This window comes from Bolinopsis microptera, chromosome 6 (assembly GCF_026151205.1).
Source record: "Bolinopsis microptera isolate Bmic1 chromosome 6, MBARI_Bmic_1.0, whole genome shotgun sequence".
Lineage (NCBI taxonomy): Eukaryota > Metazoa > Ctenophora > Tentaculata > Lobata > Bolinopsidae > Bolinopsis > Bolinopsis microptera.
The window spans coordinates 19,454,858-19,599,036 of NC_087077.1; the positions used below are offsets into that span (position 1 = coordinate 19,454,858).

Here is a 144,179-nt window from a genome sequence, read left to right on the forward strand (position 1 = left end):
TACCAAAATTAAAGTTAGGTGGTATGTGCTGCTCCATAAATGTTATCCTAATGTGTTTATGTTGAACGTTTTACTGTGCTGCAAATATCTTTTTAGCCCGAGATATCATTATTAAGTACATGTTTGATCATATTACTATTTTATGATGCATGAAGGTTAAAACAGTTTTTAATGAATTTCTATAAACTAAGCTATATAGACCCTATGTTGCTTAATAGTCGGTATATAAATGTGGCCAATGTAGTTAGTTTGAGCTCAAAGAGAGGCCCCTACAACGTTCAGAAGCCGAGATAGAAAAGTCATATATTTGCGCCTGGGGGTAATTTAGGAGTTTTGCACCCTAGGGTTAAAACTACTAATAGAATTTGCATACCTTATCAATTCTGATTCAGAATGATCTTACAAAGGATCCTATGTTTAGAAACGTTGTAGACACTGAACTTTACACTCGATTTCACTTAACTTCTAGAGTAGATTTTTTGCTTGTGAAAATCAGTTTTTCTGAATTTTTTCCAAAAATAAGCATTTTGGGCTTTCATGACCTTCATAGTACTAATATAAACATGGTCATTGCGGTCATTTTAAACTCAAGTTTGAGTCTCTAAGACCTTCAGAAGCTGAGATACATATTTCCCATATACGCACCTGATATGAAATATGGGAGTGGCTCCACAGGGTTGAAACTACTTATAGAATTTGCTTACTTTATCAATTCTAATTCAGAATGACCTAACAGAGGACCCTGTGTTTAGAAATCTTGTAGACACTGAACTGCTTACTCGATTTTCACTAAATTTCTAGAGTAGATTTTTTTACTCACGCTCAAGTGAAAATCGGTTTTTCTGAATTTTTTCCAAAAATAAGCATTTTGGGCTTTCATGACCTTCATAGTACTAATATAAACATGTGTATTGCGGTCATTTTAAACTCAAATTTGAGTCTCTAAGACCTTCAGAAGCTGAGATACATATTTCCCATATACGCACCTGATATGAAATATGGGCGTGGCTCCACAGGGTTGAAACTACTTATAGAATTTGCTTACTTTATTAATTCTAATTCAGAATGACCTAACAGAGGACCCTGTGTTTAGAAATCTTGTAGACACTGAACTGCTTACTCGATTTTCACTAAATTTCTAGAGTAGATTTTTTTACTCACGCTCAAGTGAAAATCGGTTTTTCTGAATTTTTTCCAAAAATAAGCATTTTGGGCTTTCATGACCTTCATAGTATTAATATAAACATGTGTATTGCGGTCATTTTAAACTCAAATTTGAGTCTCTAAGACCTTCAGAAGCTGAGATACATATTTCCCATATACGCATCTGATATGAAATATGGGCGTGGCTCCACAGGGTTGGGACTAGCGACACAAAATTCCCCCCTCGGTGATTTGAGTTACCAATGACCTATTTAACCCGATTCAATAGCAAAAAACTCTATACATCGAAGTGCACACTCAACACCTCCCTGCTACTGGAGTATTTGCTAGGTAAACTATAAAAAGTGTAGTTTAATTACCTGAAACAGTATTTTTTACTTATACAGGACACAGGTTGAGTCAACCAGTAAGTAAAAATATTAAACTACTTTTCTGGTAACTAAACTAAAAGTTGTACTATAAACCGCCCCCAGTCTAAGTAGTACTCAACTTCGTAATACTAATATGTTTAATGTTTATGCGGTGAAGACATGTACCAGCTTGAGTGCTTGACTACACGGTCCCTTTTCATCCGTGGAGTGATTGGTTGGGACACTTGTGGTAAACGTCAAGGACCCTAATTTGATCGAATTTCCGATAGTTTGGGAGGGACGTACAGTTCCAATAAGTACTGTTCGTGCTTTTAAAGATGTGCCTTCAAGTTTAAGTTGAAACATTCGGTATTTATTTTTATATTTTACTTAATTTTTGCATTTTTCGTTTTATCAGCAGATTATTATTGAGGTTGATAAGTGGTTAAACTTAACGTAATATTATATAGTAACTATATAATATAGTAATATTAGTATATTATACTGATAAGTGTCTCTGGGTTGGGTCAGAAGACAAGTGGTTACTGGTAAGTGGTTACTGGTAGTACTAGTAGTAGTACAAAGTTTAATATTGACGTAACTTACCCGCGGGCCAACTACGCCCCCTTCTTAGATACAAGCAGTGCGTATATAGTGCGTTGTATCACAACGCGACGCACTAACGCATCGCGCTACAAACTAACACACGACAATGTAATGCATATTGTTTTCAAATATGCGGGTACGGAGTTAATAAGGGTTACTTTCTATTGATTATTGTTTAAGATACTATTGGATACGTGAGGGCACTCCGAATAGAATTGCTCACCTAATGCGGGTTTTGACTCAGTGGGTAAATACTCCTACTCTTTTTAACTGCGGCAGTGAAATCCCGGCCGAAGGCCGGGTTACACTAGTAATATAATATAGTAACTATATAATATAGTAATTAGTATATTATAGTTATACTGATAAGTGGTTATTGGTAGTGCAGAGTTTAATATTGACGTAACTTCCCCGCGGCCCCGCCCCCTTTTGCGTTGTATCACAACGCACTAGTAGTAGTAGTAGTACTACGCGCCAGTTCGCAAAATCGTTTTCCGCTTTGCATCAATACTCCACGTCACAGTAAAGCTAAAGTCTTTAAGTTTTAGCGTCTAGCGAGCTTTCTAGTTTTATTTTTCCGCCTGCCTTCATGTACAAACACTATATAAAGTCTACAACCCCAAACCACATGCGTCAACTCGGCTTCGGATCGGAACAACTCCTTTTAAGGCACATTTTTGAGGACCCATAAAAATAAGGAGCGTTTATAAGCAGGGGCATGAAAATAAATAGCAAAGTTTTTACTCTGTATTTAATAGTTATATCATTCTTAAGCAGGCCAATCATTTACCGATCATACCCGTACAATATTTATTTGAAATATTATAAGATCGTCGATGATTCGGAATCAGCGTTCGAAAATACATCGATTGAAGTTGATTTCAATTGTCGGGGGCCCTTTTAGAACAATCTCGAAGATCGACTGCTCGACTGTAGAGTGATTTAGCACGCTCGAAAGTTTATTGATATATTATTATAAACTTATAAGCCAATAGCAGGAACCCGTCTAACCCTAAAGTGGTGAGACTCAAGAGACTAAGTTTCAGTTTAACGTCTTTTACGGTTTATCGATCATTTATCAGGAAAAGGAAATAGTCTACGTTTCAATGTAACAACATCGTATTATATTTTGAATGGTATCATTAGATATGGCAATCTTCTTCATGGTCACTATTATAGCAATCATGTAGCAATCTTTCAGGCATTAGTTTCATATAAAGATACCTACAAACCCCCTTTTTGTTGAATTTACTTCGACGGAATTGCTTTCAAGAATTTACTTTTGTATAAATAGCTGAAACTTACTGTTCGAACATGTCTATTGTCACATGATTCTTGTTACAAATAGCAGAATAGTTAAGTACCTTTTACCATGAATCTTTTGATTTTTTCATTGGAGAGTTATCTCATTTATAGAGGCTACGCGATGTTTCAATTCTAAACTACGAGCAGTTGGATTACATGATAATATTAATATCTCTCGATATTTAGCCATCCGTTAAATTAAAAATTTATTGCAATGGTGGCCTCGCACTCCTGCGGTTTAATTATATTTATTAAATTCATCATAAAATTGGCCCCTAAAAAAAGAACACCTTGTGTTTTGCGTGAAACGTATTAGTTTGTTATTTGATGGTCGAGCAAAATGGTTTATAAAACATTCTGTTTAATAACATGGTTTTCTAGAAAAAATTAGCATGACGCAAATCACAAGGTGTTAAACATGCAATTTTTGGGTCATACAAAAAGTTTTATGATATTCGCATATTGGTTTCATTTCTTGTAAAATCTAATATAAATACAGTTATAAAAATTTAAAATAGAGAAAATGTGTTAACAAACTTAAACAGAGGTACCTCAGAAATCAGAATGGCAACAACGCCCCCCTACCACCTAATCTACTTGGACCGCCTACTGGGAACAGTATTCTGTCTGATCGCTCTTATCGGGTAATTAAACTTTGTAAAGACTGTAAAATTATCTGTAAAAGTTTGAAAGTACTTTAATTTCAACACTTTATGCCTATTATTGACACTGGTGATGAGCTACATTTATAATTATATATTAAATGCAGAATCACACTAGTAATTTCTAAATAACAGCACATTACAGATTCCTCTCGAATGGTCTAATGGGAGTACACCTGATAGCTCTGAAGAAGAAGTTCAAAACTAGGACTACCTCCCTGCTAGTTCAGATATCAGCTGCAGACTTTCTTACCTGTCTTACTGTTGCCCCAGCAGTTGGTGGTACGTTCATTATTGTTTAATAATCTTTAAGTTAGTTAAACAACCCTTTAGTTAATTTAGTTAAACAACCTTTTAGTTAATGGTTAAACGACCTTTTATTTATTAGTTAAAATATTCCAAATTCTGGTCACGCTCTTTATAATGTATATATAGGTTTTATAATTATGTTTCTTTAGATAAAGATTGGATGGCAGCGTTGTGTTTACACTATCTGTTATTTAGAACTTTAGTATATATATCCTAATTTCACAATTAGCATTTATCTCTAAATTTAGTAACGAAACCATAATCAGGCATCAGCATCATCAGTGACCTATCATTAAATACTTATCGGCACCAATAACCATTACAACTACCTGAACCATATACCAGACACATATTAGATATTCAGTCTCTAATTAATTACTAATTAGTCTCTAATTAATTACTAATTAGTATCTAATTAATTACTAATTAGTTTCTGTTCCAGGTGGACTACTAAGTAATCGAGAGTTACCATTTTGGATCGGAGGGAGTTATGAACGTACCTCATTCCTTGCTAATCTAACAGGTATGTTCATCTTCTTATCATATAACAAGGTGTATCCATGAATATTCCATGAATATTCCATGAACATTAAAGGTGTATTCCGAGAATTCCTATCAAATGTACTGTTCAGAGATCGTACTCTGTTAGTCTGTACGTTGGCCAGATTGCCCTAAACAAAAATCAATTTTTAGATTTTAAGAAATTTATTTTTTACTCAATGTGTGCTTTTTTATGACATTGAAGTTATTTTCTGTTTTGTAAAAACCCCACCAATCACGTAATCACTTTTTGACCCATTTTTAACCCCACTCCCCCCTCGGCCCTCCGTAATCAATTTTACACATAGCTATCGTGTCAAAATTACACTAGCGTAATCATTTAGAAACCCCTCCCCCCTCGGCTGATTACGTAATATGTGAACGGCCCCTAATTATTACAATGTTGCAACCCTGTAGACTACAACACTAGAGTAATCATTTAGAAACCCCTCCCCCCTCAGCTGATTACGTAATATGTGAACAGCTTCTCGCTAAATTGAATCATAACCATCTCCATTTTTGAACAATCAAAAGATTATCCACCCACTACCCCCCTCAGCCACTACCTTTATCCCAGAGCAAACCACCCTTTATGAGCCTTAATCTCATGAGCCTTAATCTCATGAGCCTTAATCTCATGAAACTTAACATCTCCTTATAATTGTTTGGGCATCATGAAACTTAACATCTCCTTATATGGGCATCATGAAACTTAACATCTCCTTATATGGGCATCATGAAACTTAACATCTCCTTATATGGGCATCATGAAACTTAACATCTCCTTATATGGGCATCATGAAACTTAACATCTCCTTATATGGGCATCATGAAACTTAACATCTCCTTATATGGGCATCATGAAACTTAACATCTCCTTATATGGGCATCATGAAACTTAACATCTCCTTATATGGGCATCATGAAACTTAACATCTCCTTATATGGGCATCATGAAACTTAACCCCCTACCCCCCTCAGGCTGGGTATCCTCAGCAATGAACGGAGCCTCACTCTACCTGATCTGCGTGCTGAGTATAGACAGGTTCTACGCAGTGTTCTACCCCCTCCACCGGCCCTGCATCCTCACCAACACCCGCCTAACCGTGCTGTGTGCCACTTCTTGGCTCATCCCTGTTGTTAGCAACACCTATCCCTTCTTCAGGTAAATCCCTGTTGTTAGCAACACCTACCCCTTCTTCAGGTAAACACCTGTTGTTAGCAACACCTACCCCTTCTTCAGGTAAACACCTGTTGTTAGCAACACCTACCCCTTCTTCAGGTAAATACCTGTTGTTAGCAACACCTACCCCTTCTTCAGGTAAATTCCGGATTGGAATGTTATTTATGAGTCACATAGTTGAAATGTTTTCCTGATAAGAGCCTTTTTCTTTTCGCATCAAACGGAATCAATAGCAATTTACCCAAGACAACCATCTTCAGGGGAGCCCACTTCTTCTACTACGATATCCTGGGCTTCTACGTGTCCACCCCCCTCGTCACCTCCGGTCACGAGCAGAACGTTATCTACATTGTAAGTAACGTGTCAGTACTTCTCCCCTTTTGTGTCACAGTTGGATTCTGTCTGGCAGTAGTCAGCAGACTGGCTCAGTACGCTGGACGTCCTAAACCTGGCATTAACCTGGAGCTGCACCAACCTGTCAGCGTGCTCGCTCCCAAGTCAAAGAAACTCTCCGTTAGATCCCATAGATCTTCTCGCAGACTAGGGCGGATCCTGACCAGGATGAAGAGGATCCCAACAAGTCAGAAGGTTCGGGTTTCAGCCGGGACGAGGAGGATTGCAGCTAAACGGAGGGCTGGGAGGAATACGGATAAGAACAATATCGTGACGGTGATTATTACTCTTTACATCCTCTGCTTGCTACCTGGCATTCTAATGAATGTCTATGAACTCCTCAATACTTTCAATGCTCTTCCACAAAGTGCTTCTGTTACTAACATGTCGGACCAAATGTTGAGTACGTATATCTATATTTCACTGTTATTTTCAACTCTACTGTTCACCCTTAATTCATGTGTTAACCCATTTATTTATTATTTTAGATGTAACCCTATATTTGCGCTACCAAAACCCATCGCTAGGGCTCTTTACATTTGGAAAGTTAAGTTTCAATGTAAGTGATCATCTCTCGGTGAGATTTTGGTCCTAAATATCGCTGTGAATTTATTATAGTCTTCATGTTATGTATCCTGGGTTTGGATAGGATGTTACCCGCTTAAAATATTTCCATCGCGTTACATAATACTTAATAAATGTAATGGATTTGCAGTGTTGTAATTAGTTTAAAACACTATTATTCCAATATTAATTATTTATCTTTAACTTAAAAGTAACTGAATCGGTGGTATTGTGGTGATGAGGAATTGGTTTTGTGTTTTGTATTGTTGCTATTTATGTGTGATCTTATTTTCAAATTATGTATGTTGCTGAGGATTTATTTGTTTATTTTATAACAATCTGTTTGTAGTCACATCGTTTCCTAGCTTACACTTTACAGTACTGCGAAACACTGAAATATCATGGTCTGCTAAAACGACAAATTGTTCAAATAACCGTAGATTCATAAGTCATGCTCAAACCAATACTCATTACAACGGTATTATGCATGCTCATAATCGGATCATAATTGAAATATAGTCCTGGGCCATGATCGAAAAGTTATTATGTCATGGTTTGAAGAGAACTTACTGTTCACACGCACTTTCACTTGGATATCAAAGGTGCATCAAGAGACAGTAGATGTACGGTATAATAGGTGCTATAGGGCGGAAATATCAGTCCATTAAAACATTATCGTGAAATAACTTTGAATGAAACAGTCCGGAATGGTTTGGTATTTAAAGTAGTCCCGAATTAATTTCTCTAGAATAACTTCAAAGTCAAATGAACCGGTAGTTCTTAATGGACTATAAAGGTGCTTTATTAGCATTGGCAGTCTGAGAGCCCCGTTTTAAGGGGACGACACCATTTAACTTTTAGCATTTTATATAGACTTGAAAATAAAACATGTTTTAATCAAAGTTGGTGCACCCTCTAACTATACTGACTATGCTGACGTACACAATTACAAAGGTAAATGGTGCAATCTCTCCAAGCTGTAGTATATACTGGGTGGTTTGAGAGAAGCCGAGAATGGTAAAGCTCAAACAGGTGGAGCATGTCTGTTAGATAGCTTGTGTCTGGACCCTGGTATAAATTACAATCTATTAGGGAAGATCAAACAGAGCTGATTGTACTCTGAGAATAAAGATATATTATGTTAATCTTGCCTTCTTTGCTCTTCGTAGAAACCTACTTAATAAAGATCAGGATCAGCTTGTGAAACAGAGGTTTCACAGCTTGGCCGACATCAAAGATGAACACCGTCTCCGGCTACATATTTTAAGTCAGCAAGTTCAGGACCGTTCTTAGAATTGTGAAACTCGACCCCTTCGTGGGTTAAGTTGTAGTATAATGACAATATTTGAACCATCCCTCAGTAACTACTTCCAGGCTGCTTCATTTCACCTCTTAACTTTCAGGGAAGTGGACCTAATAATTACAATTATACGCGAGTACCACGATCTATACTACCAAGGTAGCATAACTAACTAATAATAATATAAACTATTAACTACTAATATTCCGTCCCAGTTAGTGACACTAGGTGCTAGTCTTGAGAAATGATAATATTCAACATGCCAGATGTAGTTTTAGTAGAGGTCACCCTACCCTTAGTGATAAGGGACACCTGACCAGTGAACCTGATATCAACCCACTGCTCGGTTATCCCTGCTTGCTCTGGTGGTATCTCTAATGTGGAGTACGTGTGCAGGAAAGTGGTGTAGCGTTGTAGAGATGTGGCCTGAAATAATGTGCTATAGCTCACGGTTCCTGAATTGATATCTTCTGTGTTTCATAACTCTTATATCAAATCAAACGGTTAACCCTATTTGAGTATTTGATACGAAAAAAGAGTGACATGACTAACGATGAAATATTTCGTGTGACGACAGATCAACTTAAAAATGTAATATCCTAATATTAACCTGTTTAGCTGCTGCCTCAATCACATCTCCAACCTTGCGAGCCGCACCTGTTATCACGTCAATATATATTTTTACCGGATTATCTGGTTCTGTTTCTAGATCAACTGTCCACATAGACGTCACTGTCACTCTAAAAAGTATTTTTCAATTAGTGCGTTTATTTTAAGTAGAATAACCGGGAAAATATTGGAACGCCAGACAAATTGGGGTAAATTTCATTAATTTGCATTAAGAAATCATGTCACCTCTATAAGTTGGTACCTATAAAAATCTAAAAGCGTTTAAGAAAGTTAAAAACTACCAGCAAGCATCCCTTCAAGCATCCCTACAGTCTCCATGGGTCTACAGATTTACTTACGTAACAGGGCTTGTAGATGACTGATGTTTTGTGTTCTGATAAGAGTCCACAATACTTGCTGACTCCGCGAACCTTATCCCTGTTATTCTGTAGCTAACAGAGCGTTCCTTGAATAATTTGAGAAGTAAGGGACAGTAAGCTAACACTTCAAGAACCTTACCGTTCAACTTGAGAGTACAAAATTAGTCATGTTATAGCCAGTATCCACATTATTTGTATGTTACGAGATATCATTAACTGTATAAACTAACAGTTGAACCTGTATAAACTAACAGTTGAACCTGTATAAACTCACAGTGTTGGGCTCCACAATATTAACTTGTAGTGTGTCCAGTAAAGGAGGTTTCCCCTCAGGTTGCAGGTAGATAGAGGATGTGTAAGTAAAGGAGCTGAGAGGGATACCAGATCCAGCTGCCTTCCAAAGCGTGCTCTCTAATCTCTTATCAGTCCTGTGTCACGCAGGTCACTCAGTAAAACATATTACAGTGTGTTAACTCTAGTGTAACTATGTAAGAAATACACAAGATAGCCAGATACAGAAACTTGGTTCTTGAATGAGTAACTTCCATAAGTAACTTTAGTGACTTTAGTGACTTTAGTAACTTTAGTAACTTTAGTAACTTTAGTAACTTTAGTAACTTTAGTAATTTTAGTAACTTTAGTAACTTTAGTAACTTAAGTAACTTAAGTAACTTTAGTAACTTAAGTAACTTAAGTGACTTTAGTAATTTTAGTAACTTTAGTAACTTTAGTAACTTAAGTAACTTTAGTAACTTTAGTAACTTTGAGACACTTCTGATCGTACCTTGCGAAGGTCCAGGATCCCTGGAGTGTATATCTCTTGTGTACACAAACGGTCTGGTTTACAGGAACAGTGTCGTGGTTAGTCGCGTAAACTCCTGTATTGTGAGGATTACTATATCATTATTTCATTTCAGGCACGTCCATCAGTTGATAAGGTTCACCACAATTTACATAACTCCTTGCTATCATCGGCATACTTATCCAATATCCATTAGTAAACATAATATTTCCAAAGACATGTTGAATGATAAGGTGTTTCAGTTTGGTATGTGATGACAAAATAATAATCTCCAATTGATTATATAATATATTTATTTCTGTAACGGAACAGACACGCACACACATGTTACTATATATCAAGAATTTAAATTCCCAATTAGTCAGACTGAGCAGGTTGAGCTGTAGTAATACACAATTCTAAGGTGTTAAAACATTTTCATTACTATCTTCAGTAACATCCTGAAATCAGAATCTTACTATATATAAAAAAATCAATGACCGGTCAATACTTGTGTTCATGTTATACTTTAATGTACCAAATATTCCATAAACTAATGCCTTTCATTGCTTTATAATGGTGTGAACATTCCCTCTAAACCGAGGGGTTCCGTTCAGGCCCTTCACACTTTGTTTCTGTCTAGTTCTAATGTACCGTCACAATAGTGACTTTAATATAACGCGGTTTTTGGGTTGAAAGATTTAGCGCACAAAATGTGCGTTGTACAGGGGGACCGCTTTTTAATTATAATGAGGGTTGCTTATTTTTGGGCTAAAATTTAATCAGTTCAAACATGCTATTGTGCATTTTAGAGATTATAAAATAGGATGAAGGAATCGTTTAAGATCACTCTCGAGGCACTCTCGAGACACTCGCATTATTTTGTTTTTTACGGTGAAATAACACAGGAGAATTTTGAATTTGTTATTCTCTTCGAAAAGAACCCCAAGCGATTGTGTAAGTGATTTGATCTCGATTCAACATAAGAAATTCGAAAGAAGTTATTGCAATGCTTTTTGTGGAGATATGATATAAACTGTGCCTTCAATAATTAAATCTTTGCCGGGAATTATTTCCCCGAAAAGTCGTGGACACTGGTAACCGATAATTTTCCGCAAGGGTTGCCAGAGTATTATGAGGACAGACTGAGAGTAACCTCACTCCTCAGACTGGCTGGCGGGAAGAAAAAATTATAATACAATACTACCTTGGCTGTTGAGTGCTACTACTATACGGGCGATAATGCCCGACGCTTTAGCGGAGGGCGAGCCCGGCACGATAACTTAGCGAAGGTATTATTTGTTATAATTTTTCCCGTTCTGGATGAAACAATGTGATACATGCGCTGATACAATTCCCTCCAGCCAGTCTGAGGTGACTAATTACATATTATAATTATATATTATACGAGTCAAACCACTGATTAAAGATGACATAATATGATACCCAAAATTAATGGGTTCTCCAACAGAGAGGACAAACAATTAAATACATGACAATACCTTGGAATAATCTTAATTGCAATACGAATTCATAAAACAATGCGGGGGACTGAGATTATTATTTGTAGCCTTTCGATTTGATTGACAGGCCAGCACTGGTGGCATAGATTAAAATATTCCACAGAAATCCTCTTTTGTTGGACTCGAAAGCTCCGTATACTCACTCTGATATAAAATAATTCAACGTCCAATGATTATAACTCTTAGAAGATCTATACAGTGAAAGAGTGAAGATATGATGTAATCTCGAAACATGAATACTATTTAAGTGGTTGCCGGCTTAGTAGTTAGTACAAGGACATGATATTAATAAGGCAGCCTCATCTATCATCATGAATTTGAAATTATGTCATCTTTTACCAATTATTACCAATTATTACCAGACACCAGTAACCGTAAGGGCTTTGTCTCTAAATAAAATGATGAGCGTGTTTAACTAGAGCCTTGGGCGTCTGGTAAAAGATGACATAATTTAAAATAATGCAATGAAATGGATATGTAATCCAGCTTGAGCTGTAAGGATAAGCAAGCTAATAGTTATGTATAGCTATGTAATACCTAGAGCAAGAAAGGGATAAGAGCACACAGGAGCCCACAGAAATAGTGGTAATAGTATGAAATACCTAGAGCAAGAAAGGGATCAGAGCACACAGGAGCCCACAGGAATAGTGGCAAGGAGGCGGTATCTTGGTGGATCAGCGTGTAATTATCCGGATATACCAGCACTGTTCCCAGCTGAAATAAGAAGATCTGTTAGAAGGGTCTTGTGAAATCTGTTAGATTTAGAAGTGTCTTGTGGAAACATAGACCAAAATATTGCGTTCTGAGCAGGGATCCTTCCCAAAAATACATATAAACTTTAAAGTCACATTGCATATGTGTTGAGCTGGCTATGGTAGACCTGATACCGGGAACTCTGAAACAACAAGTATGATTCTATGATATTTGAACTACTTAATAGTGAAGCTGGTAACATACTTTCCCTGAGAGAAGATATGTGGTGTGTGTAGAGTCTGGTGCAGTCAAATAGGATCCTGTCCTGTAAAACTGTGCTGATCTGGGGAATGCTGACATTAGTTAAATAAAAAATATCATTAAATTCTCTTCAATTACCAGAACCAACTGACCATACAATTTCTCCTTCAGTTTCAATTCTTAGGATGAAAAAGACCATAAATTATGAACCAAAGACATATAAAAAAGCCTCTTGAATTGCTTGAGATACTACCATTCACAATATCCTTCCAATCCTTCCAATTGTTCGAATTGTTCGAGATATTCTAATTTCTCGAATATTTCGATATGATTGAATTTTCAAATTTTTCGAGGTGATCAAATTGTTCGTGGTGTTGGAATGGTTAAATTGTTTACTATTTTATTCGTGAGTGGTAGCGATGTTGGAATGGTTAAATTGTTTACTATTTTATTCGCGAGACTTCCATAGTAGTACTAGTATGTAGCAGGCAATTGCCTAACCGCTAAACTCTCCTTTAAAGGCCTGATGGAAGTAAAGGTCTAACAACTAGAAATACGATTGAATATTTAAATAGTAATCATAGTTCATGATTATACGGTAAAATAGTTTCACAAAATTAAACTGGGAGTTCGGGGACAAAATGTAAGATATTTCCAGATTGTAAGATATTTCCAGAAACTTACCTGACGTCTGAAAGTTTAGAAGAGTAAACAGCAACTTTGCTTACCTGACGTCTGCAAGTTTAGAAGAGTAAATAGCAACTTTGCTTACCTGACGTCTGCAAGTTTAGAGGAGTAAATAGCAACTTTGCTTACCTGACGTCTGCAAGTTTAGAAGAGTAAATAGCAACTTTGCTTACCTGACGTCTGCAAGTTTAGAAGAGTAAATAACAACTTTGCTTACCTGACGTCTGCAAGTTTAGAAGAGTAAATAGCAACTTTGCTTACCTGACGTCTGCAAGTTTAGAAGAGTAAATAGCAACTTTGCTTACCTGATGTCTGCAAGTTTAGAAGAGTGAATAGCAACTTTGCTTACCTGACGTCTGCAAGTTTAGAAGAGTAAATAGCAACTTTGCTTACCTGACGTCTGCAAGTTTAGAAGAGTAAATAGCAACTTTGCTTACCTGATGTCTGCAAGTTTAGAAGAGTGAATAGCAACTTTGCTTACCTGATGTCTGCAAGTTTAGAAGAGTGAATAGCAACTTTGCTTACCTGACGTCTGCAAGTTTAGAAGAGTGAATAGCAACTTTGCTTACCTGACGTCTGCAAGTTTAGAAGAGTGAATAGCAACTTTGCTTACCTGACGTATGCAAGTTTAGAAGAGTAAATAGCAACTTTGCTTACCTGACGTCTGCAAGCTTAGAAGAGTAAATAGCAACTTTGCTTACCTGACGTCTGCAAGTTTAGAAGAGTAAATAGCAACTTTGCTTACCTGACGTCTGCAAGTTTAGAAGAGTAAATAGCAACTTTGCTTACCTGACGTCTGAAAGTTTAGAAGAGTAAATAGCAACTTTGCTTACCTGACGTCTGCTAGTTTAGAAGAGTAAATAGCAACTTTGCTTACCTGACGTCTGCAAGTTTAGAAGAGTAAATAGCAACTTTGCTTACCTGACGTCTGCAAGTTTAGAAGAGTAAATAGCAACTTTGCTTACCTGACGTCTGCAAGTTTAGAAGAGTAAATAGCAACCTCGCTTACCTGACGTCTGGAAGTTTAGAAGAGTAAATAGCAACTTTGCTTACCTGACGTCTGCAAGTTTAGAAGAGTAAATAGCAACTTTGCTTACCTGACGTCTGCAAGTTTAGAAGAGTAAATAGCAACTTTGCTTACCTGACGTCTGCAAGTTTAGAAGAGTAAATAGCAACCTTGCTTACCTGACGTCTGGAAGTTTAGAAGAGTAAATAGCAACTTTGCTTACCTGACGTCTCAAGTTTAGAAGAGTAAATAGCAACTTTGCTTACCTGACGTCTGCAAGTTTAGAGGAGTAAATAGCAACTTTGCTTACCTGACGTCTGCAAGTTTAGAAGAGTAAATAGCAACTGTGCTTACCTGACGTCTGCAAGTTTAGAAGAGTAAATAGCAACTTTGCTTACCTGACGTCTGCAAGTTTAGAAGAGTAAATAGCAACTTTGCTTACCTGACGTCTGCAAGTTTAGAAGAGTAAATAGCAACTTTGCTTACCTGACGTCTGCAAGTTTAGAAGAGTAAACAGCAACTTTGCTTACCTGAGGTCTGCAAGTTTAGAAGAGTAAATAGCAACTTTGCTTACCTGACGTCTGCAAGTTTAGAAGAGTAAATAGCAACTTTGCTTACCTGAAGTCTGCAAGTTTAGAAGAGTAAATAGCAACTTTGCTTACCTGACGTCTGCAAGTTTAGAAGAGTAAATAGCAACTTTGCTTACCTGACGTCTGCAAGTTTAGAAGAGTAAATAGCAACTTTGCTTACCTGACGTCTGCAAGTTTAGAAGAGTAAATAGCAACTTTGCTTACCTGACGTCTGCAAGTTTAGAAGAGTAAATAGCAACTTTGCTTACCTGAAGTCTGCAAGTTTAGAAGAGTAAACAGCAACTTTGCTTACCTGACGTCTGCAAGTTTAGAAGAGTAAATAGCAACTTTGCTTACCTGACGTCTGCAAGTTTAGAAGAGTAAATAGCAACTGTGCTTACCTGACGTCTGCACGTTTAGAAGAGTAAATAGCAACTTTGCTTACCTGACGTCTGCAAGTTTAGAAGAGTAAATAGCAACTTTGCTTACCTGACGTCTGCAAGTTTAGAAGAGTAAATAGCAACTTTGCTTACCTGACGTCTGCAAGTTTAGAAGAGTAAATAGCAACTGTGCTTACCTGACGTCTGCAAGTTTAGAAGAGTAAATAGCAACTGTGCTTACCTGATGTCTGCAAGTTTAGAAGAGTAAATAGCAACTTTGCTTACCTGATGTCTGCAAGTTTAGAGGAGTAAATAGCAACTGTGCTTACCTGACGTCTGCACGTTTAGAAGAGTAAATAGCAACTTTGCTTACCTGACGTCTGCAAGTTTAGAAGAGTAAATAGCAACTTTGCTTACCTGACGTCTGCAAGTTTAGAAGAGTAAATAGCAACTTGGCTTACCTGATGTCTCCAAGTTTAGAAGAGTAAATAGCAACTTTGCTTACCTGACGTCTGCACGTTTAGAAGAGTAAATAGCAACTTTGCTTACCTGACGTCTGCAAGTTTAGAAGAGTAAATAGCAACTTTGCTGCCCGTCTCTTTCCAGATGAGACTTCCGGGACCAACTTCTTTAACTTTTATACCTTCTTCTACAACGGCTTCCTCGTCTAGTAGTGAAAGAAAATACAGTAAAAATATCATAACCAGGTTCACACCCTGGCTCTATAATATGACTTGTTTCAATTCCAAATAAGTAGAGGGTTGAAATTTTTAAAATTTAATTTTTCATTTCAAATATTCGATTGATCATGTCTTATTCAAAAAGAAAATACAGTAAAAATATCATAACCAGGTTCACACCCTGGCTCTATAATATGACTTGTTTCAATTCCAAATAAGTAGAGGGTTGAAATTTTTAAAATTTAATTTTTCATTTCAAATATTCGATTGATCATGTCTTATTCATAAACTAATAAATAGCACTGACTCATTTTTATAAAACTTATGTTTCAACTCATCTCCAGGCCCCCCCCCCCCCTTCACTCACCAGGACCAGGGTTTGCAACTGTAAGAAACTCAGTGTTCAGTACCCACACAGGGAACATATGTCTCCTGTACTTAATGTCTAATATAAAGTGTTGAGCACTGAGTCCCCCTGATCTGTCCTCCCCTTCTGCTGATATCAAGTCTAGGTGACCTCTGGGAGGTTAGATATTACATAGTGTATTAAATAGTCCTTGGCATGTTGTAAAATATGTGTAAAATATGTGTAGAATGTGTGTAAAATATGTGTTATAGAAGGTGTGTAGAATATGTGTAGAATATGTGTAGAATATGTGTAGAATGTGTGTAGAATATATGTAGAATATGTGTAGAATATGTGTAGAATATGTGTAGAATGTGTGTAAAATATGTGTAGAATATGTGTAAGGTGGTACCCGGTACCCAGTACCCAGGTTATACGTAAAAAGTGTGGTAGATTCTTGCGTAACCTCGACAGGTTAACAGAATATAATTTCATAAAGTTCAAGTTTTCGAAGGTTTTCTAAATAACCACAAAACTATAATATTAGTATAACCCGTCTTCCTAATAACCCGTCTGCCTAATAATATTTGATATACGTTTACCTGTTGTAAATGCTAGTAGTTTTATCGTTCCACAAGGTCGTCACTTTACCTCGAACTACGAAGGACTTTCTCACACATCTTGTGGAATATACTGTTATTTCAGGTTGCAGGGGAAGTGAATAATATCAGATCATGTAGTAGGATTGTAGGAAATCCAGGAAAACGTCCAACTTTTGCTGGATTTTCTGCTTTGTCAGCTTACAAAAATTTCATTGAATAACTGGATTACCATTTTACCGCCAGCAATTAACTATATTCTAAATCATCTTAAAACTGTTTCGATCATTGATAGATTTTTTATTAACCAAGAGCTGGAAATTTCAGAGATAGAAGTTCACGCAGCTAATACACCACGCAGCTAATACACCAGCTAATACACCCGTGTCCTGTAATCTGTATTGTGTATATACCATCGGGATACAGGTATTGATTTACCTCCCTGCGGTGAGACACCACTTCCCTCCATCGCCATGTTTGAAGCTCTCTCATCAACTGTTAGTGTTCTACTTCAGAGGGAAGTAAGATATCTTATATTTTACAATTGTTATTATTCCTGTATAACTAATAGATTTTCTAATCGTGTAAAAATCGTGTATTATATTTACTTGTAGTTACCAATTAGGTTATAGTACCTGTAATTAATTACTTGATTACCTGTAACTGCTCAGATCAGGTTTATCTTGGTAGCCCCTCCCGAGAACCATTCCCAAACATCTGTAACCGTAGGGGGCTAGAAGTTTGTAAACAGAGATCTGAACACCACTGGTACTGCCCTTGTTAGACCACACTCTGGTACAGGACACGGGGGCTGCTAAGTCTCCTGAACTGAGGAGAGAACCACGTGATGCCCATATAAGGAGAACTGATGCTGTGTGGTTTAGGCTTCATTCCGCTTTAGAATGGATGAAGATTTTCAGGTCAAAAATAATTGGGACCATGTTTGATGCAGGATCGTGAGCAAATTATCATGGAAAAAGTAAATAAATGAAATTACCTTACAGACTTTACAAGTAAAGCCGATCTAAGAGGTGGCCCAGTACCTTCAGTGATCGTATCACCTAGGAGATAATACCCCGAGGAAGGGACGACACCAGAGTTACCAGGGTTAGCAGGGTTACCAGAGTTACCAGAGTTACCAGAGTTACCAGGGTTACCAGAGTTACCAGAGTTAGCAGGGTTACCAGGCTTCCACAGACTCACACTCTGGTTACTTCCCTCTCCCGCACTACTCCACCACTGCTCGTACTTACTCGTCTGTGTGAACTCTAGCACACATTCGCCTGAGAAAGATTAAAGATGCACAACGTCGCCAATAATGTTAAATGCGTTTCGTAACCGTAAGGTACAGGATCGGAAAGTTTATTTCGTGTTTCGATCCTGGGGTCTTCTTACCTGGGCCTGGGGACCTCAGGCTATTATATTTATGTTCATAATCATAGAGCCGAATAGAGATTCGGCGGAATGACAGGCTGAGCGCAGCCCAGTAAGGGTCTTAGGGTCTTCCAGCTTGACTTTCACTCTTTGTGCTGCACAGTACAGTAGCTTCACCTTAGTTGTTACTGGGCGGCGCTCAGCCTGTCATTCCGCCGAATCTTTATGTTTTAAACATAAAGATTCGGCGGAATGACAGGCTGAGCGCCGCCCATTGTTTATGAACATAATAGCCTGGGGTCCCCAGGTAACTTAGTTGATGACATGACAGGATCAGTGTGCTTTGTATAAATTTGTAATTGTTACACAGCGCTTGAGACATACTTGCGTGCTTAACCTTTATCGCAAGAAATACGTAATTGGAAAAAAATTTTGCATACAATTTTGTTGAATACTGCAACTGCAATATGGGACAGTAAAAATTACTTTTTGGAATTTTGAAATACGGCGGTTTTTCGACCTGACCTGTTTTTTTAAGGGGGGGGGGGGGGGGGGGGGGGGGGGGGGGGGTTCCCCCTGATTTTTTTGTGAAACTTGTTTTGGCGGCCAAATTCTGAAAAATGCCCGGCAAATTTTGGAATTTGGCCGCCAAATGTTTTTAAAGGCCTAACTCAAAATTCTGTCCCAAAACTTAAGGTCGAAATGCGATTCTACGTTGATTCTGAAAATGTCATGTAAAAATATCGAACCCCTATTGAGTTCTATTGTTTTGAGCGAAGTCAGTTTTGCAAATATCGCGAACTGAGATATGCTATGGGCAACTTTGTTCATTTTTTGCGATAATTTGAACACAAAATCCACAGTTAGGTAGATATTGAGCTGATATTCATAGAGAATGTGTAGTATAGGCTTACCTTCCATATAAAGTTGGTTTCATTCAAAAATATTGATATTTGATCAATTTATGGGCCAAAATCGATCAAAATTGGTGCGTATGCCCAAATATGGTCATATGGTTTTTGGCTCATAACTCAGCCAATTTTTGTCCAATCCTGATGAAAATTCATATACGGGTTCAAGGGACCACTAGCTACAAGTAGAGCACCTAAAATCTGGGTTTTGGGCATGTTCAGGGTATTTGGCTAAATTGGGCCTAATTTGGACAAAGTATGGGCGTGGCTGCCCCGCGGGCACCGTTTAGCGGTTGGGGTCCGGGACCCCCTCAAAAGTTCGGTCACCGGTCTTAGTTTGTTGGTCAACTGCTATCTCGAAAACAAGTTTCACAAAAAAATCAGGGTGAACCCCCCCCCCCCCCCCCCCCCCTTAAACGTATTGAATTTGAACAACGATGAACGTCGCTTTTTTTACTCCGTCGATTAAAGTTAAACGTGTCGCAAGTCTTTAGTATAGTAGACTCCTGACGAATATAGAGTATTGTGTAATGATTTTTATATTAAATATTACCTCATTCCCCTAGTGAGTAAGTGGCACTGGCAGTCGATTGTATATTAAAGTATTAAAGGGTTTTAGGCGCTTTAAACTGACGGTTAATGACTAATGAGGTAATCATATAATGTCAAGGGGTTAGGAGAATGACTGGTGAACGCATTAAACGTTCAGACAAATATTAATTAGAGCAAATTATACATGTCAAATATTAAACTTACATGAGTGAAGAAGAATTGAGAAAACCAAAAGGATTTGTTTTACCATAATTTTTCAGCACTTTATAAAAAACTCGCTGTAAAATCGTGAAAAAAGGAATGTACACTGTGGGAATTACATATCATGTAGAGTGAGACTAAAAGGAAATGATCAATTACGTAGTGTAAAATCAAGAGCAGATGTGATGTAATTTGTTGTAATTAGTTTAAATATACACATCTCCTTATATGGGCATCACGTGGTTCTATATTCCCTTATATGGGCATCACGTGGTTCTATATTCCCTTATATGGGCATCACGTGGTTCTATATTCTCTTATATGGGCATCACGTGGTTCTATATTCTCTCATATGGGCATCACGTGGTTCTATATTCCCTTATATGGGCATCACGTGGTTCTATATTCTCTTATATGGGCATCACGTGGTTCTATATTCTCTTATATGGTCATCACGTGGTTCTATATTCTCTTATATGGGCATCACGTGGTTCTATATTCTCTTATATGGGCATCACGTGGTTCTATATTCTCTTATATGGGCATCACGTGGTTCTATATTCTCTTATATGGGCATCACGTGGTTCTATATTCTCTTATATGGGCATCACGTGGTTCTATATTCTCTTATATGGGCATCACGTGGTTCTATATTCTCTTATATGGGAATTGGGCATCACGTGGTTCTATATTCTCTTATATGGGCATCACGTGGTTCTATATTCCCTTATATGGGCATCGCGTGGTTCTATATTCTCTTATATGGGCATCACGTGGTTCTATATTCTCTTATATGGGCATCACGTGATTCTATATTCCCTTATATGGGCATCACGTGGTTCTATATTCTCTTATATGGGCATCACGTGGTTCTATATTCCCTTATATGGGCATCACGTGGTTCTATACTCCCTTATATGGGCATCAAGTGGTTCTATATTCTCTTATATGGGCATCACGTGGTTCTATATTCTCTTATATGGGCATCACGTGGTTCTATATTCTCTTATATGGGCATCACGTGGTTCTATATTCTCTTATATAATGGGCATCACGTGGTTCTATATTCTCTTATATGGGCATCACGTGGTTCTATATTCTCTTATATATGGGCATCACGTGGTTCTATATTCTCTTATATGGGCATCACGTGGTTCTATATTCTCTTATATGGGCATCACGTGGTTCTATATTCTCTTATATGGGCATCACGTGGTTCTATATTCTCTTATATATGGGCATCACGTGGTTCTATATTCTCTTATATGGGCATCACGTGGTTCTATATTCCCTTATATGGGCATCACGTGGTTCTATATTCCCTTATATGGGCATCACGTGGTTCTATATTCTCTTATATGGGCATCACGTGATTCTATATTCTCTTATATATGGGCATCACGTGGTTCTATATTCTCTTATATGGGCATCACGTGGTTCTATATTCCCTTATATGGGAATGTGACGTAGAAAATGAAGAAGAGAACAAGAGGTTAAAAAATCTGAAGATATCGAAACATACCCACAAAATCATTTGAACACATTATCAACATTTCTTAAAAAGTCTTATCTAAAACCAAGAAATCGACAGTTTAATAAAATAACATCCCTCAAATAGCAAATAATATCAATTCAAATAAAATAACTTAACAAAATCTGATCTCTATAAATTCCCCGAGAAAAGTCCTAAGAAAACACGTCATTGTAATAAATCATTTAATTAGAAACAATATCGAGCTTTGGTAAACAATAATGGTGTAAATCTGCTTATAGTTTCAACGTTACGATAGAGACGATCCGCGGCTCCGTGGGAAGCCAAAACATTTCGGACCAAATTATTACCAGGCCTGATATATTCAAGAGAGAAATTCTTGCACAAATAATTGGTTGTTACCCCCGATTAATTTGGCAACATAATTCATTATCAGCGTGTTCCAAGCAAATATATTTAGATTTTCTAAATTGGTCTGAAGTTTACTTCAAAACCTTACCACGGCTAGTCATAAACTAACTGTAACCAAGATGTAATTAGATCGGACGCAGAAATTAGATCGAACGCAGGAATTAGATCAAACGCCGGCGCGAGATATATGTATATATAAATACATTGAAAGCCGCGCCGGCGTTTGATCTAATTCCTGCGTTCGATCTAATTTCTGCGTTCGATCAAATTAAATCTTGGTTACAGGGTCAATTTAACATTAAGGGTCAATTTAATTCAAATATACAATAAAACAGAAAATTGATGACTATGAAGACATGAAGTGTTCATATTGAAGACTATGGAGTGTTTATATTGAAGACTATGGAGTGTTTATGGGTTATTTAACTTTGTTAGTCACATCTACAGTCACAACTTTGGTCACCATTTTGTACACGGGCGAGAGTTTACATTCTTTGTGAAATTCCTCAGCAGACTCGACGGTTTTCAGTTCTTCTCCCCACTCAGCAATAGCGCTCTGTTAATAAATTTAATTAGAATATGTTACTCCGATCAGATGGAATACCATAAAATAGTAGACAGCTAGAGTCTAGACGTACCTTAGTTCCCAAAAATTTGTGTGCCATTATATTGAGCACAATTTATTTGAGCCCGAAAAATTTGGGCAGAAAATTTGAACTCATTTGGGCGACCGAAAATTTGGGCACAAATTCTTCGAAAAATTAACGATTTTCCACTAAAATTTCAGTTAGATATTTGCCTTAGTTCATTATTATTCCTTATTATTCCAGTCATTTTGCTTTCAATTTTAAGCATGTAGGTGGTAGTCTGAGTTGTTTCGCATTATGAAATTTACGATCTGCCCATTAACTACTAAAAAATACAGTGATGATGGCACAGTACAAAATGATAAATATACAATAGTGATATTAGAAGGTTCTATTTTTCTAATTTTCTTCCAAACCTTTCGACCATCTGGTGAGGCGTCATAATGATAATTGTATGTGAAAGGGGTATGATAAGATAGGCTGAGTGTAAGTAGACTAAACTGTCTGATTGAGAGACTAAATATCACTATTGTATATCTATCATTTTGATAGATGATGATCTATCAAACTAAGCGGCACATACGCTTAGCTTTGGGGGAAACAAAGGTGTACATAATTGTGTGTAGCGAACTACTGTAAACCCGGACCAAAGGTCAAGTCTAATTTTAATTAACCAGACATATGCACCATCACATTCTTTGAACTACAGTTACGTGGAATGCTTGTTGCTTAGAAAACTAAAATTTCAAATATTATTTCACTTAGATATGAAGAAAAAGCCATCTTTCTATAGATTTCAGGGCCACAGGCCAAATGCCAAAAGTTTGGTAAGCAAAAAATTTAGCAGACGGAAAAGATTTATGCAATTAATTTGGTCTGCAAAAAATTTGGGCGAGAGGCCCGCTCAAATTTTTTGTCGCCCAAATTTTTGGGAATTAAGGTATGTCTAACGAGGTCGAAGAGAGACGCTTTAAGAAGATGTGTTTTAACTTTTGTGTCCATCGCATCAGTTCCATTGACAAAATGCATATCATCATCACAAACTGATTAATTCAAATGTGGCAACTGGCAACTGGCCAATATGGCAACTGGCCAATGTGGCAACTGGCCAATATGGCAACTGGCCAATGTGGCAACTGGCCAAAACCCACCTTGGAAAGGAGCGTCATGTTAGGAACACTGCTGTCTGTTTTGGGTGCAGAGGTCTCACTAGCACTGGACTCGTCATCACTCTCATCTCCATCCTTGTTCTCATCCGATGTAGAGGAGGTGCCCTTAGGGTTACCTTCAACCTGATTTTTTTGATTTGAAACTTTTACAAATAGTACATATACAATACAGCAAAGATAAATTAAAATAAACGACATCACATCATGAGGTATTATGCTGTGTAAAAGTCGTAGACCATATTGTAGAAATACTAAAAGCATGGGTAAGTGGTACAAGTTCTGGGGGAATTAGGGAAGTAGAGGTAAGCTATAAATTAAGCTATAAAGTAAGCTATAAATTAAGCTATTAAGTTCAAGAAGAAGGGAAAAAATCAAGATTCAAGGGGCTGAGAGTTAGATTTAACAAGACGGTAATATTTTGAATTTTCGGAACTTTGATTTTTACAGAAATGGTGTTTAGTTATCTGTTCTATTGAATAGCTCTGGGAACGAGTCTGCCAATAACAAGACTCGATCAAAAGTATGATAACTGACTGTTTCCCAGCTCTACAAGGTAATTTTACACCACGTGACATGAATTCACACCACGCAGGGTTTATGTGAAGTAAACAAGAAGGTTGTTACCTGAACACTAAGTTTTCTGACGTTTCTAAAGAAAAGATTGTAGCAGAAGCTGATCATCTCACCTTTCGTCAACTTCTTCATTACCTCCGCCACCCTCTGGTCTCTGTCAAAAATGTATTCCTGGGAATTAGCCAATTAGACAGAGGTTCAGTTGATCTAGCAATCAGTCTGCCAGTCAGTCTGTCAGTACTGTAACCAGTAACAATTCACAACACTGTGTTTGGTGCCAACATTTCAGCAAGTCTAATTAAATTGCAATACCAATATAAACTGTATTAATAAAGTCTCCATATAAAGTCTTATCTCACTTTGATGAATCTGATCCCTACAAAAATAGTAGTTAACGTTGGCTCGCGTTCAGGGCGCCCGTATCTATATAATTTCATGACATTTGATGAAATGAGCCTTATCGTTTCTTCACCTAACACTGGGGGAGGGGGGGGGGGCAATCAAACAAATAAATATTTCTAATACCATACTGTAACAGACTCTGAAATATTGCTAATCGCTAATTATTTCATCATAACTCAAGTTTTAGCTATTTATAAGCCTTAAAAACAGCGATGCCCATTGATGCCCATGCCCATAATACCAAAAGTTGAGGAATAAATGAGCAATGCCCCCCCCCCCCCCCCCCCCCCCCACATCACGAAGACCTTAACTATGCAGTAGATACGTTCATAATCCAGTATGTTGCCTTCAGTTTGGGCCTCAATCTTTCTCCTATGCTCTTATACTCTACGCAGAATGAGAAAATTATCCGTTTGCAATGATAGAATTATGGCCGCAAAACTTTGGTAATTGAATTTTAACATAATGATTATTTCATAGTCTGTCACAAATATCTGAGGACATGGAGAAGGTATAGTAGTAGTAGTATGGGAGTAGTATATTATAGTCTGTCAATACTTATTTATAGTGGTACTCCTCTGTACACGTGTAAGTACATTTCTGAACCCGACTTAAGTGCGTTTTTGTAATTAAGTCTCAAACTTGAAACAAAATAAATTAACTTTGGGAAATACATAAGTTGAGTTTCAGAAACACTTTTACGAATTCTACTTAAGTCGACCATATACTTAAGTGCCACTTAAACGTTTTTTCGGAAAGGACCCCCTGGACCACGATACTTAAGACAATGAGAATGAAAAGTAATGTTTTAGGAATGTTGCAAGGACTTTAGAAATTAATATTATTTTAGAAATTAATATCATTTTAGAAATTAAATCTTATTTTAGGCGGTCTATTATACCGCCTAAGATCTCTGTCGTTCTTTAACTGTCGTTTAATAACAGTCGCTATTCTTATGATACATATAAAACACTTACATCAATCTTATTGCTACATCTATGATTATGATAATCTTATGACACCGTGTGTAGGATACCTGTATGAGGATTTCAGCCCACATGAGATTTATCTCATCATCCATTGCAAGGGTGGGGCTGACTTTATCTTTTATCATCTCCGAAATTCTGTCCTCAAAACTCTTCTCATCCATCGCATCTGTAAAAATACAGTTGAAAATACATAACGTTAGTGATAATCGATTTTATTAAGTTCGAAGTGCATGCAGTCTTACAAAGTGTTTTCCATTTATTAAAGTCTTTTGGTTGAAAGGGGAGAACAATTTATCAGTGGAAAAGTAGATAAGTTTCTTGATACTTGACGAAATACATGGGTTATCTGACCACGCACAAGCACCAATGACTATCGTCCATAATGACCGTTTTCAGGGAAATTATCGGTAAATCATAAATGTTTGCAAAAAGACATTTTTTGTTCACTCTTTTCAGCGATTATACACTATATACAAATTTGCTTTTAGCGCTTACATTCTTTTGCTTGTATCATTTATTTAATTCTTCTTATATCATAAAGAATCTAATGATTATCTTATACTACAGATATATTATTAAAACTAACTCAAGTATTGAGTGAACCAAGATAGGAAGGTCTCCAGGTAGATGTTAGCTTCTTTAGCGCTAAACTTGTTCGCTTGTGTGTGGACCGCTAGAGAGAATCCTGTCATTCCAAAAGTCAGATGATTTTCCAGCTCCACACTGTACCTAATAGGAATGATCGATGAATAATCCAGGGAGGTTGTGTAAAAAAGAAGTAATTAGTAACTGCAGTTAGCGACGGTATTATAGTAGGTACAAGTACGTTACTCCTCAGTGCGCTGCCAGCGTTTTACAAAGTCCAACGCGCATACACATAGTGGTGACAATGGAAAAAGTTAACTTTCAGCAATGCGCGCTACAAAACCTAAAATATTGGCGTGTGACGGTTGCCAACATTACATGTAGCCCATTAAAAACTGTGGTTACTGATGAGCAATGATTTTAAGCTCTTAATTCTTAGCTTACCCCATCTGCAATCTTGTTCGCAGCTGATTGAAGAAGGGTTCAGTCATAAGGCCCTGAAAAAAAATGTTGGAATAAAATACTTGGAGTAAACTTGAATCATCAAAAAGCTTCAGAAATGAGCAATCAACACCTATTTCCACTACCAACAGAAAAGCAAACAAGCAAAAACTCGGAAGTTTAGATCAAACCTCCAAAACTGCAAGAATAACACCGTCCCTGAAGGACACAACATCGTGCTGATAGTAGTTAACTACAACTGTGTTAACATCCTCTGGATTGTTGTTCTTTATCCTGTGCACGTGTCTTCCTAACGGGAACTGTGGATATTGTTATCAGCTAAGTAACAGTATAAATAAGAACATTTTATAGTTTAAACTTAACATTATTGTAGAATTCATAATAATAATCTAGCTTATTAGTTGTTAGTGTCTGGCAGGTCAGCTGGTTTTATTGATAAGTTATTCAAAATGTGATTTTTCAACTGATTAGCTTCTCATATTTTGGTTGGTGAGCTCGTGAGGGTGTGTGGGCCAAACGACCACCCCGCTACCCCCGCTACCCCCGCTCAGTGGCGTAACGAAAGGCCCCGTGTGGGACAATTTCGAAAAACTTAACTACGGTACTAGCAAAACTGCGTGTTTTGCTCTAGAATCGAGTGCTCAAGGGTGGGTTTGAGAAACACTTAAAACCTCTGTGTAATTTGATGTGAAGTATGTTTGAGATGTATCCACATTTTCACGCCAAATCAATGAACCCCTGGCACTGCTTGTTAATGCTTAACGCCTGTCTCTCATTTGCAACAATCTGTTAAAATATTTGTCGAAAATGCTTAAAAATCTCCGATTTTTAAGTGGTCTTTAAGCACTTTTGTCAGAAAACGGTAGTTATATTGTTGCACCTAGAGTTTATTGCAAGTTCCATTGTCGCACAATTAAATTGGTAAACAGTAAGAATTCAATTAATCAAGATGTGTGGATAACGCGATTTTGAAGCAAAATTGTGCAGTTTTGATGCATCCGTTCCAAATTCCCCTGAGTCAGTCGAGGAAGCTCTCGCTAAATGTACCCACAACCAGCCTCTGAAAGTTGACTCTTTTAGAGCAATAAATAATTTGTAAACGAAAAGTTGTCAATCTAATCTTTCTAAGAGCGTTAATGGAATCATTTGATTTACTCTGATGAAACCAGTGCGATTAAAACTGTCTTGTAATTTGCTGAGAATCCTCTCACTCAGTTTTCAGTTTTATGATAGATATCTACTAGCATAGTCGTCGTTCTCAACCATTTAACCAATTTTTGCATATGTTATGTTAAAGGAAATGACACGTGTCGTTCAGTGTCGTCACACTATTTTCAGAGGAAATGATTAAGGGGAAGTCACTTGCCGGGGAAGTGGTAAACTGACTAGCTAAACAGTTTAGTTCAGTTATACTGATGTAATACTGATGTTATTTTATTGCGCTTAATGTATTTCTCTAGTTTTGTAACGTTTTCAGTTTGTCCTCAGGCCACGGAGATAAGATAGTATATTCTCCAATTTATAGGGACAAAAGGCCATACTGATGTAGAAATTGGAGGACGTGCATGATAACATTGTCTAGAATGAATCTATGTGTAGCTAACGTACGTTATTTTATCTGAAACAGTGAAACTTGTTTTCGTGATAGTAGTTGGCCAACAAACTAAAACCCGTGACCGAACCTTTTAGGAGTCCTGGACCCAAACTGCCCACCTGTGCCTGCGGTGCAGCAATTCCCATATTTGGTCCATTCTTGGCCAAATCACCTCAATATGCCCAAAACCCAGATTTTGATCCGGAATCGACAAAAAATTAGTTAAGAGCAAAAAGCCGTATGCTCATATTTGGGAATACGCACCAAATTTGATAGATTTCTGCCCATAAATTGGTCAAATATCAATATTTTTAAATGACACTAACTTCATATGAAAGGTAAGCCTAAATTACAAGACCGCCAAAAATAACAAAATTGCCCATATCTCAGCTTGCGATTTTCGCTAAATTGTCTTCACTGAAAAGCCTAAGGCTTTTACATTATTTAATATTTTCATATAGTGATATGAAAATATTAAATAATGTAAAATCCTTAGGCTTTCATGTTTAGGATAAGTGTAGAATTGCACTTTGCACTCCTAACATAACTGCATAATATCATAATGTACCTCTTGATTCAAAGATCAAAAATATCAAATTTCTATTAGGACACTCACTTAGGAAGAAAGGGGGTAATTCCGATTATGATTTTAGTAATTTAAATTATGATCTATCATCACGTGTGATATTAATCCCCTAATGATATGCTTGTTGTGGACATTTTATTTTTTATTACACTATTTGTCTTTATAATTGAAGAATGGAACTAACAAACATTATCCAGAGCATTAGTACAAATCCTCTAGGAACATAAATATGAAATATAATTAGTTATACAGTATACACCAAATATTGCGAGAAACATCATCAGATGAGGCTAACGTTACATACACATACATGCTACATGAAGAGGTCTCCTCCTAGTCGTTGGAGTGGCCTGCATCACACACATCTCTTCTACGGCGTAACATGTTTGATGTTCCTCCATTCCACTCGCTTTAGAGCCAACTGTTTTACTGCATATCTGCTGATGTTATCGACACCTGTAAATTCAGCTGCATCCTCGAGTACACAGGCCATCCAGCCTTTGCGGGGTCGTCCTCTCAGTCTCTTTCCATAGTTTGGTTTCCAATCCAGTAAGAAATTGGGGAACCGCGTCTCTGGCATTCTGACAACTTAACATGTCCGTACCACCTTAGTCTAGCCGCACCGATGAAAGTTTCGATAGACTTAATTCCAGCACGCCTGAGAACTTCTTCATTGGAGACATGGAAGTACCACTTTATCTTCAAGATTCTTCTCAGGGAGGTCAGATGGAAGACATCAAACCGTTTCATCTGCTTCTTTGTTGTGTTCCACACTTCAGCTCCATATAACAGAATAGTAATAACAGCAGCCTTGTAGATACGGATCTTGGTGGGCGTTCTTATAGTTCGACTGTTCCATATCTTCCAAAGCTGATGGAACGCACCATTAGCACGCTGGATCCTGATGTCAAGATCTCGGTCAATGGTACCATCCCCACTGATGTTGGCACCAAGATAAACAAAGTTGCTGACCTGTTCAACAGGTTCTCCCTGCACTGTTAGCTTTATACTGTCTCTTTCGGTGTTAGGTCGCTGGGACGCACACTTGCTGATCGCCATGCATTGTGTCTTTTTAGCGTTGATCTTCAACCCAGCATAAGAGGTGTAATAAGCTATAAGATCAGTGGACTCTTGCAGCCCTTCTTCAGTATTGTCCATCACTGCCAGATCATCAGCGTAGTCACTATCCATGATAACTTTTTCATCTGCACCCTTTAGTTCCTTTTGCAGTACAGCACCATGACTGATTGCCTTGTGAACCTCGGCCAAAAAGATTCCAAAGTTCAGACAGAAATTAAATACAGGAGGGCCCTGGATATCACCCGGTCCAGTGCCCGAATTAATAGAGAACCAATCAGACATTTCACCATTAACCCTGACAGCACTCATGGTTCCGTTGAAGTATGCCTGAAAGATTCTAACATATTTCTCAGGAAGTCCATAGTGTCTCATGCTTGACCAAATAAACTCTCTTCTGATGGAATCAAACGCTGCCTTAAAATCAATGAAATTAACATAAAGTGGAATGTTAAACTCAATGCAGTTGTGAATAATGGTGCGGATGGAATAAATCTGATCAATACATGAGCGGTTCCGTCTGAACCCACACTGATTTTCCCTAAGAAGATACTCCATTCCAACATCCAGCCTCTTAAGAAGAACCATTTGAAGAACCTTAGAAGACGTTGCCCTAAGAGTTATACCCCTATTATTGCAGCAGTATGAGGTGTCTCCCTTCTTTCCGATAACCACTATAACACCTTTAAGCCAATCCTCAGGGATCACCTCTTCCTCCCATACCAGGGACAAAAGGAAATCGCGGCATGTACGGGATCGCGATTTTTCCCATTATTTGCGACAAATTTTATGTATAGTTTAATGTATAGCCTGTTAAATTTCGCGGTATCGCGATTTTTTGCCAAAATAATCGCGAAATCCTTTTGTCCCTGTCCCATACCTTTTTAAACAGTAGCTCTAGTTGGCCAACAAGAGCACTTCCACCATACTTAAGTTGTTCATTAGTTATCTCATCAACCCCTGCACTTTTGCAGTTCTTCAGTTTCTTTAGAGCATAACTAATCTCATCTCTAACGTTACATAAGATTACTTTATTGTATTATATCGTTTGTTTTGTAATTATGAAACAATAATACGTGATATTTCTTATTATTTCATATATTTCTTATTATTTCATATTATTTCTTATTATTTCATAACGCCCCCTCAGTTAAGGCGCAAGATGACAGTTAGTGTAAATAGCACTGTCTCCTTCTGCCAACTAGCGCTAGTTAGCACTACGAAATTGGGGTTTGCGGGATTTTTCGTAAACTGACATAGATAGCGTTCTCTGGCGCAGGATAACTGATGTTTACTAGCACTAGCTACTTACTAGCACTAGCTTAACTAATATGGTCGCCTTTCATCCGCGAAGTGTTTACGTTTTTGACGTCGCGTGATTCGTGGAATCGGGACTACGAGCCATACATAGCTATAGACTTATTAATTACGAATTTAATTTCGTGTTATCGCTAGAGGGTGTTCACAATTACAATTTAATATGATCGTATAAAAGGTTGTGTTATGTATGGCTGAATAACGGTAGCTAGCTGTCACGTTTATCGCAAAAGGACCACAATCCCATCCCACATGTTATCATGATCAGAATATGCTCGATAATGGAAGTAGCAGTAACAAATACCACCTGTCCAGTAGATATTTTAAATTTGCATCGGCACATTTTCTGTCAAATCAAATCTGTCGGCCTTCAGGTAAAATAATAACTCCGAGGGAGACGACCCGCACCCATGTTATATGCGTTATCAAAACCTTCCTCATGTTTTTTCTTGATAGTCATATTTCTGTGGTTTCGCTGTTACAGGCGTGGTGAAGTTAAGGGGCACAGATATTGATCAAATAGGGCTTTTTTGTTAATGAAATTGCTTTCTTGGTGGGTTTTCCTGAACCCCGGACAATCTATTATATATGTGATGGTACCTTTACTGTTTACCTGTATTTTACTATTGGACCACCCAAACCTACAATATTTATGCACCGTTTCGCATCAATGTGTGAATATTTGAGGCATGCTACTGGCAACCCTCCCATATTCACGCAAGTAAGAGACATTTCTACCCTATGGGAAATAGAGCACCCCTTTAATATTGTGATATTCTGATAGGATATGCGTTGTTTCATCCGCCCATTAATAAAGATTAAAGACCTTTCCCGTTTCCAACCAAAACCTTTAACTCAATAATAAGGGCACTATAAATAGTAGCAATAGTAGCAGTAGTACTATAGTAAATATTATAGCACTATAATACATAATAACCAAAGTGTCCTTACTCCTTAATCTGTAAGTTTTGTCTTTGTTTTTAATAATTTTCGCAATTAGAGTCCTAATAATTGAACTATTAGAGTCTTTGCTTCAAAATTTGGTGAGATATTATAATAATATACTCTTATCATTGTTTATACTGACATCAAAATATTTAAGTAAGTATGATAAGAATAGCGAGAGCTCTTATTGATGTGCAAGCTATTACATGATATATGTCGCATATTCTATTATAGCTATTATATGATATATTTTAATACTTTCAACACTACTATATAACAAATAATTTGAGGAAACGATGTAACAGAGTCGATATATTTTAATGTTGCCATGGGGTGGCAAGTCCCCATACATCGCAGTCCGGTAGTTTCATTGCGTCTTAATATGTCGCATATTCTGTCGTAATATTATTCAGTAGTACTTCTAATTGCTGTCATTAGCCCTAACTCCCTAATCTATTGCGTTAATTTATATTGTTTGTACAGCTGTTAGGAAAAACTCGGGCTTCACCTCTAACTTGAAGTGTGTTGTCTGTGAGGACAGTTCGAGTTATTTGTAGATAATTGCAGGTCATAATCAGACATTGTCTCAACAATATTCACAGTGATTTTCAATTTCATTAGCTTAATAATAATATAAAGCCACACGATTTTAGGAATTTGAATTCCATAAAGCCATAAAACATAACTTTTCTTTTTAGCAGATTTTACGATAGTTTGTAGATAAGTGCTTTGGACGTTGCCATTTTAAAGCTTACATTTTTGATATGAGTTTCAATTCATCAAGTTTAACTGTTTAGTTACTGTTTATTCATTCTGTTACTGTTTATTCATGAAACTGTCCACTGGGCCATTAGTGATGTTGAACACGTGACAGCACGTGACAACACGTGACAACACGTGACAGCAATTAAACGCGTTAAGTCGCTAATTCATTCATTAAGCGGGTTAGCCCATCCTTTGATCCTTCCGGTCACAATCGGATGGCAATATTGAAGTGGTAATTTAGATAGATTTAATTAAGATATTCAATAAAATTTAAATATTTATTTCATGCTTGATGCTTAGTACAGAACAATTACTTACTTGAATTGATGCAGAATTATCTCAGTCTAGTGGCAGATTTTCAGTTCTAACGTCGACAGTGCGTCATTACCGTGACGTCACTGTGCGTCATTACCAAGTTGCTTAATTTAAAACAATACGAGAAATTGGTTCTGTTGTACGGATAATATATCCTTCCACTTCTCAGGACTGATTTAAATGACCTTTTTGAACACAAACAAGAAAACAAACACTAACTCTCAATTGCAAGGATCACCATGAAAGTAAACAGTTTGTAGTTGAGATATAAACATCAAGCGGCTTCACCCCACGATCATTTCACTCGACTAAAGCTGTTTTAAAATACTTTTCATTGTGGCCACGTGACACGTCACATGACACGTTACCGTATTGTCACGTGACACGTTACTGTATTGTCACGTGACACGTTACCGTATTGTCACGTGACACGTTACCGTATTGTCACGTGACACGTTACCGTATTGTGTTTTCCACTATTAGACCTTTTCCGTGGCGTCTTTATTTGTTCCACATGTACCTAAAATTCATTTCATTCTATTGTCACCGAGTCTACTTTATCAATATTAGTCTGTAAAACTGTCTTTGAATATCCGCCCAATCCGTGCTTGTCTTAAACACTGTAGTAATGCAGTCCAGGCATTGTTCAGTTTTGTAAATTTCGTCGTGAATTGTTGAACCAGCTTTATCATCGTATGTTGGACATATGATTTCGCCAGTAAATGTTGGACAATATGATTTCATATTGCTTTATCATCGTATGTTGGACATATGATTTCATATATGTTGGACAATATGATTTCGCCAGTAAATACTGTTCTCACTCGAGTCTATTTACAAAAAACTTAATATTTAGTTTCGTCAGTTTTAACATAAGACTCTAAAACGCGGGACGACTTAAGCGAAACTGTATTGAGTGCAAAAATTATAAATTACTTAGGTGCTTATTTTTAAAGTCTTGTAAAGATAACTTAAGTTAAAAACCACCGAATCTTAAGAAATTACGCTATATTACAAGTGAAACTAAGTTAAAAGTGAACTTTACCTTATAAACGCGCCAAAGTGAAAGTGAAACTAAGCTAAAAGTGAAAGTGAAACTAAGTTAAAAGTTACCTTGTAAACTCTCTCCTGTCTGAACTGGTCCTCCTTCATAACATCCTTGGTAAGTCCGAGTTTCTTACTAAAACACTTTATGTAGTCCTCAACTTCCTGTGACGTCATATTGCCACTGCAGAACACTTCCAGGTAGAAACCTCCCATACTTCCTATCTCGTGGTGCTGAGAGAAAGAGCGGTTTACCTTATAGTGAAAGTGAAACTAAGCTAAAAGTGAAAGGATTACACAGGATTTACACAGGATTAGAATTAGGATTGGTGTGCTTGGTGTATTTTAATAGTTTTCATTACTTTTGTTATTTAAATCTAATTTTACTTTTGTAAGTTGCAAATATGTGACAATGAAAAGATCGTTCGTCTTGAAAATTGTGAAGATTGAAAGCAGGGTATTATCTTTGAAACAACAGTTTGAAGTATAAGTTTTGGTGAAGAATTATCAATGAAAATGACTCTGTCACATGGCACACGTACTCCGACAAAATCGCAATGATCTCGGATTAAACCATCTCCATGACAACGAACGGTATTAGTTACATCGCACAGTTACGATTACCGTTAGCTGAAATCGGACAAGTCAGTCTATGAGACTGTTTGACTTGATTTTATTGATCTAGCAGACCATTTGCTTTCATTTCCGGGCCCCTCTTTGTTTGCAATCAATGACCAGCACATGTACGCAAGGTTTAGATCTCATTAATCCTGAAAGCTTAGTGACTAAATTAAAAGGAAGGTTCTAAGTGGAGGTGTTTGTAAGCACTTATATTGATATATGAGATTAACGTGAAGGTTTATCAATACTCCTCGCTTCTCAGTTATCAGCTTCTAGGATTAACTTTACCACCTCATAAATGACCCCGTACTGTTTTCAGCGGTTGGGTCTGAACTTCAGATCCTGAAAGCTGTACAGTAAAACCCCCATTTACCGCGCCCCATTTACCGCGCCCCATTTACCGCAAATCCCAATTTACCGCAAATCCCAATTTACCACGACTGTTTCCGTTCCCCAAACTCCGTGGTAAATCAGGGTTTCACTGTATATTGTATGTAAATTGTATATTTCATATTTATACGATCAATATTTTCGTTGGTTTCAAATTAATAATTTGTTCGTGGAAGGGATATATTTTTGACGCAGTACAGATCTTCCCCCTCAACTTTGTGACATCCATGAAAAAGTATGTGTTATTTTAGTGACATTACGCCTGCATCTGTTCAATAGACACTTTACAATTAAAAACAGGGTAACGACCAGAGCAAATTGTAATTTCCAGCTGAATACGGGGCTGTCTTAAATTAATTGAAGATCTGAAGTGACGCTTGAAATTGGACCCACCTGAGTCCAGTCTATCATTGAGCACTAGCTTGAAATACTTGAGCATTAGCTTGGCGGTGACTGGTGAACAAGAAGTTACGTAGTTTTCAGGTCTTCATGATCACCATCAATCTTAAGATTCACCACTGGATTATATTGGGGCGACTGCGGCTTAATACCATCATAACTGACTTATCGACTTCATACTTAACATCAGCTAACGCTCCCCACAATTGAACATTAGCTACAGACTAACGGACTAACAGACTAACAGACTAACGGACTAACGGACTAACGGACTAAGTCATAGTGACTATTATTTAGTGGTTATAAGAGTAGCAGCTGATGGCAGGTCTTTATATTGTTAGCGATATAATAAAGGAAACCTCTCTTCAGTTGTTACACCTCTCTTCAGTTGTTACGCTTCTCTTCAGTTGTTACGCTTTCTTCAGTTGTTACGCCTCTCTTCAGTTGTTACGCCTCTCTTCAGTTGTTACGCCTCTCTTCAGTTGTTACGCTTCTCTTCAGTTGTTACGCTTCTCTTCAGTTGTTACGCCTCTCTTCAGTTGCTACGCTTCTCTTCAGTTGTTACGCTTCTCTTCAGGTGTTACGCTTTCTTTAGTTGTTACGCCTCTCTTCAGTTGTTACGCTTCTCTTCAGTTGTTACACCTCTCTTCAGTTGTTACGCCTCTTTTCAGTTGTTACGCCTCTCTTCAGTTGTTACAGTTTCCCAACTTGTTATATCATGTTGGATTGACAGTAAGCTTATTAAACTTGTTGTCGGTTTATTCCTAGTTGAGAACTATCAAAGTTTGACAGTTAAGTATAGTTAAGTACTTTTGGCATTACCTGGTCGAGATCATACAAGTTGTTCTGGTGCGGAACGTTTGAAGCATGATAACAGGTTCTACAAGATATTCTCATGGACGTGCGTATATTGATTAAATGTTTATAATTTATAAACGCCTCTTATAGTCATAGTGATAATAATGGGTGCTCTCTGTACAAGATGCCTTGTTTCAAGACTCACATTGAACCAATTTTTTCAGTCTATTCTCGCCTACCAGTACCACTTGAGAATTCAGCACGATTTAAAGATAAACGGCCTGTAAGTTGTAACTTTCTTTGATGTTTTGATATTGTAGAGACTTTAATCTAAGGCGCTGAGACTATTATAATATATAATATACATTATATGCATATTAATATATATTATATTATCAAGAATAAAACTTTTGATAAAATATGTTCTTCATAGTCACGTCATTTAAATTCTGGGAATTGATTTTTGGTTACAATTAAATGCGCATTTGATTTTAGAGCATCGTTACATCACTTTAACCAGGAAACCACCTCCGAGTTTGCCTAGAGGTCGTTACAGGGAGAGAGGGAGAGTATTATTGACTTTGTTTGGTTGTGTGTGTTGTTGCATATCTGTTCTCATCTATAAATATCCTGCAACGACGACCTATAAATATCATAGCTCTCACGTGGTATAAAATGCTAGACGACCCGGAGTTGATCCCTGAGTTGGTTTATTGAGGTTTTATTGGTTTAAATCCGTCAGATATACTAGCAGAGCTACCTATTTTAGCTTGATCCCTGAGGTTCTCCGTAAAGACTGTCTGAGACATGTTGCTGGTTGTTTGATGAATATTATTCCGGTTCATGACATTAACGAATGAGCAGAAATGTGATTTGATTCAGACGTTTTATTTTTACCAGCGTTAAATCCACCATTTCGTTGAGGGAATAATTTGCCGTATATCTTTTGCATTAAACTTGTAATTTTAAAACAAATTTGAGAAACGTTGGTTCTAGATAAAAACTGAGCTATTTACTATTAACTGTTACCCCGATACCGTAATGCAAGTAGAAAGATTCCGAAGGGGGCACCATTTGTTTTGACAGGTTGCATATTTTAAAAGTGTTACCTTGATGTCCTCCGCAGTTATTTGATCCATAGCATCAGCCATCTCCTCGCAAGTGATGTGAGTCTTTCTGAGGAAGGTGTGACGTATGTCTTCAGCACACTTCTTGGGTTTCAGCTTGTTCATTCGTAGCTTCTTTACGATTGAGTCCTGGACGAGAAGTTTTTATAGTTTTATAGTTTTACAGTTTAGAATTTTACAGTTTCATCGTTTTGATTTTTATAATTTAGAGTTTTATAGTTTAGAGAGTTTCATAGTTTAGAGTTTCATAGTTTAGAGTTTCATAGTTTACAGTTTTATAGTTTAGAGTTTCATAGTTTAGAGTTTCATAGTGAGCACAACTTAGAGCAGTTCGACATCGTTTAAAGTCATGATAATACTGATCCTATCATTGACGAGCTATGAAGTAATCATTCGACCTCATCAATGCTGACCTTGTCAGTGACGAGTTATGAAGAAATCAATGAAGACCTCATTAATTTCCTCGTTCCACGAAGATATTCCTCATGTAACTGGATCCCAGGATCCCTTCTCGAAGAATTGGACCTACTCACGTGTAAATGTGACAAATAACCCCAAATAATCACCCAGATTGAAACGAGCCAAAATTTGAGAGATTTTCCTTAAATATCTCAGCCAACTAATCAGCAGATTTTGGGGTTTGGTAACGTGCTTAGACCAATCAAACACTGCCTAGATGTTCATGTGACAAACTATCGCAGTAGCAGTCGCTACGGTTACCCGGGTTTATTATATCAGGGTTAGTACGTACCAAAACGGGTATTTACTTTGAGTAGACGAATTTCACTGAGGTGTGTTCACTCAATTTCAAACCATCAATCCTCTACAGTTTGTTTGTTGCACGTACGGTGCCGGTAGTTCTTATGACCAATCTGCAGTTGGTCATTAGAACTCCCAGAAATTAGAACTCCCAGAAATTAGAACTCCCAGAAATTAGAACTCCCAGAAATTAGAACTCCCAGAAATTAGAACTCCCAGAAATTAGAACTCCCAGAAATAATTTCATTTTTTCAGCCAACACGCCTTGCTGCGATTATTTCCCAGAGTCAGGCACTGTCTTATTATAATATGTAAGTGAAGTGTGGGTTGAACAGGGAATACATTTCCATCAAACTTAGTCTACAACTGTCGCCTAATGTCTAAAGCGTCTGGGGATAATAATAAATGCCAAGCAACACAGACGTTCTAGGTTATCACCAATTCAGACAGACGGCATACCCAGCAATCAGTGTGTTTTAGTGTGTATTAGTGTGTATTAGTGTGTATTAATATTATGTGGGCGGTGGCTGGTAGTATTAGCTAGACACGCTGTTAACAGCTATTAATAGCTCCACTATTTCAGTAACCATTACTAATTAACACATCAAATATTTGCGACAGCAGCCCCGAAGTCGGCTAGAGCCAACTAGTCGGGGTAATGATGTGATACCCCGGCTCGTTTTCACTTTGTATTTTCGGAAGTTGATACCCCATAGTAGATTCTAGACTTTTTTGGAGAGGTAATTAACGTGCAGTCAAACTAAGGACTTAACCGGAATGGTTCTTGTTGTCTGATAGCATTTCTGTACTTAGAAATAATTTTCCTTTCACAAAACTGAGTTTTCCTTTTTACCGTTTCTTGAGATGCCTTTCTTGGATAGTTCGTACTCACTGTGGCCTCCAGATATCAGGTACGTTAGATTCATAAAGTTATTATCATCACGATTATTTTGATTATCATGATAGTTATTATTATGATTATCAAATATCATGGCTATGATAGTTTTTTAGAGAAGTAATAAATGTGCAGTCAAACTAATTTTAATATTATGATAGTTATTATTATGATTATTAAATCATTGTGACAGTTTTGCTATCTGTTAAATCATGGCTTCTCGCCTTTATTTTTCTGAATATAATAACATAGCCACCAACAACGGAGCTGTTTCTTTATTCTCACTATCACAGTTTCATCGTAAGGTGTGTCTGATAAGTGCCTCTAATTACTCCCATAGCTACCGTCATAGCTACCGTCAAAATATCTGGTAAAAGGCTTCTAATGGCTTAAATATAGCCTATAAATAGACTATAATATTTTCTGATAAAGAAAGAATCAGATTTAAAGATTTCAGCTGATCCTTTCCTTAATCTTAACATCTTTATTTGCTGTCTGATATAATGTTCTCAATTAAACGTATTTATTTGTCAGCAATTTGAAGAAGACACATACAGTGTGGTACTGGTAACGTTAACTTAATAACTTAATAACTTAATAACTTAATAACTTAATAACTTAATAACTTAATAACTTAATAACTTAATAACTTAATAACTTAATAACTTAATAACTTAATAACTTAACTTGGTAAATTTTAAACGTTAACTTAATAACTTAATAACTTAATAGCTTAACGTTACTCGAATAACTTAACGTTAACTTAATAACTTAACGTTAACTTAATAACTTAAGATTAATCTTATATAAGATTAATTAAAAAGATCTTGGAGTCGATGTTACTCCTAAGCTAAGTTGGAATAGTCAGTGCGACAGAATTTATACTAAGGCCTGCCAACAACTTGGTATGGTCAGAAGAGATGGCCATATTGTCATTGATCAGAAACGTCGCCGGGCGCTTTACCTCTCCCTGGTTCGTAGCCAATTCGAAAATTGTTCCATAATCTGGCGCCCTTGTAATAAATCACTTAGTGATAAATTAGAAAGTCTCCAAAAGAGAGCTATTAAATGGATTCTGTCTGAAGAGGGCCGCAGTTATCCACCTGAGCAATATGTCAAAAAGTGCAAGCTTGTCGACATTCTCCCTTTGTCTCAAAAGTTTGACTTGAATGATCTTATTTTTTTCCACAAAGTTCTTAACAATTTAATTCCTGTATCGCTGCCTCACTATCTCTCTTTATATCAGGGCACTTCTCGACTAAGACGTTGCCACCTCGACAGTCTGTCTATTGTGTCATCAATTTTACCTAAGTTAAGTCAGAATTCACACACCACATGTACCTCAAATAGCCCACTGGCAAAATCATTTTTCTACAGAACCCATATACTGTGGAATGGACTCCCTTTACAGGTAAGACAGATTGTGTCTACTAGTCTTTTCAAAGCTGAGGTCACTAAGCATCTATGGAAATATTTATTGGATAGTGAAACAACAGTCTAGCCTAGTCTCTTTGCTCCCCATATTATTATTATTTTTGTTTTATTAATTTTTTTATCTACCTTCCTATACTTTCAACATCATATCACACTTCACCCGCACACCTTCTCACACATTAATGACCATTTCAGACCTGTATCTAATGTATCTGGAATTTGACGTATTGAAATACAAATTTTGACTATATATCCACAGTTATTCACCATGGATTTGTTTGTTATTAAATAGTTTTTCATAAATTTTTGGATTTAGATTAATTCGATGTAATGGGTCCAAGTTACTGCGGACATAGTTCACTATGTGTTTACCGTGTTTGGGTGCCCATCATATTTTACAGATGGGGGCGATATTTTGAACGATTCTATTTTATATTCATCTATTGCTGTACTCTGTAAAATTTGAAAAGTATTTAATAAAAAAAAAACTGCAAAACATTGAATGGGCGAACCATTCCTATCAGGAAATTTGCTAAATCGTCGAATTAAAAGTGACGACTCGGCGACTCGAAAACAATAAATAAACGGTTAAATCACAACCACTTCTGAGTAACGTAAAATCGTCTCACGGCTGATAGCGAGTTATTAACCCGCTAATCGCTATTTACGAGGTGTTTTTATTTACCAGCTACCTTATTACAGTTTAAAACTAGCCAGTATGATTATTAAACTAATTAATGGCATTTCGAGCAGTCGCAAATGGTTGCCATTTATTTCTTAGTAAACAAAATCTCGCTGGTTCTAAGTCTGCTCCTTAATAAACTCCTTGTCTAGTTTAACATCTTAGAGTAACTAAATAAATTCATAGCCTGTAGATAAGGAGACTGATAATGCATATTAAGGGGGCAGGGGAGCTGGAGGGGGTAGAGGGGTATGGGTGGGGGAGACCGGGGCCGGGGGTCTTATCATATTAACGCTATTATAACGGTCGGTATTCATCTCAATTCATTATTGTGAATGTCGTTATATTATCTTCAATCTAGGTCGTTCAATAAGATCGCAAGTTATGAATATGAATAATGTAACAGGTTGATATGATCGCAGACCACAGACTTCACTAAGTCTGTATTTCTGTGGCAGAGCATGGCAACTTGACATAATTCTTTATTCCTATGGTCCTTACACCACTAACATTTTCTGACAAAAGGGCTTTAAAAATATCACTTAAAAATCTGAGGTTTTTAAGCATCTTTGACACATTTGTGACAAATTTTTTATTTTGCATCGAGTCCGCCAACAAATAACACCACTCTAAGCTTCATCATTACGATACAGTAAAACTATTGGACTACGATAAATGAGGACTTGCCACCCCATGGCAACATTAAAATATATTGACTCTGTTACATCGTTTCCTCAAAAATGTAATATATTTGTAGTGTTGTAATTAGTTTAAAACGTTTAACGAATTCAGAATATCAAAAATGGTCTTTCAGCGCATTTTTTAGAAAGCAGCAGACCAGCCGGGCCCGATAAGGACCTTATGGTAACTAGTAGTGTAACTGTGGTAACTAGTAGTGTAACTATGGTAACTAGTAGTGTAACTATGGTAACTAGTAGTGTAACTATGGTAACTAGTAGTGTAACTATGGTAACTAGTAGTGTAACTATGGTAACTAGTAGTGTAACTATGGTAACTAGTAGTGTAACTATGGTAACTAGTAGTGTAACTATGGTAACTAGTAGTGTAACTATGGTAACTATTAGTGTAACTATGGTAACTATTAGTGTAACTATGGTAACTAGTAGTGTAACTATGGTAACTAGTAGTGTAACTATGGTAACTAGTAGTGTAACTATGGTAACTAGTAGTGTAACTATGGTAACTAGTAGTGTAACTATGGTAACTAGTAGTGTAACTATGGTAACTGGTAGTGTAACTATGGTAACTAGTAGTGTAACTATGGTAACTAGTAGTGTTACTATGGTAACAACAAGGAACCCATGTAAATTGTAAAGTACTAGTAGGAAGTGCTACACCACGTACCAACACTACCTGATACCGAGCCTGGGTTTAACTGATATCCAAGGCAATTGTAGGTGTTATACAGGATTAAACAGAACAGCTCTTGCTCTTAGGTTCTTGTATTATTACACTGAGCACTTGTAGACTGAGCTGTTCACCCTTGTAATGTTGGTCGACAGCAGACGTAGGATATCTTGTATGTGGTCTAGTTCAGCCTTGTATAGTCTAGTATAATAGTCTAGTATAGACTAGTATAGTCTAGTATAGTCTAGTATAGTCTAGTATAGACTAGCATAGTCTAGTATAGTACAATATAGTATAGTATAATATAGTATAGTATAGACTATAGCCCACTATAGTCTAGTAGAAAAATCGTTCATTTCAGTATTTAAATTTAATGTTTCCAAAGAATTTCGACTGAAAGGAATACACAATTTTCTGCTTTCTTGGGCTTTCTTGTATTACATACAAGAAAGCAGATATTAGCGATTTAATCCAATCTCCATACCAAGAAACTATCATGATGCGCGAAATTCTTCATTATTCTGCGATTCAATCTAATCTGTGAGTATTGAACTGGACTCGAATAAATATACAAATATACAAAAGTTTAAAGTTCGCAGCCATCTTTTGAATTTGTTCGATGTTAATATTGAACGTTTACGATCTTGTATTGTGAACGCATGTCATGTATTATTACATATCACTATTTTAAGAATCGCAGCATGCATATTGTTATAATGGTTTACTGTTTGAATATAAAGCTCGCGCTTGTTAAGTAAGTGTACGTGATATTATGAGCTGTATCTACTTCAAGTGTTCCTTTACTTTACGTACGTGCCGTTAATCTTTCATGACACAAATCTTTTCAAGAAATTTCATTTTCTTAGTTTTTTAAATACTTTGCGCCTTTCTATTTTTGGAATTTGGAGGAAGTTTAAAAGCGGATAATATAATTACTAATCTTTGGTCCATACATATTATAATATTATTATAATTCACTTCTAGCTGTTTAGTCTATTATCAATCAGTCACATAACTACAAATTAAACAAAATGGAATATTAAAGAGAATGTTGTAACAAATAGGCGATCAGAACCAGTGACTAACCTTAACAGCGGTAAAGTTGAAACTGTTCTCTGAAGCATTGAAGAACTCTTCTAGAGTTGATTTGAAGTACTTGAACATTTTGTCGCTGTAACCATCGTAACAGAGCCTGAACCCTTCTCGCTCCACTTCTACAGTTGATCTATGAATATTTGAGGTTCAGGAATTTAATGAGATTTCCCCTCAGTGAATTTGATAATGAAAACTGGGCTGAACTACTAGGAGGAAAACCATCAGAAACCGTTCAGAAACCACTTTTTGGAACCGCGCCAAAATGTCAATATTTGTCATAAATATTATGTCAAAGGTGGTTAAAAACTAAGGATTTTTGAGTGGTATTTAAGCCCTTTTGTCAGAAAACGGTAAATCTAGGGTTAATACTAATTCCAAGGCTAAAGTTTGACTAGAAGTTAGTGCCAAAATTTGAACATTTAAGATTCAGGAATCCGATGGGATTGTCATTTAATAACAATTCAAAATAGTGATGAGATATAAGTTATGCGTGATTGTTTGATGAATGCCTTGAAAGCCAATCCTAACTTATTATGAAATAATAATATATTCTTGTTGAGTAAAGAAGACTGCTGTGTCCACTCGGCCATGATCAACATCTCAACATGATCAGGTGACTAATACCCACTAATTGACAAAATACTCAATTAATTGTGAAGGTTGAAATTTAAACCAGAATGTAAGCTTTTATGTTAGGATTAAGGATTAAATTAGTTGATTGAAAGGTTGCACCAACAAAGCAATGTTAACTTGACGTTAACTTGACGTCGACTGTCACTTATAGGATTTCATAGTAACATTAACAAATAAAATACAGGTTTGCTATGCTGTGGGACTACGAAGTACGAACCCCCTCCAGCCAGTCTCAAGCTTGTCGCCTTGATAACCTTGATAGCTCAAATTATTTGTTAAAAAATGTTGTAGTATTGAAACTAATATTAACTAATGTTGACACTGCTGGTAAGTCCTAAGTAAGACAGTTGAACCCGTACTCTAACTTCACGGCATTTTTAACATTACATTCTGGACTGTTCCGATATAGGTCCAACATCTTGTACGTAGGTTATATTATGAAAGTAACGCGTTCTGCAGGAATCTCGTCCATTCTTTACTCTCGAACTAGAGACTGTCGGCTCTCAACGTTCTGACTCTTATTTGCCTTGTAAGTTCTGGACCTGATTTTTGGTCGGCACTCTTCATTCCATCTTAATTCCACCACATCTTCATAACCAGCCCCTAGGCCCCCCCCCCTCCTCACTCCTCATTCCCATGTGAGCCAACTGTACAGTGCGTTTCTGTCATCATTAAAGTTACAGGCTCGTCTGACTTATTACAACTTTACAATGATGTGGTACACAGGGTAGTGTTCCAATAACAGGTTAATTACAGACCCATCTAGACTACAATCCCCTCACCACTTTAATATTCCCCGCTCCAGCCTACATCTCGAGTGGGAACAGATGGTAGAAAGAGAGGAAGGAGGGATAAAGAGAGACAAGGCTCTCTTGTACGTAGATAGACAGAGCTCGCATTGTAGGAGTGTCTATAACAGTTCACTGTTCATAACTGTTCATAACAGTTCATAATATGTTGAAGATTCATGTGCTCACGTGGCCTTTATAAAACTTCCAGAATAGATCAAGTCTTGATTGGACGTGGTCTTTAAAAGCTGCATAGAATGTTTAATTATATCAAATATTATTATATTTTAATTCGTTTGCCATATTGTGTTTATCTGAATTGCTGACTAGCACCCTCATACCCTCGTTGTGTTCTAAGGCTGCTAAAACCGCTTGTAACATAGCTGCCATTGTTCATATTAGTGTTGTAGTAAAACTTACGGCATAAAAAGCAATTCAACCGGCCTTTAGTTTGCCAGTTTTAATTAACTCTTTACAAAGTTTAATAATTTGGTGCCAATGGGACAGCAACTTTCAGTCCATTTGTTTCATGTTCCATTATATTATATTAAACTGCCTTTTATTCCTTTAACAGCCTTTAAATAGTCAGGGACCGGGGTTGCGAATTGCTGTTCAATTTGTGACGACTTGCTTACGCATTACAGTAAAACGTCAATCAACTTATACAGCATTTCAGTACAGTAACATTACAGTAAAATTTACAGAACCAAGCAGTACATAACGGCGTCAGGTACTGCTTGGTTCAGTTCTGTCTGTTTATTGTTTAATCACAGTATTCACGGCGCTCACTAGTATTCTCGTTCCAATACAGTATAAGCGTTCAGTTTGGAGACGTTCTTTTGTCTCTGTATTGTAAGCCGCTTACGGTCTGCTCGCTCCAGGATCAGCCTCTATTGTACCGTGCAGCTTGGGTTCTAGTTTCTAGACACAATTCCAGAGTTTTATAATTTTAATCTACTTAACTACTCAGTAGTACGACTCTCCTCTCACTATACCCCTGGTACATTCCTCAATAATGGATTGAATTTAGGTTTCCCATAAAATTGTTGCTATAAGTATAATTGATTAAAATAAAATTTGTTGTTTTCTTGCTTCTCCACCGTTAGTTTGACCAAGTGTAACCCTTTGAACCGAGAGTTACTCTCCAGACCTAACTACCGATACTCGGATAGTTCAACACAATATATATTCTGTGGTCTCAGATAAGTTATCTTACCAAATAGATATTATGCAACCTTACTAGCAGCCTGCAGCTGCAACTATCGTCAGATTAGCGGTATAAATAGAATATGCAGTCCCGGTTAAATTGTTAACGTTTAATACATAAGTACGACACGCCTCTGTCTGAAATAGATTCTATAAATATTTAACAAATAATTTGCTGATCCATTCATCATATTATTATATGTTGTATAGTCTTAGTTTTAACGATTTGTAAACTGATATTTAAAATCCAATACAATCCGATAAAGTGATAAATACCAGAGCTGCATTATTGTAAATTACTTATTAAATTGCATGTCTTTAATTTTGAAAGTTACAAACATTGCCTTGTACGACAGTTGGGGGCGTTTTATTCAATTATCTAAACAATTTCTATTTTGCAGACAGTCTCAGATATTTACGCTATTTTTGGTGTTCTTAATTCCCAGTCTAGAGGCAGTCAGATGATTTGTGATAGTCGGCATGTTGTCGGCATGTTGTCGTGTCGGCATGTTGTGTAATTGTGAACTATTCAACTACCTGGTCTCTGCTAAAAGCTCACATCGTGTCTATGTATGAGATGTATCTGGTTCACAAATTTGTGCCCTCTATTTCTATAATTATATTTTTACAATTCTCTGTTCGTAGGAAATGTTAGTGTGATTGCTTTGTTATTCCGTATCCAAGGGATAGAAATTGCCGAAACAATGAAACCCACCCAATGCAATTGCTCAATGATCTGAGTCCAAAGACTGAAATAAATCTTAACGCCAGTTCCACGCGTGATGGTTGTCTTATATAAGATATGAAGAGAAGTACACTTAATTAAATTCGAAAGTACTTGAAAATTAGTAAAAGAGCTCTTGAAGGTTATAACATCTTTTTAATAAAGAAGTAGCTGAAATGAGCAGCAGATGTGAGTTGTGGAACTACAATAAGAGTTCTTAGTTATAATACTTAACACTTGATTAACACTGAGTACTTTCTCACATCTGTACCAGCCCTTTGAAGATCTTAGTTTGATTCTTCTTTATAGCGCTTTCAGAACTCGAATTCTGAATAATTATTATTTCGTTTGCTTTCTGCACGGTTTTGAATATTCAATACAAGAGAATACAAGGCCAGGTCTCTCCCGAACGTTGGGATGGCCTGAAGTGCTTACCTCCTTTTCAGTAACCCTCTGTGCCGAGGCACTATACTAGCTATAGGGGGGTTAGTCCTACGAGCCAGAGAGTGTGTATCACCAGCCGAATATTGAATATTCAGGATTGCTATATTCAGGATTGCTAAAGTAGTGGATGACCTTGCTGTACGGCAAGTTAAACAAGGATCTGAAACTACTAGGTTCCGTACAGACTCAACTCTGCACCCGTGTCAATATGTTCATTATATGCAAGCCTCTTGATTTATAATATACTGTGTTCTACTGTAGAATTACTTACTTTGTGTTACTTTATATAGATTCTCTTCTGGACAGTATGAAGTAAGTCCTCCAATCATTCCTAGTATAGACCTTTTTAAAGAACCAGAAGAGAGTTATTTGTGATGGTTGTTTACCCTTTTGTGGGTGGGGTATCCGGGAAGCCTTTCAAGAATTTAGCAAGAGAGGATTTTAAGTTTCCAATATATTTATTGAGTTTACTCCCGCGGAGAGTAAGTTCCATGTCTTAGCTGCTACTCCAAAAGTGTTCTCATAGTAGGTTGAGATCAAATTATTAATTATTAAGATCAAATTGATGATAAACAGAATCTCGTGCTGGCTGTTTAAGTTGACCCAAAACTGGTCCCGATAGAAAATATTTTGCAACATAAAAATTACATTTTCTATCTTTAACGGCCAGGTAGCGCAGTTGGTTAGAACGCCTGTCTTACAATCGTTAGGTTGCGAGTTCGAAACCCACTGACTGCCTGGTCGTGGGGTGAGCGTCGTCGACGTTCAGCTAAGGATCATGAGTGGTCTATGCAGCCCCCCGGTCTACTCAGCCGAATACTCGAGAAATCGGGTGTGAGGGTTAAATGAGGAGCTGCACATTGCAGCAAAGTCTCGGACGAAGAAAGTATGGTACACACTACCTTAACCGTCACTGGCCATAAAGATCCTTCGGCTTCCTGTAATTGGCTGGTTGCACTTGTGTAACATTGTGGCTGTTGGAATACACCGAAGTAAAATAAGTGTCTAGATAAAAAAAAAATGGCTTATTAAAAGATACACTTTTCAACAGGTCAACAATCATTAGCGCCTTTCAAATGAATCATTTAAAATACTCAATCTTTACCGGAAGTTTTTGTTTCTTTTATTACCTTTGCAATTTAGTCAGGTGGCTGGACCTCTAGAAAATTTGCTATCACAGGCAACAGTTTTGTGTACGACGTTTCTCATTTTAGCTAAAATCATAATTTGTAGCTTTCTCTAGAAGTAGACTCTAAGGCGTCCCTTGCTAGTGGTTGATTCGTTTTGAAATACGAACCATTATGTGATACAAAATTGGTATGTATACAAGCATTGGGGGTCTGGGACTTTAATAGTTTAAGTTTGCATTCTTTATTTATAACCCTTAATTTAAATCGACGATATCACTTTCAGTAACCAAACCAAAGTTTGCCGCTTATCAAATCTTTGTTTTATAATCACGCCGAAACCCAATGAAATAAAGGAATCATATCGAGCAAAATTATAGATTCAGCAGTTGTACGTGATGGTTAATGTTATCTCTCCTCCGCAAGCATCTCACTCTGCTAGATATACCCAAATAGCACTGAACAGTCAATTAATCACTCCTCCGCAAGCAATTTCAGCTCCATCGGCAACAATAAATTACCCATGTTATCTAACCAGATCTAGCAATTTCATGCAAACTGAACTTTGCTAGATCTGGTTAGATACCATGGGTAATTTATTGTTTCTGATGAGTTTGTATGAAATTGCTTGCGGAGGAGTGATTAAGATCAGGTTAGATACCATGGCTCCATGGGTAATTTATTGTTTCTGATGGAGTTTGCATGAAATTGCTGCTCTAACTGCATGAAAACGTGCAGAGTGGTTACTTATAATAAGCAATTAAGTTGCCTTCTTCAAGGACGAATAACATAATATAGATAACTACATCTTTTTTTTTCATTCTTCAATTTTGCCATGAAGCCCTCTGACGTTTTACGTGTCATACCGTCATAGTTAATAACATAATTTAATATCTTAAGTTAATTAAAGTACTTAAAAGATCTGTAGTTAATAATTTGATATCTCAATATTTGTAAGGTACAGACATTAGGTCATATCATTAGTAGCCGGTATAGGTGGTACTGTGGTTACTAGTTACTAGTTACTGTGGTTGCATCATTGTCCTCAAGTATAAGAGCCTGCTAACTTTACATCAGTCATCCGTAATATTCTCCGAGTAAGGGTGCGAATAAACGCCTATGAGTACACGATAACTGAACTTAACCCAAATTGGGGTATATATTATCATGTATGTGTGTTTTAATTTAAGCGTCATTGGATGGAAATTTGCCCTACAATCGGTCAAGTCACGCACTTTACTAAGTTGTCAGTTCCATCTACTTGAGTCTGAAGAGTCACGTACCAGCCCACTTTACTAAGTTGTCAGGTCCATCTACTTGAGTCTGAAGAGTCACGTACCAGCCCACTTTACTAAGTTGTCAGTTCCATCTACTTGAGTCTGAAGAGTAATTTCAAAACAATGGTATCCTAATTAGAATTGTAGTTTTAATGGTGCTCGCTGGAATGTTTTTTTGAGGGGTTTCTCGCATACTTTAACATCTTTTCTCTTTAGCTTTAGTATTTAGTATGCATTAACATCTTTTCTCTTTAGCATTAGTATTTAGTATGCATTAACATCTTTTCTCTTTAGCATTAGTATGCGTTAACATCTTTTCTCTTTAGCTTTAGTATTAGTATGCGTTAACATCTTTTCTCTTTAGCATTAGTATGCGTTAACATCTTTTCTCTTTAGCTTTAGTATTTAGTATGCGTTAACATCTTTTCTCTTTAGCATTAGTATGCGTTAACATCTTTTCTCTTTAGCTTTAGTATTTAGTATGCGTTAACATCTTTTCTCTTTAGCATTAGTATGCGTTTACATCTTTTCTCTTTAGCATTAGTATGCGTTAATATCTTTTCTCTTTAGCATTAGTATGCGTTAATATCTTTTCTCTTTAGCATTAGTATGCGTTAATATCTTTTCTCTTTAGCATTAGTATGCGTTAATATCTTTTCTCTTTAGCATTAGTATGCGTTAATATCTTTTCTCTTTAGCATTAGTATGCGTTAACATCTTTTCTCTTTAGCTTTAGCATTAGTATGCGTTAATATCTTTTCTCTTTAGCTTTAGTATTTAGTATGCCTTAACATCTTTCCTCTTTAGCATTAGTATTTAGTATGCGTTAACATCTTTTCTCTTTAGCATTAGTATGCGTTAACATCTTTTCTCTTTAGCATTAGTATTTAGTATGCGTTAATATTTTCAAGACATTGTCCATTTCCGTCGACATCATTTCCAGTATTAGCTTCATATCATTGCTTTTTCTGATTAAGATAAGTTCACAATAACGTTATTTATATTTTATTTATTGCTCCTTATAATATTCCTTGCATATTTGTTTCTTTTTCTTATATGTGCATTTTCATTTGGCTTCCTGGGGTCAGCGTCAAGCAGACAAAAGTCAGGAATTCAGGAACTCGGGGAGAAACTAGTCTGGTCAAGATAGTTGTGGAAACCCTGTATAGTAATACCCCGATTTACCGCGGAGTTTGGGGGAAAGGAAACATTCGCAGTAAATCGGGATTTTACTGTATAGTAATATAACAAAATTTGAATCTAAGCATGCTGTTGTGGTTTCTTGTGGCAACAGTTCTAATCAAGTTACACATTTGTAGCTCACTACCTTGAACTAACACTGTGAGATACCAGAGAAGATAGAAGCCTTGCTTAAGTTACCCCATTTGTAGCTCACTACCTTAAACTAACATTGTGAGATACCAGAGAAGATAGAAGCCTTGCTTCACCATGACACAGACCCCCTGGTTGTAGACCCTGATATAGGTAATAACCCTCCAGTTTCCTCAGTTCATCTTCATACTCAACATCGCTCCCTATAAATAGATCTCGATAGTGCTATCCACGATTCTTCCTGTACTAGATTTCGAGAAGTTGATTATTTTCAATATGTTTAGCAGCAAGCACACAATGATTCATAATTATCGTTACAAACATGGTCACACACATGCGAAATAAGCTGTTTGCTGTGACCATGTCGTGTCGATCACTCCAGTTTACAACTAATAAGTTAATGTGATATATAAGTAATTAATTAATTGTATAGTATATAAGTTAATAACCACCTCCCATGCAGAGTATATTGCAGACTCTTTATTAATCTATCTTATTTTATTAATTAATTGACTGTCAAGTTTATTGCTTGCACGTTATTATTGTTAGCATAATTTTTACTCTGTGTCGTTCGCGTTTGTCTTGTCCAGTTGGTTAACGTAATCACTTATATATTATGAGAAATTACAAATGTTGACAATGTGAAAATGTGAAAATTATAAATTTAAAAATTATAGATTGTGTTTTTTTGTATCTCATTATCCGAGTTTTCTTTCGCAGGCATCACTAAAAAGTCCCAACTCTGAGCAACATTAATTTATCTCAGGCGTCTAACAAATTTGACATATTTCATCACTTGATTTGATAGAAACTTAAAATAGTCAGTATTTTTGCGGCACACACTATTAATAAAGTATACTTATAGCATGAGTTCTATTTAACTTTTCCAATCTCCGTAAGTTTCAGGAGCCATATTTCTCCTAGATTTTTGTCTAAACTCATATTTAACAAATCCTTAGCCAGATTCGTTGGCAAGATCCACTTACCCATAATTATATGGACTGGTACTTGGTTTCCAATAACTTAATACCGAGACTGTAGACTAGCATACTTACTTCAGCACGTGACAGCTATTCTGGGATATGATTGGTCGTTGCTGGAGGCTGCTAGAGGGATTGGTTTATGGCTGCCACGTGCCAGAGTATTATGGTCCACCTCTGGTCATGTCTATGGTTTATTGAAAGTTATTAAGAGTTATTCAGAGTGGCTGTTATCACATACGTCGAGTTGTTTTACTATAGTACTATAATAACATCTAATAACGTTGTTTAGGCTGTTTTTACTTTACTTTCTAGCTTCTCAGGCCATATCGTGCAAAATGCCGTTATGTTTAATATCATTATTGGATTGGGTAAAACATATTATTCAGTTTTATATGAAGCCCATAGTTAAAGATCAGTTTAATCTCTCTCAGCTCTCTACCTTGCATTCAGATTGTGGTCCAGGAAGGTTTCTTTTTTGAGACACGCAGCGTCATATTTTGTAACATTTCAGATGCCAACCTATAATTAGATTATTATTTAGCGTGCTCTCCTTTCAGATGCACATACCAACCTATAATTAGATTATTATTTAGCGTGCTCTCCTTTTCAGATGCACATACCAACCTATAATTAGATTATTATTTAGCGTGCTCTCCTTTCAGATGCACATACCAACCTATAATTAGATTATTATTTAGCGTGCTCTCCTTTTTCAGATGCACATACCAACCTATAATTAGATTATTATTTAGCGTGCTCTCCTTTCAGATGCACATACCAACCTATAATTAGATTATTATTTAACGTGCTCTCCTTTTTTCAGATGCGCATACCAACCTATAATTAGATTATTATTTAGCGTGCTCTCCTTTTTCAGATGCGCATACCAACCTATAATTAGATTATTATTTAGTGTGCTCTCCTTTTTCAGATGCACATACCAACCTATAATTAGATTATTATTTAGCGTGCTCTCCTTTCAGATGCACATACCAACCTATAATTAGATTATTATTTAGCGTGCTCTCCTTTCAGATGCACATACCAACCTATAATTAGATTATTATTTAGCGTGCTCTCCTTTCAGATGCACATACCAACCTATAATTAGATTATTATTTAGCGTGCTCTCCTTTTCAGATGCACATACCAACCTATAATTAGATTATTATTTAGCGTGCTCTCCTTTCAGATGCACATACCAACCTATAATTAGATTATTATTTAGCGTGCTCTCCTTTTCAGATGCACATACCAACCTATAATTAGATTATTATTTAGCGTGCTCTCCTTTTTCAGATGCACATACCAACCTATAATTAGATTATTATTTAGCGTGCTCTCCTTTTTCAGATGCACATACCAACCTATAATTAGATTATTATTTAGCGTGCTCTCCTTTCAGATGCACATACCAACCTATAATTAGATTATTATTTAGCGTGCTCTCCTTTCAGATGCACATACCAACCTATAATTAGATTATTATTTAGCGTGCTCTCCTTTCAGATGCACATACCAACCTATAATTAGATTATTATTTAGCGTGCTCTCCTTTTCAGATGCACATACCAACCTATAATTAGATTATTATTTAGCGTGCTCCCCTTTTCAGATGCACATACCAACCTATAATTAGATTATTATTTAGCGTGCTCCCCTTTCAGATGCACATACCAACCTATAATTAGATTATTATTTAGCGTGCTCTCCTTTCAGATGCACATACCAACCTATAATTAGATTATTATTTAGCGTGCTCTCCTTTCAGATGCACATACCAACCTATAATTAGATTATTATTTAGCGTGCTCTCCTTTCAGATGCACATACCAACCTATAATTAGATTATTATTTAGCGTGCTCTCCTTTCAGATGCACATACCAACCTATAATTAGATTATTATTTAGCGTGCTCTCCTTTCAGATGCACATACCAACCTATAATTAGATTATTATTTAGCGTGCTCTCCTTTCAGATGCACATACCAACCTATAATTAGATTATTATTTAGCGTGCTCTCCTTTCAGATGCACATACCAACCTATAATTAGATTATTATTTAGCGTGCTCTCCTTTTCAGATGCACATACCAACCTATAATTAGATTATTATTTAGCGTGCTCTCCTTTCAGATGCACATACCAACCTATAATTAGATTATTATTTAGCGTGCTCTCCTTTCAGATGCACATACCAACCTATAATTAGATTATTATTTAGCGTGCTCTCCTTTTCAGGTGCACATACCAACCTATAATTAGATTATTATTTAGCGTGCTCTCATTTCAGATGCACATACCAACCTATAATTAGATTATTATTTAGCGTGCTCTCCTTTTCAGATGCACATACCAACCTATAATTAGATTATTATTTAGCGTGCTCTCATTTCAGGTGCACATACCAACCTATAATTAGATTATTATTTAGCGTGCTCTCATTTCAGATGCACATACCAACCTATAATTAGATTATTATTTAGCGTGCTCTCCTTTCAGATGCACATACCAACCTATAATTAGATTATTATTTAGCGTGCTCTCATTTCAGGTGCACATACCAACCTATAATTAGATTATTATTTAGCGTGCTCCCCTTTCAGATGCACATACCAACCTATAATTAGATTATTATTTAGCGTGCTCTCATTTCAGGTGCACATACCAACCTATAATTAGATTATTATTTAGCGTGCTCCCCTTTCAGATGCACATACCAACCTATAATTAGATTATTATTTAGCGTGCTCTCATTTCAGGTGCACATACCAACCTATAATTAGATTATTATTTAGCGTGCTCTCATTTCAGGTGCACATACCAACCTATAATTAGATTATTATTTAGCGTGCTCCCCTTTCAGATGCACATACCAACCTATAATTAGATTATTATTTAGCGTGCTCTCATTTCAGGTGCACATACCAACCTATAATTAGATTATTATTTAGCGTGCTCTCCTTTCAGATGCTCATACCAACCTATAATTAGATTATTATTTAGCGTGCTCCCCTTTCAGATGCTCATACCAACCTATAATTAGATTATTATTTAGCGTGCTCTCATTTCAGGTGCACATACCAACCTATAATTAGATTATTATTTAGCGTGCTCTCCTTTCAGATGCACATACCAACCTATAATTAGATTATTATTTAGCGTGCTCTCATTTCAGATGCACATACCAACCTATAATTAGATTATTATTTAGCGTGCTCTCCTTTCAGATGCACATACCAACCTATAATTAGATTATTATTTAGCGTGCTCTCATTTCAGGTGCACATACCAACCTATAATTAGATTATTATTTAGCGTGCTCTCCTTTTTCAGATGCACATACCAACCTATAATTAGATTATTATTTAGCGTGCTCTCATTTCAGATGCACATACCAACCTATAATTAGATTATTATTTAGCGTGCTCTCCTTTTCAGATGCACATACCAACCTATAATTAGATTATTATTTAGCGTGCTCTCATTTCAGGTGCACATACCAACCTATAATTAGATTATTATTTAGCGTGCTCTCATTTCAGATGCACATACCAACCTATAATTAGATTATTATTTAGCGTGCTCTCATTTCAGGTGCACATACCAACCTATAATTAGATTATTATTTAGCGTGCTCTCCTTTCAGATGCACATACCAACCTATAATTAGATTATTATTTAGCGTGCTCTCCTTTCAGGTGCACATACCAACCTATAATTAGATTATTATTTAGCGTGCTCTCATTTCAGGTGCACATACCAACCTATAATTAGATTATTATTTAGCGTGCTCTCCTTTCAGATGCACATACCAACCTATAATTAGATTATTATTTAGCGTGCTCTCCTTTCAGGTGCACATACCAACCTATAATTAGATTATTATTTAGCGTGCTCTCCTTTTCAGATGCACATACCAACCTATAATTAGATTATTATTTAGCGTGCTCTCATTTCAGGTGCACATACCAACCTATAATTAGATTATTATTTAGCGTGCTCTCCTTTCAGATGCACATACCAACCTATAATTAGATTATTATTTAGCGTGCTCTCCTTTTCAGGTGCACATACCAACCTATAATTAGATTATTATTTAGCGTGCTCTCATTTCAGATGCACATACCAACCTATAATTAGATTATTATTTAGCGTGCTCTCCTTTTCAGATGCACATACCAACCTATAATTAGATTATTATTTAGCGTGCTCTCCTTTTTCAGATGCACATACCAACCTATAATTAGATTATTATTTAGCGTGCTCTCATTTCAGATGCTCATACCAACCTATAATTAGATTATTATTTAGCGTGCTCTCATTTCAGATGCTCATACCAACCTATAATTAGATTATTATTTAGCGTGCTCTCCTTTCAGATGCACATACCAACCTATAATTAGATTATTATTTAGCGTGCTCTCATTTCAGGTGCACATACCAACCTATAATTAGATTATTATTTAGCGTGCTCTCATTTCAGATGCTCATACCAACCTATAATTAGATTATTATTTAGCGTGCTCTCATTTCAGATGCTCATACCAACCTATAATTAGATTATTATTTAGCGTGCTCTCATTTCAGATGCTCATACCAACCTATAATTAGATTATTATTTAGCGTGCTCCCCTTTCAGATGCACATACCAACCTATAATTAGATTATTATTTAGCGTGCTCTCCTTTCAGGTGCACATACCAACCTATAATTAGATTATTATTTAGCGTACTCCCCTTTCAGGTGCACATACCAACCTATAATTAGATTATTATTTAGCGTGCTCCCCTTTCAGGTGCACATACCAACCTATAATTAGATTATTATTTAGCGTGCTCCCCTTTTTCAGATGCACATACCAACCTATAATTAGATTATTATTTAGCGTGCTCTCCTTTCAGATGCTCATACCAACCTATAATTAGATTATTATTTAGCGTGCTCTCCTTTCAGGTGCACATACCAACCTATAATTAGATTATTATTTAGCGTGCTCTCATTTCAGATGCACATACCAACCTATAATTAGATTATTATTTAGCGTGCTCTCCTTTCAGGTGCACATACCAACCTATAATTAGATTATTATTTAGCGTGCTCCCCTTTCAGATGCACATACCAACCTATAATTAGATTATTATTTAGCGTGCTCTCCTTTCAGGTGCACATACCAACCTATAATTAGATTATTATTTAGCGTACTCCCCTTTCAGGTGCACATACCAACCTATAATTAGATTATTATTTAGCGTGCTCCCCTTTCAGGTGCACATACCAACCTATAATTAGATTATTATTTAGCGTGCTCCCCTTTTTCAGATGCACATACCAACCTATAATTAGATTATTATTTAGCGTGCTCTCCTTTCAGATGCTCATACCAACCTATAATTAGATTATTATTTAGCGTGCTCTCCTTTCAGATGCACATACCAACCTATAATTAGATTATTATTTAGCGTGCTCTCCTTTCAGGTGCACATACCAACCTATAATTAGATTATTATTTAGCGTGCTCTCCTTTCAGATGCTCATACCAACCTATAATTAGATTATTATTTAGCGTGCTCTCATTTCAGGTGCACATACCAACCTATAATTAGATTATTATTTAGCGTGCTCTCCTTTCAGATGCACATACCAACCTATAATTAGATTATTATTTAGCGTGCTCTCCTTTCAGATGCACATACCAACCTATAATTAGATTATTATTTAGCGTGCTCTCATTTCAGGTGCACATACCAACCTATAATTAGATTATTATTTAGCGTGCTCTCCTTTCAGATGCTCATACCAACCTATAATTAGATTATTATTTAGCGTGCTCTCATTTCAGGTGCACTTACCAACCTATAATTAGATTATTATTTAGCGTGCTCTCCTTTCAGATGCACATACCAACCTATAATTAGATTATTATTTAGCGTGCTCTCCTTTCAGATGCACATACCAACCTATAATTAGATTATTATTTAGCGTGCTCTCCTTTCAGATGCACATACCAACCTATAATTAGATTATTATTTAGCGTGCTCTCCTTTCAGATGCTCATACCAACCTATAATTAGATTATTATTTAGCGTGCTCTCATTTCAGATGCACATACCAACCTATAATTAGATTATTATTTAGCGTGCTCTCCTTTCAGATGCACTTACCAACCTATAATTAGATTATTATTTAGCGTGCTCTCCTTTCAGATGCACATACCAACCTATAATTAGATTATTATTTAGCGTGCTCTCATTTCAGATGCACTTACCAACCTATAATTAGATTATTATTTAGCGTGCTCTCCTTTCAGATGCACTTACCAACCTATAATTAGATTATTATTTAGCGTGCTCTCCTTTCAGATGCACATACCAACCTATAATTAGATTATTATTTAGCGTGCTCTCATTTCAGATGCACTTACCAACCTATAATTAGATTATTATTTAGCGTGCTCTCCTTTCAGATGCACTTACCAACCTATAATTAGATTATTATTTAGCGTGCTCTCATTTCAGATGCACTTACCAACCTATAATTAGATTATTATTTAGCGTGCTCTCCTTTCAGATGCACTTACCAACCTATAATTAGATTATTATTTAGCGTGCTCTCCTTTCAGATGCACATACCAACCTATAATTAGATTATTATTTAGCGTGCTCTCATTTCAGATGCACTTACCAACCTATAATTAGATTATTATTTAGCGTGCTCTCCTTTCAGATGCACTTACCAACCTATAATTAGATTATTATTTAGCGTGCTCTCATTTCAGATGCACATACCAACCTATAATTAGATTATTATTTAGCGTGCTCTCCTTTCAGATGCACTTACCAACCTATAATTAGATTATTATTTAGCGTGCTCTCCTTTCAGATGCACTTACCAACCTATAATTAGATTATTATTTAGCGTGCTCTCATTTCAGATGCACATACCAACCTATAATTAGATTATTATTTAGCGTGCTCTCATTTCAGGTGCACTTACCAACCTATAATTAGATTATTATTTAGCGTGCTCTCCTTTCAGATGCACATACCAACCTATAATTAGATTATTATTTAGCGTGCTCTCCTTTCAGATGCACATACCAACCTATAATTAGATTATTATTTAGCGTGCTCTCATTTCAGATGCACATACCAACCTATAATTAGATTATTATTTAGCGTGCTCTCATTTCAGGTGCACTTACCAACCTATAATTAGATTATTATTTAGCGTGCTCTCCTTTCAGATGCACATACCAACCTATAATTAGATTATTATTTAGCGTGCTCTCCTTTTCAGATGCACATACCAACCTATAATTAGATTATTATTTAGCGTGCTCTCCTTTCAGATGCACATACCAACCTATAATTAGATTATTATTTAGCGTGCTCTCCTTTCAGGTGCACATACCAACCTATAATTAGATTATTATTTAGCGTGCTCTCATTTCAGATGCACTTACCAACCTATAATTAGATTATTATTTAGCGTGCTCTCCTTTCAGATGCTCATACCAACCTATAATTAGATTATTATTTAGCGTGCTCTCATTTCAGGTGCACATACCAACCTATAATTAGATTATTATTTAGCGTGCTCTCCTTTCAGGTGCACATACCAACCTATAATTAGATTATTATTTAGCGTGCTCTCCTTTCAGGTGCACATACCAACCTATAATTAGATTATTATTTAGCGTGCTCTCCTTTCAGATGCACATACCAACCTATAATTAGATTATTATTTAGCGTGCTCTCCTTTCAGATGCACATACCAACCTATAATTAGATTATTATTTAGCGTGCTCTCCTTTCAGATGCTCATACCAACCTATAATTAGATTATTATTTAGCGTGCTCTCCTTTCAGATGCACATACCAACCTATAATTAGATTATTATTTAGCGTGCTCTCCTTTCAGATGCACATACCAACCTATAATTAGATTATTATTTAGCGTGCTCTCCTTTCAGGTGCACATACCAACCTATAATTAGATTATTATTTAGCGTGCTCTCATTTCAGGTGCACTTACCAACCTATAATTAGATTATTATTTAGCGTGCTCTCATTTCAGATGCTCATACCAACCTATAATTAGATTATTATTTAGCGTGCTCTCATTTCAGATGCACATACCAACCTATAATTAGATTATTATTTAGCGTGCTCTCATTTCAGGTGCACTTACCAACCTATAATTAGATTATTATTTAGCGTGCTCTCCTTTCAGATGCTCATACCAACCTATAATTAGATTATTATTTAGCGTGCTCTCATTTCAGATGCACATACCAACCTATAATTAGATTATTATTTAGCGTGCTCTCCTTTCAGATGCACATACCAACCTATAATTAGATTATTATTTAGCGTGCTCTCCTTTCAGATGCTCATACCAACCTATAATTAGATTATTATTTAGCGTGCTCTCATTTCAGATGCACATACCAACCTATAATTAGATTATTATTTAGCGTGCTCTCATTTCAGATGCACATACCAACCTATAATTAGATTATTATTTAGCGTGCTCTCCTTTCAGATGCACATACCAACCTATAATTAGATTATTATTTAGCGTGCTCTCCTTTCAGATGCTCATACCAACCTATAATTAGATTATTATTTAGCGTGCTCTCCTTTCAGATGCACATACCAACCTATAATTAGATTATTATTTAGCGTGCTCTCCTTTTCAGATGCACATACCAACCTATAATTAGATTATTATTTAGCGTGCTCTCCTTTCAGATGCACATACCAACCTATAATTAGATTATTATTTAGCGTGCTCTCATTTCAGGTGCACATACCAACCTATAATTAGATTATTATTTAGCGTGCTCTCCTTTTCAGATGCACATACCAACCTATAATTAGATTATTATTTAGCGTGCTCTCCTTTCAGATGCACATACCAACCTATAATTAGATTATTATTTAGCGTGCTCTCCTTTCAGATGCACATACCAACCTATAATTAGATTATTATTTAGCGTGCTCTCATTTCAGATGCACATACCAACCTATAATTAGATTATTATTTAGCGTGCTCTCCTTTCAGGTGCACATACCAACCTATAATTAGATTATTATTTAGCGTGCTCTCCTTTCAGATGCACATACCAACCTATAATTAGATTATTATTTAGCGTGCTCTCCTTTCAGGTGCACATACCAACCTATAATTAGATTATTATTTAGCGTGCTCTCATTTCAGATGCACATACCAACCTATAATTAGATTATTATTTAGCGTGCTCTCATTTCAGATGCACATACCAACCTATAATTAGATTATTATTTAGCGTGCTCTCCTTTCAGGTGCACATACCAACCTATAATTAGATTATTATTTAGCGTGCTCTCCTTTCAGATGCTCATACCAACCTATAATTAGATTATTATTTAGCGTGCTCTCCTTTCAGATGCACATACCAACCTATAATTAGATTATTATTTAGCGTGCTCTCCTTTCAGATGCTCATACCAACCTATAATTAGATTATTATTTAGCGTGCTCTCCTTTCAGGTGCACATACCAACCTATAATTAGATTATTATTTAGCGTGCTCTCCTTTCAGATGCACATACCAACCTATAATTAGATTATTATTTAGCGTGCTCTCCTTTCAGATGCACATACCAACCTATAATTAGATTATTATTTAGCGTGCTCTCCTTTCAGATGCTCATACCAACCTATAATTAGATTATTATTTAGCGTGCTCTCCTTTCAGATGCACATACCAACCTATAATTAGATTATTATTTAGCGTGCTCTCCTTTCAGATGCTCATACCAACCTATAATTAGATTATTATTTAGCGTGCTCTCCTTTCAGATGCACATACCAACCTATAATTAGATTATTATTTAGCGTGCTCTCCTTTTCAGATGCACATACCAACCTATAATTAGATTATTATTTAGCGTGCTCTCCTTTCAGATGCACATACCAACCTATAATTAGATTATTATTTAGCGTGCTCTCCTTTCAGATGCTCATACCAACCTATAATTAGATTATTATTTAGCGTGCTCTCCTTTTCAGGTGCACATACCAACCTATAATTAGATTATTATTTAGCGTGCTCTCCTTTTCAGATGCACATACCAACCTATAATTAGATTATTATTTAGCGTGCTCTCCTTTCAGATGCACATACCAACCTATAATTAGATTATTATTTAGCGTGCTCTCCTTTCAGGTGCACATACCAACCTATAATTAGATTATTATTTAGCGTTCTCTCATTTCAGATGCACATACCAACCTATAATTAGATTATTATTTAGCGTGCTCTCCTTTCAGGTGCACATACCAACCTATAATTAGATTATTATTTAGCGTGCTCTCATTTCAGATGCACATACCAACCTATAATTAGATTATTATTTAGCGTGCTCTCCTTTCAGGTGCACATACCAACCTATAATTAGATTATTATTTAGCGTGCTCTCCTTTCAGATGCTCATACCAACCTATAATTAGATTATTATTTAGCGTGCTCTCCTTTCAGGTGCACATACCAACCTATAATTAGATTATTATTTAGCGTGCTCTCCTTTCAGATGCTCATACCAACCTATAATTAGATTATTATTTAGCGTGCTCTCCTTTCAGATGCACATACCAACCTATAATTAGATTATTATTTAGCGTGCTCTCCTTTCAGATGCTCATACCAACCTATAATTAGATTATTATTTAGCGTGCTCTCCTTTCAGATGCACATACCAACCTATAATTAGATTATTATTTAGCGTGCTCTCATTTTTCAGATGCACATACCAACCTATAATTAGATTATTATTTAGCGTGCTCTCCTTTCAGATGCTCATACCAACCTATAATTAGATTATTATTTAGCGTGCTCTCCTTTCAGATGCTCATACCAACCTATAATTAGATTATTATTTAGCGTGCTCTCCTTTCAGATGCACATACCAACCTATAATTAGATTATTATTTAGCGTGCTCCCCTTTCAGATGCTCACATACCAACCTATAATTAGATTATTATTTAGCGTGCTCTCCTTTCAGATGCTCATACCAACCTATAATTAGATTATTATTTAGCGTGCTCTCCTTTCAGATGCTCATACCAACCTATAATTAGATTATTATTTAGCGTGCTCTCCTTTCAGATGCTCATACCAACCTATAATTAGATTATTATTTAGCGTGCTCTCCTTTCAGATGCCATACCAACCTATAATTAGATTATTATTTAGCGTGCTCTCCTTTTCAGATGCACATACCAACCTATAATTAGATTATTATTTAGCGTGCTCCCCTTTCAGATGCTCATACCAACCTATAATTAGATTATTATTTAGCGTGCTCTCCTTTCAGATGCTCATACCAACCTATAATTAGATTATTATTTAGCGTGCTCTCCTTTTCAGATGCACATACCAACCTATAATTAGATTATTATTTAGCGTGCTCTCCTTTCAGATGCACATACCAACCTATAATTAGATTATTATTTAGCGTGCTCTCCTTTCAGATGCTCATACCAACCTATAATTAGATTATTATTTAGCGTGCTCCCCTTTCAGATGCTCATACCAACCTATAATTAGATTATTATTTAGCGTGCTCTCCATTCAGATGCTCATACCAACCTATAATTAGATTATTATTTAGCGTGCTCTCCTTTCAGATGCTCATACCAACCTATAATTAGATTATTATTTAGCGTGCTCTCCTTTTCAGATGCACATACCAACCTATAATTAGATTATTATTTAGCGTGCTCTCCTTTTCAGATGCTCATACCAACCTATAATTAGATTATTATTTAGCGTGCTCTCCTTTTTCAGATGCACATACCAACCTATAATTAGATTATTATTTAGCGTGCTCTCCTTTCAGATGCTCATACCAACCTATAATTAGATTATTATTTAGCGTGCTCTCCTTTCAGATGCTCATACCAACCTATAATTAGATTATTATTTAGCGTGCTCTCCTTTCAGATGCTCATACCAACCTATAATTAGATTATTATTTAGCGTGCTCTCCTTTCAGATGCACATACCAACCTATAATTAGATTATTATTTAGCGTGCTCTCCTTTCAGATGCTCATACCAACCTATAATTAGATTATTATTTAGCGTGCTCCCCTTTTTCAGATGCACATACCAACCTATAATTAGATTATTATTTAGCGTGCTCTCCTTTCAGATGCTCATACCAACCTATAATTAGATTATTATTTAGCGTGCTCTCCTTTCAGATGCTCATACCAACCTATAATTAGATTATTATTTAGCGTGCTCTCCTTTCAGATGCACATACCAACCTATAATTAGATTATTATTTAGCGTGCTCTCCTTTCAGATGCTCATACCAACCTATAATTAGATTATTATTTAGCGTGCTCTCCTTTCAGATGCTCATACCAACCTATAATTAGATTATTATTTAGCGTGCTCTCCTTTCAGATGCACATACCAACCTATAATTAGATTATTATTTAGCGTGCTCCCCTTTCAGATGCACATACCAACCTATAATTAGATTATTATTTAGCGTGCTCTCCTTTCAGATGCTCATACCAACCTATAATTAGATTATTATTTAGCGTGCTCTCCTTTCAGATGCACATACCAACCTATAATTAGATTATTATTTAGCGTGCTCCCCTTTCAGGTGCTCATACCAACCTATAATTAGATTATTATTTAGCGTGCTCTCCTTTCAGATGCTCATACCAACCTATAATTAGATTATTATTTAGCGTGCTCCCCTTTCAGGTGCTCATACCAACCTATAATTAGATTATTATTTAGCGTGCTCTCCTTTCAGATGCTCATACCAACCTATAATTAGATTATTATTTAGCGTGCTCTCATTTCAGATGCACATACCAACCTATAATTAGATTATTATTTAGCGTGCTCTCCTTTCAGATGCACATACCAACCTATAATTAGATTATTATTTAGCGTGCTCTCCTTTCAGATGCACATACCAACCTATAATTAGATTATTATTTAGCGTGCTCTCATTTCAGATGCACATACCAACCTATAATTAGATTATTATTTAGCGTGCTCCCCTTTCAGATGCTCATACCAACCTATAATTAGATTATTATTTAGCGTGCTCTCCTTTCAGATGCTCATACCAACCTATAATTAGATTATTATTTAGCGTGCTCTCCTTTCAGATGCACATACCAACCTATAATTAGATTATTATTTAGCGTGCTCTCCTTTCAGATGCACATACCAACCTATAATTAGATTATTATTTAGCGTGCTCTCCTTTCAGATGCTCATACCAACCTATAATTAGATTATTATTTAGCGTGCTCCCCTTTCAGATGCTCATACCAACCTATAATTAGATTATTATTTAGCGTGCTCTCCTTTCAGATGCTCATACCAACCTATAATTAGATTATTATTTAGCGTGCTCTCCTTTCAGATGCTCATACCAACCTATAATTAGATTATTATTTAGCGTGCTCTCCTTTCAGATGCTCATACCAACCTATAATTAGATTATTATTTAGCGTGCTCCCCTTTCAGATGCTCATACCAACCTATAATTAGATTATTATTTAGCGTGCTCCCCTTTCAGATGCTCATACCAACCTATAATTAGATTATTATTTAGCGTGCTCTCCTTTCAGATGCTCATACCAACCTATAATTAGATTATTATTTAGCGTGCTCTCCTTTCAGATGCTCATACCAACCTATAATTAGATTATTATTTAGCGTGCTCTCCTTTCAGATGCTCATACCAACCTATAATTAGATTATTATTTAGCGTGCTCCCCTTTCAGATGCTCATACCAACCTATAATTAGATTATTATTTAGCGTGCTCTCCTTTCAGATGCTCATACCAACCTATAATTAGATTATTATTTAGCGTGCTCTCCTTTCAGATGCTCATACCAACCTATAATTAGATTATTATTTAGCGTGCTCTCCTTTCAGATGCTCATACCAACCTATAATTAGATTATTATTTAGCGTGCTCTCCTTTCAGATGCACATACCAACCTATAATTAGATTATTATTTAGCGTGCTCTCCTTTCAGATGCTCATACCAACCTATAATTAGATTATTATTTAGCGTGCTCCCCTTTCAGATGCTCATACCAACCTATAATTAGATTATTATTTAGCGTGCTCTCCTTTCAGATGCACATACCAACCTATAATTAGATTATTATTTAGCGTGCTCTCCTTTCAGATGCACATACCAACCTATAATTAGATTATTATTTAGCGTGCTCTCCTTTCAGATGCACATACCAACCTATAATTAGATTATTATTTAGCGTGCTCTCCTTTCAGATGCACATACCAACCTATAATTAGATTATTATTTAGCGTGCTCTCCTTTCAGATGCTCATACCAACCTATAATTAGATTATTATTTAGCGTGCTCTCCTTTCAGATGCACATACCAACCTATAATTAGATTATTATTTAGCGTGCTCCCCTTTCAGGTGCTCATACCAACCTATAATTAGATTATTATTTAGCGTGCTCTCCTTTCAGATGCACATACCAACCTATAATTAGATTATTATTTAGCGTGCTCCCCTTTCAGGTGCTCATACCAACCTATAATTAGATTATTATTTAGCGTGCTCCCCTTTCAGATGCTCATACCAACCTATAATTAGATTATTATTTAGCGTGCTCTCCTTTCAGATGCACATACCAACCTATAATTAGATTATTATTTAGCGTGCTCCCCTTTCAGGTGCTCATACCAACCTATAATTAGATTATTATTTAGCGTGCTCTCCTTTCAGATGCACATACCAACCTATAATTAGATTATTATTTAGCGTGCTCCCCTTTCAGATGCTCATACCAACCTATAATTAGATTATTATTTAGCGTGCTCCCCTTTCAGATGCTCATACCAACCTATAATTAGATTATTATTTAGCGTGCTCTCCTTTCAGATGCACATACCAACCTATAATTAGATTATTATTTAGCGTGCTCTCCTTTCAGATGCACATACCAACCTATAATTAGATTATTATTTAGCGTGCTCTCCTTTCAGATGCACATACCAACCTATAATTAGATTATTATTTAGCGTGCTCTCCTTTCAGATGCTCATACCAACCTATAATTAGATTATTATTTAGCGTGCTCCCCTTTCAGATGCTCATACCAACCTATAATTAGATTATTATTTAGCGTGCTCCCCTTTCAGATGCACATACCAACCTATAATTAGATTATTATTTAGCGTGCTCCCCTTTCAGGTGCTCATACCAACCTATAATTAGATTATTATTTAGCGTGCTCCCCTTTCAGATGCACATACCAACCTATAATTAGATTATTATTTAGCGTGCTCTCCTTTCAGATGCACATACCAACCTATAATTAGATTATTATTTAGCGTGCTCTCCTTTCAGATGCACATACCAACCTATAATTAGATTATTATTTAGCGTGCTCTCATTTCAGATGCACTTACCAACCTATAATTAGATTATTATTTAGCGTGCTCTCATTTCAGATGCACATACCAACCTATAATTAGATTATTATTTAGCGTGCTCTCATTTCAGATGCACATACCAACCTATAATTAGATTATTATTTAGCGTGCTCTCATTTCAGATGCACATACCAACCTATAATTAGATTATTATTTAGCGTGCTCTCATTTCAGATGCACATACCAACCTATAATTAGATTATTATTTAGCGTGCTCTCCTTTCAGATGCACATACCAACCTATAATTAGATTATTATTTAGCGTGCTCTCCTTTCAGATGCACATACCAACCTATAATTAGATTATTATTTAGCGTGCTCTCCTTTCAGATGCACATACCAACCTATAATTAGATTATTATTTAGCGTGCTCTCCTTTCAGATGCTCATACCAACCTATAATTAGATTATTATTTAGCGTGCTCTCCTTTCAGATGCTCATACCAACCTATAATTAGATTATTATTTAGCGTGCTCCCCTTTTTCAGATGCTCATACCAACCTATAATTAGATTATTATTTAGCGTGCTCTCATTTCAGATGCTCATACCAACCTATAATTAGATTATTATTTAGCGTGCTCTCCTTTCAGATGCACATACCAACCTATAATTAGATTATTATTTAGCGTGCTCTCCTTTCAGATGCTCATACCAACCTATAATTAGATTATTATTTAGCGTGCTCTCCTTTCAGATGCTCATACCAACCTATAATTAGATTATTATTTAGCGTGCTCCCCTTTCAGATGCACATACCAACCTATAATTAGATTATTATTTAGCGTGCTCTCCTTTCAGATGCTCATACCAACCTATAATTAGATTATTATTTAGCGTGCTCCCCTTTTTCAGATGCTCATACCAACCTATAATTAGATTATTATTTAGCGTGCTCTCCTTTCAGATGCTCATACCAACCTATAATTAGATTATTATTTAGCGTGCTCTCCTTTCAGATGCTCATACCAACCTATAATTAGATTATTATTTAGCGTGCTCCCCTTTCAGATGCACATACCAACCTATAATTAGATTATTATTTAGCGTGCTCTCCTTTCAGATGCTCATACCAACCTATAATTAGATTATTATTTAGCGTGCTCTCCTTTCAGATGCTCATACCAACCTATAATTAGATTATTATTTAGCGTGCTCCCCTTTCAGATGCACATACCAACCTATAATTAGATTATTATTTAGCATGCTCCCCTTTCAGATGCACATACCAACCTATAATTAGATTATTATTTAGCGTGCTCCCCTTTCAGATGCTCATACCAACCTATAATTAGATTATTATTTAGCGTGCTCTCCTTTCAGATGCACATACCAACCTATAATTAGATTATTATTTAGCGTGCTCTCCTTTCAGATGCTCATACCAACCTATAATTAGATTATTATTTAGCGTGCTCTCCTTTCAGATGCTCATACCAACCTATAATTAGATTATTATTTAGCGTGCTCTCCTTTCAGATGCTCATACCAACCTATAATTAGATTATTATTTAGCGTGCTCTCCTTTCAGATGCACATACCAACCTATAATTAGATTATTATTTAGCGTGCTCTCCTTTCAGATGCTCATACCAACCTATAATTAGATTATTATTTAGCGTGCTCCCCTTTCAGATGCTCATACCAACCTATAATTAGATTATTATTTAGCGTGCTCTCCTTTCAGATGCTCATACCAACCTATAATTAGATTATTATTTAGCGTGCTCCCCTTTCAGATGCACATACCAACCTATAATTAGATTATTATTTAGCGTGCTCTCCTTTCAGATGCTCATACCAACCTATAATTAGATTATTATTTAGCGTGCTCCCCTTTCAGATGCACATACCAACCTATAATTAGATTATTATTTAGCGTGCTCCCCTTTCAGATGCACATACCAACCTATAATTAGATTATTATTTAGCGTGCTCTCCTTTCAGATGCACATACCAACCTATAATTAGATTATTATTTAGCGTGCTCTCATTTCAGATGCACATACCAACCTATAATTAGATTATTATTTAGCGTGCTCTCCTTTTAGATGCTCATACCAACCTAAAATTAGATTATCATTTAGCGTGCTCTCCTTTCAGATGCACATACCAACCTATAATTAGATTATTATTTAGCGTGCTCTCCTTTCAGATGCTCATACCAACCTATAATTAGATTATTATTTAGCGTGCTCTCCTTTCAGATGCTCATACCAACCTATAATTAGATTATTATTTAGCGTGCTCTCCTTTTTCAGATGCACATACCAACCTATAATTAGATTATTATTTAGCGTGCTCTCATTTCAGGTGCACATACCAACCTATAATTAGATTATTATTTAGCGTGCTCCCCTTTCAGATGCTCATACCAACCTATAATTAGATTATTATTTAGCGTGCTCTCCTTTCAGATGCTCATACCAACCTATAATTAGATTATTATTTAGCGTGCTCTCCTTTCAGATGCTCATACCAACCTATAATTAGATTATTATTTAGCGTGCTCTCCTTTCAGATGCTCATACCAACCTATAATTAGATTATTATTTAGCGTGCTCTCCTTTCAGATGCTCATACCAACCTATAATTAGATTATTATTTAGCGTGCTCCCCTTTCAGATGCACATACCAACCTATAATTAGATTATTATTTAGCGTGCTCCCCTTTCAGATGCTCATACCAACCTATAATTAGATTATTATTTAGCGTGCTCTCCTTTCAGATGCTCATACCAACCTATAATTAGATTATTATTTAGCGTGCTCCCCTTTCAGATGCTCATACCAACCTATAATTAGATTATTATTTAGCGTGCTCTCCTTTCAGATGCTCATACCAACCTATAATTAGATTATTATTTAGCGTGCTCCCCTTTCAGATGCACATACCAACCTATAATTAGATTATTATTTAGCGTGCTCCCCTTTCAGATGCTCATACCAACCTATAATTAGATTATTATTTAGCGTGCTCTCCTTTCAGATGCTCATACCAACCTATAATTAGATTATTATTTAGCGTGCTCCCCTTTCAGATGCTCATACCAACCTATAATTAGATTATTATTTAGCGTGCTCCCCTTTCAGATGCACATACCAACCTATAATTAGATTATTATTTAGCGTGCTCCCCTTTCAGATGCACATACCAACCTATAATTAGATTATTATTTAGCGTGCTCTCCTTTTCAGATGCACATACCAACCTATAATTAGATTATTATTTAGCGTGCTCTCATTTCAGATGCTCATACCAACCTATAATTAGATTATTATTTAGCGTGCTCTCATTTCAGGTGCACATACCAACCTATAATTAGATTATTATTTAGCGTGCTCCCCTTTCAGATGCACATACCAACCTATAATTAGATTATTATTTAGCGTGCTCCCCTTTCAGATGCACATACCAACCTATAATTAGATTATTATTTAGCGTGCTCCCCTTTCAGATGCACATACCAACCTATAATTAGATTATTATTTAGCGTGCTCTCCTTTTTCAGATGCACATACCAACCTATAATTAGATTATTATTTAGCGTGCTCTCATTTCAGATGCTCATACCAACCTATAATTAGATTATTATTTAGCGTGCTCTCATTTCAGATGCACATACCAACCTATAATTAGATTATTATTTAGCGTGCTCTCCTTTTTCAGATGCACATACCAACCTATAATTAGATTATTATTTAGCGTGCTCTCATTTCAGATGCACATACCAACCTATAATTAGATTATTATTTAGCGAGCTCTCCTTTCAGATGCACATACCAACCTATAATTAGATTATTATTTAGCGTGCTCTCATTTCAGATGCACATACCAACCTATAATTAGATTATTATTTAGCGAGCTCTCCTTTCAGATGCACATACCAACCTATAATTAGATTATTATTTAGCGTGCTCTCATTTCAGGTGCACATACCAACCTATAATTAGATTATTATTTAGCGTGCTCCCCTTTCAGATGCACATACCAACCTATAATTAGATTATTATTTAGCGAGCTCTCCTTTCAGATGCACATACCAACCTATAATTAGATTATTATTTAGCGTGCTCTCATTTCAGGTGCACATACCAACCTATAATTAGATTATTATTTAGCGTGCTCCCCTTTCAGATGCTCATACCAACCTATAATTAGATTATTATTTAGCGTGCTCTCCTTTCAGATGCACATACCAACCTATAATTAGATTATTATTTAGCGTGCTCTCCTTTTTCAGATGCTCATACCAACCTATAATTAGATTATTATTTAGCGTGCTCTCCTTTCAGATGCACATACCAACCTATAATTAGATTATTATTTAGCGTGCTCTCCTTTTTCAGATGCTCATACCAACCTATAATTAGATTATTATTTAGCATGCTCTCCTTTCAGATGCACATACCAACCTATAATTAGATTATTATTTAGCGTGCTCCCCTTTCAGATGCACATACCAACCTATAATTAGATTATTATTTAGCGTGCTCTCCTTTCAGATGCACATACCAACCTATAATTAGATTATTATTTAGCGTGCTCTCCTTTCAGGTGCACATACCAACCTATAATTAGATTATTATTTAGCGTGCTCCCCTTTCAGATGCTCATACCAACCTATAATTAGATTATTATTTAGCGTGCTCTCCTTTCAGATGCACATACCAACCTATAATTAGATTATTATTTAGCGTGCTCTCCTTTTTCAGATGCTCATACCAACCTATAATTAGATTATTATTTAGCATGCTCTCCTTTCAGATGCACATACCAACCTATAATTAGATTATTATTTAGCGTGCTCCCCTTTCAGATGCACATACCAACCTATAATTAGATTATTATTTAGCGTGCTCTCCTTTCAGATGCACATACCAACCTATAATTAGATTATTATTTAGCGTGCTCTCATTTCAGGTGCACATACCAACCTATAATTAGATTATTATTTAGCGTGCTCTCCTTTCAGGTGCACATACCAACCTATAATTAGATTATTATTTAGCGTGCTCTCCTTTTTCAGGTGCACATACCAACCTATAATTAGATTATTATTTAGCGTGCTCCCCTTTCAGATGCACATACCAACCTATAATTAGATTATTATTTAGCGTGCTCTCCTTTCAGATGCACATACCAACCTATAATTAGATTATTATTTAGCGTGCTCTCCTTTCAGATGCACATACCAACCTATAATTAGATTATTATTTAGCGTGCTCTCCTTTTCAGATGCACATACCAACCTATAATTAGATTATTATTTAGCGTGCTCTCCTTTCAGATGCTCATACCAACCTATAATTAGATTATTATTTAGCGTGCTCTCCTTTTTCAGATGCACATACCAACCTATAATTAGATTATTATTTAGCGTGCTCTCCTTTCAGATGCTCATACCAACCTATAATTAGATTATTATTTAGCGTGCTCTCCTTTCAGATGCTCATACCAACCTATAATTAGATTATTATTTAGCGAGCTCTCCTTTCAGATGCTCATACCAACCTATAATTAGATTATTATTTAGCGTGCTCTCCTTTCAGATGCTCATACCAACCTATAATTAGATTATTATTTAGCGAGCTCTCCTTTCAGATGCTCATACCAACCTATAATTAGATTATTATTTAGCGTGCTCTCCTTTCAGATGCTCATACCAACCTATAAATTAGATTATTATTTAGCGTGCTCTCCTTTCAGGTGCTCATACCAACCTATAATTAGATTATTATTTAGCGTGCTCTCCTTTCAGGTGCACATACCAACCTATAATTAGATTATTATTTAGCGTGCTCTCATTTCAGATGCACATACCAACCTATAATTAGATTATTATTTAGCGTGCTCTCCTTTCAGATGCACATACCAACCTATAATTAGATTATTATTTAGCGTGCTCCCCTTTTCAGATGCACATACCAACCTATAATTAGATTATTATTTAGCGTGCTCTCCTTTCAGATGCACATACCAACCTATAATTAGATTATTATTTAGCGTGCTCTCATTTCAGGTGCACATACCAACCTATAATTAGATTATTATTTAGCGTGCTCCCCTTTCAGATGCACATACCAACCTATAATTAGATTATTATTTAGCGTGCTCCCCTTTCAGATGCTCATACCAACCTATAATTAGATTATTATTTAGCGAGCTCTCCTTTCAGATGCTCATACCAACCTATAATTAGATTATTATTTAGCGTGCTCTCATTTCAGATGCACATACCAACCTATAATTAGATTATTATTTAGCGTGCTCTCCTTTCAGATGCTCATACCAACCTATAATTAGATTATTATTTAGCGTGCTCCCCTTTCAGATGCTCATACCAACCTATAATTAGATTATTATTTAGCGTGCTCTCCTTTCAGGTGCTCATACCAACCTATAATTAGATTATTATTTAGCGTGCTCTCCTTTCAGATGCTCATACCAACCTATAATTAGATTATTATTTAGCGTGCTCTCCTTTCAGATGCACATACCAACCTATAATTAGATTATTATTTAGCGTGCTCTCCTTTCAGATGCTCATACCAACCTATAAATTAGATTATTATTTAGCGTGCTCTCCTTTCAGATGCACATACCAACCTATAATTAGATTATTATTTAGCGTGCTCTCCTTTCAGATGCACATACCAACCTATAATTAGATTATTATTTAGCGTGCTCTCCTTTCAGATGCACATACCAACCTATAATTAGATTATTATTTAGCGTGCTCTCCTTTTAGTTGCTCATACCAACCTATAATTAGATTATTATTTAGCGTGCTCCCCTTTTTCAGATGCTCATACCAACCTATAATTAGATTATTATTTAGCGTGCTCTCCTTTTAGTTGCACATTCCAACCTATAATTAGATTATTATTTAGCGTGCTCTCCTTTTAGTTGCTCATACCAACCTATAATTAGATTATTATTTAGCGTGCTCCCCTTTTTCAGATGCGCATACCAACCTATAATTAGATTATTATTTAGCGTGCTCTCCTTTTAGTTGCACATACCAACCTATAATTAGATTATTATTTAGCGTGCTCTCCTTTTCAGATGCACATACCAACCTATAATTAGATTATTATTTAGCGTGCTCTCCTTTCAGATGCTCATACCAACCTATAATTAGATTATTATTTAGCGTGCTCCCCTTTTAGTTGCTCATACCAACCTATAATTAGATTATTATTTAGCGTGCTCTCCTTTTCAGATGCACATACCAACCTATAATTAGATTATTATTTAGCGTGCTCTCCTTTTCAGATGCACATACCAACCTATAATTAGATTATTATTTAGCGTGCTCTCCTTTTAGTTGCACATACCAACCTATAATTAGATTATTATTTAGCGTGCTCTCCTTTTAGTTGCTCATACCAACCTATAATTAGATTATTATTTAGCGTGCTCTCCTTTTCAGATGCACATACCAACCTATAATTAGATTATTATTTAGCGTGCTCTCCTTTCAGATGCTCATACCAACCTATAATTAGATTATTATTTAGCGTGCTCCCCTTTCAGATGCACATACCAACCTATAATTAGATTATTATTTAGCGTGCTCTCCTTTCAGATGCTCATACCAACCTATAATTAGATTATTATTTAGCGTGCTCTCCTTTTAGTTGCACATACCAACCTATAATTAGATTATTATTTAGCGTGCTCTCCTTTTCAGATGCACATACCAACCTATAATTAGATTATTATTTAGCGTGCTCTCCTTTTAGTTGCTCATACCAACCTATAATTAGATTATTATTTAGCGTGCTCTCCTTTTCAGATGCACATACCAACCTATAATTAGATTATTATTTAGCGTGCTCTCCTTTCAGATGCTCATACCAACCTATAATTAGATTATTATTTAGCGTGCTCCCCTTTCAGATGCACATACCAACCTATAATTAGATTATTATTTAGCGTGCTCTCCTTTCAGATGCTCATACCAACCTATAATTAGATTATTATTTAGCGTGCTCTCCTTTCAGATGCACATACCAACCTATAATTAGATTATTATTTAGCGTGCTCTCCTTTTAGTTGCACATACCAACCTATAATTAGATTATTATTTAGCGTGCTCTCCTTTTAGTTGCTCATACCAACCTATAATTAGATTATTATTTAGCGTGCTCTCCTTTCAGATGCTCATACCAACCTATAATTAGATTATTATTTAGCGTGCTCTCCTTTCAGATGCACATACCAACCTATAATTAGATTATTATTTAGCGTGCTCCCCTTTTTCAGATGCTCATACCAACCTATAATTAGATTATTATTTAGCGTGCTCTCCTTTTAGTTGCTCATACCAACCTATAATTAGATTATTATTTAGCGTGCTCTCCTTTCAGATGCACATACCAACCTATAATTAGATTATTATTTAGCGTGCTCTCCTTTTAGTTGCACATACCAACCTATAATTAGATTATTATTTAGCGTGCTCCCCTTTTTCAGATGCACATACCAACCTATAATTAGATTATTATTTAGCGTGCTCTCCTTTTAGTTGCTCATACCAACCTATAATTAGATTATTATTTAGCGTGCTCTCCTTTCAGATGCACATACCAACCTATAATTAGATTATTATTTAGCGTGCTCTCCTTTTAGTTGCTCATACCAACCTATAATTAGATTATTATTTAGCGTGCTCCCCTTTTTCAGATGCACATACCAACCTATAATTAGATTATTATTTAGCGTGCTCTCCTTTTAGTTGCTCATACCAACCTATAATTAGATTATTATTTAGCGTGCTCTCCTTTCAGATGCACATACCAACCTATAATTAGATTATTATTTAGCGTGCTCTCCTTTTAGTTGCACATACCAACCTATAATTAGATTATTATTTAGCGTGCTCTCCTTTTAGTTGCTCATACCAACCTATAATTAGATTATTATTTAGCGTGCTCTCCTTTCAGATGCTCATACCAACCTATAATTAGATTATTATTTAGCGTGCTCTCCTTTCAGATGCACATACCAACCTATAATTAGATTATTATTTAGCGTGCTCTCCTTTTAGTTGCACATACCAACCTATAATTAGATTATTATTTAGCGTGCTCTCCTTTTAGTTGCTCATACCAACCTATAATTAGATTATTATTTAGCGTGCTCCCCTTTTTCAGATGCACATACCAACCTATAATTAGATTATTATTTAGCGTGCTCCCCTTTTTCAGATGCACATACCAACCTATAATTAGATTATTATTTAGCGTGCTCTCCTTTTTCAGATGCACATACCAACCTATAATTAGATTATTATTTAGCGTGCTCTCCTTTTTGTTTTAAGGTATGTAAAAGTTACAAGATACCAGAAACAGGATAGTTTTTGGATATAACTGAATAAAATTTGTTTATTTAATGAATTTAGCTGTTAATTCTATCAAGCAATAATGAGCGTAATGTTTTAAAAGGAATTTGACTTTTTGGAAACGCATCTCTTCGCGACATTCCACTCATAATTCTCAAGAAATCATTTGTAGCTCAGTGTAAAAACGTTACAAATAGTTGACGTCAAATACTCCGAACATTGATCCGAATAAAACATTCCAACCTTAATGAACACCTTGTGACTGTCTAAAGACCAGGTGGTTTTGTGACGATAGGGGAATGATTTACGTTGCCATAAACTATTATAATTAATCTAGTAAGAGTGCAAATAATAGGATGATCTGTCTTTAATTATCCGTGCTAATTACGTTTTGACATGTTTCTCGTCACACCGTATGAATAATATTTCCCTTGTCATTCCTGGCTCTCGTATAATAATGGGTTTAGCTGCCACTCTGTCAATCATCATTTCTATTTAGTGTGATTTCATTTTGTTTCGAATAAGAAAATAAGAGAGGGTGTCTTAATTTGTGAGCTGTTTAAGTCGGACATTAACCTTAGCTTAACCTATGGAGTCCGTACAACTTATGTGAGTAACATTATATAGATTTTGAACCTATCGTAATGAGAATTCTTGCTATTTTCACCATTAATTTTTGGAATGTCTCAATTGAATGACGATAATGGAGAAACGTTGCTTCACCAATTCATCATGACGAAAACCTTTAAACATTTTCCCCAAATTAATGGCGAATGGTATAGATAATGGTATAGTCTATAGATAATGGTATAGATAATGGTATAGATAATGGTATAGATAAATAACTTATATTCCGGTCCAATTTTAAGTGAGTCAGACCAGCAAGCTTATAACTATTTACTTATTACTAATATTGCATAGCTAAAATATTACATATCAGTAATAAATATTAGTAATAAACCTCACGGCCCAGGAATGTTGACGGAGACTGGATGACTGTAAATGGGAGTGTCACTGTCACCTCTCCGCAAGCAATCCTCACAGAGGACATCTTTCTCCACCACACCATCAACCCCTCCACCAAGCTCTTCCTAGCTCTCTACTACACGCTCATCCTCATCATGTGTTGGACTGGCAACAGTTTCACCCTCTACGCTACTGTTAAACACAATGCTATTAAGCTGGACAAGTTGTCTGTGTGGATCATACAGAACCTCTGCGTGGCTGATATCCTTCATGGTTAGTACCTTATATAGGCATCACGTGTAGTGCACACTCCTTATATAGGCATCACGTGTTGTCTGTGTGGATCATACAGAACCTCTGCGTGGCTGATATCCTTCATGGTATGTTTTTAGTACAAATTGTTCACGATTGTCTGTGATAATTGTAGTCGCCATTTTCGTCAAGAATTGCGAAAAAGGCGGGAAATTTACTAAATTGTTCCCAATCTTATTATTTATTATTATGTCCGCAATCGAACATGCCAATATTGTTTTAATATACCTTTAAGTTCTACACTACCAAGATAAGATAATCTATGAGGATATCAGTAGTCAATGACTAGACAGGGTTATTGAAACTTACAAAGAATAAAATGGCGTCTGGACTTGGGACCAGCTCATAGTACATTTCATTAATGCCTTCTGAAAACCATTCTGCTAGCTCAAATTATTGTTTATTATTATTAAAACTAAATATGCATATGTAACAAACCTCTCCCCAGGCTGGATCCACGTACTCCCCGTAGTAATAGCCCTCTTCTTCAAATACGACCTGGAGCCCATCTGTAAACCGCTCCTCACAATAAAGTACGTCTTTATAGACGCTAACTCCTTCTTGATTAACGCACTAGTGTTCAACAAGTTGTACCGGTGCAGGTAAACGAACGACTTATTATACATACCACATTTAAATCGTAATCATTTATTTTATTGAGCAATATACCACGCTACAATCAATATTATTCGTAACTAATTATATCCGAGGGATCACATTTGAATCGTAATCGATAGTTTGATCCAGTAATTTACTACGTTACAATTAGATATGCTAGTCGTAACTAATTTCATCCAAGATACCATACATACCATTCAATTACTTTAAACTGACATATAGGTAAAGTCCTCGTCACTTGTTTGGTATAATATAGGTAAAGTTCTCGTCACTTGTTTGGTATAATATAGGTAAAGTTCTCGTCACTTCATTAAACCAGTAGCGGTCGCCGTTCCGCAAGTGCTGTGGGTAATTTACCTATATTATATCTACTCAGGTTCCCCTTCCGGCCAGCTTCTACTGCTAATACCAGGGTCGGGTTAGTGTACACTCCTTATATAGGCATCACGTGTAGTGTACACTCCTTATATAGGCATCACGTGTAGTGTACACTCCTTATATAGGCATCACGTGTAGTGTACACTCCTTATATAGGCATCACGTGTAGTGTACACTCCTTATATAGGCATCACGTGTAGTGTACACTCCTTATATAGGCATCACGTGTAGTGTACACTCCTTATATAGGCATCACGTGTAGTGTACACTCCTTATATAGGCATCACGTGTAGTGTACACTCCTTATATAGGCATCACGTTTACCTATATTATATCTACTCAGGTTCCCCTTCCGGCCAGCTTCTACTGCTAATACTCGGGTCGGGTTGACGGTGTGTGCGGGACTGAGTGGCTGCTTGTACGCTGTCATCACTATCATCAAAGTTATTCATACCAGACATGCTAGGTAAGCTTTCGTTTCTTTTTTAAATTCTTTCCTTTATTGAATTTTTCTTAAATTTTGTTTTCCTTGTACCATGTGTTATACTTTTCTTTTTACCACTCATCCGTTAATGTTCTTTAATATTGTGGTAATTTATTGCATCTGGTAAAGAACACAGTTCTTTTTATGCATAATATTGCAATTCTAATTTCATAGCAATTTTATATAATTTATTGCACAATCACGACAGTTTATTAGATTAATGTTCTCCCCGAAGTAATTTGATTCTAGATTTTTAAGGCATTTTAGATCTTCGTTTGTTTAGTACTTATTAAACTAACCAACTTAATTTCATTGTAGCTAATAATAGAATGATGTAATCTTACGAAGCATACACTACATTTGCGTGTTTCACTGTCTAACCATAATCTCCCCGCAGGTTTCAAGAGAACTTCTTTGGTTGTGAGGCGGACGACCCAATGCCAGCCCGGTACAACAAGCTGGATCTGGTGATGACGTGCATTGTTCTGGTTATACCCGTTACTACTCTTGTTATTGCTAATACTGCCCTTCTTATTATAGCACTGGGCAAAGGTGGGTTTCTTTCCGTTCATAGATGTAGTGAAAATTATTTTTGACACATTTAATTAATATATTATGTATATACATATTATTAGGCTTTGGTTGACAAATTCAAAATTAAACTGAATCAATCAAAAATACGCGAAATTAAAGGCAATAAACTATCCTAACATTAAAAATGTTTTGAAACTTCAGTATGAGAGGGCCAATTATTTAAATGAAGCATTCAAACTAATGTCCCAAATATTTGTATGATGATGATCTAGACAACCTTTTTGTTGTCTAGACAACAAAGTATCATTTCCAAACAAATGATCTGTCTGATCAAATGATCCTTTAGTTCGATGGCCAATTTTCCGAGAAAAATAAATTGAACAACTTTTCAATCGATCAAACAATGATATGAGTATTGCTGAAAGCACAGTGTAAGGCCTACATTTAATGAGCGACGAAGATGAACAAATCGATCTTTAAAATACACTGCGATGAAATTTCATTGCGTTTAAATCGCATCGTTTTGACCGATTTGAAAAGTTCTAGTTCTGATTTAGGAGAACATATTTTGGAACAACGTAAAACAATTTGAACAATTAGAATCATGAGAGCATTAATTGTTCGACTGAAGAACAGTGTAAAATGCTGTAATTCATGTAATTAGTGTATTAATTATGTAATTAGTACTGTAATTATACGTTCAGTTAACCACAACCATCCCAGGTATGAACCTACCAGAAACCCGAGAGCGAACCTCCAGCTTAACCGACCGCCGCAAATCAATCCTAAACGCCCAGATAAACAAACGCAGCTTTATCATTATTGGAGCTACCACCATATTCTACACAGTAGCCCAACTCCCTTATCTCTACTTCTGTTTCGAGATGTACGGGATCACTAATACTCTGAGTGGACTGACCCTGGTCAGATTCACACGGTTCTCCTTTGTAATAATGCAGAGCTCCTGTTTTGTAAACCCTATAATATACTTCACGACTAACAGAGGGTTCAGAAGGTTCATGATAGAGTGCGTGTACAGGTGCATCGGTAAACACAGTGAGATTGAACGTAGAAGTTCAATAGCGGCTCTCTCCCGGAAAGAAACTAGAATGATGAACTCGGTATCTGAGAAATCAACTCGTTTCAGTACGGTAGCTCCGCGGTTGGAGAGTAAAACAAGCAGTGTTATTTTTAACGTCAGAGCGTATTACGGATGCTACAATGTTAATGTGCCCAAATGTAAGGGAATTAGTCTTTCAGCAAGAGGCTGCTGTCTCTCAGAACATAAACTAAATGGGAATGATGTAGATGGTATTAAAGATGATATGAATGGAAACAATGGTAATCTTCTTGAAACAGAGATGAAAGAAGAGTTTACGTAGATTCAAGTTTCAAACTCGGCCTATTTTTTGTCTTTTTTAATTGTTTAGTAATTTAATCTTTTGTTTTTTATAGTTCAATTTAGCCGTTGAAACATTTTGTATTCATGACTACCAATATTCAATCGCTACCATTACCAAATGGGGTCAACTGGTAATTTTGATCGATCCTATTTTGCTAAATACAGCAATTGAAATGTTTTTAAAACGGATAAAAGTGTATTGACATTTTTTAAAAGTGAAAGTGAAAGTGAAAGTGAAAGTGAAAGTGAAAGTGAAAGTGAAAGTGGAATAACTTACGAAAGGCCAGCCAGGCCAGCAGAGAAGAAGAGTTCAGCCACTCTGTTACAGTACAATTCCACGTAGAGGCAGTTGAGAGCGTACGTTCTGACGTTCTCACAAACTCTTTTACTGTGAGAATGATGCAGTTAATAACAGTATAGACGAATTATTAATACATAATAGTGGCAGGACAATAAATATTTTATATTATCAATGTTGCACAAATGTTATTTTTGAGCAGGTGTACAAAAAAAGTTAAAGAGGCAGTTATAATTTTGTCGTCGTGTTGTTGTTGTAAAGACCCGTATAGAGCCACCTCTAAGGGCTTTGAGACAGTTTATTAAATATAATAATCAATAATATCGAAAGTCGTTTCAAAATATTTTCAAACTCAAAGTTGAAATCACACTCACACTAAAAAGATCAATTATTTTGTCAAATAGTAAAAATTTAAAAAAAAAACTCTCGACACATTACAGTACGTGACACGTGAGCATGATTAGCATGCCTTTCATTTTATTTGTACCACTTAAGTCCCAGAACTTTTTATTTCTTAATTCTGCTTGCTATAGTTTGTTATAATATACGGCTATTCTAATTTCTAGAAATTTTCAAGCGTGACGATGAAAATCTTATCGCGAGAATTATCTTTTTTTTGTAGTGTAGTTCTGAGTTATACTCAGATGCAGAAGACAAATTAAACCTGAAGAGATGAAGGTAGATCATACACTATACTGCCCAAATTTGACAAAAGGAAGTATGTGCATTTTTGACTTTTCGAGATAATGGCAAGTTTGTGATGGCCGTTTTTTTTCACCTTATGGGTTGAAATGTTTTCTTGGGATAATGTTTTTTTAATCCAAAATTGTCAGAAAAAACTTGTGAGACTTCATCCATTCCCTCTTCTTTGACCATTTTTCCTCAAAAACGACCGTTTTAAAACAATTTATCCAGTTATTTTACCCTGTGTATTTCAATACATAAAAGGAAGTAAGTACAATGATCAATATAATAAATATCATAAAAAGGAAGTATGTCCAACAAAAAAGGAAGTATGTACACACAGTAATGGGCAAAATAATTTTACAAAAGGAAGTATGTGCGCACATACTTCCTTTTGTGATAATCTACCAGCAAGTATCAGGATATTCAGGTGAAAAACTGTCACATACTTCCCTGGGTCAACATTATAGAAGCATTTTCATGTAATGCCACTTATCCAGTGGGATAGAGCTTAAATTGCCAGCTTTTCAACGGTATATAAAACTCCATATCTTCAAAAATGTCACATACTTCCTTTTGTCAAATTTGGGCAGTATACCTGAAGATATGAAGGTAGATCATACACTATACCTGAAGAGATGAAGGTAGATCATACACTCGGGGTCCTCAAATACCTCATCGTTATGGAACCACACTTTATGACTCGGTTCGTCTGTTATTACAACAGGAAACGGCACAGAGCCTTCCACGTCCACATCTTTCATCTCAAAGTCCTTGGAAAATAGACAGCTATAACTTGTGAGAATTTTGATAGTTCAAGATTTAACAACTTGGGAATTATATCATAGTGTGGGTATGATAGAGCTATTGCTAAACTAATCTATTTTAAAGTTTACTGCAATGACATTTTACTGCTTTATTTACCTCAGGTATGTACTTGTTCGGCTCAGGAAGTTTAAACTCTGACTTGAAGAGAGGTAGTATTTTGGGTGAAACTGTTTTGAGCATGTCGATAAAGTCAGGCTCAAAGTTACCTTCACAGTACACTCCCTTGAACCACTTCTCTGTTGTTCTACAAACGTCTGGAAACCATGATTAACATAAGATAATTTAAACAAAACTGAAGTAGTCGTGATTTTATGTTAAGCTATTTTGGCAGCTTAAATACTTTTTGGACTGACAATTTATAAATCATATCCACTCTGGACACCTTGGCCCTTACCAATATCACAGAATAATCAAAGTATAAAATTCACTTCCATTCTAAAGCTCGACTCTACTCCCTAACCTACTCCTAAACTATATTCTATAACCTTGGAATGTTCTGCTCTGGAGGACGACGAACATCCTGTCCGGAGTTAGAGAGTTGACCAGGTCCATTATTAGGTCAGGTTTATATTCGAACACTTGTTCTGGTCCGTTTAGGTAGTGCTCGGGTGGATATATCTAGGAATACTGGAGGTAAGTGTAACAACTAAGTGTAGTAACTAAGTGTAACTAAGTGTAACAAAGTGTAACTAAGTGTAACTAAGTGTAACTAAGTGTAACTAAGTGTAACTAAGTGTAACTAAGTGTAACATAGTGTAAAAACAAAGTGTAAAAACAAAAGTGTAACTAAGTGTAACTAAGTGTTACTAAGTGTAACTAAGTGTAACTAAGTGTAACTAAGTGTAACTAAGTGTAACTAAGTGTAACTAAGTGTAACTAAGTGTAACTAAGTGTAAAAACAAAGTGTAAAAACAAAAGTGTAACTAAGTGTAACTAAGTGTAACTAAGTGTAACTTAGTGTAACTAAGTGTAACTAAGTGTAACTAAGTGTAACTAAGTGTAACTAAGTGTAACTAAGTGTAACTAAGTGTAACAAAGTGTAAACAAAAGTGTAACTAAGTGTAACTAAGTGTAACTAAGTGTAACTAAGTGTAACTAAGTGTAACTAAGTGTAACTAAGTGTAACTAAGTGTAACAAAGTGTAAAAACAAAACCACGCAATCGGAGTAAGGAGAACAAATTATCAGATTTAAAAAGCAAGTAATAATAAAAGTAAGATGCATTTTGCGTCCTAATTGTTTTCAAATAATTAAGAAAAAGTAAATTTCACGCACGGCCATGTTCTCTGCTAGATCCTCCACTTTGCTGTAGGGGTCTTCTGCCTCCATGTTGTCAAAATCAATGTCCATCATTGTTTTCATCTCGTTGAATATCCTAGGTATGGAGTGTAAAGGGAAAGAAAGGGAAAGAAAGGAATAGTTAATATTACCATTGAGCCATTGTGAAAGTATGAATAAGAAGATGGAAACGGTAAGTGTTGTGAAGTCTGGATGGTCCTGAATCTTAGAATTTGAAGATAATTATATTAATTAATTAATTAATTAATTAATTAATTATATTAATTTGATTAATTAATTAATCAATTAATTAATTAGATAAACTCAGCGGCTCTACTACGACGTATTGTGCTGGTAATCTTCATCCAGTGGGTTAAACACGAAGAGTAGGGACCGTTACTGTAACATGTACAAGTAGTATCAGTGTGATGTGAGCAGTTTGGTGTGTGAACCGAACTGGGTGAGATGATGGTTTGTGAGTTGTTACCATATTATGTGTGTTGTGTACCATACCAATCTTAATTAGTAATGTGTATTTTAAGTTTTTGAGCTGAAATGAACTCTGTGCTATGAGAAATTTATAAAAGTTTAAATTAAAGTCATCAGGTTGTGAATGTACGATTACATTAAGGATTGTAAATGCTCACCTCTCACAAGGTAGCTGTTTTCTCAACATTTGAATGTACTGGAAAACCAGTTTAATAACAGCTCTGAAGCTCTCCAGACCGGTTTCTGATAGTGTTATCTCCAGAATAAACCTGGTGAAGTTAGTATATATAACTAAGTGTAACAAAGTGTAAAGTAAGTGTAACTAAGTGTAACTAAGTGTAACAAAGTGTAACAAAGTGTAACAACAAAGTGTTATCTCCAGAATAAACCTGGTGAAGTTAGTGTAACAAAGTGTAACAAAGTGTAACAAAGTGTAACAAAGTGTAACTAAGTGTAACAACAAAGTGTTATCTCCAGAATAAACCTGGTGAAGTTGGTCCCGCTATCAAACCCTCCTAATGCACTCTCACACAGGATATCCGTAGCGTAACCCTGACAAATAGGATGAATATATTATATTACTAGCGTAACCCTGACAAATAGGATGAATATATTATATTATTTTCACTTAATAAGTTAAACCTCGTAATTTACAAGAAACCGAATGTTACTGTTACTAGCATATTAAAACAACAGCTCCTTTTGAGAATTCACTCTGTGATGGATAATCTACATTGTGACGGATAATATTACCTTGTAGCAGATAATATTACCGCTCCTTTATAATTACCGCTCCTTTATAATATTACCTTGTGTTTGAGAGCGGATATGAGAGATCCCGTGCCCTGGTGTCCGAGTAAGAACTCCACATACTCCAATGGTTTTGAGCGGAAATGTTGGGTTTGAGGTGTCAAAAACCATGACATTATAAGCTTCTTCTTATCTTTAACAGGACAATACCTGGGAGGGGAAACCATGACATTATAAGCTTCTTCTTATCTATAACAGGACAATACCTGGGAGGGGAAACCATGACATTATAAGTTTCTTCTTATCTTTAACAGGACAATACCTGGGAGGGGAAACCATGACATTATAAGTTTCTTCTTATCTTTAACAGGACAATACCTGGGAGAGGGAAGTCTGGGAGGGGGAAATATAATATACATTGGAGGGTATAATACTGTATTGGGAAGGGGAATACGATACTCTAGAGCCATCATCATCAGGGGTAAAAAGTGAAATTTATTATTGATGGATTACCACATCTTAGTTCGCTAATGGACACTAGGCTATAGACTCTATAGTCTATGGTATCGTCTCTCTCTCTCTCTCTCTCTCTCTCTCTCTCTCTCTCTCTCTCTCTCTCTCTCTCTCTCTCTCTCTCTCTCTCTCTCTCTCTCTCTCTCTCTCTCTCTCTCTCTCTCTCTTCCAGCTGTGACTATTAACTAACTTGATAAAGTTGCATCTTGCCAGAGGAATAGGCAGTTTCTCAAGGGTGGGAATCTCTCTCTCTCTCTCTCTCTCTCTCTCTCTCTCTCTCTCTCTCTCTCTCTCTCTCTCTCTCTCTCTCTCTCTCTCTCTTCCAGCTGTGACTTTTAACTAACTTGATAAAGTTGCATCTTGCCAGAGGAATAGGTAGTTTCTCAAGGGTGGGAATAGGAATCTTCTTGTTGGGAATCTGCTCAAATACTTGGGCCATTTTCTCTAGTTTCTCTCTAATGTGAACGTCTCTCTCGTCATCTACTCTCCTTCTTAATCCTCTGTCTCTCATCTCTCTATCTCACATCATATCCCAAATATCGCTCATTACTCTCTTCTCTTTCAATCTATTACTAATGCTCTCCTCTCCCATCCTCACATCTTCCAATCTACTCTTCATCTCTTCACACAACACTCTAACTTCGCGATCTACTCTTCTGCTCTCACACACACTACACTCTAGCATACTTCTCTTCCCTCAACTTCCTCTCACTCATCCCTCATCTCTACTCATCTAGTCTCTCATACCTTTACACTCCTCAACACATCTTACTGCTCTAGATCCTCTCTTCTATTCTACACCACCATACATTCTCGATCATCTCTCTCTTCTCCTCTACTCCACACTAACTTCTCATTCCTCTCTTTACTATTCTCACTCACCCTACATTAGCGGACTCACTCTTCTCTCCTTGCTCCTCTCTCCCACACTACTTCTCGCATATTCTCTCTCTCTTCTACTCCAAACACTCTCACTATTCCAATCTCTCTCTCATAACTTCACACCTACACTACCTAACTTTCAGAATTAACTCCTCTCTCTCTACCACAACACCTAACTTCGATCTCTCTTCCATGTGACTATCACAAACATAAATTGCAAATTAGCTCAGAGACTTACCACAACACAAAGTGGAATTACTCTTCTTCTCTCACTCCCAAACTCTACTTCAAATAGTACTCTTCTACTTCTCACAAACCATACTTGCAATACTCGTCATACTTACACCACACAACTTAGCAATTCTCTCTCATACTCTCACACAACCATACATTTCGTTCTCTTCATACTTCACCAAACACATAACTTAGACTAACTTCATAAATTACACGCCAGAGAAATAGCATTATCTCAAGAGTAATAATTCTGTGGGAATCTCCAAAATACATTGCCATTCTAGTTCTTCAACGATTAACATTGCAACGAAAATAAATAATCTTAAATCGTTAACTATCATACCAATCATAACCCAAAATGTATACTTTTCTTAATAATACAAACACACAAACAAACAATAGAACTTCATCATATACTTAACTTACACACAAACACATAACATTAGCAGAATAGTACTCTTCATAGACTTACACACAAACACATAACATTAGCAGAATAGTACTCTTCATAGACTTACACACAAACACATAACATTAGCAGAATAGTAACTTATAACTTAGACTACAACACAAATACAAATAGTACATAGCGAAATAACACTTCATACGGAATATAACACTTCGTAAACATTCAGAATAGTACTTCAAATTCACTCAAACAGTTAACATTAGAGTTCTAGTACTCTTCGTAGAACCTCCTCAGCTCTGAAAGCATGTCAATATTCTGTCTCTTAGGGTTCACTATTAGAGTTCCTCTGTTGCCGTGTGTAAAGCCATGGTAGGGGTGATTTGGTTGTATCATTGACTGAGAGATAGCTAGTATCTTCTCCGTGTCACTTTGCAACCTCTCCATATACTCACTGTCCACTGCTTGTACCTGTTGTTTTTTAATCAGTCTGCAGCTAGTTTTGTAATGTGGTTCAGTAGAATGGATAGAACTAGGCGAGAATTTGTTTCAACATAATATTATGATAACTTAAAATGCGAATTCAAGGAGACATATAATATTATGTAGGTCCTCATAATATAATGATCACCCCCCCCCCCCCGCCCCACCCCCCTCCCCCCCCCATCTCTTATTTTACTCCTGGGAGAAAATAAAAAATAAAAATTTTATAATATATTTGTTAAGATTTAAATTGGTCATTAGAACCACCCGGGCACCGTCTCGGTTTACAATCGAATGTATTTCATAAGAGACTTTTCTTGACTAAGCAATGTCACAGTAGGAAATGGTTGCTAACTTTGTACAACACTGTGAATATTATAAGACTGTCTGCGACTGTACAGTGTGTAGAGACTTCTCTAAAGTTTAATAGCAAATCATACTGAATACTGGTGGAGAATTTAGCACAAAAAAAGCAAAACATTTAAACCTTACCTCTCTATTAACGGAGGATTTCCTTAAGAGAGGAGCGACAAATTGTTAAGCAAATCTGTCTATTATTACATATAGTTCTATAAACCTTACCTCTCGTTTTACAGAGGATTTCCTTAAAAGAGGGGCGACGAATTGGTGAGCAAATCTGTCTATTATTATATATAGTTCTATAAACCTTACCTCTCGTTTTACAGAGGATTTCCTTAAAAGAGGGGCGACGAATTGGTGAGCAAATCTGTCTATTATTATATATAGTTCTATAAACCTTACCTCTCGTTTTACAGAGGATTTCCTTAAAAGAGGGGCGACAAATTGTTAAGCAAATCTGTCTATTATTATATATAGTTCTATAAACCTTACCTCTCGTTTTACAGAGGATTTCCTTAAGAGAGGAGCGACGAATTGGTGAGCAAATCTGTCTATTGCTCCTTCCAGGTACTCCGCAGAAACGTCAAACAGATAACTTGTCTGGGTTGAAAAAAGGTTTACATAAATTTCCGCATCCTTTGCAATAAATAAAATCTTATAATCCTGAGTTATCCAAGTAAAAGTTTGAGGCAGTTCTCTAATGACGATTTATTTGAAGAATAGCCTTAAAAACTGTGCCTCTCCAAACAAAGTAACCACGTACCCTCTCCATATCAGTGCTGGCATTACTACTGCCACCATGTTTATCAAGGTACTCATCATACTCGTTCTCATCTGGGTACTTCTTACACCCCATAAACAACATGTGCTCCAGGAAATGTGCCAACCCTGGTGGAGATATAGGTTTCCATGACTACCTATTATTTGTTGGACACTTCAATGTTATGACATGTTACACTGATGTAATGTTTGCAGAATAAAGCAATACAATAATACGTAGCCATGGTAACAATATTGCGGGTAGAACGTCTGTAAATGGTTATTTTAAAATATTATTTAATCTTAATAATAACACAAATTGATTGACTAATTATAATTATCATTACACACCAGGGAGATTGTGAGGCTCCTGAGCACTCCCAACCCGAACTGTCAAACAGACCGCAGCCTTATCAGTGGTAGATACCTCCAGAGCCCTGTACGCAGCACTTTCGCTCTTTGCTTCCTCAGCATCTGAGATCAGCAGACACTGCATTCCGTTTTTAAGGGTAAGCACTCGGTAGTGACTCTCACTTTCTTTTGGTTTTTCAACTATTCTATCCCGGGGATCTTTAGGAATTTTATTTGAATCAGTCTCACTACTGCAAGTTGATTCAGTGCCGGATATACTTCCCAAATCTTCGTCATCTGTAAAGTCAGAATCTGTTCCAGATGCACGGGAGTTCAATGAGAGCTTTTTTATTCTCTTCGTCAATTTCCCCAGCACCATCTTTCAAGGCTGTGAAGGAGACGGGGTATCTAAACAATGAACTTGTAAAACGATGTGAAAAGCTATTGGTAAACAATATCATTCTTAGATTTTAAATAATTAGAAACCTAGACACATCATAAAATAGTCAGACATATTTATTATTTATACTTTAGTATAAGATTGGGATGAAATAAGTATCTTTGACTTTACCTTTTAAGTTATTCTATCAGAGTTCAGTTGAGATGTTAGTAGTCAGTATTATATAAGATTACCATTTACCTGCTTCAAAAATTAGTCGTGTTCAAATGTTTAATTATATTCATTCAACATTGCCAGGATAATAATGATTGAATCTAATTTGATTCTTTAAGTTTTCAAAAAACGGTGATAAAATAATAAAGACTTAATACAATTTAATTGGCAGTTATTATTTAGTGATATAATATTTAGAGTAGCTGTCAAAGCACTTTCACAGCTTTTTGACTTGAATTCCATTCTGATATAATTTACGATCTCAAATAACCGGGAGATCAAAGGGTGTTTATAAGAATAAAACTCTGTGTAACTGTTTAAATTACTGAATATTTACAAAATATTTATTTCAAGCCGAATTTTTTGCTTCAAATTCTGATATAATTTACTAGATTAATTAAGTTTAAAACTCTGAAGTTGCAAATTTCCTCATAAAGTTGTATCCTGAAAAAAAAAACCTGTTTCTTACAGGATGTACTCTGTGACACACTAGTTGCCTTATACTCTTATAATATAAACATCAGCTATGCTGTCTACACGGTTATTTACACGATTTTGTATCCATTTAAAACACTTTTGCAACAAAATATCTGTTCTAAGTTCAGGCATCACTCTGACTTATTCAACTATTAAAACATGTCAAATAGAGTGTTCAGCAATTTATATTATAACCTGAAACACAAGTTAATATCGCACACATATCATAATGCCAATAAATAGAACATGGTAGAACGTATTGTTGCTATTGAATATTCACATGATTTTAATATGAATTGCTGCTTTCAGTTTCAATTTGCATCTGTTGTTTGACAGCTTGTTGAGCATCTTTCTGAATCTCTTCCATCCTCTCCAAGGTGATACTCTTAAGTGGCATTATTCTCGGTTTACACAGCACCATATGACTTGTTTCCTCAAAATAGAGTACCCCTTTCTTTGGTAGCACTTCAGGCAAAACAACTGAACTTTCTTTGTCTGACATATTTCTTGAGTAAAGGGAAATAATTAGTTACTTCATAGTACGCGTTGTTAAAGTCGACTTTTATTGAATGAAGCTAACTCCAGACATAAATAATACTACTTCTATTAACAAAGGGACTTGGAGTATAAACCGACCAATTTTGCATAATTGTCTATCCAACCAAGAATTCAGGAGGCAAGGGTGGGTGCGTAAACTTTATGGTCTGCACTCTCAGATCCTGTATCACCCTGGATTCATTTCGACGTACTTTTGGTAAAAGTATACATATACTTTCTGGTCACTCTCTTGCTACTCCAAGTCCCCTAAGATATATGGTCTAAAGTTTGCACTAGTTATATTTATAAAATATGTTTTTGTCTGCTTTAACTGATACTAAATAAAATTGTTTTTTTCTTGAATTGTTGTTTTCTTGTTTTTTTCTTGACTTGACCACACCGTCACTCTCATTAGCGCAGTTGGTGAAAAGACCCAGGCAATGTTAATTTTTATTAGCCCTGCTTGACTGCTGAGAGTGACAATGGGTCTGACATTATAGTATAGTCAAAAATCTGATAATATTGCTACACTCCAGTTACATTTAATTTGTAAGTTTATTTATTTTACAGCTGCTCGCAATACATTATAATTATACTTTTAGATATCACATGTTCAGTTAATAAACAAGAAATGCGGCCGCTTTTCTTTTGTGGATGGCCGCTCAATTTCCCGATCAGTGATTCAATATTATATACAATCTGGGGACGGCCCAGTCTTTACTGTTTATATAAACATGCAAATATGGCGAAGTGACATGCCGACTGCCGAGCGCCGCCCAGTTAATATAATTCTATATTGAATTTGAAAATCGTGTATACTTCTATTTAACCATATGTTTATTGTTTATGCAACCTGACACGGATCTGTGCAAAATAGTAATACTAACTCAAAATAATAATAATATGCTATCAATTAGTGCCTAGTGGGATACGTACATGATGAAATTAATAATGTACTTGGTTGGTTCAGCGCTGTGCGCCAACAATTATATAATTCAGATTGTCACGCAAAATAACTTTGCGCAGGTAGTCACGTGGGCGATAACAGTGCTCGCAGGCACGTACGGTCGCACACTCGCAGGCACGGTCGCAAAGCTACCATATTTTTAAAAAACCTCGATCGCTAACCCTTGTCCTTGACTCTTTTGTGCCTTCGGCACTTTGAGTCATGGATCGGGAAAAAATTATAGGAAATAGGTCCAAAACCAATACAAGCATGATACCAGACCAAGATCAACATTAAGAAAAACAAAACATCGAAAGCTGCAGCATAAATTATACTCAGATCAGTAAAATAACATCACAGATGAGTCTCCATATTATATTATCTAAGTCACAATTTATCTAAGTTTTGTAATGACCTCCTCGTAGTACCAGCAATGAAAATACAGCAACAGTTGTAATGATTTTAGACCTGAGTGCTGCATTCGACACAGTTGATCATAGCAAGCTAATTAACATATTGAAGTGTGAGATTGGGATTGAGGGAACAGCCTTAAAATGGTTTACCAGCTTCATCCGTGGTCATTGTCAAAAAGTCAAGATTCGATCGGTGACCTAGAATTTGAAGAAACTGTTTCGGTATAACCAGCAGCTGGCTTGGGGTCATGTCTAGGTGTGGTCTGGTTTTTCTATCTCTCCTTAATATTTCCCTGATAGTAATTTGTAATTGTTCCTTACTGAACCCTGGACCAAATTTATCCGTTGTTTACAACAATGTCCATGGTTTCCTAAATACACGCGATTTAGCATCAGGAACACCACCACTAAATATGACCAAGATACATGAATTCCATGGTTATATCTACAAACATAAGCCTCACATCATTATTCTAAACGAGACATGGCTGAAAAATTCCATTCTCAGTAATGAGGTGCTCCCTGACAAATACAAAGTATTTAGGCTTGACCGATCCTTAAGATCGCATCCAGTGGATGCAACCCAGCCCAAGAAATTCAGAAAAAACGGTGGTGGTGTTCTGATTGCCCATAGAACAGACATTGATATCTCGAGTCTAAAGCTCTCTAAAGTTAGTGTTCAAGCTGAATTATTATCCATCATAATTAAGACTCTTATATTTGATCCTTCGAACAGCTAGTAAGGGGAAAAGTGGTCGATTTAAGGGTTCCGTTGGATTTGAATGTTCACAAGGATTTCTCAACGGAATATGGTAGTTAGGACCCCTACGAACATAATTAGACTTGTTGCCAATTTTGTATCTCAACAGAAACACCACTTTTACCACTTTTTACCACCTTTGTACCACCTTTCTGGTTTGCCAAATATCTTTAGTTGTGAACGTCGTAGAAGGCTGCAAATTAACCTAGAATGTTTATCTTATCAAGGAGTAAAACTTTTGTATGAAAAATTTTTACATTGGACAATCAGCTAATTGGATAATTACCAATTAGTTAATCACTAAAAAAAGTGAAAATTTTTTATTGGCTCAAAATGATTGAAATTGTTTGAAACACGGAGAAATGTAGTTTTTAGAAAAACTTCAAAAATTTTTCAGTTACAATTTTTTTTCGAGACTTGGAAAAAAGTTTGAAAATTTGAAAATATTTTTTTCCGCCAAAAGTGATCGAATTGCATGAAACGTGGATAAAAATGCTTTGCAGAAAAACTTCGAAGATTTTTAGATTGGGGAATACTAAAATCATCAATATTTGAAGTTGGAGTTCAGTAAATCTCGACATATTTTAGTAATTAGGAATAGCTTAGCGGAAAGGGCTGAACCTGAAAAAGGTTAACCACACAATATTAGAGTTTCATAACTAATTACAATACAGCTTTATCAAATTCCACATAAAGAAACAGCACAAAAGAACCATTTAAGATCGAACCGATTTTACCTGCTGTACTATCATTTTATTGATTTCAATGATCAAAACCTCTGTACCGTCAATCTTGCCAATCTATACCGGGTATCTGAATGTACCGGACCTCTTATTTACCTCTATAATTAGACCCAGTTGTGCAAGAAATGCGATTTCTCACAGGGGTTTCTTTTAACTGTGCACTTTTTGTCACTCTGGCAAGAGGCCTGGTATTATAGGGGGGTATAGGAAGCGAGTGTAAATATACCTTCCATCATCCACTGTGGCTTTTTTGTATTGTGAATGCGCATGCCGCATCGTTTGCTATGCCAGATAACTCAAATAACCTCCATATCTCATTGCCAGGGTCGGGATAGAGCTGGAGATAGCATCGAGAGGTTGCTAGAAATAGCAAGATTTAGAGTAAACTGGTGGTAGCTGGGTGGTGCTAGCATGGATGTAGCAGAACGTAGCTACACGGGGTTTCATTGAAGTTTGAAAATTTGAAAATATTTTTTTCCGCCAAAAGTGATCGAATTGCATGAAACGTGGATAAAAATGCTTTGCAGAAAAACTTCGAAGATTTTTAGATTGGGGAATACTAAAATCATCAATATTTGAAGTTGGAGTTCAGTAAATCTCGACATATTTTAGTAATTAGGAATAGCTTAGCGGAAAGGGCTGAACCTGAAAAAGGTTAACCACACAATATTAGAGTTTCATAACTAATTACAATACAGCTTTATCAAATTCCACATATAAAGAAACAGCACAAAAGAACCATTTAAGATCGAACCGATTTTACCTGCTGTACTATCATTTTATTGATTTCAATGATCAAAACCTCTGTACCGTCAATCTTGCCAATCTATACCGGGTATCTGAATGTACCGGACCTCTTATTTACCTCTATAATTAGACCCAGTTGTGCAAGAAATGCGATTTCTCACAGGGGTTTCTTTTAACTGTGCACTTTTTGTCACTCTGGCAAGAGGCCTGGTATTATAGGGGGGTATAGGAAGCGAGTGTAAATATACCTTCCATCATCCACTGTGGCTTTTTTGTATTGTGAATGCGCATGCCGCATCGTTTGCTATGCCAGATAACTCAAATAACCTCCATATCTCATTGCCAGGGTCGGGATAGAGCTGGAGATAGCATCGAGAGGTTGCTAGAAATAGCAAGATTTAGAGTAAACTGGTGGTAGCTGGGTGGTGCTAGCATGGATGTAGCAGAACGTAGCTACACGGGGTTTCATTGAAGTTGGTTATTTTAATGGCCAAAGAGTGCCGGAACTAAAGTTACTTAAGATTGCAGTTGAGGGGCAGTGTAAACCACGGTGTAGTCAGGGACACAGTGCTACAGTGCAGGAGTACTGCAAAAGAACAGTGCAAGTGATACAGTCTGCAACAGTAAAACGCCGAAGAAGGAGATAAGATTGTGGCTGCAGAGGAGGAGAGGAGCTGGAACCTGATTGTGTTTGGGTTGAAAGAAGAGGGGGAAGAATAGTTTCCTGCTCTGGTAACTGCATTTTTGGAAGAGGTGGGGTGCGAAATTATTTTCAAGCTCGACAAGGGTGGGCTGGAAGCAACCAGGTACAGCTATCCGACCTATTAAGATCACCGTCCTGAGCTTAACAGCCTTTCATCAGAATCTGATGAAAACAGAGAGACTGACCCACCCTTTTTAGATCCAACGAAACCCTTTATATAAATCGACTTTTCCGCATGAATTACTTCATGGTATCTTCTTATCAAGGCTACAGACCTTACCGTACCGGATTTATTGATCAAAGTGATTCTCTTTAGCCCTCTCCGTCTTTTGAGCTTTAGGTTAGTGATCAAACTCTTCGCTACTCGCTCTTCACTGGATCTATCAGGACAGATTCACATCTTTTTAGGTCTCAACCAGCCTTAGTTTTCATCATGTAGTACGTTTTGCTACCTCCATTTTAGCATCACCCAGCTTCCATCAGTTCACTCTAAGTCTAGCTTCGTCGGCGTTTAACTGTTGCAGAGTGCAGACTGTATCACTTGCACTGTTCTTTTGCAGTACTCCTGCACTGTAGCTCTGTGTCCCTGACTACACCCTGGTTTACACTGCCCCTCAACTGCAATCTTAAGTAACTTTAGTTCCGGCACTCTTTGGCCATTAAAATAACCAACTCCAATGAAACCTCGTGTAGCTACGATCTGCTACATCCATGCTAGCACCACCCAGCTACCACCAGTTTACTCTAAATCTTGCTATTTCTAGCAACCTCTCGATGCTATCTCCAGCTCTATCCCGACCCTGGCAATGAGATATGGAGGTTATTTGAGTTATCTGGCATAGCAAACGATGCGGCATGCGCATTCACAATACAAAAAAGCCACAGTGGATGATGGAAGGTATATTTACACTCGCTTCCTATACCCCCCTATAATACCAGGCCTCTTGCCAGAGTGACAAAAAGTGCACAGTTAAAAGAAACCCCTGTGAGAAATCGCATTTCTTGCACAACTGGGTCTAATTATAGAGGTAAATAAGAGGTCCGGTACATTCAGATACCCGGTATAGATTGGCAAGATTGACGGTACAGAGGTTTTGATCATTGAAATCAATAAAATGATAGTACGGCAGGTAAAATCGGTTCGATCTTAAATGGTTCTTTTGTGCTGTTTCTTTATATGTGGAATTTGATAAAGCTGTATTGTAATTAGTTATGAAACTCTAATATTGTGTGGTTAACCTTTTTCAGGTTCAGCCCTTTCCGCTAAGCTATTCCTAATTACTAAAATATGTCGAGATTTACTGAACTCCAACTTCAAATATTGATGATTTTAGTATTCCCCAATCTAAAAATCTTCGAAGTTTTTCTGCAAAGCATTTTTATCCACGTTTCATGCAATTCGATCACTTTTGGCGGAAAAAAATATTTTCAAATTTTCAAACTTTTTTCCAAGTCTCGAAAAAAAATTGTAACTGAAAAATTTTTGAAGTTTTTCTAAAAACTACATTTCTCCGTGTTTCAAACAATTTCAATCATTTTGAGCCAATAAAAAATTTTCACTTTTTTTAGTGATTAACTAATTGGTAATTATCCAATTAGCTGATTGTCCAATGTAAAAATTTTTCATACAAAAGTTTTACTCCTTGATAAGATAAACATTCTAGGTTAATTTGCAGCCTTCTACGACGTTCACAACTAAAGATATTTGGCAAACCAGAAAGGTGGTACAAAGGTGGTAAAAAGTGGTAAAAGTGGTGTTTCTGTTGAGATACAAAATTGGCAACAAGTCTAATTATGTTCGTAGGGGTCCTAACTACCATATTCCGTTGAGAAATCCTTGTGAACATTCAAATCCAACGGAATGCCACTTTTCCCCTTACTAAGCTGTTGAGCAATGAAACGCAAACATAATCTTAGCAAAATGAATATATTTCTTTTATCTTCAGCATTTAATCAGTAATTAAGACTCAGTGTGGAAGAAACTTTTGTATATCAACATTTTATAGAGTAGGAACGCTTGGCTTAGATAATTTTGAATCTTTCAAGAAACATTTTGTTACTTTAGCATCTGCCAGAAAATTGCAAAGGCACATTCTGGTAGGTGACTTTAATTCTTGGTTACCCTGACCATCACATAATCCAAAATGACATCAATAGATTATATGTTTGGTCAGTGAGAAATCGAATGAAGTTCCACCCACAAAAGTGCAAAGCCCTCTCTGTGTCCCTGCAAAGAAACGTGCTGGATAACTTGCCATTCAATACCTTCTTTTATAAACTTTCTGGAAGTGATATTGACTTTGTGCCCTCTCAGTCAGATCTAGGAGTTGCAATAAACTCCAGGTTTAATTGGGGTGCACAATGTAAAGCGCTTGTTTCCAAAGCTACCTCTAGACTTGGACTACTTAAGAGAACATGTCATTTCACTACTGATAAAAGGCAGAAAAGATCGTTCTATTTAGCGTTAATTAGGTCTATATTTGAACATTGTTCTGTCATATGGTCCCCTCAATCTGCAACTCATCTTCAACAGTTTGTTGCTATCCAAAAGAGGGCTATTAAATGGATCAATGGTGAACCTTACTCCAGTTATAATGACGATAAACTTGCTACAGAGCAAAAGAAACTAAATATTCTCCCTGTTAAACAGAAGTTTATTTATAACGATCTTATGACCTTCTATAAAATAGGGAATAGCATAATTCCAGTTTCGCTCCCTACATATATAGTCCTATGCCGTCCAGAGGGCACCCGATACACTAGACACAATGCTCAAATAATTGATAGGTCGGATACTTCAACTTACATGAGTACCACTGTGCCCTGCTCGGATGCCTTCCGAAATAGCTTTTTTCATAGATCTATGCTGAAATGGAATAGTCTACCAGTATGTATCCGGCAGTCAGAGCGGATTTCTACTTTTAAGGCCAAACTGATCAAGTACCTCTGGGCTGCCGATACAGATTAGCTCATTATGAGTCTCAGAAATTTGTTTTTGTTGGTTACAATTCTGTCCGTCCAATTTCCTATCTGCTTGTCCTTTTCTTTTTTCTTTTTCAGTTGTGATGGAATTGTAATGAACAAAATCCTTATAATTATTTAGCAAACACTAAACACAACATACATACGATACCAATTTGTACATTCGAAAAGAAAATATATCTGCTATCTAATTTAAAAAATTGTAGAATAAACCTGAAGAAGGAGAAGGAGAGAGGGGTTTGGGAGAGGCAGAGTAGGAAAACAACAGGATCCTGTGCCGCAGGATTTTAAAATTTGTTGTATGATGATTCGTTTTGTTTCGTCTCTTAGATTAATATAGGTCTGATACCCTTGTCATGGTTCTTTGCAATAACACCGTGGTTTACTCATATGATTAAGTTTAGTTAATTAACCTATTTCAATGATAATTCATTTGCATCAAAGTTGTAACTGCACCATAGTTGTCTGTCATATTTAGATTGTAGTTCTAACAAAGCTTTCTTAAGATTATTCTTGAATATACTGATAGGAGTGGAGAAGTCTATTTCACTTGTTGACTGGCTATACCCAGTCTAATTGTGCATGATCGCACTACGAACTTACCATTACAACGTCCGCCAAAATCGCAGATTTTCATATCAACCCCTTTCGCACCCTGTCCGGGTGTGTCCGAATTTTCAAAACCATCAAGAAAACAACAATTTCAAGAAAACAACAATTTTATTAAGTATCAATTAAAGCAGACAAAATGTTGTTTTTTCTACAAATGAAACCAAATATTTAAAATTAAGTAGCAATCGACCGAATTAGTTTTAAATTTAATCCATGAGAAGAATAATTTAACGAGCAATATTTGTTCATGACACTTGACAGATGTTACTCGTCTACATTTTTTCGAATTATCGCGCGGCACCGGGCTATTCCATTAACAATGGACAAGATATTCGTAAAATATTTACTGGGCCGCGCTCAGCCTGTCATTCCGCCTAATCTTAATGAACATAATAGCCTGGGGTCCCCAGGTAAACGTAACTCAATAGTTAATAATAACTATTTTAAATAATTGATTAATATCGATTTATACCAACAACCAAACATTAATTATTCTTTAATAACCTTTTATATATGTGTTAAACGATCCATGGCATATCTAAAATTCGATAATGAACTTTATATTATTAGTGCCGCGTGCTGATACATATTATGGGAATCAATCCACCCAATCGTGGCGATAACTTATCTTTGTGCTTGGCCGGTTTTAGGTTTGAGTTTGTGCTCCAAAAGTGGTAAATCGGGTGCTAGTAAAGCTCTTGCAGGCAACTGGCTCCTTTTGCCAACTGCTTTTGGTTTAAGCGCTGACTCACATTTGGAACTGGCACGGGTATAACATATAATTGTAATATCCTACAAAGTCAGCATGCTATATTATTTCGCAAAACTCGTTTAATATCTTGACAATATTTACCCCAGAAAAGCTTACCGGCTGGCCGTGGTACTAGAGGTGGTTGTTTTTCGATGGCACGTGTGTCAGCGCGCGTGACGTAACGTTCACTGCATGATCGCTCGCTCGCTCGCGTGAATTAAAATCTGGAGTCATGACAACGACATTACTTCGCAAAGTTTAAAAGCTGCGATCTTTTATTTAGCCCAAAATCAAACTTTTCGCGATAATTCAAAATCTACATTGTTTTGAATTTGGCTCCTGGGGAGCCTACTTTAGTTTTACGAGACGGACATTTTGTTGAAAACCGGACGTTTCTATCTCTTTTACTTCCGAAGTTAGGCCCCTAACAGTAAGGTTTCCTGGGACAATTTAAAGTTTATGGTTTTAGGTTTAGGCGCGGCGCACCGCTTATATGTTATCAGTTATAGCTCAATCATCTTCTATTTTCAGCGCTGTGTTGCTACACGCTGTATAGCATGTGGATCAAGCGCGGTGCCGCTCCTAAGCAGCAAAATAGTTATTTATTTTAAAATTTATTTTTGTATCTAGCAAAAATGATGTAATGTTTTTAATATAACGTAGAATTAAAGCTATTTCCGTACAGCCTAAGTATGCTCGTTAGAAAAACTATCAACAATGAACATGCTAGCTTTCTTTATTTTGTAAGTCGCGTCGGCTGACATCTTGGGTTGTTCTGGATGTAACAAGTTTATTATCGGATGTCTACTTATATTTATTATGATATCAATATCATTATTCATTGTAATGGCAATAAAATTTAAGTTTTGTTTTACTTAAATTTTGTTTTACTTACTCAGTATAATAAGGTGATCGTGAATAATTAAAGCTTGGAGGTCACCCAATTAAGCTGATCGGGTGCCTGTTAACTGCGTGGGAACTAGGTTCAGTTGTCGGTCACCCTGTAAACCACTGCAAGATGCAATTGCGGAGCTGTCCTTGACATACGTTGCATGCCACTTTTCGCGCGCGAAGCGCGCGCCGCCGAAGGCTGTCGCCGAAAGCTGTCCCTTTCCTAGTATACTAGTACAAACAAATTATTTAAAGATATTAAGACAATGAAACTTACTCCTCAATGGGTGTCCTTAGTGACTGGTTAAAACTCTTCCATAATCCATTCTTGACATACGTTGCATGCCACTTTTCGCGCGCGAAGCGCGCGCCGCCGAAGGCGGAAAAATATATATTATCTCTGATATTGGGATACGAAACATGTATCAAATCCATTCCGTTGAAGGCACTTAATTTTAATTGTTATTATTTTTGTCCACCCACCTGTCAGTCACTTTCTTCATATGCTCAATTTGTATCTCAAAACCATTACATAGTATAACCGTATCAACATACCGCGAAACTGGTGAGTGCTTTATCACGATCTATCAAAGTTAAGATTGGCCAGTTGCCAACAATGTTAGAATGTTGGTTGCGTTTCCGGGACTAACGATATAATTTTATTTCGTAAATCGTTACTTGACTGCAGAGTGCAGATCATTATCATTTTAGACTTCACAGAATTTATAGTCACTGACAGTTAGGTATTTAATACTGGAAGATGTAAAACAATAGTATGTTATTGTTAGGGACGTGTGTAGTACCTCAGAACTAGAAGTTAAGTTGAACCCCAGTATGCTGCGTTAGTAGTAATTAGATTTGTAAATATGTGGATTAAAATGGTAAATAAACCATGTAAATTTGCAAATATTCACCGTAACATAAAGTGTCATAAAGATGAATTAGGTGAGAACTTATATGATTAAGATGAATTAAGTGATCATTTATATGATTAAGATCTGATTGGAGAGATTTGCAGAGCACTGCAGCCATTGGCCAGAAAGGACATCTAGTTTTATTAGAATTATTTATAACGAAATTATTGGATTAACAGAGTTATTGAATTCATCAATTAGTGGAACGGTATTTTAACCAGTTTTAAAAACCGGGATTTGTATTAATAATCTGTTTGTTTGCAATAACCTGTTTGTAATAACTTGTTTGCAACTCTCCTGGACAACGCGTGGACCGCCTCTTCCACTGGAGCTCCTCTTCCACAGAACACCTAGACTACAAAAGATGAACACACAGATTCTCACGGCCGTCTGCCTTTAGCCTTTTCCCGAACGCCTCTCCTATGATTGGTTTTCCCTACACGGCCCGGGTGTTAGTATGCTGCGCTCTCTCCCATGTCACTAGTTTCATAAATAGGTTTGTAATCCTTTACTTTAAATGATTGACCTTAGTATTTTGTTCCTAAGACCGTATCAATATCATGCATAATTAGGTTAAGATTAAATCCACGAGTTCAAGTTCTGTATATAATATGCGGGTAAAATACTTATCCGTTGCTCTCACCAGATTTTCCTAACGTCATGCCAGATAATAGCAATTGGTTCCCGTCGCTTCTGTTGAATTCCTAATAGGCTAGGAAGTTTGTTCCTCGAGGTAGAGCTTTTATAATTATTAAACTATTAATTAGATGTTGTTCATTGCAATGTTAATTCCAATTATTGATTCACATTGTTCGTAATACTAAAGTCATTCCCGATTGGTTAGTAATTAAATTCTAATAGGTTTATACCTTCCTAGGTAATATTGTGGTGAGCCTATCCTACCTGGTTGCTTGTCCTAACCTTAGCAGCACCTACATTATTACCTCGTAAGTCATTTGAGCATTTATTGATAAGTTCTTACATATTTAGTATTCTACAGTTCATTCTAATTTAACTTTATCTTGTTTAATTTTATCCTAGTTAGTATATTATTGTCTTTAATTGATCCGTCATTTGCTAATAATTTGTCCCTTTCTAGGACATTCCCCTCCCACGGATTGCGGATTCTGCCCTCGTTGGCAGCATTGAAGGAACGTAGCCATGATATAGCAGCTACCTGTCCATCGTCCAGAGAGAGAGTCAGCCAGCCCGTTATAATACACACCAGTTCCCATTGATCACCCAGCTACCCAACTGATTTAGGGTAACGGACTTTACCATGAGATTGAACACTTATTTTATGTACTATTGGATTGGTCTTGCATTATTTTACAATTCTTATTAACTTGTTTTAATTGGTTATCTTCCAGATATAAATTCATCTAAAAGTTCGAAGTTAAAACTCTAGACATAATTTCCCCTAAAAGTTCGAAGTCCATAATTATAACATAAACAATAAATTCCTGTCATAAATCTACCATTGTACACTGAGAGTTTGGGTTTGAACTATGCCCTGAGTGAGTCTCAAGCCGGGAGGTATTCCATAATATCGGAACCTGAATATCCATACTCTAGTTAAAAGGAGCCCATTATACGTAGTTAAATTAATACCATCACAATTTAATGAAATATAATAAATAAATAATCTCTAGAAGTCATGGAAAATTGGAGCAGTAAATAGGCCGTTAAGTAAGTTGTCGTGCTAAAATCCGAGTACGCCTCTTAACAGTTATCATGTGTCATTAGCAACGACGTGTGACTAGTACTGATCCCATTTTAACCTCGTTATAGAAAATGAGATTAGAGTTAGACATTATCACATTTTTGTTCCTTCTACAGATTATTATTAAGTTATTAGTCAACTTTGTTAGATCATAATTTCCAAAAAATTTTGTTGCTTTAGTCATATACTGTGTATACTTTGAATTCTTCGACAGTTTTTTGTTTTTAATTTAGCGTTTGTGAATTATGAATTTGGAATCTACAGCTTCTAAATCTTAAAGTTTTTATAATGTACTAGTAGTAGTAGTACGTGCTAAACCACTTTACAATCGATCTTCGAGTTTTTCTAAAAGGGCCCCGACAGTTAAACCAACTCAAATATATAATATATATACTTAGATATACGATTCTAGGCGCGAGAGTTCCCCTTTGTAATGTGATCTCTGAAGGCAGACGCAATACGAGCTCGGAAGCAGGAGCTCTGCCTTTAGAGGTACGTATCGAGAATGACTCTGACCGAAATTAGCGCGATGCACTACTGGGCCGCGCACAGGGGTGTAGGAAGCGGGGGAGGGGGGTGGACGGGCAGGATGGAGCCATCGCCCCCCTTCCCCCATAAAATCTGGGTAAGGGGCCAAAAAGGGCCAACTTTTCAACTTCAAACTTAGGTTTCTAGGTTTCCAAGTTTTTGTGGAAAATACTTTTGTTCATGTTTCATGCTACCCTGATCATTATAAGCCGAAAATATTTTTTTTGTTTTCTGAAGTCCGTACCTACATTCGGAAGGCTGTGGATGAGATTGGTTTCATATACTTAAGATTTTGGCCAAGCTGTGAGAGAGAGAGAGAGAGAGAGAGAGAGAGAGAGAGAGAGAGAGAGAGAGAGAGAGAGAGAGAGAGAGAGAGAGAGAGAGAGAGAGAGAGAGAGAGAGAGAGAGAGAGAGCAACACATCTCTTATTAGGAATAATGACTCCCACGTGACACAATGATGATTCCCACGTGCTGCATTTCTTTTTCCCATTCACACTCACAGCGACGCAATACTAAAACGTGTCACAGATATATGCCCACGTGCCACATTGAATTTATATATTCTCGTTCCTATAATGCACATGACTTGTAGTTGTGTGTAGGTGCAACCTGCTACTCTCTTTGTCACTCCGTTATTTTCTGTTTTTCTTTTCCGTAGTCCGATCTACGACACTATAGTTATACTTACATTAAGACTATTATTATAATGCCCTCAGGGACGTTATATGTGATGATATGTCATGAGGGAGAAAAGTGATAACGCTAAATTTTTCTCAGGGAGCATTATCAAAACAGGTATAGGAACAGCGAGAGACCACTTTCATTTCTCGTAATACATTTTCACTCTATCAGGCCGCGCAAACCCCTCACTACGTTCGGTGTTATCATGCGCGGCCCTCAGAGTGAGAGAGCATTATTGCGTTATAATGCCCTCAGGGACGTTATATGTCCCTGATTATATGTAATACGGAAACGTATTACGAGAAATGAAAGTGGTCTCTCGCTGTTCCTATACCTGTTTTGATAATGCTCCCTGAGAAAAATTTAGCGTTATCACTTTTCACCCTCATGGACATGACACATTATCACATATAACGTCCCTGAGGGCATTATAACTGATAATACTCTCTCACTCTATCAGGCCGCGCAAACTCCCTCACTACGTTCGGGCGTTATCGACATGCGCGGCCCTCAGAGTGCGAGAGCATTATTGCGTTATAGCTGTACCATGTTTACATTATATTACATTATAATGATTTAATGAGTCGAGCACACGTTCCGAGTTCAAGCGAGATTTTGTAACCTTATCAGCACCGAGTGTCAACTGCAGCATATCTTAACTGCAATTCAGGGCTCGATCAGTTAATTATATGCGCCGGATATCTCATATCTAATTTTTGGAAAGCGGTCCGGTTTCCAAAATTCTCTTATTATTATATATTACAATTACGGGTAAACCCCCCTCCCCCCCCCCCCCCTAAAATGTCACCCACCCCTAAAACGCCACTCTTGATTGATTGGATCCCATCTTCTTAGAAAGTATCTTACCTAATCATTTGTAACTCCTAAACATAAAAAAATATCATTCAGACCCTACCACATCCTGAAATTGAATCTAAATGATGCCATAAGGGCATTTTTTTCACTTTGTACGAATTTTTTACTTTTGAAAAAAAGCGCACAATTTTATAACTCTGGAATTCATTAATATTAACTCAGTTTTGGTCTAGGATAGTGATATTTACATATTTTAGCAACTTTGTACATATGACTGGAGATATTGAAAGTTATACATTACTCAATATTACTACCCTCCCCTAAAATGTCACCTGGCCGCCCCCTAAAATGTCATTGCATTTTATCAGATTCTGGCTTTGAGACTACAAGCACCATAAAACAGGTACCAGCCTATTAAACATCATATTTTATATTTAGCATCTAATGGTAATATTGGAAAGCTTTGGCAGCTCAAGGAATTAGTTTTATTTTATTAATCGCAATAAACATCCCCTAAAATGTCTAATTATCCCCCCTAAAATGTAATTTTAACCTGATCAAATTACTCAGGCTTTTCCTAAGATGCAATGCATACACTTCGTTAATAGTTGATGTTAATAATTAACAAGTGCCAAAACAAGAGCTATTATCGCACACCATGCGAACAAAATACAAATTTGACATTTTAGGGGAGAAAAAAAATGACATTTTAGGGGGCATATCATAGGTTTACCATAAACTAGTAAGTACCAAAAACCGTAGTTTTTGACATTCAATTTTGCTAAAAGCAGTCAAATCTAGTCTATAGAGAAGGTCAGATCGATTACTGGGTTGGCTTAGTTAACTACAGGTCACTAAAATTGCCAAGATGCAGGATGATGTTAAAAATCCCAAAAAATGCAATTAAAACATGCAATTTGCACAAGGTTGAAATCACATTGAAACCATTTCTTTTGTGCCAATTGTTAGTTTATAACTAGATAATCTAACTACAGGTGTAAATTTTGTTGACTGAGTTACTGTTTTGCCGTAAGTTCTGGGTATTCAAAAAAAGTCCCCAAAATGTCACAAAAAGTAAATTGACTATAAATTCCGCCATTTTTTTGCAACAGAGAGAGAAATTCTGGTCGACACCTCAGAAATAGGTTATATTAGTCCCAGAAGTGGTTAAAATTAATAATTGAGCAACATTCTGAGTGCTACACAACCTGTTTTAGCTGACGTTTTAGGGGTGGTGCACGTGACATTTTAGGGGGGTGATTACGGTTTTGAGGTACTTCCTTTAGTGAGTGAATGTTTTCAAGTAGCTTAATGTTTTAATAAGACAAAACAAATAGTACTAGTGACAAAAGGTACATCAGGCCTCCTGTACATTTTGTAATTATCACACATATAGAAATGACATTTTAGGGGTGCTGTTTTAAAACGAACTCCATGTCAACGTCAAAAAAATTGTACCTGATTTTATTTTCAAATTTCCAACTTTTCCTGGCAGGCTAGAAAAAGGTTTAAATATTATTCCTAGACACTTCAGAACCCTGTAAATTTAGCCCTAACTCGGCAATCTGGGCCCAAAAAACAGGTGACGTTTTAGGGGGGTTTACCCGTACCTATTAAAATTAACATTAATGGAATATTGGCTCTGTTTTTTCTCCGAAATTATAGCATTAGAAACCAGGCAGCAGCTAAACTACCTACCTTGGGTACCTTGGGTTCGTTTCGGGCTAGCACGCCCAGGCCAAGACATCTTGCGTCTCCACCACCGGTGTCTCCGTTATCATGTCTTGCTCACAGCCCATTCCAAGATTGAATTGCCATTTGCCCCTGTATATCCAGGGGTAGGAGGGGTGTCGGGGACGGTATGGAGAAAGCGATCAAGTGCTGCCTTGAATTTTGGCAAGGTTGGGATAGACTTGATGTCGTGAGGAACAACGTTATACAAAGCAGAGGCCACTGAAGGGAAAGAATGGAACCTCATGGTGTTGATGCTTTTGTATTTTGATCCGCCAAGAGGACGAAGACATGTAACTCCTCTTCTTTGAGAGTGTTGGAAAGAAATGTTTACACTGTTTGGAATCTCACCGTAGTAAATTTTCCAGACAAGGATGATCATGTACCTCTCGCGGCGGCGCTGTAGGGAGTAGAGATCAAGCTGCTTCAGGCGCTCCCAGTAGCTAAGATGCTTGTATCCTGCTATTTTCGCAGTGAATGAGCGTTGGATCGACTCAATCATGATTATGTCACACTGCAGGTGAGGCGACCAGAGAGCACAACAATACTCGGTAATAGAGCGGACGTATGTCTTGAAGAGCATCATCATCGTGTCTTTGTCTCTGGTAGAGAAAGTTCTCAGTACCCATCCAGCTTTGCTCGCTGCCTCAGAAGACTTTCTTGTGATGTGTTGACGCCAGGAGAGATCACTGTCAACATACACACCGAGATCTTTCACGACATCATCAGAAGATATCGATGCACCAGATGGTAAAATGTAGGGTTTCTTTAGCTCAGGGTTCTTACCATGCTGGAGAAGTTGGAACTTACTTTCGTTTAGCTCCATGTTGTTTGCTACTGCCCATCGCACTACTGCACAGAGATCTTCCTGGAGACATTTGCAGTCGGACGGGGAGCTGATGTTTTTGTGGAGCTTGGAGTCATCAGCAAACACTTTTACTTTGCAATGTCTTACAACTAGGAACAGGTCGTTGATATACAAAATAAATAGCAGTGGGCCTAACACAGTGCCCTGTGGTACCCCACTTAGCACCATTATGACGAGAGATTCAATACCATCGACAACGACATGTTGGGTTCTTCCACTGAGGAAGCTTTCCAGCCAGCGGTGGGCGTTGCCCTGGATACCGTACATATGGAGCTTCTTCAATAGTATAGCGTGATCTACCTTATCGAAGGCTTTGCTGAAATCAAGATACAGAATATCAGCATTTTCGTCACCATCTAAGTCATCCATGATGTCTTGGACGTGGTGAAGAAGTTGAGTAAGACAGCTTCTTCCAGCTTGAAAGCCGTGTTGATCGTGGTTGATGATGTCTTGAGCTACAATGTAGTCAACCAGCTTAGCGCGGACGACCCTCTCGAACATCTTTATGAGGTTGGATGTTAGAGATACCGGTCGATAGTTGGCAGCAATCGACCTTTTCCCCTTTTTAAAAAGGGGGATAATACTCTGGTTCTTGAATTTTGTAGCTATTTGATATTTCACCAGAGCTTAGCGAAGCTTTCCAAAGCTTGGTTATCACAGGAGCTAGGACAATTCCACATTCCTTGAGGATTAGGACTGGGAACTTGTCAGGTCCGACTGCTGAGAAACGATTCATCGCTTTGATGGCGTCGAGGATATCTTGCTCATTAAAGTCGATGTCTGTGATAGAATGAGGTTGCTCAATGACCTTGGACGTCCGGACTTCGGCTAGATTTGCCTTTTTAGGGTCACTGAAAGCACTCGCATATTGATCCTGTAAGATATTACCCATAGTGGCTGGATCAGACTGGAGCTTGTCATCACTATCCAATAGGGGTCCGACAGATGCAGCAGGGGTTTTAAACCTCTTTGCGAAGGTATAAAACGCTTAGGATTAGTCTTGATCTTACTAAGTTACTAAGAGCAACAAGTTCTTCTCTGGCTCGCTGCTGTTTAATGTCCGCTTTAAGGAGCATCTCGACAGCAGCCCTCTCTTCATCCAGCTTGCGAAGCTTGACATTATTGCGAGGCGGAGAAGGGCCACAAAATCTGTATTTAATACAGTTGATCCTGGCATTAAGGCGCTTTTTCTTTCTAAGGAGAGCCACCCTTGACCTTGGGATTTTTGAAGATGCTGCGGCTTGACGATTGTGGCTATGAGAAGGTGCGTGTTTCTTGCAGATCTGCACAACTAGAGCGGTATTTGGAAACCTGTTTATCTGTTAGTTATTTCTAGTGACGATTGCCATTGGGTTCAGTTATCGTTTCAAAGTTTCAAAGTTAATTAGGTAGACTATGATTGGGTTTAAAGCTATTTTCCTAAGCTACCCTGTCTGGCTGTCTACTTCTAGGAAAAGTCTAAATTGTGTTCAGTTATCCGGTAGCTGCAAAACGTGCAGTTTTGTAATACCTTAGTTCAGCTTTTCAAAAGAGGAGAGGGAGAGGAAGAGGAAGAGGGAGAGGGAGAGGGAGAGGGAGAGGGAGAGGGAGAGGGAGAGGGAGAGGGAGAGGGAGAGGGAGAGGGAGAGGGAGAGGGAGAGGGAGAGGGAGAGGGAGAGGGAGAGGGAGAGGGAGAGGGAGAGGGAGGAGAGGGAGAGAGAGAGGGAGAGGGAGGGTTGAGGGAGAGGGAGAGGGAGAGGGAGAGGGAGAGGGAGAGGGAGAGGGAGAGGGAGAGGGAGAGGGAGAGGGAGAGGGAGAGTAGTGTAAAATAAGATGGGCACCAGACCAGTCCTCCCGAGGCGAACCAATGGTAAAAAATGCCTGCTCACAAGTCTCTCACTACACACTATACTCTCAGTCGTTGTAGCGACTGACAACCGCAATAACTCACAATATCTAAGTATTGAACTCTACGTTAATATAACAAATACGATATTCTAGTACCGTACACGGAATTAACAGAAAGGGATACTAAGGTGTTAATATCGAGAATATGAATCAAATGGGAAATATAAACTCGTTACGAACGCTAGTAGAAACACTAAACTCTTAGAACTTGCACTTACTCTGAATTGACTGAAACACGATCTTCGAGTATCGAAAGCTTACTAATTTACCCCACACGGAAATAGGTGAGGCAACTTTAATTTGAACGGTATAATGTGGTACAATTCGTTCCTACGCTAGTGTTGAACAAGGGAAACAGTTGAATCGATTAATAACGTTCGAAGATGAAATATACGGTTAATTAACAACAATTAACAACTATAAACTGTGGCAATACGGGCCACGCCGGTTCGTTCCAGATCAGCGGTTAACACTTTGATTGAAAGTTAAACACGTCACCTAAAAAGCTTTTCCAGAACTGACTCCAACGTGTCCAGAACTGCGTTAACGACCCGCGCCACGTGATACCACGTGGTCACCCACGTGGTACCGCGCGGCTCGGCCCAGCCATAAAACTATAACAAAACCTACACGCCCGACTATCACGTGCCCTACTTTACACAAATCTCTAAACCTAACTACTCTAAATCTACACTAATCCTAACGGTTTTTCTTCACTTAACTGCAATATCCTAACTAAAACATGACTACTAAAAACTGCTTAAAGATCGCTGCAACCAGCCCACACATTACACTATATCCCCCGGGAAAATTTAATCGATTTCGTCAATATCTCCAGGAGGTATTGACAAATTCGACTAAATCCCCCCTACCTCCTAAGTCCTAAATAAATCCTAAAACTCCCTCTAAAACAACACCCTAAATAATATCCACAATAAATAATCAAATTACACGTACCCTAACGTGTCCAACTACAAATATAACAATACTTAAATAAATTAAAATAAATAAATTACGTAAAAAATATTAACATCATCCCCGTGATACAACTACCCATAAAAAATTTCACGTGTTGCAATTATAAAAATCTATATAAAAATACGTGTTACAACACGTGTTAACTTTAAATGGATCACTATGCAATGAAACACACCAGTTGTTACAAGTAATTATCAAACCCCACAGACAACATGTTTGTGGTACATTCTGAAATAGAACACAATTAGTATATATTATATCGACTATCATAAATATATAAACCAAATATATAGCAATTCACAATCTCCCGTTCTTTCTTAAAAAGGCTTTGAAAGATTTAAAATATTAAATATAAAATAAAGGTGTCACAAGAAAGACTATAATCTTTCTAAATATAACTTCCCTCTTTGTGGATACATGCACAACATGTAATAGAAAATCGTTTTAAACGAGCACATTATATAAATCACAAATACCAATATATTCACTCTTTTAAACGAGCACATTATATAAATCACAAATACCAATATATTCACTCTTTTAACTTCTTTAAGTTTCAAATTATTAAGATTATTAAAATCCTTCACACACAATATTAAAAACTTTGAATACAATGTTTATTATTGGAATACAATTCTAAACAGTTCATTGTCAAATTCTCCTGACGACAATACCTCCCGTAGCAGTGAAGTTGGAGCTCCAGCTTTAGTCAAACAATCTGCAAGCTGTTTCTTTGTTGAAATCCAACGAACTGTCATTTCACTATTGTTCACTCGCTGTCTCAGGCAAGCTATTGGTATCCTCAATCCCTTGTCATCAATATTTTTCGAGGTTTGGATAGCATCATGTAGAGACTTGCAATCAGTCATTACAATGACATCAAGTTTTCCAGATAACATGATCTCACTCAGCTGAGCTTGGATCAACTCACATGTTTCCACTGCTTCGATCATTGCCCAACTCTCCGCTGCTAAAGTACTTTTACATACTCTCCGGATTTTTCTACTCTGCCATGTAATGGGGCAAGATTTTCCTGTAAGCGAAACAAGGAAAATTATGAAGCCTCCCTGAGAGCTACCATCCTTCAAGTTTCCATACGATGCATCACAGAAAACCACTAAGACTGACTCAGGCAACAGTAGTTTCTTAAACCTGAGTGTTAGAGGATTCTTTTCTAAGAACTTAACTGTTTTGTTTACCATTTTCAAATCTGCGATGGTCCCTTCAGTCACAGAATTACTAGCAAAACATGTAGCATAAGCTACATCTGGCCGTGTCTGTGTTGATACCCACAACAACTGTCCGCACACAGTTCTCAGTTGTTGCTTTTCTTTCTCGTTGATTGGGAGCGTATTTCGATTCACTCGGGTGGGGTCGATCTCTATTCTTGAAATCTGGTCTGCATACCCCAGTTGTGATACCAGAATTCCAGATTGTGTTTGCTTTACATCAAGACCAGTATAAGCAAATTCAACTTCGACCTCCGTACTTAGACGAAACTTCTTCTTCAGTTCCCCAATAACTTCCCTTTCAAACTTCTTGCTTCCACTGAACATCAGATCGTCAACATGCACAGCAATGATACCCTCGAGTTTTCCTTCATCATACCAGAACATGAATGACTCATCATATGACGATACCACAACATTTAACTTCACTAGAGTATCACGAAGCTCAACATACCACATTCTAGGTCCGTCTACTAACCCGTAAATACATTTGTTCAGTTTCCAGATTTTCCTCGTTTCAGCTTCCTTAGGAGGAATAATGAAGACATCTCTTGAAATCTTCTTGCCTTGCAAGAAGGCAGCCTGAACATCGATGTGTTGTAACTTCCAACTTTCTGTTGCAACTATTGTAAGGAGCAGTCTTATAGAGTCCCTGTTACATGTTGGGGAGTCCTTTCGTATGTTGCTACTATTTTCTTGATAACCAAGTGCCACTAAACGAGCTTTAACAGAACCTTCTGCTTTCTTTGTAATTACCCAACGAACACCAACATTGGACTGTTCGTTTGCATCAACTTCCACGTAAACCTTGTTTACTTTGAACTTCTCAAGCTCTGCTAGCTTGGCATCTACAACTGCTTGGTCATACATACTCACACTGGACAGCAACACCTCTTCTTCTGTTTCTGGTGACAGGTCATCTCTCCAATTCACAGCAAGCTCATACCAATCCACACATTGGATGCTCTCCTCACCATCAAGTTGAATATTTACACAGTTTTTGTAACTGCCAGTTGATTTTCCCGCACGGCTATGGATATAAGCTTTATGCCAGATCTCACCATCCTCCTCTGGATACTTTGGAAGAAACTCCACGTGACTTCTTGCTTTAGGAAGTCCTGATTTGTGCTGAGGTCTGATTGTTGCTGTTGTCTCACTTTGAGGCAGTGTTTCTGTTTCCGGTACAGAAACTGCTGTTTCCATAGAGCAAGATGGTTGATCCTCTAGGAAATTTCTCTGCGTCTCTAATGGGGATTTTGGTGAACTTGATACAATACTCGGGTTAGGTTGCCCAACAACTGACTCTGAGGTAATGGGATATCCTGTTGTTGTATCCCTGGTTAGATGACATGCACTGCACTTATAATACTGATTTCCATGCTTTAAAATATATAAATGAGTAATGTCTCTCCCCAGTATAACACCTGGCCCACTCCATTTTGCAGATCCTTTTCTCTTGTACATCACCTTTTCACCGTTGCTATAATACTCATCATTGCTTGTCCGAACTTGGCTTTGCAGAGCTCTACGTATCTTGTTGCTACTTTCACACTTTGCAAATGCTTGCCTTGCACTGTGCATTGCATTAACATTATCAGCCACGGTTTTACTCACCGTTGTTTCTTCTAAAGCTGGCAGTCTATCATCGATGACATTCGGAAGTGAAGGGTTACGGCCCATTGTCAACTGATTTGCAGAAAACCCACCAAACATCTGCATGGAGTTTTTCGCACTTAGTGCCCAACACAATGCAACTTCCCAGTTGCATTTTGAATCTTCCTTCGTTTTTACCATCATCTCTGTCAGCATCTTATGATGACGTTCTACAATCCCATTGCTCCAAGGGCTCTCGGCAGCTGAATTTTGCACATCCACATTGAATCTTTGACACATCTCAGTAAACTCCTCATTGGCGAACTCTCCACCATTATCAGCCATGAATTTCTTTGGATTTCCAAAGATGGATATCCATCCAGAGCAAATTCCTTGGATGATTGTCTCTTTCTTCTTATTGTAGATTATTCTAGCTGCTGAATATCTTGTCACCGAATCAATCATATGCAAGATATACACATTAGGAGTGCCAGGAACATTCTTAAGGTCCATTGCAACACATTCGTTGAACACCTTTCCTCTTGGGAGACCCACCACTGGTCTTGACTTGGGTTTCTTGTACATCAGACATATTTTACAACTGCTGGATACCTCATCAATTGCTTTCATGTATTCTGGTCTCTTAAATCCTGCAGTTTTCAGCAATGTTTTCAGTTTATCACTAGGAGGGTGTGAGAATTGTTTGTGGATTTTTTCCACTTTCCTCCTAATCTCCTTTTCGTCAGTACCAAACAAACCTTCTTCGCTGATTGTCATCACCAGATGTGGGGTCTTTCGATCTGGCGGCCCAATGGTCATGCGTCTTTTATTACAAAGAGGAACGCAATAGTGCTTTGATTTAGTTTCAAACAAATCAACACAATCTCCACTGAATCTCATTGTATCATTTGTGAAATCCAACACAGCACCAGCTCTCTTTAACGATGCTTTACTGAGAAGCAACGGCAGTTCTTTCTCAACAATGTTTGCTTCTATCCGAACATCTGTCTTTCCTATTCGCCCAGGGATGATAGTCTTTTCTGTGGAAATGACTTCGAGTCCATCCCCAAATCTAAAAGGCGTCGAGCAAGGTTCACTAACCATCATTTTCAGCTGTTTTTCTTCCAGAGTTTCTCTGTAGTGATTCACCCAGTTCCTACCAACAACTGTCTTTGTACATCCGGAATCAATAACTGCACATGCTAATGACTCATATACAAGAGAACCAAGGTTCGTATCACTCATCAGGCACTCTTCAGGAATCTCAACAACATCTTCAGATTCAGACACCACCATGAATGTTAAGAATGCACCCTCTGCTTCCATGGCCGTAACATTCTCAGCACCATCTTGTGCGAAATACTGTGCATTATCTGTTGAACTTGAAGAAGCTCTGTTCTTGCTTGTGCACCATCTTGCAATATGGTTTTTATCGCCACAAGCATAGCATCCAGTATACGCACTCTTTTGTCGATTATACGGATGATGATGATTCCCACGTCCTCTTGACATCCTTCTGTAGTTTCCTCGTCCACCTCTTGGGGTTGAGTTGTATGTATAGTTACATTCCTCATGTTCCACCTTCACTGATATTGACGCAGGCGGTGTGGAAAGGTTCGATTGGACGGAGAAGATTTTCCCGATCGTTTCACACATATCTTTATAAGTAAGATCCTTTACAGTTGCCAAAGCGAGATCATATTTTTCTGACGGAAGGTTAGCGCTGTTAAGGAATCTGTAGGCCAGGACTGCTTCAGGAAGAGTGATTTTGTGTCTCCTGAGATCCGCTAGCAACTTCTCAAACTCAGATATGTAACTCTGTAGAGACAACCCTTCTGGTCTCACATATTTTTCAAACTTACCGTAAACTCGGTAACAGGTTTGAGCTGAGTCCTCTAAATAGATTTTGTCAAGATGACTTAAAATCTTCGCTATTGCATCCTCTGCAATTAGGACATCTTTCCCCAATGATCGTACTGTATCCTTTATCTTCCCTTGTTTCAATTCTAAGAGCAACGCAGTTCCTTGTCTCTTTTTCTCTAAACCTGTGAACTCTTGCCACAGCTGCAGGTCTAACTTCCAATTGCAGTAGTCCTGATCCTCACTGTATGCCGGTGGGGCTTTGTAATTACTAGTTACTCTAACTGTCTCTGGGGGTGCCATTGCGTCCTTCTCTGCTACCACTTGTTAACTTTAAATGGATCACTATGCAATGAAACACACCAGTTGTTACAAGTAATTATCAAACCCCACAGACAACATGTTTGTGGTACATTCTGAAATAGAACACAATTAGTATATATTATATCGACTATCATAAATATATAAACCAAATATATAGCAATTCACACACGTACCAATTCTGAATATCAAAAACTTTACGTGAAACAACTCACGCTTTACAAACAAACAAATTAATAAAACTTCGTGACAACCTTCACGTAATAAAATTCAAATATATAAAACAAATTTATAAATACAACTTGCTACCCTACTAATTGTCCTTCTCCTAATTGTCCTTCCTACTCTTCTTACTCCTTCTGCCCTGCTGTTCTTTTGAAGTTGAAGTCCACCATCCCCCGTCTCTCCGTCTACCCCACCCGTTGTTGCACACCCTCCACAACCATACTCCTAATCCAGGTACCGTACATCTAGGCACGAACCTACACTTACACCATTATTTCCGTACACCTAGTTACGAACATAACTTACACCATTATTTCCGTACACCTAGTTACGAACATAACTTACACAATTATCTCCGTACACCTAGTTACGAACATAACTTGCATAATTATCTCCGTACACCTAGTTACGAACATAACGTATACAATTATCTCCGTACACCTAGTTACGAACTTCACAAAAGTCATTGCAGACCGTCATATTTATAGATATGAAGTCAAATCATCTAGATTAAACCTTATCGGCACACGATAAATCCAGTCATCTAAAGGCAAACCTAGGCATCAGGAGCGATGCTCTACCGGAACTCAAGGTGACTCACGCTCTACTCTTCTCCATGGTTCAACAACTAACTTGAATGGCATTTTCCCGCTTTTAGAACTGCTTACCCAACCTTTCACCCATTTGCCAACTACATTGTTGTGAATTATTAACGAGTTGGAAAGTTTCTATTTGCCTGAAGATGCAGCCATTCAGTCTTGTCCTTATGGTGTCCACCTGTTTTGTTTTAACAACCGTTTAATGTTAACAACCTGTTTATCACACCATTGATCAGTACTTAAAAGTTCCTAGATTGTTATTGAATACACCTACGGATTAGGAGGACGCTCAGTCAGTCCAGTTTGTAATTTTGGACCAAGAACCTGGGATTATATTTTTATCACAAATGAACATTAACTTCTTAATTATCACCAAATGAATATAATCTCTTAATTAATGCTGCTTCTACTGCTTTGGTCAAGAGGACCACTGCACTTTACAGATAAAGCATTGAAGCCCTGTGCTTATCTTGGTATAATATATTATGTGGATTGTTAACTTTAGGTTTTTTCACATTTGGTGAAACGTTTCGTCGCATTTATGAAAACCAATTATCATGGGGAGTGAGTATTGTCCTCTATGTCTGGTCACATTGAGATTAAAGAGTCAAATTATCTCCTTAAAGACCACTTTGGGCACTGACTATAAAGTGATCATCAATAATAAATAATAATAACGCTTTATTTGTATACCGCTTATGCAGTATAAGCGACAAAATTGGGGTTGATACTGCAAAAATGGCCAACAGCGGTGCATTAAGAAAACAATATTTAAGGAAAATTTTTATGTAAAGTTGTTTTAAAACCTTTGTTAACAAGGTAGTTAGTTCACAGTGTCTCGTATGGACTGTGGCCTGTTTTTGAGTTCGCTTTACCAGTTTGGGATTGATAGGCAAACTCGTCCACTCCATACTAGTTTGAAGTGAGTGGTGGACAATAAATGTCTCCCAAGTATAGCTAGCCTGATGGTCATCAGAGAGCATTGATGTAATTTAGTGCGAGCTAGGTCTCAAGTCCGACTCAATCATTTCATTTCTGTTGCAATAAACCAGTGAAGTTATTGGACTGTACTGATTACCTCCAAAAGCTACACTCTGTTGAATTAAGTTCAAAATACCTCTACTGGTCTTTAAGTTCCTCATTGAGAATTAGCTATCATTAAGGGGGCCGGGGGGGCCGGGGTCATCATCAAAATTTCTCACGAAAACGAGTTTAATATTTGGTTTCTGTAGATGGGAGTGATATTATCAGCTGCTTTTAGGTTGCATGAAAAAAATACTTTTCCAGCCGAAATTATCGATGGTCAAATGTCAGGCGCTTATGTGTAATTGTATTGCGCGAGCGATTTTTCATCGCACGTTTTGAAAATCTAGTCTAAAAAATCTATTTCTCATACATTTTCTGAGCAATGACCCTCTAACTTTCATGAATATGTCTTAGGAATCAGTTAGAGAGAAACTCGCGCAATACAATTACACCTTAAGCGATGACCTTTGACCAGCGATATTTGGCTAGGAACATGTTGTTTTTCATGGCAAAAGCAGCTGATAGTTTCACTCCCCTTATCAGAAAACAACTATATAAAGTCGATAATTCGAGAGAATTTTGACAAGATCCCCCCCCCCCACCCCCGGCCCCTTGTACCTTTGTACATGCTGCCCTTGTTATTTATCTGGTTTTTAAAAAAAACTAGAATCTAATTTTTAGCAATTTGTACGAATAAAAAGATGTAAAACAATTCTTAAGTATACAATGACATTTGGTGTATGACTTTCTGTCCTTGACTGCTAGTTTGATTTTGAAAGGACAGATAACTAAACGGGCAAGGAATGTGCATTGCCTTGTAATGCCCTAAAATCAACATGGGTTATCACTACCATAAATAAGATTTCAGCCTAGAAATTTAGGCGATTATATGGCATCTACATTCAACATTATTTATTATATTATATGAAATGGAAAATTAAATTAAGATTATTTTCTATTAAAAAGAAATGGAATTTAACTAAGATTATTTTCATAGGAAAAAAATATAGACAAGGAATTATGAACTATATTTTCAATAATATTTGATTGTTAATACATGATAGAATTTAAAGTATAAAATGGGTTCGTTGTATATAAATTGGGTTGATTTTAAAAGTCTTCAATTTTTAATGGTCGATTTTAACATAGAAAGAGGCCGTGACACCTGGGTCCGTCAATATGCGGACAACATTAATATTTTATTTTATTTTTTTTTAGATCAAAAACTAATACATGAAAATCAAAGTAGGGTTAAGAAAACTTTGAAACTTATAGCATAATAGGGAAAATGCAAAAATAATTAACAACAGGAAAAGTGGCGTGTGAGTGAGCTGCGCCACCAACCAAAACTAATGCAGAGGATCAAGTCGGGGCTTATGATTTAATTATATTATTTGATGTAAATAAAGGATAGAATTTAAAACTTGTTTCACTAAACTTGTTCCATAAACCTCTGTTAGTCTTGTCCGCATTATCACAGACATGACCATCGAAACATAACATCATTCAACTTTTCTCTGCTCTATTTGTATTTTCAATTTTTGTTTATATCAATCATTACCATAGCAGGAAAAAAGGTCTAATAATATCTTTGTGATCAAAAATTTGTATTTCTCAAGAGCTTATAAAATTTATCTATCATTTTGTCATTTGGCTGTGATCTATGAGTTGTGATCTATTATATTGTGTTAATCGATAACGTTGAATATCATAAAGCAGCTCTTAAAAACGTTTTATTTTTATTGAAACTTTTAAATGATAAATAATGTGTTGTGTCTGTTAGAATTTGGTAATTCGAGTTTTCAGGTTTTCATCAGAAGTGAAAACAATTCTTCAAATTAATGGAGCTAGGGTGTGAATACTACACTTCGGAAAATGTATAAAATGTACAATATTTCTAATGGAACTTAAAAACTTAAGTTTAAATCCAAATAAACTTAAGTTTTAAGTTCCATTAAGAAATATTGTACATATTTATACATTTTTCAGAGTGTAGTTAGTTACACCCTAGCTCCAAATATGAAGAATTTGTTTCACTCTGGATGAAAATGAAAAAGCTCTAATCTACAATTTAACAGACAAACACATTATCTTATCTTTAAAAGTTTCAAATAAAATATAACGTTTTAGAGCTGCTTTATGATATTCAACGATAACGATTACACACAATATAAAAGATCAAACACATAGATCAAAGCAATGACAAAATGATAGGCTACGTATTGTATAAGCTCTGAGAAAACAAAATTTTGATCACAAAGATATTATAGACCTTATGGTCTGCTAATGTATGATTGATATTAATCAAAAAATTTGAATACAATAGAGGCAGGAGAAAAGGTTGAATTGATGTTTTGTTTTCGATGATCATGGGTCTGTGATAATGCTGACAAGACTTAAAGAGTTGAGGAACAAGGTTTTAGTGAAACAAGTTTTAAATTTATCTTTATTTACGAATCAAATTATATAATTTAAATCATAAAGCCCCGTCATGATCCTCTTGCATTGTTTTGGTTTGGTGGACGCAGCTTCACTCACACGCACACTTTCCTGTTTGTTAAATATTTTTGCATTCCCTATATTCTATAAGTTTCAACGTATTCTTAACCCTACGTTTGATTTTCTGTGTATTAGTTGATACCATTTTATGAACTGGCAGCAATGATAAGGACCCAGGTGCCGGCTTTCCTTATGTTATCAACATGAAAAATGAAGACTTTAAAATAAACCCAATTATAAACAAGCGAAACCATTTATATTTTAAATTCTTATCATATTTAACAATCAAATAATATTAATATAGTTTCTAAGTTCACATGTCTATAGTTTTTTCCTAAGAAAATAATCTTAATTTAATTTCCATTCTTTTTATTAGAAAAATAACTTATTTTAAGTTTCCATTCATAATAATATAATAAATAATGTTGTGTGAAAGTAGATGCCATATTAATCGCCTAAAATTTTGAGGGGGGGGGCTGAATCTTATTTTATGGTTAGGTGGATTAACCCATGTTGATTTAGGCATTACAAGGATGCACATTACTTGCCCAGTTAGTTATCTGTCCTTTCAAAATCAAACTAGCAGTCAAGGACAAAAGTCATACAACCAACATGGGCAATATAAATTTAAGAATTGTTTTACATCTTTTTATTCTGTAAAAATGTGCTAAAAATTAGGATTCTTGTTTTTTTTAAAAACAAGATACAGTACAAGGGCAGCTGTACCAAGGTGCAAGGGGCCGGGGGGGGGGGGGGGGGGGGGGGGATCTTGTTCAAAAATTCTCTCGTAATATCGACTTTATGTTGTTTCTGATAGGAGGGGAGTGATATCTATCAGCTGCTTTTGGTCCCTGGTAAAAAACATTGTTCTAGCCTAAAATTATCGCTGGTCCAACGGTCAGCGCTATGTGTAATTGTATGCGCGAGTTCTCTTCTAACTGATCCTAAGAACATATCTTGAAAGTTTGAGGGTACATTGCTCAAAAACTGTATGAGAAGATAGATTTTTAGACTAGATTTTCCAAAACGTGCGATTGTAATCGCTCGGCACTACAATTACACATAGAGGCTGACATTTGACCAGCGATAATTTCGGCTAGAACCAGTAATTTTTCCATGCAAACTAAAAGCGTGATAAGAATCACTCCCTTATCAGAAACACTATAAAATCGATTTCGAGAGAATTTTGATGAAGACCCCGGCCCCCCGGCCCCCTTAATGAGGAGCTATGTCAATGGAGGAACTTAAAGACCGTAGAGGTATTTGGAACTTAATTCAACAGAGTGTAGCTTTTGGAGGTAATCAGTACAGGTCAATAACTTCACAGGGGTTATTGCAACAGAAATGGAATGATGAGTTGGACTTGAGACCAGCTCTCACTAAATTACATCAATGCTCCTCTGATGACCATCAGGCTAGCTATACTTGGAGGACATTTATTGTCCACCCACTCACTTCAACGAGTCTGGAGTGACGAGTTTGTACATCATCCCAACTTGGTAAAGAGAACTCAAAACAGCGGCCACAGTCCCTTACGAGGACACTGTGATACTATAATACCTTGTTAACAAATGTTTAAAAACAACTTTACCTAAAAATTTTCCTTAAATATTGTTTTCCTTAATGCACCGCTTTGTTGGCCAGTTGCAGTTAAACAACCCACTTTTGTCCACATGATTCTTATTACAAATAGCAGAATAGTTAAGCACCTTTTACCATGAATCTTTTGATTTCCATCGGAGAGTTATCTCATTTATAGAGGCTAGGCGATGTTTCAATTCTAAACTACGAGCAGTTGGATTACATGATAATATTAATATCTCTCGATATTTAGCCATCCGTAAAATTAAAAATTGATTGCAATGGTGGCCTCACTCCTGCGGTTTAATTATATTTATTTAAATTCATCATAAAATTCATCATAAAATAACACAAGGTGTTATTTTTTTAGGGGCCCAATCATTGGGCCCCTAAAAAATAACACCTTGTGTTTTGCGTGAAACGTATTAGTTTGTTATTTGATGGTCGAGCAAAATGGTTTATAAAACATTCTGTTTAATAACATGGTTTTCTAGAAAAAATTAGCATGACGCAAATCACAAGGTGTTAAACATGCAATTTTTGGGTCATACAAAAAGTTTTATGATATTCGCATATTGGTTTCATTTCTTATAAAAACCATCTCAGTGCTTATCGTATTAAGTTTTTAATTTTGATATTCGGTCAGTTATATTTGTTGTAAAATCTAATATAAATACAGTTATAAAAATTTAAAATAGAGAAAATGTGCTAAAAAACTAAAACATAGGTACCTCAGAATGGCAACAACGCCGCCCTACCACCTAATCTACTTGGACCGTCTACTGGGAACAGTATTCTGTCTGATAGCTCTTATCGGGTAATTAAACTTGCTAAAGACGAAAACGAAACGAAACGAAACACTGTATTTACTACCCCGCTACTATGCGACAAAGATATTGTATAAAGTTAACTAAATAATTTACACAATACGGTGCCCATGTCTGAGCGGCTCTCCTCAAATAACTTTCTCTCCTCCTCGGAGCAGAAAGTTAAAAACAAAACACGGGTCTCATAAATCAAAAAATACTAAATAATGTTAAAGAGATCATATCAGATTAACTGTCGCAAAAAATGGTTAAAGTATGCATATTACATAATTGATTTTATTGACACACCGATAAAAACCAGAAGAACAAGAAGTGGATACTCGGAAAACAAAAAAAAAATAACACAAAAAAAGACTAGAAGCCACAAAAAATAGCTTAACCAGGCTAAAGTTGATCATACAAATAGTTCTTTAACTTACCCTTAAAAGAGACAATATTGTCGATGTTACGGACATTAAGAGGGAGAGAGTTCCATGATTCAGGTGCATAGTTGCTGAACCGCCTGCTAGTTGCCTTCAATTTAGAGAACTTAGGTATCTTCATAAGAAGGTTGCATGCTGTTTTTGTTCTGGTTTCTTTGACAGCCTTATCATCTCTGTTCATTTGAACCAACTCTTGGAGGTACATTGGTGCCAATCCATGCGTCACTTTGAAACAGATGAGACACACTTTGAAAAATATCCTCTTTTCAACAGGGAGAATATGAGCTTTCTTGTAGAAAGGAGACAAGTCAGTATTTCTGTCATAGATGTCGTAAATGAAACGTATCCCTGCATTTAGAACAGATTGCAGCTTCTTCACTCTAGTCTTTGAAAGATTCATGTAAAGGGCATTACAATAGTCCAGCTTTGATATGATCAGTTGTTTGACCAGCATGAGCTTAACTCTCTCATCTAGATACTTTCTGATAGTTCTAAGATTGTTCATTGTCCAGGAACAGTTCTTCCTAACGTTGTTAATCTGCCTTTCCATGTTGAGAGATTCATCTAGTAATACTCCAAGACTCTTCCAGGTATCGTTTTTACATACAGTTGGTGTAATAATGGTGTCACCAAACTTTATTGTTATTTCAAGGTCAAACTTCTTCAGTACCAAAGGCTTTCCAATGACTAACAATTCTGTCTTGCTCTCATTCAGTTTCATGAAATTATTAACCATCCATACTTTGATTTCAGACAGACAGTCATTGATCCTACTAGTGACATTCTGCAGCTCCATGGGTCTCATCGGGTGGAAAGCTATATAAAGTTGTGAGTCATCTGCATAAAGCTGAATATCGAGACCATACTTTCTAGCTATTTCCTGGAGCAGCTTAATGTATAAGATGAACAGGATCGGTCCCAATAGAGAGCCCTGGGGTACCCCAAACAACAGACACAGGAAGTCAGATAATGAGTCATCTACCTTAACCTTGAAAAACCTGCCTGAGAGGTATGAACTAAACCATTTCAATGCAGAGTCCTTAATACCAAAATCTTTTGCCAGCTTCTTAAGAAGGATTGTATGATCAATCGTGTCGAAAGCAGCAGAGAGATCAAGTAGGACTACAATCACAATGTTGTTCTTCTGCACTTCCTTAAGAATATCGTCTGCCATCCTGACCATCAGGGTTTCACAACTGTGGTTCGCTCTGTATCCAGACTGAACTGGGCAATGCAGACTGTTTAAATGTAAGTGATTGTTTAACTGCTCAAGTACAATCTTTTCAATCAGTTTAGACATAACTGCAAGATTTGAGACTGGTCTGTAATTCTTCAGAATATCTGGATCAGCATTCTTCTTCTTGATAGTGGGCTTGACCAGTGCAGTCTTCATCTCGGCTGGAAACACACCTTGCAACATAGAACCGTTTATTATGTGCAGGAGGATCGGTGCCAACTCCTGAGAGCATTTCTTCAACATGAAAGTTGGAATAGGGTCAAGACTACAAAACTTGTTAGACATCTTAGAAATGGTGTGTAACAGGTGCTGCCTAGTGATGGAGTGAAATTTATCAAATGATGGCCCTGAATAGGTGCTTTCAAGATTCTCTGACGATGACAAGTTCCCTCCGATATGACTTCCTTCTTCTTCTATCCCAAGTCTGATATCATTCACTTTATCCGCAAAGATAAATTTTAAAACTTTCTGCCAGTTTTTTAGTGTCATTACCATGTGGCCTTTCTTGGGTAGTTTCACCCGTGAGTCTATAAACTTTCTTGTACAGAGCCTTCGTATCTCCCGCAGAGGCTAAGAGGGCTTTTCTATTGTAAGTAATCCTCTTCTGTCGCTCAATGACAATAAATTTGTTCCTGAGGTTGACAAAAATATCCTTCTGTCCCTTGCCTTTCAAGGGACAGAAGTATATTTATATATTAAATGCAGAATCACACTAGTAATTTCTAAATAACAGTACATTACAGATTCCTCTCGAATGGACTAATGGGAGTACACCTGATAGCTCTGAAGAAGAAGTTCAAAACTAGGACTACCTCCCTGCTAGTTCAGATATCAGCTGCAGACTTTCTCACCTGTCTTACTGTTGCCCCAGCAGTTGGTGGTACGTTCATTATTGTTTAATAATCTTTAAGTTAGTTAAACAACCCTTTAGTTAATTTAGTTAAACAACCTTTTAGTTAATGGTTAAACGACCTTTTATTTATTAGTTAAAATATTCCAAATTCTGGTCACGCTCTTTATAATGTATATATAGGTTTTATAATTATGTTTCTTTAGATAAAGATTGGATGGCAGCGTTGTGTTTACACTATCTGTTATTTAGAACTTTAGTATATATATCCTAATTTCACAATTAGCATTTATCTCTAAATTTAGTAACGAAACCATAATCAGGCATCAGCATCATCAGTGACCTATCATTAAATACTTATCGGCACCAATAACCATTACAACTACCTGAACCATATACCAGACACATATTAGATATTCAGTCTCTAATTAATTACTAATTAGTCTCTAATTAATTACTAATTAGTATCTAATTAATTGCTAATTAGTTTCTGTTCCAGGTGGACTACTAAGTAATCGAGAGTTACCATTTTGGATCGGAGGGAGTTATGAACGTACCTCATTCCTTGCTAATCTAACAGGTATGTTTATCTTCTTATCTTATAACTTTGCTGACGATCTTGCACTGACAACAGACACCGCAGAGCAAGCGCAAGATCTTCTCCTCAGTGTGGAGCTGGCTGCTAACTCCGTTGGACTTCACCTCAACGAGAGTAAGACGAAGTACATCAGAGTCAATCTCTCTGAGTCTGACTCTACCGTCATTAAAGCAGCAAGTGGGCAGGAGATAGAGCAAGTAGATGACTTTGTCTACCTTGGAAGCAGAATAATGAGTGTGGAGAAGGACTTTAATGTTAAGAAAGCAAAGGCATGGGGGGCCTGTCATCAGTTAAAGACAACCTGGAAGTCTGGAATGTGCAGGGACTTAAAGATCCGTGTCTTTCGAGCAACGGTTGAGCCCGTACTCCTGTACGGCTCTGAAGCTTGGACGATAAGCCAATCCATGACTAAGCGGATCAATGGATGCTACACTAGAATGCTCCGGATGGCCTTGAACATACGTTGGCCACAAATCATCAACAACATTGATTTATACGGCAACATCCCCAAGCCATCAGCGATGATAGCCTCCAGAAGAATGAGACTGGCTGGACATGTAGCCAGGCATGACGACCTTCTGGCAAACCAACTTCTGTTCTGGGACCCTCAGCATGGATACAGGAGACCGGGGAGGCCCCACCTTACGTTTCTGGACATGCTAAAGAAGGACACCAGCCTTTCCTGTGTTGAAGAGATAAGATCTGTTATGCTGGACCGCGACGTGTGGCGAGGAATTGTAGTTGCTCGGACCAAGAAGCCGACTTAAGTCAAGTCAGTCAAGTCTTATCATATAACAAGGTGTATTCATGAATATTCCATGCATATTCCATGAATATTCCATGAATATGCCATGAATATTAAAGGTATATTCCATGAATAATTTAATATGCCATGAATATTCCATGAATATGCCATGAATATTAAAGGTATATTCCGAGTATTCCTATAAGATGTACTGGTCAGAGATCGTACTCTGTATTCTGTACGTTGGCCAGATTGCCCTAAACAAAAATCAATTTTTAGATTTTAAGAAATTTATTTTTTACTCAATGTGTGCTTTTTTCTGAAATTTAAGTTATTTTCTGTTTTGTTGCACCTTTAAAACCCCACCAAATCACTTTTTGACCCATTTTTAACCCCACTCCCCCCTCAGCCCTCCGTAATCAATTTTACACATAGCTATTGTGTCAAAATTACACTAGCGTAATCATTTAGAAACCCCTCCCCCCTCGGCTGATTACGTAATATGTGAACGGCCCCTAATTATTACAATGTTGCAACCCTATAAATTACAACATGTGCCGTAATCATTTAGAAATCCCTCCCCCTTCGGCTGATTACGTAATATGTGAACGGCCCCTAATTATTACAATGTTGCAACCCTATAAATTACAACATGTGCCGTAATCATTTAGAAATCCCTCCCCCTTCGGCTGATTACGTAATATGTGAACGGCCCCTAATTATTACAATGTTGCAACCCTATAAATTACAACATGTGCCGTAATCATTTAGAAATCCCTCCCCCTTCGGCTGATTACGTAATATGTGAACGGCCCCTAATTATTACAATGTTGCAACCCTATAAATTACAACATGTGCCGTAATCATTTAGAAATCCCTCCCCCTTCGGCTGATTACGTAATATGTGAACGGCCCCTAAGTATTACAATGTTGCAACCCTATTACAACCATATTACAGACAATCCTATTATAAAATTACAGACTACTGTATTATAAAGTACTAGTGTAACCCGGCCTTCGGCCGGGATTTCACTGCCGCAGTTAAAAAGGGTAGGATAATTTACCCGTTGAGTCAAAACCCGCATTAGGTGAGCAATTCTATTCGGAGTGCCCTCACGTATCCAATGGTATCTTAAACAATAGTAATAGTATCTTAAACAATAATCAATAGAAATTAACCCTTAACACCACACCCGCCTATCATATTTGTGAACACGCATAACATTGTCGTATGAAAGTATGAACTCTCTCTCTGCAGTCCAAACAGTGCCCCCTCCCCTAATAAGATTATAGTATAGACAGCGAATCTTACACGGGTAACTCAGTTACACTAATTATGCAGCTACATATGCGAGCCCCGTAACTCTTATACTGTTGTGCTCAAGCCATTTTATGTAACATTTGTGGTACAAAATCATCAATTAAACCACTTACCAACGACCGATTTAAAAAACCTTTATCATTTAACTTCGTCAGAGTTTTGTCGGCACTTTACCGAAAAAATCAGTCCCGCAACTCTTACCGTTTTCTTGATTAAGCCGCTCGGAAATTACAAACAGACAGACAGACAGACAGACAGAAAACACACATTCTGGGATTATTAGTTAGATAACAGTAACTTAAATACCACGTGTTGACCAGACATTGAAATTACCGGTCTCGCTGAATTGAATCATAACCATCTCCATTTCTGAACAATCAAAAGATTATCCACCCACTACCCCCCTCAGCCACTACCTTTCTCCCAGAGCAAACCGCCCTTTATGAGCCTTAATCTCATGAACTCTCTTTATATGGGCATCATGAAACTTAACCCCCTACCCCCCTCAGGCTGGGTATCCTCAGCAATGAAACTTAACCCCCTACCCCCCTCAGGCTGGGTATCCTCAGCAATGAACGGAGCCTCTCTCTACTTGATCTGCGTGCTGAGTATAGACAGGTTCTACGCAGTGTTCTACCCCCTCCACCGGCCCTGCATCCTCACCAACACCCGCCTCACCGTCCTGTGTGCCACCTCCTGGCTCATCCCTGTTGTTAGCAACACCTACCCCTTCTTCAGGTAAATCCCTGTTGTTAGCAACACCTACCCCTTCTTCAGGTAAATACCTGTTGTTAGCAACACCTACCCCTTCTTCAGGTAAATACCTGTTGTTAGCAACACCTACCCCTTCTTCAGGTAAATACCTGTTGTTAGCAACACCTACCCCTTCTTCAGGTAAATACCTGTTGTTAGCAACACCTACCCCTTCTTCAGGTAAATACCTGTTGTTAGCAACACCTACCCCTTCTTCAGGTAAATACCTGTTGTTAGCAACACCTACCCCTTCTTCAGGTAAATCCCTGTTGTTAGCAACACCTACCCCTTCTTCAGGTAAATCCCTGTTGTTAGCAACACCTACCCCTTCTTCAGGTAAATACCTGTTGTTAGCAACACCTACCCCTTCTTCAGGTAAATCCCTGTTGTTAGCAACACCTACCCCTTCTTCAGGTAAATACCTGTTGTTAGCAACACCTACCCCTTCTTCAGGTAAATCCCTGTTGTTAGCAACACCTACCCCTTCTTCAGGTAAATCCCTGTTGTTAGCAACACCTACCCCTTCTTCAGGTAAATCCCTGTTGTTAGCAACACCTACCCCTTCTTCAGGTAAATTCCGGATTGGAATGTTATTTTTGAGTCGCATAGTTGAAATGTTTTCCTGATAAGATCCTTTTCCTTGTCGCATCAAACGGGATCAATAGCAATTTACCCAAGACAACCATCTTCAGGGGAGCCCACTTCTTCTACTACGATATCCTGGGTTTCTACGTGTCCACCCCCCTCGTCACCTCCGGTCACGAGCAGAACGTTATCTACATTGTAAGTAACGTGTCAGTACTTCTCCCCTTTTGTGTCACAGTTGGGTTCTGTCTAGCAGTAGTCAGCAGACTGGCTCAGTACGCTGGACGTCCTAAACCTGGCATTAACCTGGAGCTACACCAACCTGTCAGCGTGCTCGCTCCCAAGTCAAAGAAACTCTCCGTTAGATCCCATAGATCTTCCCGCAGACTAGGGCGGATCCTGACCAGGATGAAGAGGATCCCAACAAGTCAGAAGGTTCGGGTGTCAGCAGGGACGAGGAGGATTGCAGCTAAACGGAGGGCTGGGAGGAATACGGACAAGAACAATATTGTGACGGTGATTATTACTCTTTACATCCTCTGCTTGCTACCTGGCATTCTAATGAATGTCTATGAACTCCTCAATACTTTCAATGCTCTGCCACAAAGTGCTTCTGTAACTAACATGTCGGACCAAATGTTGAGTACGTATATCTATATTTCACTGTTATTTTCAACTCTACTGTTCACCCTTAATTCATGTGTTAACCCATTTATTTATTATTTTAGATGTAACCCTATATTTGCGCTACCAAAACCCATCGCTAGGGCTCTTTACATTTGGAAAGTTAAGTTTCAATGTAAGTGATCATCTCGGTGAGATTTTGGTCCTAAATATCGCTGTGAATTTATTATAGTCTTTATGTTAAGAGTTTAAATTCCCAAATAGTCAGACTGAGCAGGTTGAGCTGTAGTAAAACACAGTACTGAGGTGTTAAAACATTTTCATTACTATCTTCAGTAACATCCTGAATCAGAAACTCGGTTAATATCAGTTCCTACAAAGTGTAACATTGGAAATGAAATGACACAACTAAAAACGATATGAATATTTAAAAAAAAAAACATAACTCTTGTGCCCCAATGCAATAGAAAACATTTAAGATAAATCCAATAATGGAATCCCAAACGGGTCCACGGCATTGAGCCCCAATAGTCTTTATGTTATGTATCCTGGGTTTGGATAGGATGTTACCCGCTTAAAATATTTCCATCGCGTTACATAATACTTAATAAATGTAATAGATTTGCAGTGTTGTAATTAGTTTATTATTCCAATATTAATTATTTATCTTTAACTTAAAAGTAACTGAATCGGTGGTATTGTGGTGATGAGGAATTGGTTTTGTGTTTTGTATTGTTGCTATTTATTTGTGATCTTATTTTCAAATTATGTATGTTGCTGAGGATTTATTTGTTTATTTTATAACAATCTGTTTGCAGTCACATCTTTTCCTAATTTACACTTTACAGTACTGCGAAACACTGAAATATCATGGTCTGCTAAACCACAAATTATTCAAATAACCGTAGATTCATAAGTCATGCTCAAACCAATACTCATTACAACGGTATTATGCATGCTCATAATCGGATCATAATTGAAATATAGTCCTGGGCCATGATCGAAAAGTTATTATGTCATGGTTTGAAGAGAACTTACTGTTCACACGCACTTTCACTTGGCTATCAAAGGTGCATCAAGAGACAGTTGATGTACGGTATAATAAGTGCTATAGGGCAGAAATATCAGTCCATTAAAATATTATATTATCGTGAAATCACTTTGAATGAAACAGCCCGGAATGGTTTGGTATTTAAAGTAGTCCCGAATTATTTTCTCTAGAATAACTTCAAAGTCAAATGAACCGGTAGTTCTTAATGGACCATAAAGGTGCTTTATTAGCATTGGCAGTCTGAGAGCCCCGTTTTAAGGGGACGACACCATTTAACTTTTAGCATTTTATATAGACTTGAAAATAAAACATGTTTTAATTAAAGTTGGTGCACCCTCTAACTACTGACTATGCTGACGTACACAATTACAAAGGTAAATGGTGCAATCTCTCCAAGCTGTATTATATACTGGCTGGTTTGAGAGGAGCAAGCCGAGAATGGTAAAGCTCAAACGTAGTGGAGCATGTCTGTTAGATAGCTTGTGTCTGGTCTCTGGTATAAATTACAATCTATTAGGGAAGATCAAACAGCGCTGATTGTACTCTGAGAATAAAGATATATTATGTTAATCTTGCCTTCTTTGCTCTTCGTAGAAACCTACTTAATAAATATCAGAACCAGCTTGTGAAACAGAGGTTTCACAGCTTGGCCGACATCACAGGTGAACACCGTCTCCGGCTACATATTTTATGTCAGCAAGTTCAGGACCGTTCTTAGAATTGTGAAACTCGACCCCTTCGTAGGTTAAGTTGTAGTATAATGACAATATTTGAACCATCCCTCAGTAACCACTTCCAGGCTGCTTCATTTCACCTCTTAACTTTCAGGGAAGTGGACCTAATAATTACAATTATACGCGAGTACCACGATCTATACTACCAAGGTAGCATAACTAACTAATAATAATATAAACTATTAACTACTAATATTCCGTCCCAGTTAGTGACACTAGGTGCTAGTCTTGAGAAATGATAATATTCAACATGCCAGATGTAGTTTTAGTAGAGGTTACCCTACCCTTAGTGATAAGGGACACCTGACCAGTGAACCTGATATCAACCCACTGTTCGGTTATCCCTGCTTGCTCTGGTGGTCTCTCTAATGTGGAGTACGTGTGCAGGAAAGTGGTGTAGCGTTGTAGAGATGTGGTCTGAAATAATGGGCTGTAGTTTACGGTTCCTGAGTTGATATCTTCTGTGTTTCATAACCCTTATATCAAACCAAACTCCAAACAGTTACCCCTATTTGAGTATTTGATACGAAAAAAGAGTGACATGACTAACGATGAAATATTTCGTGTGAAGACAGATCAACCTTAAAATGTAATATCCTAATATTAACCTGTTTAGCTGCTGCCTCAATCACATCTCCAACCTTGCGAGCCGCACCTGTTATCACGTCAATATATATTTTTGCCGGATTATCTGGTTCTGTTTCTAGATCCACTGTCCACATAGATGTCACTGTCACTCTAAAAAGTATTTTTCAATTACGGGTAAACCGCCCCTAAAACGTCACCTGTTTTTTGGGCCCAGATTGCCGAGTTAGGGCTAAATTTACAGGGTTCTGAAGTGTCTAGGAATAATATTTAAACCTTTTTCTAGCCTGCCAGGAAGATTTGGAGATTTGAAAATAAAATCAGGTACAATTTTTTTGACGTTGAAATGGAGTCACTTTTAAAACACCACCCCTAAAATGTCAACTCTATATGTGTGATAATTACAAAATCTACAGGAGGCCTGATTTATCTTTTGTCACTAGTACTATTTGTTTTGTCTTATTAAAACATTAAGCTACTTGAAAACATTCACTCACTAAAGGAAGTACCTCAAAACCGTAATCACCCCCTAAAATGTAACGTGCACCACCTCTAAAACGTCAGCTAAAACAGGTTGTGTAGCACTCAGAATGTTGCTCAATTATTAATTTTAATCACTTCTGGGACAAATATAACCTATTTCTGAGAGGTGTCGACCAGAATTTCTCTCTCTGTTGAAAAAAAATGGTGGAATTTAGTCAATTTACTTTTTGTGACATTTTGGGGACTTTTTGTTGAATACCCAGAACTTACGGCAAAACAGTAACTCAGTCAACAAAATTTACACCTGTAGTTAGATTATCTAGTTATAAACTAACAATTGGCACAAAAGAAATGGATTCAATGTGATTTTAACCTAGTGCAAATTGCATGTCAAAAACTACGGTTTTTGGTACTTACTAGTTTATGGTAAACCTATGATATGCCCCCTAAAATGTCATTTTTTTCTCCCCTAAAATGTCAAATTTGTATTTTGTTCGCATGGTGTGCGATAATAGCTCTTGTTTTGGCACTTGTTAATTATTAACATCAACTATTAACGAAATGTGAGTATGCATTGCATCTTAGGAAAAGCCTGAGTAATTTGATCAGGTTAAAATGACATTTTAGGGGGGATAATTAGACATTTTAGGGGATGTTTATTGCGATTAATAAAATAAAACTAATTCCTTGAGCTGCCAAAGCTTTCCAATATTACCATTAGATGCTAAATATGATGTTTAATAGGCTGGTACCTCCATTTTATGGTGCTTGTAGTCTCAAAGCCAGAATTTGATAAAATGACATTTTAGGGGGCGGCCAGGTGACATTTTAGGGGAGGGTAGTAATATTGAGTAATGTATAACTTTCCATATCTCCAGTCATATGTACAAAGTTGCTAAAATATGTAAATAAAATAAATAAAATGTAAATAAATAAAATATTATAATAATACAATAAAAATACTTAATACTTAATATTTAATAATTTGCTCAACCCGTGTACTTACGTAAGAGGGCTTGTAGATGACTGATGTTTTGTGTTCTGATAAGAGTCCACAATACTTGCTGACTCCGCAAACTTTATCCCTGTTATTCTGTAGCGAACAGAGCGTTCCTTGAATAATATGAGAAATAAGGGACAGTAAGCTAAAACCCTACCGTCCAACTTGAGAGTACAAAATTAGTCATGTTATAGCCACATTATTTGTATGTCACGAGATATCGTCAACTGTATAAACTGAACCTGTATAAACTAACAGTTGAACCTGTATAAACTCACAGTGTTGGGCTCCACAATATTAACTTGTAGTGTGTCCAGTAAAGGAGGTTTCCCCTCAGGTTGGTGGTAGATAGAAGAGGTGTAAGTAAAGGAGCTGAGAGGGATACCAGATCCAGCTGCCTTCCAGATCGTGCTCTCTAATCTCTTATCAGTCCTGTGTTACTCAGGTCACTCAGTAAAACAGATTACAGTTAACTCTAATCTCTTATCAGTCCTGTGTTACAGGTCACTCGTTATCAGTAAAACAGGTTACAGTGTGTTAACTCTAATCTCTTATCAGTCCTGTGTTACAGGTCACTCGTTATCAGTAAAACAGATTACAGTGTGTTAACTCTAATCTCTTATCAGTCCTGTGTTACAGGTCACTCGTTATCAGTAAAACAGATTACAGTGTGTTAACTCTAATCTTTTATCAGTCCTGTGTTACAGGTCACTCGTTATCAGTAAAACAGATTACAGTGTGTTAACTCTAATCTCTTATCAGTCCTGTGTTACAGGTCACTCGTTATCAGTAAAACAGATTACAGTTAACTCTAACGTGACTATGTCATATGTAAAGTGTGTTAACTCTAATCTCTTATCAGTCCTGTGTTACGCAGGTCACTCAGTAAATTACAGTGTGTTAACTCTAGTGTAACTATAATGTAAGAAATGCATAAGATAGACAGATACAGAGACTTGGTTCTTGAATGAGTAACTTCCATAAGTAACTTTAGTAACTTTAGTAACTTTAGTAACTTTAGTAACTTTAGTAACTTTAGTGACTTTAGTAACTTTAGTAACTTTAGTAACTTTAGTGACTTTAGTAACTTTAGTAACTTTAGTGACTTTAGTAACTTTAGTAACTTTAGTGACTTTAGTAACTTTAGTAACTTCTGATCGTACCTTGCGAAGGTCCAGGATCCCTGGAGTGTATATCTCTTGTGAACACAGACGGTCTGGTTTACAGGAACAGTATCGTGGTTAGTCGCGTAAACTCCTGTATTGTGAGGATTACTATATCATTATTTCATTTCAGCCAACCTGCAATAACTACTCAGTCCTCGCACGACTCCTACATATCCGTGTTCTATAGTAACGGGTGATGATTAAAAAATGGGACTTTTTTCAAGGGTCTTTTTAGTGTCGATAAAACTATTTTTGGTTCAAACCAATGAAACAGCGTTGTAAAACGGGCAATTTTGAACGAGTATGGTCAATGACAAGCGCCCATGAGCCCATTTTGATTGGTTCAGGAGGGCTTCTTTCATCAAGCTCAAAAATCCGTCTGTACAGTTGGGCCTAAAATCGTGTTGGCGCAGTCTCTTCTTTTGTGCCCTAAGGCCCATGTATGCTTGTAAGCCATATTCCGGGCATGTACATGTGTTGCCAGGACTCTAAAGAAGTCCTCTATGGGTTGAGATTGTCAAAATTTACTTTGGTCGATAACTTTTGGGACGAAATTGGCCCTTATGGCAAATAAAGATGTGGTTTTCCCAGAAAAATACGATCTAGCCCCATCCTAACGAACCACCTTCCACCCTTTGGGGATATTTTCTTGTAGGAACAACACCTGGCAAGGCTTCAAGCACTTTGATTTTTACGTGGTACCATTATAGACCATGCTAAAGCCGATAGTTGACCTAGCCTCGATCTTTCACACGGTAAAATTTTACCCCTCAGGTGGTTTCTAGCCAAAATATCTTCTTACTGGTTTTAGCTACGCTGATGGGTGTTGAACCCTCGTCTTAAGCATAACATTCGGCATACTCTCTGCTAAATATTTTTTGGTATGGAAGCTTTAACTACCTGTGAGGCGACTTCTGTGAACAGAGCTTTGCTGTAAAGTTTTTATAGGACCCCTCCCCTAGTTCGAGACCATTATCGGGGACAAAGATCAACCAATTTTATCAAATGGGGGTGGAAACTGTTCGAGTATCGTTCAGAGTAACTGGTGGTTGTGGTAAAATTTCAAAATTTTGTTCAGGTGGAATCTGAGGGCTAAAAAACATGTAGTCCCATTTTTTATTCATCACCCGTTACTCCTACATAGCCGTGTTCTATAGTACTCCTACATAGCCGTGTTCTATAGTACTCCTACATAGCCGTGTTCTATAGTACTCATACATAGCCGTGTTCTATAATACTCCTACATAGCCGTGTTCTATAATACTCCTACATAGCCGTGTTCTATAATACTCCTACATAGCCGTGTTCTATAATACTCCTACATAGCCGTGTTCTATAATACTCCTACATAGCCGTGTTCTATAATACTCCTACATAGCCGTGTTCTATAATACTCATACATAGCCGTGTTCTATAGTACTCATACATAGCCGTGTTCTATAATACTCCTACATAGCCGTGTTCTATAATACTCCTACATAGCCGTGTTCTATAATACTCCTACATAGCCGTGTTCTATAATACTCCTACATAGCCGTGTTCTATAGTACTCATACATAGCCGTGTTCTATAATACTCCTACATAGCCGTGTTCTATAGTACTCCTACATAGCCGTGTTCTATAGTACTCCTACATAGCCGTGTTCTATAGTACTCATACATAGCCGTGTTCTATAATACTCCTACATAGCCGTGTTCTATAATACTCCTACATAGCCGTGTTCTATAATACTCCTACATAGCCGTGTTCTATAATACTCCTACATAGCCGTGTTCTATAATACTCCTACATAGCCGTGTTATACAGAACTAGTTGTACGGTTACACTACGTACTTTAGTACGTCCATCAGTTGATAAGGTTCGCCACAATGTACATAACTCCTTGCTATCATCGGCATACTTATCCAATATCCATTAGTTAACATAATATTTCTAAAGACATGTTGAATGATAAGGTGTTTCAGTTTGGTGTGTGATGACAAGATAATAATCTTTTTTATTATATAATATATTTATTTCTGTAACGGAACAGACAAACAATTGCAATGTGCGAGACTAAAATATTTACTTGGAGCTTTTGGTTTCATTCTGGGCTATAATAATCAAAATAAATTGTTATATTGCAGAATAATACTTACAAGGTGTTTCAGTTTGGCATGGTATGTGATGACAAAATAATAATCTTTTTGATTATATATAATATATTTATTTCTGTAACGGAACAGACACACACACATGTTTGAGTTCACAATTCTGCATAATATGAGAGCCTCAAGTAATAGGACATGCTCCGATCCACGGTTAAAATGGCCAGGATTCAATCACTTATAATAATCTCAAGAAATCTGTGTGTGTTTGTATGCGTGCCGGGAATTTCCGTTTGGTTATATAAAAAAACGGTAAGAGTTATGGGACTGGTTTTTTCGGTATAGTGCCTAAAAAACTCTGACGAAACCCAATTCAGGGACAAAAGGAAATCGCGGCATGTACGGAATCGCGATTTTTCTCATTATTTGCGACAAATTTTATGTATAGTTTAATGTATAGTCTGTTGAAATTCGCGGTATCGCGATTTTTGGCCAAAATAATCGCGAAATCCTTTTGTGCCTGAAGCCCATAAGCAAATTTTTTTTAAATTGGCCGGTGGTAAGTGGCTTAATTGATGGTTTTGTACCATTAATGCAACATTATGGAGTGAGCCACTAAAATGGCTCACTTTTTCTCCCTCTTCGCTCTCTCTTCCATTACTGCATATTATGTAGCGTTGGTAATTAGGTTAGCCCCGCAAGTGATATTAGGAGTGTAGAGCACTGATTGCGGTATGTTTGAACTGTAGAGAGAGTTCATACTTTCATACGACAATGTTTATGCGTGTAATACTATACGCTTATTAGGGGGGGGGGGGGGGGGGAGCCACTCATTGCGGTCTGTTTGTTTACTTTCATACGACAATGTAATGCATGTTTTCAAATATAAGGCGGGTGTGGTGCGGAGTTAATAAGGGTTAATTTCTAAAAAGATTTAAAGCGGTTTAAGACGGTAGTGATGATGTGTAATAGTCGTGGTACAGATACTATTGCATACGTGAGGGAGACATCGTGCTACTGCGAGGAAGGAGGTTGCTGCTACGATCAAGGAGAACTATACCTGTGACGTCGGTCAGATAAACTTCGACGGGAAGCTCCTACCAAACTTCTACGGTTTTGGGAAGGTGAACAGACTAGCTGTTGTCCTGATTCAGTTAACAACTTAACATAAGAAATTCGAAAGAAGTTGTTGCAATGCTTTTTGTGGAGATATGATATAAACTGTGCCTTCAATAATTAAATCTTAGTGCAGAAAATAATGTTATAATATTTTCCGGGAATTATTTCCCCGAAAAGTCGTGGACACTGGTAGCCGATAATTTGCCGCAAGGGTTGCCAGAGTAATATGAGGACAGACTGAGAGTTACCTCAGACTAGCTGGCGGGAAGAAAAAATTATAATACAATACTACCTTGGCTGTTGAGTGCTACGGGCGATAATGCCCGACGCTTTAGCGGAGGGCGAGCCCGGCACGATAACTAAGCGAAGGTATTATTTGTTATAATTTTTCCCGTTCTGGATGAAACAATGTGATACATGCGCTGATACAATATAGTGTGAAATATATAGTGCGCAACTGTTATTTGTTTTAGAACTTCCCGCCAGTCTGAGGTGACTAATTATATATTATACGAGTCAAACCACTGATTAAAGACGACATAATATGATTCCCAATATTAATGGGTACTCCAGCAGAGAGGACAGACAATTAGATACATGACAATACCTTGGAATAATCTTAATTGCAATAAGAACAATGCGGGGGATTGAGATTATTGTTTGTAGCCTTTCGATTTGATTGACCGTCCAGCACTGGTGGCATAGATTAAATTATTCCACAGAAATCCTCTTTTGTTGGACTCGAAAGCTCCGTATACTCACTCTGATATAAAATAATTCAACGTCCAATGATTATAACTCTTAGAAGATATATACAGTGAAAATATGATGTAATCTCGAAACATGAATACTGCTTAAGTGGTTGCCGGCTTAGTAGTTAGTACAAGGACATGATATCAATAAGGTAATAAGGCAGCCTCATCTATCATCATGAATTTGAAATTATGTCATCTTTTACCAATTATTACCAATTATTACCAGGCCAGACGCCAGTAACCGTAAGGGCTTTGTCCCTAAATAAAATGATGAGCGTGTTTAACCAGAGCCTTGGGCGTCTGGTAAAAGATGACATAATTTAAAATAATGCAATGAAATGGATATGTACCTTACAAGACATTTTTATAACGTACGAAATGCGACGGTTTTCCCGAAATTTCGCCATATTTTCGGACCGCCAAAATTTCGGTCGTCGTAATAGAATCCGTCGCATTATTTTTAGCTTATTCCAATAATTGTGGCTTCATCGATTCATTTTGTTCTTGAAAAGTTAGTGATATGATGGTGGGACAAATAAACACAATATTCCATGATGAATTTAATGTCAAGTTATACGTTTTAAATTTACAATAAATTACATTTATGTGCTAACATAAACGTCTTATAGACTAAGTCAAGATAAACAATTTAATACCAAACTCAATAAGTGAAACTGAAAGATTCGAGCCGGACCCCTTAGAGGAAGATGAAGAAATCGATTTATAAGTTTCATTTTGTTTCAACATGATTTTACCGATTTTTAGAAAATTTTGAATTTTGTCAGAAAACAAAATGATGAAAAATACCCTTATTTTCTGTGACGTCCGAAATGTGACGGTTTTTGTTCAATTTCGCCATATTTTCGGACCGCCAAAATTTCGGTCGTCGCAAATTGGTCCGCCACAAAAATGTCTTGTAAGGTAATCCAGCTTGAGCTGTAAGGATAAGCAAGCTAATAGTTATGTAAAGCTATGTAGGTAATACCTAGAGCAAGAAAGGGATCAGAGCACACAGGAGCCCACAGGAATAGTGGTAAGGTGGTAGTATCTTGGTAGATCAGTGTGTAATTATCCGGATATACCAGCACTGTTCCTAGCTGAAATAAGAGGATCTGTTAGATTTAGAAGCGTCTTGTGGAGACATAGACCAAAATATTGCGCTAGAGTTCTGAGCAGGGATCCTTCCCAAAAATACATATAAACTTTAAAGTCACATTGCATATCATGTGTTGAACTGGCTATGGTAGACCTGATACCGGGAACTCTGAAACAACAAGTATGATTCTATGATATTTGAACTATACAGTGAAGCTGGTAACATACTTTCCCGGAGAGAAGATATGTGGTGTGTGTAGAGTCTGGTACAGTCAAATAGGATCCTGCCCTGTAAAACTGTGCTGATCTGGAAAATGCCAACATTAGCAGTTAAATTAAAAAGATCATTAAATTCTCTTCAATTAACAGAACCAACTGACCATACAACTTCTCCTTCAGTTTCAATTCTTAGGATGAAAAAGACCATAAATTATGAACCAAAGACATATAAAAAAGCCTCTTGAATTGCTTGAGATACTACCATTCACAATATCCTTCCAATCCTTCCAATTGTTCGAATTGTTCGAGATATTCTAATTTCTCGAATATTTCGATATGATTGAATTTTCAAATTTTTCGAGGTGATCAAATTGTTCGTGGTGTTGGAATGGTTAAATTGTTTACTATTTTATTCGTGAGTGGTAGCGATGTTGGAATGGTTAAATTGTTTACTATTTTATACGCGAGACTTCCATAGTAGTACTAGTATGTAGCAGGCGATTGCCTAACCGCTAAACTCTCCTTTAAAGGCCTGATGGAAGTAAAGGACTAACAACTAGAAATACGATTGAATATTTAAATAGTAATCATAGTTCATGATTATACGGTAAAATAGTTTCACAAAATTAAACTGGGAGTTCGGGGACAAAATGTAAGATATTTCCAGATTGTAAGATATTTCCAGAAACTTACCTGACGTCTGAAAGTTTAGAAGAGTAAACAGCAACTTTGCTTACCTGACGTCTGCAAGTTTAGAAGAGTAAATAGCAACTTTGCTTACCTGACGTCTGCAAGTTTAGAAGAGTAAATAACAACTTTGCTTACCTGACGTCTGCAAGTTTAGAAGAGTAAATAGCAACTTTGCTTACCTGACGTCTGCAAGTTTAGAAGAGTAAATAGCAACTTTGCTTACCTGACGTCTGCAAATTTAGAAGAGTAAATAGCAACTTTGCTTACCTGACGTCTGCAAGTTTAGAAGAGTAAATAGCAACTTTGCTTACCTGACGTCTGCAAGTTTAGAAGAGTAAATAGCAACTTTGCTTACCTGACGTCTGCAATTTTAGAGGAGTAAATAGCAACTTTGCTTACCTGATGTCTGCAAGTTTAGAAGAGTAAATAGCAACTTTGCTTACCTGACGTCTGCTAGTTTAGAAGAGTAAATATAGCCCTGGTTGGCCCACGATTGGATAGCATATGAATGCATTGCCTACCTCAGGGGTATGGCAGTCCTGTAGGAGGATGCCATGGAATCAAGATGTTAATCAAGGATTGATGGTAAGTGTTGTGGGGTGTGTCATAGCTAAACGCTTAAGTGGTGGTTGAGTGTGGAAGAGAGAGGCAAATAAGACAGCGTTATAGTAGTCGCTATGTTAACTCCTGTCTGGTCCAACTCCTCTGGCACCACTAAGCGGTTTGGTGTGGTTTGTAAAGTTGACCCAATGGGGAAGATGTGTTGGTTTCGAATATGCATTGAACAGAGAGGTAGTAGTCCCCGGAAATATTGACCTCTTAGTTGGGCAATAGCCGGCACAGTCCGAGAAAGTGTGAGACAGTCTCCTCTTCGCGCCGCATTTAGGACAAGCACTTGTGTCCTGATTTGCGAATTGTGGTAGGTGTTTGTTGAGGCCACAATGTCCCGTGATGAGGTCAACTGCAGTTCTATAATTTTGTCTGTTGTTACTGAGTGTAGTGTTGAGATTTTTGATGATGTTGATGGTTTTTTATGTCCAAGAGTCAGTTTAGTGTGTCTGGGACCAGCTAATCCATGATTCTTGATTAATTTTGTGACTTTGTCGGTGAACAGGCCGTTTGATGTAAGATTGTGGAATTGGGCAAATTCAAAGTGGATCTTTCAGCCGTATATCAGACCCTTTATGGTAATCCAGAAGACTTCTTAGGCTGAACTTCTTTTTCAATCCTCTGCCACGTTTTGTATCGAGCAATCTGTCCACTAAAATAAATTCCATAACCCGATCTTGGGAGATGTGTCCGTTCCTTCTTCTAGTCATAAGACCAAGAAGGGAATGCTGCCCAAGCTTCTCTATCCAGTATTCCTCCAGGAGAAGTAAAATGTGTCATTTTTGACATCGGTGGACATGTCAGAATCAACTAACTACAATCTGTATGGAAGCACCTTGAGAAGACGTGACCAGGAATATTAAATATGTTCATATTAGAAAATGTGGATGATTTGGATTCGACACAATTTTCTGTGGCCAATTGACTCTTATGAAGTGTTTGAGTTGTTTCTCCCAACATATGTTTTTACAGGTAAACAGGTAAGAACATAAATAACATTAATAGTTTTTCCAATTAAATATAAAATTTGTAGTCCAAAGATAAATCCATTATTTAGAAGTACTGCTCCAAAATGTATTAACAGGATTAAAAACTGTGCAAGTGAGACAACCTCAACCATGCAACATCTAAAGTGCTAGAAAAGACATTACTAGGGGTTACCCATTTATTCAAGGATTTTGAGAAAAATTTTCCATTACGTTTAAGTACAAGAAGGTAACATCATCTTTCGGCGTTTCCGCCTAGACCCAACAACCTCGAGATAGGCAAGGACAACGGTTCGGACATCAACCTATTGTCAGGGGCTGCCATGATTAGGCGGGGCGTTAGATGGTCATGAACCTAAATAGTTCCCCACCGAGCAGTTAGCATGGCGAGATTCTTACGCGACCATAAAAGATCTCTTAGAACCGTATCTTGCACTGCCGCTGTTTTCTCGTACCGTAGCATGGGCGGACAGCTCACCCATAAAAAAAAAAAAAATTTGTGAAAAAAAAAAAAAAAATAAACATGTAAATACAGGATAAATCAGGAGATGTATGTACAACACCAAGACTTCAAGGAGGCGCCCTAAGAAAACAACGCTCAACCAATCTCGGACCAATGGCCGGAGAGATAAAATGTAAATAATAGAGCAATATCAAGAAAGCTAATCAGTATGTATCCAACCGGGGCGTAGAACGACCACCAGTACTTGATACCATGATACGGACGTAATCCAGGTAAACTATTAGTAAAAATATAAAATTAATCATAAGCTAAAAATGTACTAATCTTTGTATTCTAAATGGGGAAAAAGAAGACACAATGTTCAGTCAGTCGAGAAAATTGTCAGTCAGGCTATAATGGCAGCTTTGTAGATGTTGTGACTATGCTATAAGTCATATTCTTATAGTCCTTCATATGGTAAAAGGTAAGATTTTTTGTATTTCCGACTAGGTTGTTTAGACCTCTACCTAAGACATTAGGCTAAATCTGTCAACCCAAATATACGAAACATTATGATTTAAACCTTTATTTCACTGAAAGCCCAGAATAAAAATGATGATAACACATTCTATAAAAGTTGATAGTACTTTCATAGTATAGGCATTATATTAATAACTACAATAACGAATAGTTAAGTTGGTTAGTGGGTGAAATTATTTGCAAAATAATATATTGCTTAATATATCAATGTTGTTATCAGCACAGT

The 144,179-nt window shown here is 36.9% G+C and overlaps 3 protein-coding genes and 1 long non-coding RNA gene across 5 annotated transcripts; 3 read left to right on the top strand and 1 right to left on the bottom strand.

Annotated features, from left to right (window-relative positions):
- The first annotated feature begins 3,989 nt into the window (after nucleotides 1–3,989).
- Nucleotides 3,990–7,006, top strand: LOC134817482 (octopamine receptor beta-2R-like). The gene is made up of 5 exons (XM_063826623.1): nucleotides 3,990–4,069; nucleotides 4,233–4,369; nucleotides 5,918–6,101; nucleotides 6,380–6,707; nucleotides 7,001–7,006. The coding sequence occupies exons 1-5, from the start codon at nucleotides 3,990–3,992 to the stop codon at nucleotides 7,004–7,006; spliced, it is 735 nt and encodes a 244-aa protein (XP_063682693.1).
- Nucleotides 7,007–21,457: 14,451 nt separating this feature from the next.
- Nucleotides 21,458–90,880, bottom strand: LOC134817483 (nardilysin-like). The gene is made up of 27 exons (XM_063826624.1): nucleotides 90,765–90,880; nucleotides 90,194–90,601; nucleotides 89,847–89,971; nucleotides 89,576–89,683; nucleotides 88,518–88,711; nucleotides 88,353–88,383; nucleotides 87,991–88,007; nucleotides 87,063–87,233; nucleotides 86,265–86,415; nucleotides 85,940–86,007; nucleotides 85,614–85,724; nucleotides 85,291–85,422; nucleotides 84,964–85,063; nucleotides 84,175–84,307; nucleotides 83,786–83,943; nucleotides 83,492–83,634; nucleotides 82,157–82,267; nucleotides 43,801–43,939; nucleotides 37,559–37,705; nucleotides 34,311–34,475; nucleotides 26,769–26,897; nucleotides 26,581–26,633; nucleotides 26,138–26,280; nucleotides 25,599–25,717; nucleotides 24,212–24,331; nucleotides 23,570–23,710; nucleotides 21,458–22,387 (listed from the first exon to the last, which is right to left on the bottom strand). Exons 2-27 carry the CDS (start codon nucleotides 90,570–90,572, stop codon nucleotides 22,250–22,252), a joined length of 3,426 nt encoding a protein of 1,141 aa, XP_063682694.1. The 5' UTR covers nucleotides 90,573–90,601; nucleotides 90,765–90,880; the 3' UTR covers nucleotides 21,458–22,249.
- LOC134817202 (uncharacterized) lies at nucleotides 78,163–82,030 on the top strand. The gene is made up of 5 exons (XM_063826341.1): nucleotides 78,163–78,424; nucleotides 78,912–79,065; nucleotides 79,803–79,925; nucleotides 80,341–80,495; nucleotides 81,201–82,030. The coding sequence occupies exons 1-5, from the start codon at nucleotides 78,178–78,180 to the stop codon at nucleotides 81,857–81,859; spliced, it is 1,338 nt and encodes a 445-aa protein (XP_063682411.1). The 5' UTR covers nucleotides 78,163–78,177; the 3' UTR covers nucleotides 81,860–82,030.
- Nucleotides 90,881–102,658: 11,778 nt separating the features above from the next.
- Nucleotides 102,659–103,402, top strand: LOC134817251 (uncharacterized). Of its 2 annotated transcripts, XR_010160494.1 has the most exons (4): nucleotides 102,659–102,778; nucleotides 102,929–103,015; nucleotides 103,160–103,229; nucleotides 103,382–103,402. It is a non-coding gene; the product is annotated as an uncharacterized LOC134817251 (long non-coding RNA). The 2 variants fall into 2 exon arrangements; XR_010160493.1 differs by lacking the exon at nucleotides 103,382–103,402 and having other exon boundaries at nucleotides 103,160–103,317.
- The last annotated feature ends 40,777 nt before the right edge of the window (nucleotides 103,403–144,179 follow it).

What these genes read in the sequence shown, in the direction of transcription:
- LOC134817482 (XM_063826623.1), top strand. Translation starts at nt 3,990, where the DNA reads ATGGCAACAACGCCCCCCTACCACCTAATCTACTTGGACCGCCTACTG. An exon ending in TGTCTGATCGCTCTTATCGG is followed by an intron (nt 4,070 to 4,232) that starts GTAATTAAACTT and finishes AGCACATTACAG; the next exon opens with ATTCCTCTCGAATGGTCTAA. An exon ending in TGTTGCCCCAGCAGTTGGTG is followed by an intron (nt 4,370 to 5,917) that starts GTACGTTCATTA and finishes TACCCCCCTCAG; the next exon opens with GCTGGGTATCCTCAGCAATG.
- LOC134817202 (XM_063826341.1), top strand. Translation starts at nt 78,178, where the DNA reads ATGACTGTAAATGGGAGTGTCACTGTCACCTCTCCGCAAGCAATCCTC. An exon ending in CGTGGCTGATATCCTTCATG is followed by an intron (nt 78,425 to 78,911) that starts GTTAGTACCTTA and finishes ACCTCTCCCCAG; the next exon opens with GCTGGATCCACGTACTCCCC. An exon ending in TATTATAGCACTGGGCAAAG is followed by an intron (nt 80,496 to 81,200) that starts GTGGGTTTCTTT and finishes CAACCATCCCAG; the next exon opens with GTATGAACCTACCAGAAACC.
- LOC134817483 (XM_063826624.1), bottom strand. Translation starts at nt 90,572, where the DNA reads ATGGTGCTGGGGAAATTGACGAAGAGAATAAAAAAGCTCTCATTGAAC. An exon ending in GACAGGAGAGAGTTTACAAG is followed by an intron (nt 26,898 to 34,310) that starts GTAACTTTTAAC and finishes CAATATCCACAG; the next exon opens with TTCCCGTTAGGAAGACACGT. An exon ending in TTATTCTTGCAGTTTTGGAG is followed by an intron (nt 26,634 to 26,768) that starts GTTTGATCTAAA and finishes ATTTTTTTTCAG; the next exon opens with GGCCTTATGACTGAACCCTT.